General features: G+C 41.7%; 7 protein-coding genes and 13 non-coding genes across 21 annotated transcripts in view; 6 read left to right on the plus strand and 14 right to left on the minus strand.

Moving 5' to 3' along the window:
- epas1b (endothelial PAS domain protein 1b) overlaps positions 1-15,776 on the plus strand; it is a 41,247-nt gene extending 25,471 nt beyond the window's left edge. The window contains exons 5-16 of one of the 2 annotated variants that reach the window (XM_061087209.1): positions 72-190; positions 1,223-1,425; positions 4,330-4,436; positions 6,289-6,436; positions 6,685-6,893; positions 7,056-7,264; positions 7,485-7,598; positions 8,361-8,890; positions 9,294-9,390; positions 9,521-9,614; positions 9,717-9,884; positions 10,369-15,776. In XM_061087209.1, the coding sequence (XP_060943192.1) occupies positions 72-190; positions 1,223-1,425; positions 4,330-4,436; positions 6,289-6,436; positions 6,685-6,893; positions 7,056-7,264; positions 7,485-7,598; positions 8,361-8,890; positions 9,294-9,390; positions 9,521-9,614; positions 9,717-9,884; positions 10,369-10,520 (2,150 nt within the window). In that variant the 3' untranslated portion in view covers positions 10,521-15,776. The remainder of the gene's footprint in view (positions 1-71; positions 191-1,222; positions 1,426-4,329; positions 4,437-6,288; positions 6,437-6,684; positions 6,894-7,055; positions 7,265-7,484; positions 7,599-8,360; positions 8,891-9,293; positions 9,391-9,520; positions 9,615-9,716; positions 9,885-10,368) is intronic. The other variant, XM_061087210.1, reaches the window with a different exon arrangement.
- An 8,399-nt stretch (positions 15,777-24,175) lies between these two features.
- Positions 24,176-29,258, plus strand: LOC133020973 (solute carrier family 22 member 7-like). Its single transcript, XM_061087744.1, has 10 exons — positions 24,176-24,553; positions 25,304-25,407; positions 25,594-25,748; positions 25,901-26,069; positions 26,203-26,326; positions 26,407-26,516; positions 26,866-27,080; positions 27,536-27,644; positions 28,031-28,241; positions 29,250-29,258. The coding sequence occupies exons 1-10, from the start codon at positions 24,176-24,178 to the stop codon at positions 29,256-29,258; spliced, it is 1,584 nt and encodes a 527-aa protein (XP_060943727.1).
- Positions 29,259-30,909: 1,651 nt separating this feature from the next.
- si:ch211-132e22.4 (uncharacterized) lies at positions 30,910-32,617 on the minus strand. The gene is made up of 2 exons (XM_061087746.1): positions 32,446-32,617; positions 30,910-31,622 (listed from the first exon to the last, which is right to left on the minus strand). Exons 1-2 carry the CDS (start codon positions 32,615-32,617, stop codon positions 30,910-30,912), a joined length of 885 nt encoding a protein of 294 aa, XP_060943729.1.
- Positions 32,618-38,247: 5,630 nt separating this feature from the next.
- Positions 38,248-48,323, plus strand: LOC133021118 (high-affinity choline transporter 1-like). The gene is made up of 8 exons (XM_061087894.1): positions 38,248-38,431; positions 38,973-39,086; positions 43,605-43,760; positions 44,592-44,740; positions 44,908-45,051; positions 46,089-46,242; positions 46,327-46,544; positions 47,160-48,323. The coding sequence occupies exons 1-8, from the start codon at positions 38,248-38,250 to the stop codon at positions 47,709-47,711; spliced, it is 1,671 nt and encodes a 556-aa protein (XP_060943877.1). The 3' UTR covers positions 47,712-48,323.
- A 3,980-nt stretch (positions 48,324-52,303) lies between these two features.
- On the minus strand, positions 52,304-56,062 carry LOC133021120 (cytochrome c oxidase assembly protein COX20, mitochondrial). Its single transcript, XM_061087895.1, has 4 exons — positions 55,924-56,062; positions 55,162-55,276; positions 53,351-53,414; positions 52,304-53,241 (listed from the first exon to the last, which is right to left on the minus strand). The coding sequence occupies exons 1-4, from the start codon at positions 55,957-55,959 to the stop codon at positions 53,097-53,099; spliced, it is 360 nt and encodes a 119-aa protein (XP_060943878.1). The 5' UTR covers positions 55,960-56,062; the 3' UTR covers positions 52,304-53,096.
- trnae-uuc (transfer RNA glutamic acid (anticodon UUC)) lies at positions 53,779-53,850 on the minus strand. Its single transcript has one exon. It is a non-coding gene; the product is annotated as a tRNA-Glu (tRNA).
- A 5,613-nt stretch (positions 56,063-61,675) lies between the features above and the next one.
- Positions 61,676-84,236, plus strand: LOC133020743 (melanopsin-A-like). The gene is made up of 12 exons (XM_061087443.1): positions 61,676-61,735; positions 76,302-76,444; positions 78,214-78,347; positions 79,867-80,070; positions 80,183-80,354; positions 80,627-80,803; positions 81,045-81,152; positions 82,446-82,641; positions 82,750-82,914; positions 82,991-82,993; positions 83,822-83,878; positions 84,060-84,236. The coding sequence occupies exons 2-12, from the start codon at positions 76,308-76,310 to the stop codon at positions 84,234-84,236; spliced, it is 1,530 nt and encodes a 509-aa protein (XP_060943426.1). The 5' UTR covers positions 61,676-61,735; positions 76,302-76,307.
- On the minus strand, positions 74,689-74,770 carry trnas-cga (transfer RNA serine (anticodon CGA)). Its single transcript has one exon. It is a non-coding gene; the product is annotated as a tRNA-Ser (tRNA).
- On the minus strand, positions 77,967-78,040 carry trnat-ugu (transfer RNA threonine (anticodon UGU)). The gene has a single exon. It is a non-coding gene; the product is annotated as a tRNA-Thr (tRNA).
- Positions 84,237-94,832: 10,596 nt separating the features above from the next.
- On the plus strand, positions 94,833-121,508 carry LOC133020886 (LIM domain-binding protein 3-like). Its single transcript, XM_061087626.1, has 14 exons — positions 94,833-94,928; positions 106,703-106,854; positions 108,882-108,951; positions 111,843-111,871; positions 113,008-113,181; positions 115,036-115,199; positions 115,650-115,689; positions 117,343-117,444; positions 119,720-119,916; positions 120,011-120,377; positions 120,494-120,674; positions 120,799-120,919; positions 121,050-121,165; positions 121,419-121,508. The coding sequence occupies exons 1-14, from the start codon at positions 94,833-94,835 to the stop codon at positions 121,506-121,508; spliced, it is 1,899 nt and encodes a 632-aa protein (XP_060943609.1).
- On the plus strand, positions 100,965-101,038 carry trnat-agu (transfer RNA threonine (anticodon AGU)). The gene has a single exon. It is a non-coding gene; the product is annotated as a tRNA-Thr (tRNA).
- trnat-cgu (transfer RNA threonine (anticodon CGU)) lies at positions 101,922-101,995 on the minus strand. The gene has a single exon. It is a non-coding gene; the product is annotated as a tRNA-Thr (tRNA).
- Positions 102,115-102,188, minus strand: trnat-ugu (transfer RNA threonine (anticodon UGU)). The gene has a single exon. It is a non-coding gene; the product is annotated as a tRNA-Thr (tRNA).
- Positions 102,974-103,047, minus strand: trnat-cgu (transfer RNA threonine (anticodon CGU)). The gene has a single exon. It is a non-coding gene; the product is annotated as a tRNA-Thr (tRNA).
- On the minus strand, positions 103,392-103,465 carry trnat-agu (transfer RNA threonine (anticodon AGU)). The gene has a single exon. It is a non-coding gene; the product is annotated as a tRNA-Thr (tRNA).
- On the minus strand, positions 103,844-103,916 carry trnat-agu (transfer RNA threonine (anticodon AGU)). Its single transcript has one exon. It is a non-coding gene; the product is annotated as a tRNA-Thr (tRNA).
- trnat-ugu (transfer RNA threonine (anticodon UGU)) lies at positions 105,138-105,211 on the minus strand. Its single transcript has one exon. It is a non-coding gene; the product is annotated as a tRNA-Thr (tRNA).
- Positions 105,426-105,499, minus strand: trnat-ugu (transfer RNA threonine (anticodon UGU)). The gene has a single exon. It is a non-coding gene; the product is annotated as a tRNA-Thr (tRNA).
- Positions 105,734-105,807, minus strand: trnat-ugu (transfer RNA threonine (anticodon UGU)). The gene has a single exon. It is a non-coding gene; the product is annotated as a tRNA-Thr (tRNA).
- trnat-ugu (transfer RNA threonine (anticodon UGU)) lies at positions 106,122-106,195 on the minus strand. The gene has a single exon. It is a non-coding gene; the product is annotated as a tRNA-Thr (tRNA).
- Positions 121,509-121,896: the final 388 nt, after the last annotated feature.

A 121,896-nucleotide genomic window follows, 5' to 3' on the forward strand; every position in this document is an offset into this window, starting at 1 on the left:
GATTTGTGAATATGAGCTGATTGATCTGTTCTGCTCCATTAGTTTAAATGACTGTGACTCTGTGTTTTCAGGCAGTGGCTTCGGTAAAAAAGGCCGAGAGCTGAGCACCGAGCGAGACTTCTTCATGAGGATGAAATGCACGGTGACCAACAGGGGGCGCACTGTCAACCTGAAGTCGGCCAGCTGGAAGGTGAGAGAGTGGTTAGAGAGTGAAGTGACTAATCCTCTTGATCTCCCCCTGGTGGCTCGCTGCAGTACAGCCCAACTCCTCCATGTTAGCAGATGAGACCTGAAACAAAAAAATCAAAGTAGACGTTAAAGAAATGTTTGTCAAAGATGGTTTCTGTCATTTTAGGTAGTTCTTAACCCCTTATTGCCTGAATTAATTTCCAATTATATAAAAAAATATTATTTGTGTTTTTGGCTGTCATACAGATGCTAAATTAAGTGGAGATTGTTAATTTCAATATAGCATAAACAATAGATATAAAATTAAGGTATGAGGCAAATTAGCGACATTAGGCATAATGGGGCATAACCGTAATTTAACAAATTTTCCAGTCTCTGGTATGTAGATTATTATATTGATGCTGCTTTTGTTTAAAATTGAATAACAACATATGTTTCTGTACAACCATTGCTGTTCCATCCTCACAGTATTTCAAATACAGCTTAATACCTCAAAATTTCAAATACAGCTTAATATCTCAAAATAACTTTGCTGCACAGTACCAAGGGGCTAGTGTGTATTTTCCACTCCGACCACTATATGGCGGCAGAGTACTTCCAATACCTTCATGGTATGTGTAGAATTTGCACCATACGGCATTAGTGGGATAAAAAGACCGGAATGGGGTTTGATGCGAATTCGCGACTTTCGTCTACAAGGGGTTAATGTTGACGGTTTCATGTTTCTGATCACTTTGGTTTTAATTAGTTAATTGATAATATGAAAAAGCGCTGAGACGTCATGACTGTCGATGGGACCTCTATACCGTGTCGATACTCCTGATTGGAGTTTTACAACAAAAAGGCAAAGATTAGATAAAAATCTGAAAAACAGAGGATGAACCAGAGGATGTTTGTATCCAGATCCAAAGTAATATTGATATAGTCGTGCAAGTTGTGGAAAAGAGCAGAATATTTCCCTGTGTTTGGCTTCAAAGGCACAAAAATGACCGAACCCGTGTCCCTGAGTTTCTCTGTTATCTTTCCTGCCCAGGTGCTGCACTGCACCGGCCACCTGAGGATGTACAGCAGCTGCCCCCCCCGGACGCTGTGCGGCTTCAAGGAGCCTCCGCTCACCTGCGCCGTCCTGATGTGCGAACCCATCCAGCACCCGTCCAACATCGACACACCGCTGGACAGCAGGACCTTCCTGAGCCGGCACAGCATGGACATGAAGTTCACCTACTGTGACGAGAGGTGGGCAGAGACACACACACACACACACACACACACACACACACACACACACACACACACACACACACACACACACAAAGACACACACACACACACACACACACAGACAGATACAAGCAGACAGACTCAAACTTTGTCTCGCTGGGAATTTATTATTTTTCCTTTTAATGAAAACAACCAGTCAGTCTAACGTGATGAGAAATAAAAATAAACCCAAAATCAGAAAATATTTTTATACATCAATACCAAGAAATTAATAGAGGACATCTTCACTGTGCTGCCAGTTAAAACACACACACACACACACACACACAGAGGAATGCTCTTCACTGATTACCTTGCGCTGACTGGATTCAGTTTTACTTGGCAGAGATGTCAGTGGAAAATTAAGCCAGAGATGAAACATTAATACTTTAATAAGATGTTGTCACGACACTGTCGGAGTGAGCCAAGTGTTTTTGATCAGGGATACACACAAAGACACACACACACAGACACACACAGACACAAAGACACACACACACACACACACAGCAGCAGCAGCACTCTCCCAGTTTCACAGTGGATGTGATGTGATTGACAACTCTGACACACTGGAATGTGTGTGTCGGTGTGGGTGTGTGTCTGTGCTTCTGTGTGTTACCATGGTGAAAAACATTACAATTAAAAATGATTTTCGAATCATCATGGGTGCAGCGTCCATCTTTCACCCAAATACTTTTCTCCACCTGCACGAATAGGTTGTGACGAATACACACACACACAGACAGACACACACACACACACACACGCACAGACACACACAGATCTGAGTTACACAAGCACACGCACACAGACATAATCCTATCAATCTGTAATCTTATCAAGCTGCTCATGCAGGACAAAGGTTCCCTTTGGAGGAAAGTGAATGTGTGTTTGTTTCGTGGTCGCTCGACAAACAAGGACACATTTTCTTTTCCGCCTTTTTGGCGAAAGCTGCCCAAAACTTCTCTCCAATTACCCAAATGAGTTTACTGTAGGTGGGTCGCCGGCCCCCCCCCGCCCGGCTCAGCGGGGCCACTCATTAGGGACAGAAGGTTTCCTCAGCTCAAGTCTGGCAGTGTGAGCGGACGAGTGGAGGAAGGAGGGATGACGACAGAATGAGAACAGGAAGTTGGACCAATCATCCACAAAGTTTTCTCCTGAGACTCTAGTTTAGTATCACATCTGCCAAGAAGGTCCTGTTCTCACTCCTGACACTTGGTGGAAGAAACAAGAAAATTCAAGTTTGCTGGATCCAGGATTTTCACTTTCTTGGTGGAGGATGAAGGATAAATGATGAAGGATGAAGATGAAGGATTAACGTGTCACATGTTGTTTGAAGTGTGTTATTGAGAAAAGCCAATCTTCGATCATCATCATCGTCCTGATTATAGTTGTTATGCTATTTTAGTTTTGATCTTTTCCATATGTGATTTTCTTTAATTCACTTTCTCATTCTTTTCACCTCTTTTCATTCCATCTAATTCTTCCTCACTTTTCTTGACAGGGTCTCTCTCTTGCTCTCTCTCTCTCTCTCTCTCTCTCTCTCTCTCTCTCTCTCTCTCTCTCTCTCTCTCTATCACTCTCTGGTCTGAGGCCTGCAGCTGCCAGTGTTATGTAATCTGAGGACAAGAGCCTCTCTTTTTCTCTCTCGCTCTCTCTCTCTCTCTCTCTCTCTCTCTCTCTCTCTCTCTCTCTCTCTCTCTCTCTCTCTCTGCCTCTCCCTCTCCCTCCCTCATCATCCGCAGATTGTTAATCTTCATCGTACTGTGACATGATTCCTCAGTTTTCTTCGCTCTCCTTGTGTTTAATGAAATAATGAATTCTGGGAATTCTGGTCTGGGAATGTGGAATCAGTCCAATAATGAGAATCTGGCTCCCATTAGTTTTTTTCATCTGAGCCAAAATGCATGAAATAACATAATTTATCATAAATTCTGATTATAATGGGTGTAGCTAATTAGATTTAATATCAGAGCAGCAAATTAAAACATTTATACACAGTAAATAGTGGTCTCTAATCTAATTGATTGAGAAAAAAACTAATAATGATTTGTTATATTTATTTTATTTAATTAGTATATATTAGTTTAAAAGGTGTTTAAAAACTCACCTGTATAGTATTTTTATAACGTGATACATTTTTAAAAAAATAATGACACTTTAGCTTTTAAAGAATTTAGTCGTTTTATCAACAGCTTCTCATCTACCCCGGATGAAATTATACTATTTCAATTAATCAATAAATTTATAAATCAAAAGAATCGAGACTCGTTAAAGTGTCTTCCTGCCCCACTGTGTCAAATAAAGTCACATTCCAGACTTTTATTTAAACGTGTCTGTTCTCCTCACAGACATGAAACCTTGTGTCCGGGGGTCATTTCCTGTTGTAAGTTTTTGTCGCTCGTTCTCACAACAAAGTTTGTGAGAAGAAGTTGTGAGAGTTGTTGTTCTGGTTGCTTAACTTACGACATTCACAAAGTTATAATTAAACCCAAACAAAGAACTTCTCAGTCGGTGTTTAAGTTCCTGTAACTTAATAAAAAACGCACCTGAGTTTCTTGTAATCGTTCGTCAGATCACTGAGATCCTGTAACTCACAGCTGGATCCAAATAAAAGAGCAGAGGCTCAAACGAGGGAACTTGAGCCAGGAACATAATCCTTATCAACAAAGTGAGATGGTGATGAGAGTGCAGAAGGATTAACTGTTCCAGAAAACTCAGCGAGTCAGATCCGCTCTTATTCTTGCTCCTCTGCCTGATTTCCAGCGCATGGGACAGGTTCAGGATCTGTCTTAACAAGCGTTATGTGTCAACAAGTCAACCACCAATGACATCATATTATGTGTGTTGTTAAAAGTGTTTGTTTTATGTGTGTTGCAGGGTAACACAGCTGATGGGTTACACACCTGAGGATCTGCTGGGTCGCTCGGTCTATGACTTTTACCACGCCCTGGACTCAGATAGTGTCACCAAGAGCCACCACAACTGTGAGTGCATGCAACACACACACACACACACACACACACACACACACACACACACACACACAGACACACAGATAAAAATCACTAAAAGGCTGGTGAAGGAGAGAATGTCACATATGTTTGTGTGTGTGACTATATACAGTTTTATGAACATATTAAACATGTGTGTGTGTATGTGTGTGTGTTTGTGTGTGTGTGGGGGGGGGGCTTGGTGTAAAAATGGCTTTTATTAAATTAAGTTTAGTCTCTGATGGTCACATCTGCTGCAACAGACACAAACGCAGAGGACAGGGAACCAGGTGGACACTATTACAGTCTAATGACACTGAGTATGTGTGTGTGTGTGTGTGTGTGCGTGTGTGCGTGCGTGTGTGTGCCTGTGTGTGTGTGTGTGTGCGTGTGTGTGTGTGTTAACGAGGCTCTGAAGTGTCATGGCTTTTCTCTCCAATTACGCTGTTTCATCAGCAGCTTTGAACAAGAAGAAACCTGGAGATTAGAAGATAAAACATGCTAAGAACATAATGACATCATGTGTGTCTGTGTGTTTACTATAAATAACATAGGTGCCAATACGATTCCTGACTTTTACAACCAAAACTTTATTTCAAATTTCACTATGCAGATAATAAAAAGTGTGTAAATAATAAAACACTGTTTTACTACAACTTAAAACAGGGAACTTAAGAACAAATAAAATACAATAACAACGTTTTATTAAATGTGATTTTAAAAAAGACCTTCAAAACACAAGTTTTGTAAAACAGTTTAAATCATTATATTTTGTTTTCAGTTAAACTAAACTTGAAATCAAGAATTTGACCCAAAAACAATATTGTAGGAAACGTCTGTTTTTTATTTTTGTGCCTTGTGTGCATTTTCCGTAATTCTTTCCTTCAGTCTTAGATCATCATGTGTGTGTTGGCTTGAACCTGCTGATAAAGGGCTCTATCTCTCTCTATGTTACACACACACACACACACACACACACACACACACACACACACACACACACACACACACACATACACACAGGCGACCCGCTCTCACGGCCAAGCCTGTCGATCAGCACATGCTAACAGCGTTCTCTGCTACATGTAACACTGCCATAAACTTCCTCCACACACACACACACACATACAAAAACACACACACACACACACAGTCACTGGCCTTATGTTCACTCTCTGACCTCGGTCCTTGGTCCGTTCCCACGCCAGCTCTGAACTTTGGACTCCAGCCAGAACAATCTTCTCGGCTCAAAGTCAAACTTCCACTTTATATTTTCCTGTAAACCGTAGCTCACTTGATTTCGCTGCCAAAATAAATGTACGGATATTTAATCAATAATTCAAACATTAGACATTTTAATAAGACAAACACCCACAGTGGATCTGTGAAGTTTAACAGCGTCTCTGTCATTGAGCCAGTTTTCTGTGTGTGTCTGGATAATAACATGTTGCATCAAGCCAGGTTAGTTACGTACATGTTGAATCAAATCTGCTCCTGTGAGTCACCCCATAGGTAGAAGTTTGGACAATAAACTTCTTAGGAGAGTGAATTAAGTGTCTTTAAATAGGTTTTATGAGACTAACAGCCCCATCCATAAATTCTGGATTTCCTCCTACTGTAAAAAATAATCTAGATCATTACTTTTATTACGTCACGTCTTCATGTTGCTCAGTCTCTGATCATACATGTGAGGGGCGCACTGCTGAGTACGAACATAAAAAAGACGTTTGATCATACAAGGAGCGAGAGGACGGTTGTTTCTACAACGTACTGTAAAACCATAAAACATTGACTTAGTTCCACCGTGATGTGTCACTCACTTCTCTCTCTCTCTCTCTCTCTGCAGTGTGTACCAAGGGGCAGGCGGTGAGCGCCCAGTACCGAATGCTGGCGAAGAGCGGAGGCTACATCTGGGTAGAAACTCAGGGAACTGTCATCTACAACAGTCGTAACTCGCAGCCTCAGTGCATCGTCTGCATCAACTACGTCCTCAGGTCAGTGACTCATCCTGACATGAGGATCGAAGGTAGAATGAATCTTACTCCCTGTGCTTTGAATGCAGCGGGATGTAGTGATGCGTCTGTCCACTGGTCTGTAAAAGTGTCTTTCTGCAGTGAGACTCAAAAACCGACGTTATGACTTGAATTATTTGTAATATGTAGAAGTTTTACCAAGACGTTTTTAATGACGTTTCTGATGCCTCACAATACAATGATGTTTCTTTATGTTCTTCAACCTGCAGTGACATCGAGGATAAGTCCGTGGTTTTCTCCCTGGAGCAGACGGAGTCGCTGTTCAAGCCGCATCACATGAGCAGCTTCTTCACAGCAGGAGGCGCAGGTGTGACCGGAGAGCCTGGAGAAAACCTCTTCTCCAAACTCAAAGAGGAGCCGGAGGACCTGGCTCAGCTGGCTCCGACACCCGGGGACACCATCGTCTCCCTGGACTTCGGTCTGTACTGACTTCTGTTGTTAGCTAAACATGTTCAACGTTATCCTTTATATAGTGAGTCCATTGACTGACGCTGTGTAAAACGTCTTTCTCCTCCTCAGTGTTTTAACTCTTCATCCCTTCTTGTCTCAACTAGTTCTAATCTCTGTTTCTCGTTCCCAGGTCGTCCTCAGTTCGAGGTGTCCACTGCAGCCATGCTCCCTCCAGGACCCCCATCCTGGGGCAGCGAGAGCCACAACCCCCCCGCTCCGGCATCAGGCCAGACCTCAGTTCCGGTTCCTGGAGACCTGGCGAACATGGCTGCAACTTTCACCGTTCAGCAGAACCCGGCGCCGGGCAGCGCCACCCCGAGCCTCAGCAGCTGCTCCACGGTGAGGAGTAATGAGTTAGCCAGCGCGGTAACTGGTGGCGTTTGTTTCCTGGTTCGTTCTGTCTGTGTTCAGTGAGGCCAGGGGGGGTTAAAGGTCACTGGGCAGTGTGTGTGAGAATTACGGGGGTGTAGATTTGGACGGAACAGGCTTTTAGCAGTGAATGGCAGCTTTGTTGAAATTAATTTCTTTCTTTTGCCCCCTCTGTTCTCTCCTCACTCAGCCGAGCAGCCCAGGTGATTACTACAGCTCGGTGGAGAGCGACCTGAAGGTGGAGCTGACGGAGAAGCTGTTCGCTCTGGAGACCGAGAGCAGCAACAAGCCTGCAAACACAGAGGTGACCTGCTCCTCCTCCTGTGCTTTGGTCTTTGGCAGTAATGATGAGGCCTGGTCTTATTGGATCAACTGTCCAGGACATTGTGTTAATAATGTTTACAAAGCAGTAGGTTACATGGAATACGACTTTATTTAAACATTTAGAAGCTGCATTCACTACAGATGCAAAGCTGATTTAGACGATGGATGTGATGGAGTAAATCACAGAGTTCAACTTTGGTAAACTTGAACCTGAAAAATTCCTTTTGTCTTCGCACAAGTGTGACCGGGCTTTTGTTTGAACTTGAACGAAGCATTTGCACGATTTGAAAGTAAATCAGCGTTAATAATGAAACCACCCAGAGACAGATCCTGTCACCGACCCGAGCAGGCAGGTCAGCCTCAGGTAGAACTGGAATTGACAACCAAACGCAGCTCCTGGGGGGGGAGGCGGGAAAATTCCCTTAGCTGTGAGCGCCCCCTGGTGGTCATGGTTTTGGCTTCTCGGGCGTTTCCACAGCAGGTACAATGCAGCAGTTGTTGTCACTTTAGCCACTATTATCTCCTCTCCGGACACAAACATGCAGGTTGTGTTTACTTGTGATTCTTGCTCGTTCTGCGAGTAAACACAATGTTTTAGTAAACAACCAAAAGTATTAATTAATTATTCAAACGATCCAAATTTCTGAAACACATCTACTGCATCTAAACTATAATTGTGCAGTAACACAATCGATTTCAATATACTCAATCTATCTATCTATGTCTTCTTTCTGTTTCCCAGAGGGACTTGACTGACATGGACCTGGAGACTCTGGCTCCTTACATCCCGATGGACGGAGAGGACTTCCTGCTGCACCCCATCCTCCCAGAGGCCGAGTCCCGGGAGGGGAGTCCAGCCCGGTGCATGGGCAGCAGCAATCCACAGACACGGAAGTCGTCCCACCAGAGCTTCAGCAACATAACCAGTCTCTTCCAGCCCCTGTCCTCACCCCCGCACCCCCAGGGCCACTATCAGGCCCGGCCAGCTGCATCCTGGGCTCCGGGGGAGAAGAGGGGCTCCGGCCAGGGGACGTTGAACCCCCACGCGGTGCCATACATGATGGGCCACATGCAGAATCCCCCGTACCAGGCCCCTGCAAGCACCCCTCTGTCCTCCATGGGGGGCAGGCAGAACCTGCAGTGGCCCCCGGACCCTCTGTTAACCTACCAACAACAGCCCCAGGCCGCTAAGGCCTACCTGCTGGACAGTGTGTCCGGAGAGACGCTCCCGTCCTGCCAACAGGACATGAGCCATCACATGCAGAAACAGAGGTGACCTAACATTTACGTTTAAAAGCAAGAGAGTAAAAACAAGTGAAGTTGTACATTCTTAATAACGTCTGTGTGTGTGCTGGATTAAAAAACTACTAAACTTGATGAGACATGGACCAAGAAATAACCCCATAAACGTCCAAGTAATCCAAGTATGTAATCGATCTAGATCTAAAAAAGTTTTACCAGTAATATTAAACCTCCACGAGGCCCAACGTTCCTCTTATGAAACCAAGTTTAAATTCACAAGTTCCAGATTAGATCCCCTATATACGTCAGATTTCCTTCATCAAGATCCATTTATTAATCTCTGAAGAATCCTGATCCTGGTTCTTCCTTTTGACAGAGGTCAAATATTGATGTCATATAAATGTTAATTGTGTGTTTCGATGTGTCTGTGCAGGTCCATTGAAAACTTTGGACAAGCCTACAGAGACATGAGTCCAGCTAGAGTGGCCATGAACAACAGCATCAAGCGCTCCTTCACCCAGATGACCGTGGTGAGTGTCTCTCATAATGACAACATTTCCACATAAACACAAAGACTACAGATTATTTTTAAAAGTCTGTACTTTAATAAAACTGTTTCCTTTGAATGGATTGTTCTAATTATCTGTTTGTGTGCTGCAGGGCGACCACAAGGCGTCAGAACTCATGTGGAAGAAGATGAGGGGTGAGAGCTGTGTCTCCATGGATCGCTCCCTCAGCGCAGGATCCCTGGCAGGTACAGACATCCATCACACACACACACACAGACACACACACACACACACACACACACACACACACAGAGTTGCACCTGTAACCTCTGGCTCTCGTCTCTCAGAGCCGAGGATGTTGCCCGGCAGCATGTCGTCATGTCTCAGCTCCCTGCAGCAGCACAGAAAGTCCCAGTTCCCAGGAAACGGGATGGGAGGCACAAACCAGAACGTCTTCACACGCAAGAGCTGCAACTGCAGCGATTATAACCTGCTGCCTTCAAGCAAGGGCGAGGGTGAGCTGAACCAATCCAATCCACCATAAGCCCCTGATTTAGTGTTTGTGCCTCCTGAAAAGACTCTTTTACTGACACAAACATGCCATAATACTCTGTATCAAGTCATTTCATCTGGAATTCAGTCAAAGTCAAAAGAAGGTTTAAATAATTAACGCTAGTTAGATGTGGCGAGATGGGGCATTAACCTCGTTGGAGGTTTCTAGTTAAATTAGACTTAGTCACTTCATATATTTTATAAGTCTGGACAAGCATGGATGGAAACAAGGTGCACAACAACCACACAAAAAGTAATGTAATAAAATCAAGTGTAGTTTCATTTTATTTATTTATTTATTTATTTTCATTTATTATTTTGATTTAAACACTCATTTGTGAGAAAGACTTGAAACAAATAGATTTTTAAGGGGAAAGGGCCCAAATCTGGCTTATTCGTTCTCTATTTGACTTCAATGACTGACACACCTTCTCTGTGGCTCTGCAGGTATAGCTAGTCGTCTGCTCGGCCCCTCGTTCGAGCCCTCCTTCCTGCCCCAGCTGACCCGTTACGACTGCGAGGTCAACGTGCCGCTGCAGGGGAACCTGCACCTCCTCCAGGGCTGTGACCTGCTGAGAGCCCTGGACCAGGCCACCTAGAGCCCCAGACCCTAACCCCACCGTAGACCCAGACTTAACCCCAGCCCTGGACCTCAGCCTGCAGCCTGAGACTTACATTTTACACCTCCGGGCCCCTGAAACCCCCGAGGCTAAGCTACCTATAGGGAATGTGCTCATAACCACGTCCTGCCTTATTTAGCTCCTTTCACCGACTCTCTGTCCACTCTGTAGATCTGTAAACAGAATCCACACGTGTCAGACCATGTGGGTGAAAAAAGGTCAATGTGGGTCAATTTTCTTAAAACGATGCCTGACCTGCGACGTGTGTTCAAACGTCTCCACGCCGTGATTTCTCAAAGGTCATAGGTCGACTCTGCACACATGCGCAGGATAAACTCGGGTCTTTTGGTGTAAACAGGGTATTAGAGGTGTGAGATTCTCACACACACACACAATCTGCCTTAAAGGCCGACTGTCTGCAGCCACAGACACACATGCACACATGCCACAACCAGCCATGTAGGCACGGGATTCAAACCTACGACCTGTGTTTTATCCGTCTCATCCGCAGAGCGACACCCTGACATGAACTCTATGCACACTCTCAGTTTATCTGACCAGCGTTAAGACCCAGGCCACTTGTTCGGCTCGGACTCGAGGCTCCAGCTGGAACAAGTGGAATTGTAGCCATTTTAAAATCAATAAGAACTGAGGATTCTTTACTAAATATTGATTCTGCTCGTTGATTCCAAAAGACGACCTCTTCATAAATTCTTGACTCACAATTACTTAAAATTGTTGTTGAACTTAAATAGTTGTTGTCACAGATTTATCTTGGTATTCATCCTGATAGAAAAATCTACTCAGAGGAGGCGACATATATCGAATCCAACTTTAAAGAGTTGACACGTAGCTGAAAGCCGATTTGTCTCCGATCTGGAACGTTTGTCATCGTGGGAACTGTTGGGTTTCTCTATATTTTTAGAAGGTCTCCTCAAAGTGCCTTATGTAAGTTATGATTTGGTGTTTCACAAAATTTTTTTGAAAGTTCCAAAATATGACGTCAAGTAGAAAAACGTGTGAAAGAGGCTTTAGCTTAATTTTTATGGTAATTAGACGTCAGAAGAGATAAAACTTTTAAATGATATGAAACTTTTATCATCTTTGGGACAATACGCAAGTAACAAACGTTTTCCAGAATAAAATGTGTTTTTTAAGTTTTTTTAACAGTCAGATTTAATTTCTCTCTTGAAAAGAATCTGGAATCAAGAAGCCGGATTCCAGATGACGCCTCTCTCTGCTCAGGCTTTTCTCACCTTCACAGACAAACATTTACAAACGGATTCGTCTGCCTCTCGTCACCGTGACGTCGAGTTTGTTGATTCACGACAGAAACTGGTGCACACGATGTAATTCATCTGTTAAACACATGATGCATGACTTCATGTGTTTTAGTTATTACAGTTCGACTGTTATTGAACTTTTATTAAATCTGCCCACGTTTTTTCATCCAAAGCGAAACTTTACCATATCAATACTGCTTTTTTTTATTTTCTTACTCTACCTACCAGATTATTTTATTTTTTGTGTCTATCTCAAAGACACACTAATAAACATATATTGCAATACAAGTACTCTACTGTAAGTTTAATATTGATAAGTTGTTGTTTTTTCTTCTTACCTCTCAGTCGGGTAAGTAGCTCGTGTGACTACAGGGTTTTTGTCTTATCGTGCAATTATTATTATTTCAAAATGTGATAAAGTTGATATAGTCAGCAGCAAAGCTATCGCCTTATTCATTTAACTCATAGCATGTACAAAAGCAGCCTGGTAGACACGCACAGGATTATGTATGTTGCAGGATTACACACAAACACACACACACACACACACACACACACACACACACACATACCCACATGTGTCACGCTAAACAGGAAACAATACGAAACAGCAGGTGTGTGCACAGGAAGTGGGAGCTCTCCTGTTTAAATGTGTCGGGCTCTTGAACTATTCTATAGATTTACACGTTATTATTTATCTTCATATTCTACAGTTTCAGGCAGCGACAGTGAGTGTCAGAAAAAATTAGGATGGAACAACACAAATGAAAGATTTCAAGTTGTCCTAACAACAAAACATAACAGTTGTATGTTAGTGAAGCACCTTCACTTTTCACATTTTACACTGAAAAACCATATTTCCTTTCATTTCCTCTGCTCATGTCTCTTTTCTTGAGAATATAACTCAGAGCGTTGTCCTTTTTCTTCACAGAATTGAGCAGAAACATATGTTTACCAAGTGCGTTTGATTAGTGGATTTGTAGTAAATAATCTAAAATGTGCACCTTAAATCCAGCTGCAGGATATTTATTGGGGGGCGTTCAAGCCACTCGAGCCAATCAGAAGAGAATTAGAGGAGTCAGGAGGACGACTGGACCAATCAGAGACTAAAACAATGGTTTACCGTTAACGCCTCTTGGGTTTTTAGATGTAAAAGCACAGGAGAGGTCACCGCTGAGGTCACCGCTGAGTTCACCGCTGAGTTCACCGCTGAGTTCACCGCTGAGTTCACCGCTGAGTTCACCGCTGAGTTCACCGCTGCACTAACCGTGTCAGTAGACTCACAAACTTATTAGACCGTTAATTGGGTGTGAACATGTCAGAATCAACAGCCTGTGAAGTGGAACGTTTGTATTTTTCTTAGACGATGACAAGAATCATGACACATGATATTTACCACGCGATGTTTTCACATGTCGATGAGTAACGCCTGCAGCTGTTCTCTCTCTCTCTCTCTCTCTCTGTGTTTCTCGCCCTTCTTTTGTCGTTGTGTGGTGACCACTTCTATGAACTATAGAGCTTTGTGCACATATATGTTACGTATTTGAAGCTAATGTTGAAGAGTGTTTTTGTGTCCTGGTACTTTGTCCCGGAGCTGATCCCTCGTCGTGCTCTTTCCTCTCGTGCCGTCTCCGTGTCGTGTTTTTATTTTTTATTCTTCCCTTCAGAGTTTTATCCCTAAATTTGTATCCGATCTGTTTGCTGGCCAGTAACGTTTTTTGCTCTTGCTTTGAAATGCTCAGATTTTTTTAAGTTTCACTATCCAGATATGTAGCATTTTGAATATTGTTATGACGATAAAGTTGCCACATGATTAATCACATCGTTTTCCAGTTGCTTGTTAGACCACGTATGTGTCATGTGCTGAACTTTTCTTCCATCCGGTGGATCCGCTGTTCTCTGCTTTACATCGCTGAAATGTTCTATATGGTTTATTTTAATCTTTATAATGTGCCTTAAAATGAGGAGTTCACCCTTCAGCAGCACAGCTTGTTTCCTGCAACCTTTAGACGACATCCTTCATATATGAGGGGAGTATTATTGAAGATTATCCAAACTTAATATTGCATCTTATCTTAAAATATGTTAAAGTGCTATTTTATGGATAAATTGCATTAAATTTCCCTTCTTTTTCCCAAGATTTAATTTGAATTTGCACATTAAACTCCAGTCTACACTTTAACTGAACTTCCTGAAGTTTGTTTCACAGTTTTTTAACACAATTATCATGATAATCGTCCCAATTATGATCCACAATTAGAGATTCAGAGCTGCAGTTGGTTAATCTTCATAATAAACCCTCAGGCTTTCTACTCAACATCCTCCGTAGCCTCTTCACAGTGACAGTAGAACCCTCGTAGATCTGAGTAGAACCCATTAGAACCCATCATAGATCCCCTGGTGATGAAGAGTCATTTTACTAAAAGGTTTCAAAGGAAATGGATTCATTCAGCTCGTCACACGGCCGAACAGTCAGTGTGTTGATGAAGCTGCTCGAGGGTTTTTAGGTTTAATGGAATAAAGGGAGATTATTTGTCAGAGGAGGCTGTAGAGCTAGATCCAAGCACATTTTAAGAATCAGAAAAAACTAATTTACCTGACTTGAACTCCACATGATGCAGATCAATATCCAAGAGATTTTAAAATATATATTTTAGGCATAATGATGTGTTTGCACAATACATTAACAGTATATACATGGGACTTTTGTTTTATGCTATATGTTTTATTGCCCAGTTTTAGTTTCAACCAAAGTCTCAGTGTAAGAAATAAGTGAAAAACAAACTTATGTTGCATTTTTGTTGTGTCTATAATGAAGTCAGTGACACAAACTCAAATTATATCCAGGTTGTAAGGATTAAAGAAATATATATTTAGTAGGATTAGAGATGGTGTTATGGTGAGAGGGATGAGAGCAGAGAAACAGTTTGAAGAGTTTGATTTTGATGGAAAACTGAAAAGAGCTGAAGAGATGAATCCTGCTCAGTCTGCAAACTGACGCACATCCCTTCACTCCTCTGTTTCTCCTCTCACTCCATCTCACTAAACTAAACTAAATTTATTTGTTTTCTCTCATGTGCAATTACTTTAGACAAGGAGCCATTTTTAATATATAAGTTGTTCATATTTAAAAAAATAAAAAGCCTGTAAATGAAGCTTGGTTTTTAAAGACTTTAAAATGATCCCAATTGGTCAAATCATCTTTTATTTTAACTGTATCTTTGCATTGCAATATATCGGAAAAAAATTGTTCAAGTGCTAAATGCAGTTTCTGGAGACGAAAGAGGTTTTAGGAAAATGTTAAAAGTCTTGAAACACGCGTAGAAGAAGTACGTAGAACTGCAACACGGATGTTTTTAGCTAATTGTGTTCATGTATGTGTAAAGAGATGGAGAGAGGAAAGTCGAATTTCAAAATAAAACTGTAGGCAGAGGAGAAGCCCCGCCCATATTTAGAGTTTTAAAATCAAGAGCAGTTCTCAACTGTTCACAAAATAAAAAAATAACGACAGTTGAGAAAATCTATGACAATGTTACAACAAGTGAAACCGATGCCGTGGGCGGGGCTGAAGTTCTCTACTTAAACTCTAGAGGGCGTGTCACCAGTCCTAGTGCTCATCATGCTGTGCTGCTCGAAGGGTGTTCCTCCAAAAACAAGAGTGACAATAAAAGGTTACAGGATTTACTTTGGTTGTTCATTGCTCGTCTACAAATATCAGCGTCTTGTCTTGTTTGGTTTTTCCTGATGGGATCCAAGTTCTGCTACATCTGTTGTGAAACAGTTCTATTAGCTGATTCTACATTTTTTTAATATGCATAAATATCATATTGATCTTATTATTATCATATATTGTTATCATTGTTATTACTATATGGGGAATTTAACCTGATAAGAAGTTTGTGTTTCTGCACTGATCTTATTATTAAAGCATAACTGATCTTACCCTCCCTCATCGGCTTCATGTGTGGTTCATTGCATTTTGTTTTATCTTCAGGTTTGTTTGATCAGATTGAATATAACTAATTTCCTTTAATAAATGAGCGTGATGATGGAAATTGTTTTCTTTAATGTTTGCAGACGTTATTGTTGTGATTTTCAGTGTGGCTTCTATTTCTATGAATGAAATGTTTCTCTTTCATTATGCAGCTTTTATTGTGAATCTCAGTGTAAACTAATGTTATATTCTTTAAAACTGTCTAAAAACATCTCCCAAATCAGAAATGCATCAAATAAATCTTCAGCATGAAATAAGCATTTGAAATAAATAATATATAATATGTTATATAATATAACGATTAAAGAGCCTCGTGGGAGACCTTTGGCAAGTGTTAGCATTGCTTTCATTTAACCTAGAAAACCTGTCTGACGAACTTAAATTTAGTATAAACAGTGAAAAAACGACCACAGCTATTAGATAAATGTTAAGTTCATTGAAGTTAAAGTCCCATGATATGAAAATATAGAGGAAATTAATTACTTTGCACTTCTGAGGCCCAATCACATGAGCTGGAGCAGGTTTCACCCTGTTCCTCATTGGAACAACTTAAAATAATCCTCAGACCGCCAAGTGTGTTTAAATATGATGCAACACTGTGTGTGCGCGTTTGTGTGCGTGTGTGCGTGTGTGTGTTTGAGTTGTATTGCAGCCAGAACAGTGTTGAGTTCAGGATCATTCAGGCGTTTCAAACACGCTAATTGAAGAACATTCTGTTACAGCCTGTTCTGTGGTTTCTGTCCCTCCCTTGTTTTCTTAACTCGTTGTATGTGTGCCTGTGCCTATGCGTGTGCGTGTGCGTGCGCGCGTGCGTGCGTGCGTGCGTGCGTGTGTGTTTGCAATTTTGTAAAGTGGGAACATTTTGTCTGATCCACTTTGCCAGAAAAGGTTTAAAACAGACTTTAAAAGAGAAACAGTAGTGAGAAAAAAATTTAAATAAAGATGGACGACATGACAGCTTCTTAAAAGTGATGCCAAAGAGCTTTTCCGGTGCTAGAGATTTTCTCATGGTTCAGTATAATCTATTATATGATTTAATATAATATAGTAACATTATATAGGTTTTAACAGTGCAGGTGTCTGTCCTGCTAATTGATCTGTTGTGGATCTTTACAAGCATCTGTTAAAGTAATTTTAAATAATTGAGTTTTCCATCATGCTCATGTTTTCCATTGACACGTTTTTTATGTTTATCTGCTCTGTAGAAAACATGTTTCAAAGCCTCATCTCCACCTTTGTTATTGTGCTCGATGTTTGTGTTTGGACGCTGACGCACGTCCTCGTCTTCATGAGGAGAAACTCTTTGTCATGAATAGATGGAAACTGGAAAAGAAAGAGACTCAGGTTCTCTGACCTTTGGCCTCTCGCTCAGGTTCTGTAGATTCTGGTGTTTGTAGCAGAGGCAAAGGAAACACACGTTCTAAGAAGGATTTACAGGTATTTCATAGTCCAGGTAGAAATCACGGCAACAGGAACCCTTCGATAACTGCCCTGAAACAATTAGACTCAAAAGAGCGGAACAAAAAGGCGACGGCTGACGGAAGTTTAATATCCCAGAAACAGGATCCTATAAAAACGAGAATAACTTTGGATCTGTATTGTTGTTTTCAGAAAAGCTGTTTTTCTGTTTTGTCGTATAAACAGAGATAACACAATATTCCTTTTGTCGTTAGTTAACGGAAGCAGTATTTCTTTTCAGATCATTAAGGCGTCATGGTCACGATTATATCGCCTCTGACCAGACAGTTGTTTTTGCATTTTCATGTTGACGGAGCGTATTTATAATTATTTTTCCCTGAATAATGGAGGAGGAAAAGCTCAATTTTAAGAAATACCAACGTACATACGGGAATAATAAAACAAAGGTGGTTTGGGGAAATGGCTGGCAGAGGGTGCAGTGAAGTTTGATGCCAGAAATCAACCTTCCTTCCTCTGCAGGAAGACAGGAACCCAAACCTGGGCACACAACACAGGTAAACACAGCAACACAAACACACACACAGACACACACACGCACACACACCTCACCTCCTTGTGTTCCAGCCTTTTGTTTCCTTCAGGTGGGGAGTCAGGAAAAACACGAGGGAGATGTAAATGGCAGGAACCGGCGTCTGGGAGCGAGCTGCTTCCTCTGTGAAAAATGTCCACCTAGTTTCTGCTGTAGAAAAACTTGTTGCATCAAAACATTCATTTATGACTAATTTTATTATTTTGATGACTGTTACACATATACAGTGCATAAAGCAACATTATACTGATTCAATTCAATCTCAACCTCTCAGTTGTTTCTGTACAACACCAACACATCATGATAATCTAGAACCTGGACATAACCATTGCTGAGGTTTCTTCTCTTTTTCTGTTTTCTGTCTCACTTACATGTAATTGTATTTTATTTGATATGTTTCTTTTTGGTTGTTTTCTGCAAACGTGTGAATATGTCGATGTGATTTTTAGAATCTACGAGGCAGGTTTTTTAAATATATGTATATTGTAAAAACATTTCTGTCAGCATTGGTTAGATGCTGACAGATAAGATAAGTTTATTATAATAAAAAATATATTGTGCACATGATGTCAAACTTGGGCACACACACACAAATAGTTTAATACTGATTTGAATTACAAAAACAAGAAACTGATTTAACAGAACAGTATTTATGATTGATTGGTGACGGTCCTGAAACTTGAAGACCACAAATATCTCAGGATGATGAAGAGGAGGAGCCGTACACGTAGAAGACGAAGACGTCAACTTGGAAAGACGAGGAGATTCCAGAGCTTCTGGTGATGAGGGCCGACGCCGGTGTGGATGAACTGTAAACAACAACACTGATCTTTCCACAGCAGAATTTATACGTCATGTCCTGACTTCCTGCTGCACTAAAGGCTCCGCCCCTCGCCTGAATGTTCCCCACATGTTCCTGTTGTTGTGAACGAGTCGGACCCGGATCAGTCTGCTGCTGCTGCTTCACACGACAAACAAACTACAGGAAACGTCCAGACACTATTTTCTGGAAGTTTCCCATGTGAGTTCATAAAACAGGCTCAAGATATCCGTCTTCTTGATGTGTTTGATTTTCTTAATCAAGATCCATGAACTATTCTCTGGGAAATCGGTGAAAGTGTTAAAGAAAGTTAAGTCCTGCTGAAAAACTAACAAACAAAGGTCCTGGGGTGAACACTCCTCCTGTCTGGAAGTTATCAAGCCACCATCTCCTCTGACAAACCGTCTGTCCACTCATGTGTGCGTCCGTCCTCTGGGACCTGAGCGTGTCTCCAGACGATCGTCCAATAAACTCATCCAGGGACAGTTTGTCCCGTTTCCCGTCTGATCCCAGGACACCGAGCTGCTCCGACCGGGACTGACCCACCGACGCAGCTGTAAACAAACAACTAGTTTCCCATGTTAGAGTCGGACTCGGTTTGGATTCAGCCCATGAGAGAGACACACAAATATTTTTATTGTATCAGTTTCCTGTGTTTTTATTTGAGTGGAGTGAAAATCAATGAGTCAGAAGTGATCATCGTTTTATAAAGAAGATAAAAGTGGATAAACTCAGCTCTTAAACACGGAGATATTCACAGTCCCCAGAGGAGGATGTTTGTTAGTGAAGATAAACAGTTGGTGGCGCCAGAGGCTGAGGACGAGAGACTCAAACCTCAAACAAGGCAAATGTTTGGCTCTTAATAAAGATGTCCGACATCACGGCACATCAAAAGTGAAGCCAAATCCCCTTGATCGCCCCCTGGTGGCTGGCTGCAGCATAGATCATAAACCATGCCACAAAAACATTTATCTTATTCTAAGTCATGATAGAAGAAGCATTAAATGAACATCGACAACACTTTAGACATACCTACATGTAACACCTATTAAGTCATATTTTAATGTATTTAAGGCTTTTTAAGGACTAAAATTCAGATTGTTAATTTCTTTGAGATCCCACAGAAACCCTGACAAACACTGAGCAGATGAAGATGCACATTCCTCCTCTCCAGGCCTTTGATTGGCTGGACTGGTTCTCTGACCGTTTATAGACGCGACACCGCACCTTCACGCATCAGTCGACAGAATCCTGACGTGTGGGCGTCTCTTGGAACAATAACACAATGGATCTGTTTCATCACGTAATTATTGACAAACTGATTGTGGAGTGTCTGTTTTTCGCTCTTTGTGTTTCTGTGGGAATTTGTTCAGAAATACAATCGAGGCTCTCCCGCACAGTATTTTGTTTTCAGCGATTGTTCTGCACAAAGACAAAGAAGTTATGCAATCGTTACTCAACCATCCTACGAGTTTGACCTCGTCAGGAGGGACACTTGAGTCCGGAGACAAAAATAAGTCTTCTGATAGGACAAGGTGGAGAGAGCGTCCCTGAGTATTCACTATCAGCAAATATAGAGAGGAAGGGACATCCTGCACAGGTTTAAAAATATGTATATAAACTATAAATAAAAAAAGTTTCCAAGGGTTTAAAGTTATATAAATTAAACAAAAATTTGATTTATCATTCAGATATTTGGTGATTCAGTTTCTCTGATTCTTCGAGTATTAATTGTTTTATGAGCAGCTCAGTCCCGTCAGATCCTCCTGACACCAGACGGCCGCCATCTTCTGATCCCAGCGACCTTTCCACCCTGCGTCTGTCGATGTATACTCTAACCGCTCTGCGACCCCAAGAGCACTTCCTGTGTGCACAGTACACACACATACACACGTACACACACACAACACCCACACACACACACACACACACACACACACACACACACACACACACACACACACACACAAATGGCAGAGGTGGCGTTTCATCCGTCTTTGTGTTTAAAGCCGCAGACAGTCGAGGCTGTAAAGCTTCCGGAGGGTAAACATGAGCTTTCTCATGAGAACGTTTAACCTCCTCCTCTGTGTTTGTGTTTCTGTGGACGTGCATGTGTGTGTGTGTGTGTGTGTGTGTGTGTGTGTGTGTGTGTGTGTGTGTGTGTGTGTGTGTGTGTGTGTGTGTGTGTGTGTGTGTGCACGTGTTGTGTGTGTCCACACAATGTTGTGAGTTATTTGAAGAAGACAGATGTGATCTCGACAGCACTGGCATGTACAGTTTGTTTTATTTTTTACAGCCTAATAACTGACACTGAGTTGTGCAAATTATTTGAATTTGTAAATAAATTATTACGAACTAAAGATTGATTATATTTGCACCATTTAAACTTGTAGAAAATCTAAAGCAGCGGTGTCCTGCAGCCTGCAGCTAAATTAATAGTTTTCATTTTGGAAAACTGTTAAATGTACCTACCAGACTATAAAGAGAGATTTACCCTCAGTCCTGTGACTGTCTTTGTTTGTACGACATTGTGTAGTTTGTGTTTTTGGCATTAACCTTCACACAGATGCTTGGTTTTCAGAGACAGAACTTATTTCTGCTCAGGTGTCTCAGCGGTGTGAACATCTGTGGCTTCCTGCAGGTCGCTCAATGTGCTGGGTTCCTTTTCTTCAGCTGCTCAGTCCAGTTAGAGACAGTTCTGAGTTTAATTTGATGCAGTTTGAGACAGAATATGTAAAACCTCTGTGAGTTTCCTCTGTTCGCAGCTCGTGCAGGACGCCTCACATCATCTTTACAATGGTGTCCATCAGGTTTATGATTAATTTTAAGGATGTTATCTTCACAGTAACAGCGGCTGCTTCACCCTTATATCACCTGCAGGTTTTCTGAATCCCTGCTTGTGGCTCTGATGCTGCAGCAGCTCCTCCTGCAGACTGTCGAAGACGCCTGTTAACCTTTGTCCCACTTTGTGCTGTCATCATTTACTACCTTCGTGGCGTTGCTCTATAAAACCTCCATCACTTAATGATGCAAGTGGCTGCAGGTGTCACCACAAACTCTGAGCTACTTTCTGATACTGAGCATTCAAATTTTACTTTTTTCAACAGCAAGAGCAACGTTTCCGTGGACCCTCATCTTCATTCTTTATGAGATCAGTGAGAATGAATAAAATGTGAAGCAGCTCAGGGACTGGGTCTTTTAGGTTTGGGCCCCGAATACAATTTGTGTCCCAGCTCAGAGGCCACATTCTCTAGAGGCTTATCAGTCTTTTCATTCCAGAGGAAATTAAATTATTTTATCTTGTGCTGGTACATTTAAACAGATTTTCCTGTTATGGATCTTTACTTTGGAATTTGAGGTGCTTTCTGATGACTCATTTTATTCTTGAAATACAAACATTTCATCCCTATGGAGAAATAATCACAAATCCTTTCATACTGGAAAAAAGGTCCCAACCAATGATTAGGGTGAGGCTATGTCGCCATCTAGAGGTTGAACACGTGTAATGTAGCTAAACTGACTGATCTTACATAATTTGATGGATGCGCATGAGATCAAATTATATGTCAAACAATAAAAGATAAAAAGCAGGCAACCCGTCAGAGCAGATAGAAATTAATTTATGACTTTTCAAGGCTTGTGGTTTTGAGTTGAGACAACAAATAAAATAAAACCTTTAAATGCTACAGTCAACAATATGATGAAGTCATAAATAAAAATCATCATCAAACTCAGACACCGACAGATGCTCTTAAACTAAATACTTTATAAGTTGGATTTAAATAACTAATCCAAAGAATGAAAAATACTTTATTCATCATCACTAAGAAGTGAAGTACTGACCATATCACAGCCGAGGAAAATGTCAGTTCCTCTCAGCTCCTATAAAGACAGAAGCTAGTTATATATTCAGAAGCTGTTTTTTTCATGTGGAGATCAATTAAGAATTGAGAACGTGATCATCACTCTTCATTATCTCACATCAGAGGAGCAGTGTAGTATCCAGGGTGAAAGGTTATTTTCAGCTCGAGTGCTGTTCAGTCGACTCTGACGGTGAAACTGTCCTGAACAAACATCCGGCAGGAGACGTCTGATAATGTTTCTCTTCTTCTCACTTTAACTCAGAGTTTCTACAGAGTTAAAGTGTAAATGTGTAACTTTATAAACTCTGGGTTTTAATGACTTCTAAGTCTTTTAAACTGATCTACAGTTCAGCTTCACCCTTCAACTTGCTTGACACTTGAAGCTGTGACTCTTGATATAGAAATGTTCATACAGGACACAGCAATACAATTATCAATCTGGAGCTTAATTCAAATCGTCTGTGGACGGGGCTAAAAGGTTAAGTCATGGCAACAGACTTAACTCAATGGCTCAGAGCCATCAAACGTACAGTTCATTTATACAAATCAGACCCCTCCTTCCACAGAGGCAGAAAGTTATCCAATCAGCTCTCTGAGTGTTGTGACCAGGTTGATCAGTGTACAAGAGATCTTCTTTGAAGTCTTACGACACAATGACATGAGGTTACTGCTCAGACTCTGAGAAGACTCTAGGTGTGAATAACCTGTTTCCCAAAGACCCCCATCTTTTGGTCAGTAACACCTACTGCCCTTGCAGCCTTCTGCTGCAAACACTTGAGGGCCCCTGCTGTGAATCCTTCGTTTAGCAACACGCACAGGAGTCTCGAAGCAATACACATCTGAATAGAGGAAGTTATGAAACATCTTTCTCCTGAGCAAACCCACACATGTCCCAAGTCTTAACTACAGAAAACACATATCATATATTCCTTTATACTTGTCTGTTATTTCATTTAACATATCTAAATACAGAAATTCCCATTACACTCTCCAGCGGCCTCAGACATGAAATGAAGTCCACACATTTTCCTCAAATTGAGCGGCTGCATGTGAGAACACAAATGTTTGAGTTGGTAGCTCAGGATATTAATATTTAGCTGTTTTGGACATAAGATGTTATATAAAAGTGACCGAAAAGTTGTTTGTGAGGCCACCGTAACCTTTGACCTATGACCTTTTAAATCTGATCAGTTGATCTGTGGATCCAGCTGAACATTTTTATTAAATTTGAATAAATTCCCATCGCTTATGTCATGTATTTCACATGTTTTCCCCTAAACAAGCAGAAAGTTGTGTTTTCATGAAACTGACGACTTCTGGAGTTTTACGTGATCCAGAAAATGAAGATTGCACCAGATGGTTTGTCTGTGGGAGCAGCTTCCTTGGTTTTTTAACCTTTCTGCTGAGGGTGTTAAACACAAACAATGGGTAACGTTTATAACTTTTAATATTTTACAGCCTTACAAAGTCCAAAGGGGATGCACAGGGTGAGGATCAGCTCAGCTGATGGTGAGCTGCGGAGCTGAGCTCACAGAACGAGGGACAGTCTCAGCAGAGTCCGAGTTCTGCAGTTTATAAACCAGGTGAGACATTTTAATTCCTTTCTCATCTGATCCAAATTTGTTTCATTTCAAGTTTTGCTTTAAGTTTAAATCTTTTCTTCAGGATGAAGTTTGAAAATATCCTGGAGGAGATCAATGGCTTCGGGCCTTTTCAGATCCTCCTCATCATCATGCTCTGCACCCCCCGGATCGTCCTCCCCTGTCACTTCCTGTTGAACATCTTCATCGGCGCCACACCTCCTCATCACTGTGACTTCAGCAGCCTGGGTGACGGAGATCTCTTCACAAATCTAACTGGAGAACAAAGACTCGTGGTCAGTGTCCCGCTGCGGGACGATGGCGCCCCCCGATCATGCGAGATGTTCCCTGAGCCTCAATTTCATCTTCTATCCAACGGCTCCGGCGCCGAGCTGCCCACGGTTCCCTGTCAGAGTGGATGGGTTTACGACAACTCCACCTTCACCTCCACCCTGGCAACAGAGGTACAACCACTGACTTCTTAATATCAGTCTTTAACTTTGTGATGTAGGACTTGCAGCGAGCGGGGGGGTCGCAGCAGGGCCGTAAGAGCAGGTAATAAATATCCTGGGGCCTCAGAACGGCTGATTAAATTCGTACACAGCAACGACAATTTAGTGGGAACCACTTTAAATTCTGTGATCAGTTACCGTGACGACACCACAGTCAGACGCCCCCTGACCTTTCTGCTAAAAGCTTCGTAATGTTAGAGGTCGTTCAGAGACTAAAAGATCTACGTGTGTGTGTGATGTGTGTGTGAACTTAAAAGGGACTGATTTACGATTATTATCTGTATGTACAGTCTGCACCGTGGGCGGGGGGGGGGGGGGGGGGGGGGCTGAGTCCTGTTTCCCTGGCCCCCACAAAGCCCCTGGAGAAGTTCCTGGTAATAACAATAAATAATCAACCTTATCCATACAGCTCCTTTCGAAAAACACTTTTCAGAACATAGGACAAGATGTAGAATGTCCCTTGTAAAATACATTTGAGAATTAAGGAACATACAATGGTGTGTATTATAATGGCAAATATATGGAAAAAAAAAAGACGAATCAACACACAATCTGACTCCAGAAGAACCGTTTGGATCTTCCAGACTCAAACCATCACAATCATTTAAAACAAAATATTGTTTTAAAGATGAAACCGAGCATCTGAAGTGAGCCTCTAGTTTTCCACAACTTTAAACGACAACTTCTCTCTGTTTTTTTCAGTGGGATCTCGTGTGTGACAGTAAAAGTTTGACGAAGACCACAAGTACGATCTTCTTTCTGGGCGTGATGATGGGAGCCATAGCGACTGGATACCTCTGTGACAAGTACATTTAAAAAACTGCTAACAGTAAATTTAAATACATCAAATGTCAATGAAAAAGAAAACTCACACGTTCAATAAAGTTTGTCGGTTTTAAGTGAATCTGTTTTGTAACTGTTGAAATTATATCTGTAACGACAGAATTATTTCTCCTCATGAATTGAACTGTGCTTCTTTTTGTTTTTTCCAGGTACGGACGGAGAAACGTTCTCTTGGCCTCGTACATTATGTCCTTAGTGTTCAGCTACGCCAGCGCTTTTGCAAACTCATACGTCTTGTTCGCCGTCCTGAGGTTTCTCACCGGGTTCGGCCTAACAGGAATCGGCATCAATTCATTGGTTCTAAGTAAGTTAATACGTTTAAAATAGGCTCATATTCTGTATCTGTAAAGTTTGCAAAGTGAAATTACCATAAAAGCAAGAAGAATTCTGCAGAACAACCAATTTATTACTTTAAATCCTTATTTTTCATATATTTGATATTTTCTCACCCTGCAGCCATCGAGTGGGTGGACACAGACCACCGGTCGTTCATCGGCGTGATCGGCAGCCTGTCCTGGTCGGTTGGGAATATGCTATTGGCGGCTTTTGCCTACCTGGTGAACGACTGGCGTAAACTGATCATGACAGTTACGGCTCCTCTGGGTTTTGCAGTTTTGACCTGGTGGTAAGCTAAGCACGGGAAGAAAGTTTTCCACATTTCTCTCACGTTACTTCAGATGTTTTGGAAGTTGGAGTCAAATAAAATATTTAGTTTGGTCCTGATCGTTGTGTCAATGATGACTTGAATGTGCGTGCAGGTGGATTCCTGAATCTGCTCGGTGGCTTCTGGTGAACGGTAAAGCGAAGGAAGCTCAGGTGTACCTCGACAGATGTGCAAAGATCAACAACCGACCAAAACTGTCGACCAAATTCAACCTGCAGGTGAGCGTCGGCTCAAACTCTTTAAGTCCTGGTCCTGCGATTAAACAAACTGAGGAAGTTTCTCCTCTGTTTCTGTTCAGACTCTCTGTGACACTGAAAACCCAGATACAGAAAAAAAGAGCTACAGTTACCTTGATCTGATCAAGACGCCGAAGATGAGACAGATAACGCTTATAACTGGGATTGTGTGGTGAGTAGGACACAAATTAAAATGACCATGTTACCAAACTTATTAGTTCCATCAGAAAATATGAATATAAACTTCTGTGTCTTTTTTATTGAAGACAATTAAAATAAAAGAGTCAGTGCAGAGGTAAACACGTACAAGTAACATCTCATATTTACTTTAAACACAGTTTAAACACAAATTAAATATTTCTACCATTATTGAACTGAAGATTTTCCTCCTTGTCTCACGGTCGGCCATGTTTTATAAATACGGAGTTCATCATAGATGTAGAAATCATAGAAAAGCTTAATTGAACGAGTCGGAGGATCTGAACTTGTTGAGATTAACTCAACGTCTTTGTTCTCGGCAGGTTCGGAGTCGCCTCCACGTATTACGGAATCAGTATGAACATCGGCGGGTTCGGACTGAACATGTACCTCACACACTTCATCTATGCAGCCATCGAAGTTCCCGCCAAGCTGACGGTCTACTTCACCCTCAACATCATCGGACGCAGGAAATGTCAATCAGGGACGCTGTTACTGACAGGGCTCTGTCTCGCCATCAATATCTTCCTTCCAAAAGGTCAGAGGTCACAGAGTCAGAACAGACGTCAATGTGATAAGAACTAAAATGACAGAAGCCATCTTTGACAAACATTTATTTAGTTTAGTCCGTGTCCCATCTGCTAACATTGAGAAGGCCGAGTTTAGGGTCTATACTAGAGCCAGCCACCGGGGGGCAATCAAGATATTTCAGTCTCATGTCATTCATCTCTATTTAGTTCTAAATACAGTGTGTGAGTATTACATGTTTTAATAAAGTTTGATTAATGGAGTATGGCATCTTTTCTCATGACGTCACAGCCAATCATATATATTGTTCTCAGTCATGTGACATAATTTGTCAAACTGAGGGGGAGAGTTTCTGCAGACGAGGCTCAAACAGTCTGCTTTAGTAAAACATTAAAAACTTTGTAATAATACTCGACCTTCCCAGGATGTAACCGCCCACTTATCTCATGTCTTTGTTGATTGTAGATCTGTGGCACCTGCGCACCGTCGTTGCCATTCTTGGGAAAGGTCTCTCGGAAGCTGCCTTCACGACCGTCTTCCTCTACACGTCCGAGCTCTACCCGACTGTCCTCAGGTCAGTTACCGTTTTATTAATCTGATCCTATTTCATAGTTAGGATTGTGTTTTACCCTCCAGCTCGTTGTGCTACTTGCCCCACAGGACTTTTACATGAAGTTGGAGGTTAAATCATTATCTGAACATTATAAAAACTGGAGAAAATGGGGAAAAATGCAACTAGAAGTTGTGAAATTGTGTAATTTTCCTTTAAAGTGCTACTAAAAACATTAGATTTTCATTTTGTTATGTACTTTGGGCCAATTAAGACGACACTGAATCGTATAACGTGGATCAAGAAGGGGGATCAGGATAAAAAAAAGTCCTGAACCTGCAGAAGAGTCAAACTGAGGGACACATAATGTTATCCTGTTAATTCCTATGATTTAAATTCTCTCTCTCCAGACAAAATGGTTTGGGCTACACCAACTTCATGAGTCGCCTAGGCGTCGCCATCGCTCCTCTCATCCTGCTGCTGGAGGACGTGTGGAGTCTTCTTCCTCAGATCATCATCTGCTCCGTGGCCGTCGTGGCCGGCCTCGCGGCGCTGCTGCTCCCTGAGACTCTGAGGGTGAAGCTGCCGGAGACCATTGAGGAGGTGGAGGAGCAGAACCAGGTAAACAATGCAATCAAAACACTAAATGAAATTAAATTGAATGTCGCCTCATTATAAGTTCACTCGATTAGGTTTTAAACAATACGTGTGAGAAACACTGTGATCTTTTTTTACGTTAAAGCTGTCGCCTATTTCAAAATAAAATAACCAGGGGTGTGACTGAAGAGTCGAGTGACACAGTAACATTAACACGTGAACTGTCTAACTACTGCTTTTAAGAAATGTTAAATGTTAAACTAGTTTATTGTTCTCATTTGAGTGAGAGATTTGTTGATTTTGGAGCTCGCACTCTGGACTCTGGTTAAATAAAAACAGAATGCAAAATTTCATAATTACAATTTAAATAAAGTTTTTCCGTTTGAGCATTAACTGTCATTGTGACAAACAGGATTTGCTAATTATTACTTTTGATGAATTTTTGACCATTACCTTTCTTTTAGCTGACGCTTGTCCAAAGCGACTCACAACAAGTGAATCAAGCATCAGGGAACAAACCCAGAACAACAAAGACCAAGGAAGTACAATTTCTTTAAGAATGGCAGCAGCAGGTAGACCTGCCAGGAGGGAGTTACAATAGTCTAGGCCTCAGATGACCAGGGCCTAGAGCAGAACCTGCGCCGCCTTCTGAGTGAGAAGGGGGCGTGTTCTCCTGATTATGTGTAGCATGAATCTACAGGAACGTGTTGTTACAGTAATGTTGGCATTAAGGGAGAGTTGACTGTCAAGTGTCACACCCAGGTTCCTGGAAGTCTGAGTGGAAGCTAACACAGAGTTATCCAAGGTGATAGTCAGGTCGTGGGGGGGGGAGAGTCTCTCACTGAGAGATGTCAGTCAGACAGGCAGAGATTCATCCTCACATATTACTGTACATGCCAGTGTGTATTATGTATGTTGTATATTAAACATCATATCTGTACAAGAGAATGGTGCCTGTCTAAATTCCACAGATGCTTCTTTTTGTGGAAATATCCAATATGATAAATTCTCAAATGTTTTCTTTCATTTCAGAAGAAATAACGTCTCCTCTCACTCTGCGGAAATTTCTCTGGAATCAAATACCCAAACAGAGAGTTAACAGTGATGACACAAGAACAACACTTTGCTCGCTGAGCTCGAACACTTCACACTGACCTGTGACCTTGGAGCCAAATATATTTTCTGGCTGCCGCCTCTGACTGTTGTGCAATGGATTTCATCATGTTACATTTTAATATTGGTAGCAGAAGTCTTATCTAATCTATTATAAATACTTTTAAAAGTGCGGACTTTGGTCTGACTGTTGGTGCTATTAGTATTATTCTGTCGTTATCTGTATCTCACCACTTTTATTATTTTATCTCTATTTGTTTCCCTGCCTCATTTCACCTCACAGCGTTGGTTCACTTCCTGTTTAATACTGTTTAGCTCAGAGATGTGGAAGTTTATCATTTTTATTACTTTTATGCTGTAAAACATGTTACATTGTATGAAAAGTAAAATTCAAATAGAGTTTGATTGATTGACTGAGCAATTCATTGGTTGATCAGTAGGTCATTTAGTTGGTTGATTAGTTGATTAGTTGGTTAGTTGTTCAGTTGGTCTGTTGGTCAGTCAGTCTGTTGGTAACACTGTTGGAAAACAGTAGCTTACAGCCAGTAGCTTTCCGGGAAATCTGCTTTTATACCACAACTGTCGAGACGGACCCACGTCACTGCTCCTGTGATTCTTCCCTTTTACGGCACAAGGCCGAGTTAAAAGTGGACATGAACAGAAGACAGGGGGAGCACCGAACTGCGGCTGTGGTTTAAATAGAATAGAATAGGATCAAATAGAATTTAATGGGCCTGAGTGGTGGTGTGAAAATGTAAAGAATGTAAAGAATGGGCATGTGTTGTATTTTGCCATTACAAAGACAAACGGTGGAAAAGCTTCTCATGATATTTGTGTAAAATTGGCTGCAAATTCTGATCTTTTGATTCATTAACAAACTTGGTGAGATTCTGGTGGGACTGACATGGTGTTTGTAACCATAGTGTCAGTTCAGGCAGAGCACTGGTTCAGTCATTTTGATTTGGAATCTAAAACAATCTCCATCCAAATGAGTGTTTCAGCTCAAGGTCAGAGATAATCTCTTTCCATGTAAACATGTCTGAAAGGTACAAGTCACATGAAAGTTACAGCAAACTTCCTGACAGTGAGTGTTAGCAACGCTTTGACTTCACCGCTGGTAGTGGAGTCATGTGACTAATAGGAACCAATCAAGGAGAGAACATCTGGGTCTCTGTTCATCTTTATTTCTCCGTCCAGACTAAAACACATTCCCTGAGTTTTCAAACATAAATGGGAGCAGCAGCGTTTACACAACTTTACGTTTTATGGGCTTGAGAACTCCAGAGTAGTTTGGATGTAAGTGTAACCGAAGTTAAAGTCCTGTCTTTTAAAAGGTTAAATCCTCCCTCAGATGATGTGTGGTACAGCTCATGGATGAATGGACATTCACGGATTTGTCTATTAAAGGGAAACTCGTTTTCCAGCAGAATCCTTGTTGGTTTCTGTTTTTCTAAGATCTTATGGTTTCAATGTCTTTAACTTAAGGTTATGTTATGTTTTAGTCTGTGAAATCCAACAGGAGAACGAGTTATCATCCAAACTAAAGCAGTGCATGTGTTTGGAAATCTGTATCTTCTCCTCAGAGTCTTGTCTCCACGGTCTCAGCCACAGAATCCACAGTGGGTGTCCTGTTCTCCTTCTGGTGGTGCCAGCAGGGCAGCGCCTGCATGACCTCCTTGAGCCCTTTGGTCATAAATATATATAGGAAGGGGTCGACCAGAGGGCTGAGGTACAGCAGCAGGTGAGACACCATGCCCAGGTAGCTCACGGCCTCTTTAAACGCCAGAGCCTCCAGCAGGATGCTGAGGATGAAGGGAATATAGAGGAGGGTGTAATTGGCCCAGATAGCACCAATCCCACACACTGCCCTCCTCATCTCTGGTGTCCGGGGGTTGGAGCACATCAGGGCTCTCCAGGAGTCCAGGGCGAAGAAAAGGAGGAAGGGGAAAGGGGCGAGGAGGGCCACCGAAAACCAGAATTTGTAATCATACACAGCCAGGGCGAGGACGGCCAGCGGAGCAGCCCACGCCACCAGGGCCACAGCAGGGAACCGCCGGATTCTGCTACAGCAGCCAAGACACTGCGGGTAAGACACTGAGACGTGTCGCTCATGAGCTATAAACAGCATCAGGGCGATGTTGGAGATGACACCGAAGTAGAAGATGAAGTCTGTGGGGTTGGAGGAGAGGATGGTCTCGCTGTTCATGTCGTCGTCCACACGGGGGCGACCAAAGAAATTGATGATGTCAGAAACCAGGAGGAACATGACGTGGATGGGAATTTTATTGCCACCTGGACAGAAGAAGACATTATTAATGCTGATATTTCTCATTTGTTACACATTTAAGTCTGACTTCATGCACTGGAATGTTTTTGTGCTACTGACACTGATTATAACTCCTAATGGCACTGCCTCCAGGTGTGTCTAAATACTAGGGCCGCCTTGTTAGTGTGGATTCTCTTGTCTACAGAGAATCTCTGTGATCTGTGTCACCTGCTTGTCCCTCCACTAATGCTGTCGCCTAGGAACAGAGCTGCAGTTGGACAGGACGTCCTGAAGGTTTCCCTCACATGTGAACCATCAGCTGCTCGTTCAGCTGAAGTATGATATGCTTCCTGCTGTCATCACGTTTAAAAAAAAAAGGTTCATCCATCAAGCACTATGAACTCTAAGAAAGGTTGGGCAGGGAAGGTTCCAGCAATTGGGGCCTTCCTGTCTTGGGGATGAGCAGACACATTTTTTGGGGCCTGCATTTGGAGGAGCCTTCAAAATGGTCGCACCACTGTGATGCAATCGCTTTTCAGACGGCCCCTGAATTGAGACACAGCTTCTGGTGTTTTCTCACTCACGTTAAACTTCCTTCTAACTGCTGATCCTAAAGAGGTCAAAGGTTAAATAAAAAAAGTCCAACCCAAGATTCATGTCTTCCTCACATTGTTTAAGAAAATAAAGCAGTGATATTACGACCATAAGGAATGAGTGTTGGGTTGTTCTGGTGTTTTCTCCTCATCTTTAATATAGACATTTAAAAAAGTAATTTGTTCATGCCCTGCTTTGCCAGATCTTCACATCACAGGTGATTGAATAACTCGTCTCAGCTATGCAACAACAAACCTTTGGACAGATTCTTGAGGGCGTAAATAGCCAGTCCAATGGCGGGCAGCCCGATGCTGAAGGTCAGCCAGTTGATGACCGTGGCCACCTGTGCAGAGGTCGACGTGGTGGCGTTGCTGGTGATGTTGATGAGGAGGGGCACAGTTGTTGTCACTGTGTTAGTGTCGGCCATAAGAGGCACCCCCGCGGCTATTTATGTGCTCAGCTGTTTAGATTATCACAGGGGTCCTCAGAGCGAGGTGCTCCAGCTGAAGGTGTGGACGCAGTGTAGTGAGGTCGGCCTCCGCCTGGTTACAGTCACAACAAAGAGCAGAGTCGCACAATAACAAGTATGTCTCTTGTACACGAGTTAATTAAGTGGCTTTCAACAAATCGACAACAGGGTGCTAAGTTATCTGTGTCACAGATGTGCGACGTCCAAGCTGTGCACTGAGCTTCTGTCCATTCAACCTCAGACATGTGAATTGTCCTGAACACGTCTCACTTTTAAGTCATGATTGTTTTTCCAACAAGCACAAAATTCTGGGGCTGAATCGCAAACTCACTCAGGTTTAACATGTTTTAATTGAGTATTTCTCACTTTCTGTCTGTGCTGATTCAATATCGTCTCTGTGCTGTTTACACTTTGTGTATGTCCTTGGTGTTTACATTGAATTTGTTGTGTTTACTGTTTATTGTGAGAACACATTACATTTATATTCCAGGTCCCTGAGATTTCATCTGCAGATACTGGAAATTAAAAAAAAAAAAAAAAAAGATAATAGTTGTTTTGGGGGAGAGAATGAGATTCACGACCAAAATATGGTTAAACAGAAAATATGGTTTCAATATTCAGAAGAGGAAAACTGTAATTAGACATAGACGGTGTGGAGCTGGAGTTTGAGCTGAAACATAACACTTAGTGGAACCAAATTCAAGGAAAGAAAGGTTGTGATAAAGTTGTAATTTAAGTCATAACATTGCACAAAGCTTAAATTGTTTAGAAAACAGAAACTGCTTTGAATAGCACACAGTTAACCAACGATAACTATATTATTTATTTTATTCTCATAATATAAATAATAATTTTATTCCTGTAATGTTACAACATAATTCTTGTTTCGAAAATTATTATTTTTTTCTCTTCAAGTGGCCCAATAATCATAAAAAACAGGCTAAAAGACTGAGATGAAAAATTAAGCTTAAACTTCAATTGATGTCATTTAAACTGTGTCTAATTGGTCAAGTGGCGCCATTTTTATCTCCTCCTGATTAAGCAAAGCTCATTGATCGTCCTGAATCATCCTCTTACCTGGATTGAACTTTCATCCATGACAAACCCTCAGTTTTCCCTCCAACTTGTTTTTCAAAGACCTAACGGTTGAATGAGTTTTTAGATTAGTGTCAAATCCTGTTCAAATATTTCAATTCCCACTAAAGAGACGGAGGTCAGAGTCCAGGTCTGATTGCGTCAGGATCTTTGTGTAATGGTCTGTGAGACGTGGTTGTTCCTACAAAGTCGTTTATTGCTGCCGGGCTGAGGCTCCTTATCTCAGCCGCTTTGACTGAAGTTTAATATTCTTCATTTATTCAAAGTCTGAGTCCATGACGATGCAGGAAGTGAGGATTTGCATGAAAGTCTGTTGTCAAACCCTAGAAGAGATGATATCTTAACTCTGTTTCTGTTTGTCTGTGCAGCTCCACAGTCAACCAGCGCCTGTTTAAAGGGGAAGTTCACCAGGTTGATGGGACACACCGTCACAGGATGAGTTATAGAAGAGAGGAGCTGATAACACATCCCGGACATTTTCTTTTATAATATGGATAGCATTTTTTAAATCATAAATATAAATGTCATAGCATGGGAACAGTCTTTACATGTCTATATAAACTTCTTATTTATGACTTAAACAGTGGTGTTGATGATGACCAATCTTTAAACGTATGAACTTTTCTGTGTGTTTCACGAACTTAAATGCAGCTACTTCGATGCATTGAACCTTTAGAAGTACCCGAGAAATAGAACTAGTACTGCTTAGGGGCCAGGTTTTGATATGGTGGTCATTTGTGTTATGCAAAGAAAATCCATAATTCTCCTTTGTTCATGTACAGAGAACCTGAGATCTACAGATCCACGCTCACAGCCAAGCTTAAAAGAATTTAAATGTCAACAGGTAAAAAAAATAAAAGCACAGAGGGAACACTTCAGGCCGTCTGTGCCGCTGAGGTGCTGCTCTGAAATGTGGAGTACGCTGTAATCTGAAGAATGTGACATCTCACTGGTGAAGTATCAAAGGTGTCGGCTTCAGTCTTTGACAACGGAATCACCTGACACCGTTTCCCGTGGCAGAGCAGACACTAAATATTTCAGGTGATACCACGGTGCCCTTGAGCCGTGAACCCTCACCTGCTCAAGGTCACACTTACGTTCGACTGGACATGTTTTCCAGTTGTGAGTTTGTGTGTTCAGGGCGTTTCTGAAAAACTTAGCTTGGCACACAGTGAATTAAAAAACTTTATCAACTCAGTACAATTCATTCACAGCTCAACAGATTTACTCAAACACATGAACATTTAATGTCCTCAAAGTTTCCCTGTATTGAATGATTATCTTATCTCATCTGATCTTACATAACAGAGCACATGCATACAGTATGTAAATAACAGATATCGAGTCACGACAGGTGAGCAGTGTCAAATTTCACCATGTTTTCAGACTGTGAAACAATAAAAACCTTCAGGAAGTAGACAGTAATAAAACTGGAACGTTTAGTTTATTTGTGTACAAATGAAGTTCAGATTTCTGACTAAGAGAATGAGAAAATTAAAACACTGTGAATTCATATCAGAAACTACTATTTATAACTTTGTGATTGATTCAGAGGAAATAACCGTTTGACAGGATGTTTACACTTATACATGAAATGACGTAGACAATGACGATGTTGAGTTAGTGTTTATATATAAATATAGAAGACATCTACAGCACAAGTACAGAAATTATGGTAAAATGCAAAACAAACGAGTATTTTGGACTTTTCCTTCCACTAGTTTGAAGTTTTCGCCTGGAACCCCTGCAGGACTTTGTGGAAAATTAAAAATATTTGGATTTTCTTAATAAAGACTTAACTCTAATGTTTTGTTTTTTTTTATGGAGAAAAAAAAAACGACACAGCGTGAGATATCTCCTAAGAAAAAATGAAAGTAAAACTATTTGTGTGTCTTGATAGGATGTGAGGTGAACAGGGGATGTTAAGTTATACAACGAGGATTTTAAAGCACTTTTTAATAGAGGGTTTGGGGCTTGACTCATTCTCCCATCACCCACATGAAGATATACATTCTTTAATTTAGAGACCCTCACCCACATAAACCTTATAAACCGTCCACCTCTACTGGTGATTATATAACATATTACACTTAAGAGCGCTGGTTTCAATTAAATTCACATTGTCAATGAGACTGGTGTCATGTGGAGTGACAATACTCCAGGTTGTTACTGACCCCAGGTGGTTTGGATTAAAGTTGCTCAGCAGATTTTTTTTAATTCTCTGGTATCTGAGGTTTACATAAAGTTCAACATTAGTTCAATGAGTCAGTGTAATCCCGGTGTAATGAGTCAAAGTAATGAATATCAAAGAGAAAGTGTGAAATTGCAGTGACAGGACTCACACCGGGAGGTGAGGTCATCAGTGGTCGCTCGGCCTTTCAGCCGTTCACATCCTCCGACAAGTGAGAACACATCAAAGGAAACATTTTTCTGCTCCAGCGCTCACTGGTTGATCTGAGAGGGAAAATCTAAATCCACCCAACACACACACACACACACACTTACACTCCAAGTTGGCCCCTCTCAGTCTTTACGGTCGACGTGTACAGGTCTTCTTGTAACTGACCTGTGATCAGCAGGAGCGCCGTGAACAAAGCTAGTGTTTCCAGCGCCTGTTGCTCGGCATTATGGGAAACACAGCATGGCATTGGTGCTGGTGTTTGTAGAAACGTCTCCTGTAAAGACTTTCTGCTTTTCCTTCGCTCATATTTCTTATGTTGGCCAACGTCTTGTTTTATAAGAGTAGGAAGATTTGTAAGATTATAACCACGGGCGCAGCCGGCATCGTAGATTCACCGAGGTCGTACAGTATGATGTTACCTTCATAAACACGGGGCATGGTTGGTATATTGTTAAATGTCTCTTTGACTTATTTATGGATTCTACGATGACAATGCGTTTATTTCTTTTTCTAAATTGTGACCCCGACTTCACTTTACTCAATCTAAAAAAACTCTTCTTTCCTACGAGGGATGCTGGAAGTCGGTCTTGGTTAGGGGTGCTGACAGAAAGTCTATGAAATGATGTTGTGTTAAATGCAGCACTAAAGAATATCAAAATCTAATAATTAATTCACACCAAACCATGTCCGTGTTCCATCTGCCAACATGGAGGAGAGTGTTTATGACCGAGTAATACAGCCAGCCACCAGGTGGCAATCCAGACGCTTCGACTTTTGAGAGCTGTCATATTATCCATATTTAAAATACAATCGATAGTGGTGCGTGGTGTTCAGGGCCCAGTTACATCACTCCACACTGGTGCACCAGCAAAATGCTTTAGATTGTATAACTGGAGTAATTGATTTTTCCGTGCGGTTGCAGCCCCTCGGCAGCAGGGGGTGCTGCATCGCCCTCGGCCCTCCTCTTCCCAGCGTCCTTGTTCTGTGCCCCATCTGTTCAACAGGAGATTATGTCTGCGGATTAAAGGTATTAAACTACAAGTATAAAGAGCCAGCGTGTTCAACAGAGACACACAACACACGTCAGCACAGCTGTCCTCATCACGACCGTGCACTGACTTCCATTCACAACCTTAACTAGAGCTGATCAAGTCTAACCCTAATCTTAACTAGAGCTCATTCATGTCTGACCTTAACTAGAGCTGATTCAAGTCTAACCCTAATCTTAACTAGAGCTGATTCATGTCTGAGCCTAACCCACATGTGACATCAGCAATTACGTTTAGCTTGATTGTTTTCATGACGTCTACTGATCCTGACAAGGTCAGGACTAGTCCCTACTGATCACGGCTAAATGCCCAACCCAGATTTACATGTAATCTTAACCCTGACCTAAATTTAACTGCGATTTCCCTTTAACCCAGACTTACATTTAACCCAGTAGGCAGGCTTCGTTGAACCCAGACCTAAATTTAACCTCAATTCTAAAAGCAAGTCTTAATTAACCCTCAAACTGTCCTTTAAGAGAAATGCGGACCAGCAAAAAACGTACTAGCTTTCCCTGAATGTCCCCACACCACATGGTCTACTCTAGACTCACAATGGTCCCCACAAGTACGCACACACATTCACACACACACACCCACACCCACACACCCACACACATGTTTGCACTTCTATCTTAGTGAGGACACTCATTGGCACAATACATTTGGTAGCACATAAACCCTTTGTCCTCACAAGGTAGAGGAAGGACATGAACACACACACGTACACGCACACATTCACACACACGCACGCACGCACGCAGGTATCAGGTTCATGTCTTTGATTCACTAAAGTCCCATAATCTCCAGGTGATTATTTCAAATAAAACTTTATTTAAAAAACGTCACGGGGATAAAATGGTCGAGGTCAGGACGCAGGGGGCGCGCACAGGCGGCCGCGCATGCGCACTGTGCGCGCGCAGCGACACGGCAGCAGCAGCATCAGCGGGGGCGCGTGCACGCGGCTCGGAGGAGGGAGGGTGTGCTGGCTTGTGTCATGCGGGCAGCCCGGAGGAGCGGCAGACGCTCGGTGCTTCAGCTCCATCATGGCTCTCAACATCCCCGGGGTGACCGTGATGATGTTCTTCTACCTGCTGGTGCTCGGCATCGGCATCTGGGCCTCGGTGAAGTCCAAGCGGGAGGCCAAGATGATCCAGGGCGATAAGACGGAGATGGCGCTGCTGGGCAACCGGGGCATCAACCTGGTGGTCGGCATCTTCACCATGACAGGCGAGTCACCCTCCATGATATCATCCGCGCCTCACCTTCATTGTTACTAACATCGTGATCTCACGCGTTATTACATGCTTATAACACGCAGCATCTATTGTTATGTAACAGATACGTATAGATGGATATATTTAATTTAGATGAAATACGCCGGGGGAGCGACACGAGGTCTTTAAAACAGGAAGTCATCCTTTGCAATATCAGGAACCTCAAGTGGGTTAAAAAACCAGCTGACGCCGCGTTAAAATCATAAAGCCACAGATTCGCATGTGATAATAATTCCGGTCACGTGACGGATCACCATTCAAGCTAAAAAAAAAAAAAACACCCTGCGATCACATTATATTTCTGATTAAAGTTGCAGGAGAGGCCGGTTTCTGTTCTCAGGTTTCAGGTGCAGCAGCAGCTTTCCTGCTACTATATCCTCTCTCTCTCTCTGTCTGTGTGTGTGTGTGTGTGTGTGTGTGTGTGCGTATGTCGGTCCGTCTGTCTGTGTGTGTGTGTCTGTCTGTGCGTGTGCGTGTGTGCGTCTCATATACAGCTACATGGGTTGGAGGAGGATTCATCGTGGGCACGTCGGAGGCGGTGTACAATCCGTCCATGGGCCTGATCTGGGCCGTGATGCCGGTGGCAGCGACCATGTGCTTCATCATCGGTGAGGATTCATTTTAAAGGGTCTGATCCTTCACTGGTTTCATTTCTCACACTGAATGAGAAACGCCGCACCAGTGGCACCAGTGGCCCCATGAGGCTGCAGAGCTCATTACATTACAGGGATATAAATCAGAAATCCATCGTGTAGAGTAGTACTGGGCCACACTGACAAAAAAAAAAATATTACCTAAAGATTTTGATGCATAATGAAAAAAAAGTCATGATATTACTGTATAATAAATCCGCATTACAAGAATAAAGTCGTATGTCATAATCTAATGAGAATAAATTCACAAGGTCATTATTAACCGAGATAGTATGATTTAATGAGAAATAAGTAGCAATGTTATGAGAATAGAGTCATTATAATTACAACAATAAAGTGGTTATTGAGAATTAAGTCTTAATTTAGCGAGAACAAGGTCATAATATAACAATATCAATTCGTAACATATACATGGTTAAGCCTTAATTTAATGAGAAAAATTTTATATTGTCAAAAGCATAAAGTCGTTATATATCAAATGAATAGATTTAACCAGATTTTATGCATGATTTCGCAATCACTGGGGCAGATCCAGGAATATTGGGGATCTCTTTCTTTAACATTGTGAGATTGGATGGTTTGCTTTTATATTTTAGCCAATTTCTCAGAGAACGTTTCATGAATCTTAATGAGAAGAATCCGACATATTGAGAGGTCTGATATTTACGAGTGTGCGTAATATGGTGCAGCTTGATTGAATGTAATGGACTGTTGGGCCTCGGTGAAGTTGTGGGATCTACTGAGTGATGTTCTCGTTTTCTTTAACCAGCCTCACATCCTGTTGTTAGTGTTTATCCTCTGTGCCGACGCCGACTGGCCACACCTCAGACTCAGCAGTTCAGGATCTGCACCGTTAGACTCGGCTGGACTCTGACGTGTGAAGGAGCCTATGAACGACCAGTGTTATTTCACAGGTGGTCGGACCTGTGACGCCTGTCGCAAGAATTCTGTAGAATAGGATGTTTAGTTAAGAGTTTAGATAATTGTGGCAAGAGCAGCGTAACATCGCCCGGGGGAAGTTCACCGCAGGAAATGATCTGGGCTTTTACACACTGGTCAATAAGGGTTTTAAAACACTTAAATTGATATTATTGACATATTTATGTACTGATCCTTTATCAAATCCCAATATTTACTTTACATTTGCAACAAGAACATTAGCGCATACCTCCAACAACAGCCAATCAGACTGCACCAAATCACACACACCCACAGATGCCAGTCCTCTACAGATGCCTGAGATTTTGTATTAAGATTCATGAATTAATTGGTTAAACTTGGATTTAACGATATCCTACCAGACCCGTAAAACATCCTTCCATCAAGTTTCATGTTAATCTGTCCTGTAGTTTTAAATAATCTTATAAATCATACAAACAAACGAACAGGGTTGAAAACATCAGCTCTTAAGTGGAAGTGAAAATGTGTTATCAGTGTGGATCTTTCTTCTGAAGAACAGTTTAATGCATGCATTGTTGAGAGAGGTAAGGAATTGATAAGAGACGCCCAATTAATACACAGACCACTTCAACTGGTGCCACTCCAAAAGTCAACAGTGCCGAAAAGAAGTTACACATTAAAACACACACACACACACACACAAACACACCAATCAAGATGCACCACCCACACCCAGTCATACAAATATGTCCTAAACATGTCCGATTACGATCCATAAATCCCCTGAAGTAAAAATGTTGAACAACCAGAAAAACTCTGTTCCATGTTCAATGGGTGCAAACTGTCCAGGAGAGGACAGAAGCTTTCTGATTGGACAGAGGATGAGTAAACATCCCTGAGTGCAGGATGAGGCATCAAACAATTGAAACAGGAAGATAAAAGACAGACATTTAGATTTGAAGGCAAGTGGATCTTGTTTTATTTCAGGAAAAAAAAAAGCGTTCACACAGAGACACAGGATTCAACCAATTTCCCCTTGGCCTGTAAATAACACGCTGACGGGGTTTGAGTAATTAGTTTCACATGTTCTCTCTGAGAAAGTGCACATGTGTAGGTTTCGATTGGACTACAGCAAAACACGATGGTTCTCTTAACTGAAAAACTGGAACCACTGTTAATCTTTTCTTTAAGTTACCACATCCTCTTCCAAATTCCTCTAGTGTAAAAAGACAAGGTTTTTCCCCCTAAAGATTAAAATGACAAAACATTATTTTATCTCCTGATCATCACAAAACAAAGACAATAAGATAACCAGAATGAGATAATAATAAGTTAACAGGATCTGACGGTCGTGGATATAAGGATGTTGAGGTTTTTTCGCGTGCGTCTTTGGATGAACGGAAACACAACAGATTGCACAACTTCCCTGATGCGGTCAGATTAGTGGGAGAAAAAAGAACAACATTCCTGTTTCATGTGGAAGTCACATGAGGAGAGAAAGATTGGTCCTTAAACCCTTTAACACAGACATGAGCCAGGTTCAATGTTTTTACTGATTATAGATTCATAACTTTGATCTCTTCCCAAAGTTAAATCAACATTATTCAATGTTTTCCCCTTAAAGCAGCAGCTTGATTAAAATGAGTTTGATGGTTGAGTGACTGTGAACGTTGAGAATGTTTCCTCCTTCAGTTCCACTGCTCAGCCTGAACTTCTGCTCTTCTCTATGTAACTTTGGTTACGATCTCCCGTGAGAAGTGAGGAGCTGACTGAAGCAGATTGTTCCGGGTCCGACTCGTTCACAACAACAAGTACATGTGGGGACGTTCTGACGAGGGGGCGGAGCCTGTAGAGCAGCAGGAGACAGGACATGACGTGTATATTCTCCTGTGGAATGAGCAGTGCTGTTGTTTACAGCTCATCCACACCGGCGTCGGCCCTCATCAGCAAAAGCTCAGGAATCTCCTCGTCTTTCCAAGTTGACGTCTTCGTCTTCCACATGTTCGTGAGAGTCAACTGTCAGAATCAGCTCCAGCAAGTTGGAGAGTGAAGCTGAACTGTAGATCCGTTAAAAAGACTCAGAAGTCAATAAAAAACAGAGTTTTTCTCCAATATTTAGCAGGAAACTTTTAAAATATGAAGAATTCTAGTTCGAGCTTGGTGGATTTGTTACAGCAGCAGCTCTTCTTGTTCAGGAAGCAGAGGATCATGGGTAATATCCCGTTGTGCTTCAGTGCTTCTTGTAGGGAAGTCACGGAGCCCAACAGAAGTAAAGGCTCTTATATACTTCTACGTGTCCGTTTCTCGGAGAGGTCTCAGCGGGAGACAAAGAGTCTTTTTAATTTTTACTTCTCCGACGACTATCCGTCTAAAAACAATTCCCCGCCAAACCCATACATGGCGCAACGGAAGACGAGCTCAGAGAAGCCTACCCCATTTGGGAAGAAGAAGTCCACGTGTCTCTGTTGACATGTTAGCTTGCGTCCCACACACTGAACCATGGCAACTAACAGAACTAAATAAAGTGACACCCAGCGTGTCAAGATGCTGATGTAATCGTTTCTTAGCGCAGCGGTTCCCCGGTCTTGTTTCCGAACTGTGTTGCTGATTCCACAGCTTGAATCTGCTTGAGGCTACATGTAGCTAGAAGCTACACGGACCTAGCTCCCCCCCAGCTTCCACACACAGTCAGCAGGGACTCCCGGCACTAACTACTACTATCCAGTGTTTGCTTCTAACCTGACAGTATTATAGAAACAGTGTCATGATAGAAGTGGAATTAAAGTCGTGACGGCGGGTTCTTGCACTGTTACCACCGCAGTTAGCATGGTGGCTAGCCTAGCCTGCTAGCGCCGTTTTGAAAGCTCGTTCTAACCGTATGTGACCGTGCACACATGCCCTCAGTGCTCGAACGAGCCACCGTCAGCCGGACAACTCCGCTGGCTTAACACACACGTCACGTTAATCGTAGAATCATAGTTGTGTTCGTGTTTGTTGCTACAAGTAAACAGAAAGTTTGAGGTCCGGAAATACGGAAATGACGTCATACGGAAATGATGTCGTTCGCGGACCAATCACAGCCAAGAGCGGTCCGTCGGGTCTCTAACATGAAGACGGATAGTTCGAAAAATCAGACGTGTACGAAAAGCTGTCGGAGGCGCTCGGAGAGGACGTTTCACGACGGATAGGGCGGTCTTATCTGTCCGTAATAGAAATAACGGAGAGGCATAAATTGGCCTTAATCCCCAAGTGTGGCTGCAGGGTGCGCTGTTGCTCAGTAACAGTAACACAGTGTTGCTTTAAGGGGAAATATAAGAATGTCAATTTCAACTTTATCTTTATAGCGCATTTAAAACAACTTTGTTGACCAATGTGCTTTACAAAGTTAAAGGTATAACAAGAAAACGGCAATATAAATAAAATGAGATAATAGAAGAAGGCCAAAGAGAAGAAGAATAGATTATTTATACAGTAAACAAAGACAAAACTCAAACTAATGAATTGTGTTGTATATGTTTCATCCTCTGGAGCGCACATCATCCTAAATCCTTCTGTTTCCCTCTTGTCACTGAGGTGGTCTGTTCTTTGCCGAGCCAATGAGAAACAACAAATATGTGACCATGATGGACCCTTTCCAGATCAAATATGGGAAAGTGCCGACGGCTGCTCTGTCGCTGGCCTCACTCATATCGGAGATCATGTGGGTGACAGGAACCCTCATAGGATTAGGTAAGAATGTTTCTATATGCGAACCCCTTCGCTGTGGGTGTGAGTGAGAGTGTGTGATGTATTTGATCCCGGAGGAAGGACTCTGGCGCTGCAGCAGCTGACGACCGCAGCTCTGTGCCGAGTGAAACACAAGCCTTTGTTTTATAACTGTACAGTTTGTCTGAAGTGACCCTGTCACGGCCGCCGCGTGTAATTCATTTGATACAGTGGCAGCATGAGGTGGTAAACAAACAAGATGCACTGTAATAATCAACCGCTGCGGTTCTGTGGTCGGCAATAAATCAAATTACATCAAACTGTGAAACGGCTTTAAGCCATGATGCTGCCCCCTGCTGGAGTGAAAGATGTACGAAATAAGTTGGACTGCAGCCATTTTTAAATTGTTCCACTGATTTTAATTTACCACTCTCCAATTCTTCCAGAAATTAAGTTAAAATCTCTTTGAAACAACAATGTCAGCTTGTGCAGCAGTGAACATGGTGTCCCGCCCTTCATTGTGCTCGATCATATCAAATATCACCTGATCAAATAACTTGAACAAACATCAGTGGGATGAAAATACTTGTTCAACGTCTACTTAGATTTCTTTTGGTTTGGTCAATGTCCCATCTGCTAACATGGAGGAGGTGGCTTCTATGATGTGTGCTGCAGTCATCCACCAGGGGTAAATGGAGAGGAATTGGCTTCACTTTTGGGAGCCATCATGTCGTCCATACTTATTTACAATGTCTGATTTTATGGGTGTGCATCCGTGCATGTGTGTGTGTGTGTGTGTGTGTGTGTGTGTGTGTGTTTGTGTGTATGTGTGTCTGTTTGTGTCTGTGTTCTCAGGTGTAACCATGAGTGTGATCTTGGATCTCTCCTACACCGTCAGCATCTGGATCTCTGCTGCTGTGGCCATCACCTACACTCTGATGGGAGGTCTCTACTCTGTGGCCTACACTGACATCATCCAGCTCATCCTCATCTTCATCAGTCTGGTGAGTCACTGCTCCTCCTCCTCCTCCTCCTCCTCCTCCTCCTCCTCCTCCTCCTCCTCCTCCTCCTCCTCCTCCTCCTCCTCCTCCTCCTCCTCCTCCTCCTCCTCCTCCTGTAGACTGTAGAGTTTGTCTACCGGGGTTCACTGACGCTCATCTCGTCTTTTCAGTGGCTGTGTGTCCCTTTCGCGATGATTAACCCGGCTGTGACTGACATCACGGAGACGGCCTACAATTTCACCTTCCAGACTCCATGGGTCGGGACCCTAGAGGCCGACAGAGCCTGGAGGTGGATCGATAACTTTCTTCTGCTGGTAAGGAGGGAGGGGATCGAACTAGAGGTTTAGCTGAGGTGAAACAACATGACAGCTCCCATGACCGGAGCTAAATCATCGTGATCGCACCCTGGTGGCTGACTGCAGTGTAGGTCAGAAACCCTGAAATCAATGCAAAGTTTCCGTATCTAACATCGAGGATAAACAAGCCTTTAGCTTAATCAAAGTACTTTAACTGCGACTGACTCGTGATTGGTCAGGACCTTGATCCTGTAGCTATAAACAATTATCACTATTTAAAGATTCTGCCTTCAAATGACAGCACAAGCGCAAGATCATGGCGTCCAAATCTGAGATATTTCAGTTAAATTTCTGTACAGCAAGAGGAAGTACAAATATCATATCATATCACACCATGACTTAAGTGTCATCTCTGTTGTTTCCAGCTCTTTTTTCTTTGCACTGTGATCTTTGTTTGTGTAACACTGAACTTCAGGTGTTACACAAAACAAAGCAGCAGCAGCAGAAACGTGATCTCCTGCAGAGCATGTTGTTTCAACTACAATCACTTGCAGCTGCAGTGAACCCTTTAAGTCGGTTAACAATGAGATTAGTTATGTAAGACTGAGGGACTACATTTCCCAGCATGCCCTGAGTGACCTTCAGGATTTGCCAGAGGGTGGTGGAGGTTCTCATGTTCAAGGTGAAAGACTCATTTGTCTATCTGGATCCAAAATATTCTGTGTTGCAGGATAAACATTTTTTTTTTACCTGTTTCTAAAATGATGGCTTTGTTTCCTGTGAGTGATGTAACAGATTAAAATAGAAACACCAAGAACCACGTGATTTTTTTATTTTTGAAACACATCCCAGAGATTTATCTTTAGAAACTCAGAGGATAAATTCTCTGACTCAGATTCCAACATGAGAGGTTTATGCTTTATCCAGGTCTTGTAACAACTTAGACAATATTTTATTTTATGGAAATTAGTGCAAATAGTGAGAAAGTGATTTATCACTGCATCTCTTTCATCTTCCCTCAGTGTCTTACTCGTCTTACCTTTTTCTCCTTCAAGGGTTTGGGAAACTTGGGTCTCCAGAACTTCCACCAGAGGACGCTGTCCGCCGCCTCCTCATCTACGGCCAAGATCACCTGCTTCGCTGCGGCGATCATCGTGCCCACGTTAGGGATCCCGCCCATTATCCTCGGAGCTGTGGCTGCATCAACAAGTAGGAAACAAACCAAAACGTATAAACATATTGATTCAATAATTGATTGAAAAAAATCAATCATGTTCCGTTCATTGTCCTCAGACTGGAACATGACGTCTTATGGATCCCCGTCTCCGTTTGAGCGCGGGGAGACGGGACTCATCCTGCCCCTCGTCCTGCAGCACCTCACCCCCACCTACATCTCCATCATCGGCATCGGGGCGGTGGCCGCCGCCGTGATGTCCTCCACCGACTCGGCTCTGCTGTCTGCAGCTTCCATCTTCACCTCCAACATTTATAGAAACATCCTGAGGACACAGGTGAGGAGTCAAGCATCGCTGCTATAAAATATCAGTTTCGGGGGGGGGGGGTTGTCGCTCCGTTACAAAGCGTCACTTTAGAGCGGGAGTCAGGCAACATCCCTTCACACCTGGACCTGTGACGGATAAATCATTGAGAATAGAGTCAGAGAAAAGCAAGAAAAGTTAATTAACAGGATGTGCTCTAAAAAGAGAAGCTGTGAGGTTTAATCAGGACTGCACAGAGTCATGTTCATTCTTCAGATGTCTCAGTATGTCTCACATTAGTCAAAAGTGTGTCAATTAAAAAAAAAGCATGGATGTGACATGACAGAAAAGTGATGGAGAGATTCAAGAGGAAAAGTCAGGGAAGAGAAAAGCAGCTGTTCAAGCTGTTCAGTGGTCAAGGTCTTAATCTTTTAGTTTTTTATTCAGATAACTTATTTATGTTCCTTCCAGTTCAATGAGAAAACTGGCAATAAATATTGCTAAAATATTATTTTAAGGAGGAAAGTTTTCTCTCTCTGGACATCTCGTAGTTTAGATAAACTGTGTCAATTAGATTTTCTATAAAAACATAAACCATGAGAAATATGAGCGACCAATTCCGATGGTTGTTCCCTTTCCGCCCTCCAGGCGTCAGACCGGGAGATCGGGTGGGTGATCCGGATCTCGGTGGTGGTGGTGGGCCTGGCCGGCACCTCGCTCACCTTCCTGGACAACAGCGTCCTGATGATCTGGCTGCTCCGCTCCGACCTCACCTACACGCTCATGCTGCCGCAGCTCGTCTGCGTCCTCTTCTTTCCCATCTCCAATGGTTACGGGGCCGTGCTGGGCTGCGTGACGGGCATGTTGTTGCGGGTGTTGTGCGGAGAGCCGCTGCTTGGGATTCCGACCATTATCAAATTCCCAGGATGCACTCTGGTAGACGGCGTCTATGTCCAGCAGTCCCCGATCCGAACCATCTGCATGCTGACGGCTTTGGTGTCCATCTTGCTGTTTTCCTACCTGACGTCCCTGCTCTTTAACCGCGGACTGATTCCTGAGAAGTGGGACTTTTTTGATGTAAAGAATCAGTACGCAATACAAACACCAGGTGTCGTCAGCTCAGAAACCAAGGACTCAAACCTGCAGGAGCAAAACGAGAACAACGAGGCGTGTGAACCGATGTTAGAATCAACGTGTTAAGTGAGAAATCGCATTTTCTTCTGTTTGAACTGGTTAAAGAACAAATGTTTGTATTTTATATTTTACTTTTATATGAAAAAGAAAAACACGGCGTCTATGCTCTTCGTTGTAAGAGCTCAGAATGTTCTCTGCAATTTTATGCAGCAGTGATACTTTCAAGCATCGAAGGATTATACGACATTAGACCCCTGAGCACAGACAAGTAGAAGACACCGCCCCAAAATAATCCTTGTACTCGTCTCACGTCTTTTGATCAAGTTACTAAAACGACTGGTTAAAGAATTATAGCTGCTGGAAACTGCAGCTGAACTTCAGCTTCACATATTATACACAATTGTACAGAATAACACAAAATATTAAGAGAAAAATCGAGAAAACGCCAAAGCACTCTCCTTTAAACACGCCACAATCAAATTAAACCCAAAATCAGATGCGTTTCGCCATAAAATTCCCCCCCACCCGAACAAAAAGAAGAATGTTTATTCAACAGTTTATTTAATACGTAAATGTTGGTGCAACTACGGCAGACGTGAATGTCATTTGGAAGAAGATGACATGAGTTCAAATTTGTGTATACTAAAAAACACTAGCTGCTGAATCTGTAGATTTACATCCATGTAACTGTCTCTACAGTTTAGGGCGGAGTTTATATACACGTCAATGCTCATTGGACAACACCTGTGACGCCAGGAAACATGTCATTTATCATGGAAACCGTAGCAAAACGCTGCGAAACATTTTTACGTCAACTCAGTGAAGATTGAGCGCCGAGATTCGCTTCACATTCGTGTGACCGCGCAATTATAGCGGTGATCCCCCAATAGGAATGTCTCACTTGGACATGTGGTCCAAGTGAGAGAGGATGTAAACAATGATGTTAAACATTTTTAATTTTTCACCCCTGTCAGTTGGCTTGTAACCAAGATTACGTAGAAACTACCGGATGCATTTCCAGGAAACGTAGTGGAAGGATGTGGTATAGGTCAGGAAAGACCCCATTAAATTTTGGTGCAGATCCATTTGTTTAATCTCCTTCTTCAACATTGTGAGACAGGACAGTTTTGTTGCCTAGAGAATAATTTATGGATCTTGATGAAAAACATCTGGCTTCTATGAGTGTGTGTGTAGCTTGGTGCAGCTGGATTGAATTTAAGGGACTGTAGGCGGATGTATGGGCTCCACTGAGTCACGTTCCAGTTTAAAAGGAGAGTGCTTCGGAAGTTTCTCTGATTATTCATGTCTCCCATCCTGAGAGCAAAGAGTTCAGGAAGCTCTGAATCAAACGATTTCTATTTGTACAAAATATCAACAGAATGTAAATCAGTATTAGACGCTATGTGGTGAATATTATTCTCGTTAAAAAGTTGTTTCTCTGCTGTCAGTCGTATTCAAATTGCTTGGAACACTGTAGTCTACAGTCATTGTGGCAAAATACATTACAATATCAGATCCAACTTTATTTTCAGATATAAATAATGAGACCATGAGACGTTCCTCCAGTTCTGCGACTCTGGCTTAGGGGCACCTGTCCTGGGGATGCTCATGTGATAATCCATCTGTGCTCTGGAAGTAATTTTATCCTTGAATGCTCACCATTCATCTTTTACTCTACGTCCTGGTTTTACTGCTGTTTAAGAACAGCGACCGCGGACAACGAGGTCTCGTTGATGTGGAAAACGAGGCGCCACCAGAGGTTTGGTTTAAACTGCCGCCGACGCGCTATGACAAACTGCCAAATGAATGAATTCAGAGAAAAGCCAGCTGGAAGTCTTTAACAACCCATTGACCGACTCTTTTTAAGACCGACTGATTAAATGTTGCTGTAACTCAGGGCAGAGAAAAACCGATTATATGGAACCAAAGAGGCTTTAGTGGCCAGAACTCCTGAATATAATCTGTTAATTTGAAGAAACCTCCTGTCGATCACACACACAGTCGTGGTTTATGGTCTTGAAGGGTTATTTCAGCTTTCTTGATGAGCTGTGTGTGTTCTCTGTTGAGTTATCTACGATTTAAATTTAGATTGAAACGCTTTCTCCACTTAACGCTTATAAATATTCTCTATACAACTTAGAATCACACACTAATGATTGTCAATAATTTAACAAAGTACGTTCTGGTGTTTGTCAAACTTAATTGAATGTTTCAAGAGCCGAGAACAAAATCAGGATGAATATCAAGAGAAAATGATTTTTTACATAATTGGGTTGTTTACTAGAATGTACTTAAATGCTGTAAATGTTCAATTACTAATATTTATCTCGTAGCGTTCACTGCTGCAACGTCTCATTGTGTCCTGTCTCCCAAAAATAACAATCTCCTGTAATCATAAAGGTAAATAAAGATGGATGATGTGAAAGTCCATCCACTAAAAAAACCTGAAATTCCCCTTCAAGCACCTGGGCGATGTTTGAGGTGTGATGATGATGCTGCTTTTTCCTCCTCTGTCATAACTAATATAAATGTTTTAGATTATTGAAAAGGTTTGAAAAAAGATAATTGAGAAAGGACTGTTTAGAATATTCAAACCTGCATGGCTTCGTGGCTAAACCAGTCCTAATAATACGTCTTTAATTTGCTGTGAGTCCACAGGCTTGAACTTGACTTCATGTGTCCTGTGAGTAGATAACAGCCCTGTGCTTGGTAATTAACCCGGGGAGCGTTTGGCATGTGGAGCGGTGGCAGATGCCTGTCCCTCCCTGAGTCAGTCTCAGTCACATAACAGTCTGTCAGCGCGGTATCGGACGAGGTGTCATCTCGCTCCCGACCGCCTGTGAGCCAACAGCTCGGCTGGAAAAAACGTTCCACAGGACGCAGCAACAAACACTGAAATAGAGTCCTGCTAAAATAAGACTGACGCTGAAGGACGCTGCTCCGGCTGCTCTCTAACCCGCCCCCCCAACTGCTACAGTTAAAGATACACTGAGACTTTTACTGAGCTGCAGCGCCCCCTGCAGCCACACGAGGCGTTGGGCTCTGTGTCCGAGCCGTAAAAGGTTTCCTGCCTTCAGATACAAAAATAGATGCGTTCTTTTCAAACATGCTTCGGTGGTTATTAAGTAAATAGCCATGAGAGGGCAGCGCAGAGTCAAACCACGGCGGAGGAGGTTTAAATGATGTTCGTCTTAAGAAAGAGACAAAAGAGGCCAGAATGTAACGGAACTAGTCCAATTTACCAACTCGCCAATTTAGTTAGCTTTCAGAAGATGGAACGAACAAATACGCTGAGCATAAATGAGCCTTAAGTGCAAGGCCGCAGTCATGAAGTGAACATTTGGAGGGACCAAAATCTCACAACTCATCAATGAATTTTTATGTATTTTGTTATTTAAAACAATGTTTAATACGGAAACGGAAAACGATCTTATGCAACTAGCGAATAGCATCCATGGAAACAAATAACGTTAATGACTGCCAACATTTCTGCGGGTTGCTTTCCGTCCGTAGCGATCGCGACGAGCAGCAAACATATGCTGGACCACTTGTGTTTGAATGTCTGTGTATGTTGAAAAGAGAAAAGCAATGTCACAAGCAACACTCATTAAAATATGATATATCCACCATTGTTTGTATTGTTGTGCTTTAAGTTAGCGCTAGCATTAGCTGGGAGAGCGGAGCCGTATACAGACGTATACAGTGACATCTTGTGGTGGCTCTTTGAATTTCTTAATCATTCAAAGTTTCATAGTGGCTACTTCGGACCTCACTACAGACGACTTTGATATCACAGAAACTACGGAACATATTTCCAGTAAACTCGAGAAATATTCATGCAGATCTGGACAAAAGATCCAGGAACTTTTTCATCTCTTTCTTTAACAATAGTTTGACGTTTTTTGACTTTTTTAACTGATTTCCGAGAGAATACATACTTAGATGATGTCTACAAGTGTGTTTGATTTGATCCAAATTACAAGAATTTTTTATATGGGAGATATTTTCAGATATCTCGCACCAAAGTGAAGCTGAGATCCTGTAGATTAATTTAAATGAATCTTAAATAGTTCTAGAAACTGTGTCCATATGACCATGACAGATTTGGTGCAGGATAACATCTTGACCTTCACTCAGTCCCATCTCAACATGTGTTTGACACAGGAAGTGTCAAACTGATGGGGAGGAATCACAGGATGTGGAGGTACTGACACCTGCTGGACCAAAGGCTGTACTACAGTACTGTGAATCATTTTTAACACCAGCATCATTAATAAATCACGTTCATTAAAAACATCAGAGCAGAGTTATGAACAGCTAGAGGGAACCAGCGTCTTGCTCAAGGGCACTTCACTGTGAGTCAGTCATCCTGTGTTCACTGCTCAGTGCTGCTACATTTGTTCTACTAAAAATATCAACATGAAACATGAAATTACACCTATTTCATTTCTTAGTTTTCTCTGTTAAATCTGATACAATGAAACACGTTTTTTACCATTGATTTTTATAACTGATCATTATAAAAATGATCAATTTCATTTACCGATTCCCTGAGGAAATGCAAGGTACAGATTATTCTGTATGGAGGAAAAATAAAGACGGAATACCTACAATATCAGAGACATCGATGAGACATCCTCGACTCGATCAGTGCACAGTTTATTTTCTTTTAACTTCAAGTTTAACATATTAATGATAAAGAAAAGCAAGGTTTAAATCAGCAACATTTTAAGGGTTAGAGAGGTTTGAGAAATGAAACAGATGAAGTTTGATGTGTCACTGATTTTCATTCTTAAACCGTAGAGATTCATTTTTTCCAGAAGAGAAAAAAAAATACGAGCAATTTGTTTGTCAATGAAGACAATGAATTTCAAAGGGTTTGCAGTAAAGACAATAATATCTCAGATGAAGCATGTTGATACATTGCTGCTGTGTCCCAGTCCTTTTTAGTACTTATTATATGAGACGTAGCTTAGATGGTTGAGAGGAGTCAGAACATAATAACAGTGGTAAACTGAGTCAGACCACAAGTCACAGCAGATACTGAAATACAGCAACATCACAGACTGATGACACAATGGTTCTTTTTTTCACACCATTTAGTGAAAGTAGCTTCACACAGAAAAAATAAATCACTGACACACCAGAGTTTGTTTTCAGACATGCCCTCAACTGATATGTTCCGCGAATTCAAACTGTCTGTGTGAGAATACAGCAGGACAAAAGGTGAGTGGACGTGTTGATGAGGTTTCTAACACGTGATGGAAGTGAACGTGGAATAATACAAATGTCTCAGGATGAAGAAGAGGAGCTGTACATGCAGAAGATGAAGACGTCACCTTGGAGAAACAAGGAGATTTCAGATCTTTAGGTGATAAGGTTCGGCCGCTGCTGTTTCCTCTCTTTTTCAAAGCTCTTGCAGATGACGGGGAAGAATTTCAGTGCCAGCCATCACGAAGGACTTGATGGCGTTTCTGCTCTGGCCTGTTTTACGGGGTCTGGAACCGATCCTTCGTACAAAATCTTGTTCTTCATGCCGTCCTGGATCATCCTCTGCTGCACACGAGTCTTTGCGTTGTTGATCCTGCAGTAAAACCTGGAGAGGGAGACGCAGGGAGGGTTGAGACAGAAGTGGAGGAATAAGAGTTTGTAGAGGATTTTATTTAATAGAGGGCGAGACAGAGCAGGAGATGATGAAGACCTACCAGGAGCCGAGTGTGGTGAGCATGAATCCTCCAAGTCCGACGTCAAAAGACCTCCTCACCCGACCTGCGGAGAAACAAACAGGACGGAGGTGAACAGGAGTTCAGGAGTAACACGAACATTCTTCCCCTGCTCAACCACTTTTGATGTTGTTATTCTTCTTTGATGATTTGTCAATTGTTTCGTCAGTTATTTATTTTAAGCTGATGTGTTAATGAGCTTATTTTATTTCCTATTTAGTGAAGCAAAGATGGAGAAAGAAAGAATAAAGTCAATAAGAATATAAAAAATGGAGGGATTTCTAGGTTCATTTATTATGTCATAGTAATATTTTTGACCTGATCATTATCTTTCAGCACAAGAAGCCACACGGTTATTGAACTTATAATTATTTAATCATGTCCTATTGGGTTCAATGTAAAACACATAGTTCCCATACCGGGAGTCGAACCCGGGCCGCCTGGGTGAAAACCAGGAATCCTAACCGCTAGACCATATGGGACATGACAGTGCAAAGATCAGTCAGAGAATATCTAGAGACCAGAGGGAAAACTGTTTAAACAAATACTTTGGACCATGAAACTCTGAAAGTTCATTATCTTCATTGAGACACATGTTTTATTTATCACATGTTTTCTGAGTGTTAGTGTTTAAGGAGGTTTTACCTGATAAACTACAAACAGATCTAAACACCAGCTTCTTTCATTGTGTTCTGATACGACTCAGACAGAATGTAGTTTCTGAAGTGAGGATTCTCTCTGACATTATGTTAGAATTGAATATTAAAGCTGACGTGTGGGTCTGACTGAAACTATTTGCAATAAAGGAGGGGGGGGGCATGAGCAGTTTGAGCCAGATATTATGTCTTCACACAAATGATTAATAATAACCTTTTCCTTCCTAGTGTTTAATCATTGTTGTTTAGTCTCACACCTGTCTTGATAAAAGGTCTGCTAAGGGCTGCTGCCTGTTTTGAAGACGGTGACATCTGTGACATACTATACACTGTACTTTAACTTGTTCTCATACTTAACTTTTGTGTTAAAGCATAATTCCCTTAGATTCATTCAACATCACATAGATTTCGAGCAGCTTTCTGATAAGATCTGGAGGTCAGACAGAGTGACTTTGTTGACTTTGTTTTGTTTCGTTTGTTTTGGTTTCGAGGATCCTAATGTTTACACAGTCAGGACATGTTTTGATGAAGCAGAAACATAATATTCTTTGCTGCAATGGACAACAGTTTGGCCCTCATGGCATCAGCTGTGTCAAGGCCTTGGGAGTGTCTCTTGTTCACTTCCGTATTCCAATGTCAGGAGGATGGCCTACGCCTGCGCACTTTCGAGGAGGAAGAACCAAGATCTACTGTTATAAAATAGACAGGCGCCGGCTGTTTGAGGCGCTCTGATACGACTCGAGACTGTCCGGTACTGCTAGAGTGCCGGACAGTGTGTTGGATGCCCATTGCTTTGCTGATTCATACCTGTTCATTGCTTTCTAAATAAATACTTTGATTGAACAAAACCGAGTTCGGCTCATCTTCTCATATTTAGGATAAACGAACACGCCTGACAATTAGAAACGGAGACATTGGATATTATGAGGTGGTTTGTAATTCAAATAAAAAACGAATAATTCCCGATTTCTATTTTACTTTCAAAGTGGTAAACTCTTGTTCCAGCCACAGTCGAGCTGCACATTTATTCACTCAGCTCCTTTGGACCCGCTCACACACCAGGATGCAAACACCAGGTCTGAAGCAATGGAAACACACATCACCACACACAGTGTCCAGAGTCCAGTTAAAACTCACTGGTGGCTAGAAAGTGGAGCAGGCCAGCAGCCAGTGAGCCTCCGGCCCCGTGAAGGATGGAGTCTCTGGCACACGGCGTGTTCTGGATGCTCTGGATCCCCGGCAGACGGAAACCCTGAGGGACGGACACACAGACCAGGAAGACAAAGAGACATTTTCATTCCATGCTTCAATGTAAAGACATGACTTTGTTTTCTTTCTGTCTAAACAACATTGAATTGAACAACATTGAACTGTGAGAGCTAAATAACTAAATGTAATAAGGTATTTTCGTATCTGGGCAACAGTTATCTTTAATTAACAAATATTAAACAAGGGTTTGGTTTGACCAGATAACTAATTAGCTTTTGCCTGTTAGCTAGCCAGCTGTTTAGTCTTGCTAATGTCATCATTACCTAACCAACCTCACTTAATTGAATTCAGGTTACTAACATGAGCTAACTAAGCTACGCTAGCTGAGCTAAGTTAACTGAAAGGTTCTCTAGGTCGCAGTTCGCTCCTGTTAACGCAGGTCCATTTGAATTCTGTGGAAGTTAAAGTTTACATTGGGTGAAAGTGTGCTCGTCTTCTGTGAATTTCAACACAACTCACACAGAAAAGTGTTGATAAAGCGATGATGTGTTCGGCAGCTTTACTATGTTCATATAAACTGAAAATCTGAATATAGAAGTGAAATACTGCTTCTACAGCTTGTATCGTTGACCTTCTGAAAACATCATCAGACCACTTCCGGTTGGAGATGGATTGTTTACTCTCTCACACCTTGTTGTTGTTGTTCTGTTGTTGTTCTTCCGTCATCGCTGCTGATTCCGTCCGCGTTTCACCTTTAAATTTAACAATTTGGCGAAAAAACTAAAACATCACTGACACACGACTATCTGCGCATGCGCTTTACCGGCCAGGCGGTCCGCCCTTCAAAGGGTCCGACACGAAAAGAGGAGTTGGTGCTGCATAGTTCCGATGTAAATTATTATAATAATAATAATAATGTTGTTGAATTTGTAAATTGTTTGGTTGAGTTATTTAATTTGAGCTAATATAAATAAGATGACTTTATTTCATACCTAATGATGAAATTAAAAATAAAGACACATATAAAAGAATTTGATAATAACACACCCTAAAGTATAAAGTAATTCCAGAATATTTTCAAGTTTATATACAATGTGTATTGTATATTTTATCTACATCCATAAAGCATTAAAGAGACTGAAGAGTTTTTCATTTTATCTTCGGAGTACAAAAGGTCACAAGTTTCCACAGTTAATTATCGATGACATTTCCATATCCTATTGAGTTTATAATTCAATAAAGAATGTTCCTATACCGGGAGTTGAACCCGGGCCGCCTGGGTAAAAACAAGGAATCCTAACCGCTAGACCATATGGGACATGACTAAGTCACAAACACATCAGATTATATTTCCTAAACCCATAAAAATCTTGAACCATGAAACTCAACATGTTAAATATCTCCACTGACACAAATGTTTTGTTTATCTCAAGTTCTATGAATTCTAATGTTTAAATAAGTTGAGAAGGTTTTATCAGATAAAATAAAAACATCTGAAAAAAAGATTCATTTATTTAGTTGTGTTATGACAATTTTTTTGTATCTTTATATTAAATGTAAACTCTGTATTTTCTCCTTCAGTACAAACATGGATGATATTGTTTTATCTTTTTAAGAGAAAACATAAAATGAACCTTTATTTAAACACAGATGATGTAACAGCCTTGACATACTGGTGAGACTGTGAAAGAGGAAAATGCGCTACTTGGTGGCCATAACTGAGGCTGCAGCCTGTGTAGAGATATGGTAATGTGAAACTATTATGTATTTTCAAATACTTACATGTCAATTAAAGTATGACGGAATGAATACAAAAAATTTGACAAAATGTTTGACATATTTTTTAAATGAATGTCTGATGGAAATTTCATATTTGAGTATGAATCATTTTTTTTACACAGGATATATTTAGACGAAAAGAACGATCACTGTGGATGAGCGCCCTCTGCTGGATCATGATACAAACTTCAGACGGTTGTGCTTCTCAACTCTCTGAATTCAAACAGGTCATTGCAGTTTGAATATTAACTTTTTGAGCGAATGTTTTCTACTCTGTGTAGTCACATCATTTCAATGTTTCGCTCTATGCATTGTTCACTATGTGATATGAAGCCTGTGTGTATAAAAAGCACAGGCATGTTCAGTTTTGTGTTCACGCTGTAGCTGATGTGTGAGACTTGTTTTCAGCAAATGAATCAAGCTCTTGGAGAGAAACATGTGCTCTCAGCGAAATACTGCTCAACATGTGTCGTCCTTCAAAAAACCTCCAGCAGCACAAACAAGTCCCGTCCCTACATCATGGAGGAATCATTACCGGCTCATTTAAATTGAACTACAGTCTCAGTTGGAGAAGCTCTCTTCAGGCCATGAAGGTTTTCTGCATCAGTTTACAGGCTGTTGCTGTTGTTGTGTGTCCTTGTTGTGTCCCGCCGACATCTGCAACAACACAATGTCAAGTTTCTTCATATTTTGTGGAATAAACACTTGATGAGAAGCCCGTGTTGTGGCGGAGGAGACGTCCTTCTAACAAACATAGACTGTGAATAAAGACGGAGGATGCTTCGCTAACTCCAATTTTTTTGTTTGGTCCATGTGCCATCTGCTAACATGGAGGAGGAGGGGTTTACGACCTATTCTGTGCTCGCCACCAGGGGGCGATTGAGAGGCTTTGGCTTGACATGATGTTCGGGTTCGAGTCAGGTTCGGTTCCATTGGCTTTGCTATCAGCTTGTTTTTTAGGGTTGTTTAACGTAGCATCTAACTGTAACTAAATACATTGACTTATATTTTTATTTTAAATTCAAAACTGAGTTAAAAACATTCTGTCTGCCGGCACTGTTTATAATAACTTCAGATCTTTTATAGTGTGAAAGTGAACTCATCACATTCTCGCTGATCCAACACCTCTTTAGATTGAATTTACCCAAAGACTTTTCTGGGAATTTGAGCTTTTCTCTCCATCACAGTGATCAGAAGGAAAACCCAGCTCACACCCATGGGAGAGTGATGATGATGATTTTGCTCATCAGCTCTTTTGCTCTTATTATTTCATCAATGAAGTGGAAGCAGCGACAGCAGCTCAACAGATAATCAACATAATGACTTTTCATCCCAGCGCTGACGCAAAGACTCACATAACTGTGTGCATGTGTGTGTGTGTGTGTCCACGTCTGTGCTTATAAACACGTGTTACCTTTTTCCTCGATCGTCCGTCTGCAGAGATCTGACTTAACTTCATGCTTTTTACTCAGAGCTCAGGTTGGAGCAGCAGCAGCTGAGGACTGGACGTCAACCACATGTTTCTTTGCTGTTTCTCCACTGTGAACTTGGAGTTTTTTTAGGTTTTCCTGCAGATTGAAACACGTTTTTAGATGTTTCCTTGAACAAGACATGAGTGAGAAGAGAGAAGAAAGATCCTGGAGGCTGAACACAAACAGTTTATCTCTTGAGAACATCCGAGGATGAACGTCAGCACTTGATTCATCCTTCAGTTTGGCAGCAGGTTGTTCCCAAACATCTCTGGACCTGATTGTGTCTCTGGTCCAGCTCCTGGATTTTCACTTTCGTCTTTTCACGTCTCATTCAGGTACAGAGAACGTCCCTGTGACTGTTCCCTGCAGAGTCCTATGGTTTTATATAAGATGGTGTTATATTTAGGTCCCATGAAGTTTTCATATAAACTTCAATCTTAATGGAAAATTTTTGTTCCAATAGCAATACAGTTTCTTCCTTAGGTAAGAAAATCAATATCACCGGGAGAACGAGTTACAAGTAAGTTAAGGATCCTTCTTCAGTAAAAATATAAAGTATTAGCATGAAAATAAAGGTACAAAAGGTAAATGAATGAATTTTCAGAATGTCCCTTAACAATGAGGCTACTGATGGATAAACTATGAATAATGGATCAGTTCATTCACATCCATCAATATTAAAAGTAGCTTAAGCTGTCAGATAAATAAAGTACAATAAATACTAAACGTTTAACGATGCATGAAATGGAAATACTCAAAATTGTGCCTGGATTCTTGAGTAAATGTTATTACATTTCACAACCGTATAACAAACCTCGTCATTTTCACAAACGTATAAAAGTAACTTATATTGAAAAGTTTCAGTCTTTCAGCCTCACGTGTTGTTTAATATCAGACAATTAAAGGTAACGGGAAGTTTTTCTGGTGTATAAATACTACAGATCAAACATTTTCAGTTTAAATTGGACTCAACCCGACTGATTTTGTCATTTTGGAAACATCTGAAAACACTCAACAACAACAACAACCTGCATTTATGATATTAAATAATTAAGGTTCACAGATTTTGGGCACAAACAAACTGTCAACATTAAAAAAACACAGAAGCTAAATTGAATTAAAGAAATTAAATAGAATCAAAGCTTCAAGAATCAGATTAATTTGCAGCTTTTGCGTGACTCAGCGCTCAGTGATTAATTTCTTCTCACCTCCAGCAGCTTTATGCTTTTATGTTTGTCGCCTCCATTATCCTCCAGGTCGGGGGTGGAGGGTGGGGGGAGGTGAGTCGCTCTCTGCAGCACTTCAGGGTTTATTTTATCCTCCCACACAGTTTGTCTCATTACACCAACTTTTCTTATTATTCATTCTTCACACAAACTCTAAATTTGAACCTTTTTTTCCTGCAGCTGAGAAACAGACTTTATTCTTTTCATTCTTTGGGTGTGAAGCAGGGCCGGGTCTAGACAGGCATGTATGAGGGGGCAGCCACAAATCTTGAGGGGGCATTGTGCTTTATTATATTATTATTATTATAAATTGGGATTTAGTTTGAGGGGGCACAACATTTATTTGAGGGGGCCAGGCCCCCTCTTGCCCCTGCCTAGACCCGGCCCTGGTGTGAAGCAGAATCAGAGAAGGTGTCTGTTTTAATTCACACATTCTTCTTCTGCGTAGAAACCTGCTGTTACCCACAATGCAGCTCGACCTTTCTCGACTTTGGGGAAGTTTTCTAAATATAAAACCTCATAGAACCTTTCCCTTCATAATAAGTAGATTTGTAAGTGATCTGGTTTCCATTTGGAGGCTTCCTGTCATCAGTCTCTTTATGACCACACTCGTCTTTGAGGAAAAATTCTTCGAGAGTCAAAGCCGATTTTGTGAGATCGTCCTGTATCCAGTGTCAGGCGCCCTCTAGTGGTCGTGTCAATTATGAAGGCTGAGGTCAAGTGAAGACGTTAGGAAGAATTAACCAGTGGAGCATAACGTTGTCTCGTTGACTGTTCATATATTGAAATCACGAAGCTCGTACACAGCGTCTCTTCCGCGACCATGTGACCAGTGTGTGAAGTTGATGGCAGCACAGGCCTGATTCCCTTCAGACCTTTTTTAATGGCGGCAGTAAAGACACAGCTGGAAGTTAACAACATGAATTTAAGCCGTTTTTCTCACCGGGAAACTTCCTCGGAAAGTCAACAGAACAAATTCATCGTTAAATTTCCTTAGTTACTTCCACCTGTTGTTTTCTGCTTCCATCAGTCAAAACGTTTGTTCTGATGAAGGTTGAGTTTTGCGCTTTGTCAATCAGGATTAATACAAACGTGGTACTTTCTTTAAGTGCATTTAAAATCAAGTACTTACTAGATATAAAGTTTTTAGTGCTAATGTTTAGCTAACCTAGTCCATGGCTACATGCACACACACACACACACACACACACACACACACACACACACACACACACACACACACACACACACACACACACACGCACACAGACACACACAATCCTCAATATTTAATGTTCCATTTCACTCTTTCTGTTTGTGTTGCAGAGGAAACAGTGACATTTCACAACAGGCAAATGTTTAAAGCCTAAAGTCTGTTAATCATTTTCAAAGCACCCGATAAAAGAGCTCAGAGATACAAACCGTCCAGGTTCTGAAGCAAGAAATCAAAAGTTTTAATGTGAAGGTTCATTCAGGGTTTTGCAGAAAATATGTTTGTGTCCTTCACGAACATCATCATCATTTAGAAAAACATGTGAACCCATTCAGTATTTCAGGTGTTGAGTTAATGTAACTGTGAGTTCACCTGTCTGCTCACCTGTCACTCATCACTCCATCACTCCTCTCTCTCTCCTCCTGCAGGCAGAGCGTGTGAGGAAGAGCAGGAAGAAGAGGAGGAGGAGGAGGAGAAGGAAGAGGAAGAGGAAGAGGAAGAAGAGGAGGAGGAGGAGGAAGAAGAAAAATAGGAGGTGGAGGAGGACAAATAAAAAGAGGAGGCGGAGGAGGAGGAACAAGAAGAGGAGGATAAAGAAGAAAAAGCCGAGGAAGAGGAGGAAGAGGAGGAAGAGGAGGATGGACGGGATGTACACGCGCCCGAGCCTCGTCTCGTGCAGCGAGCAGAACTGCAGCGCGCGCAGCCCGGAGAGCGTGGCGCTGCCTGCGGGACGCGCGTGGATCGTGAACGGCTCGGACTTGGATGCTCAGCGGCTCGTGGAGCTCCAGCTTCCTGCCGCCACCGCACCGACGGTCAGTCACTTTCCCGCTGACTCTCCAGAGGTGAGGAAACAGCTGCTTCACACTTTGCCACGAACTCTAATCTAACAATGTGTTTTCAGCGACTAGTTGTCAGTTTGGAACAGAAGGTGATGATGGAATTAATCCACAGAAACCGTTTAATTCATCATGTAGATAATAATGTGACAGATGACAGAGTTTATTTCAAATGATTTCTGTAATTTAAACACAGTGGAGATGACAGGAAACGTAATGAAATCAGAATCAGCTTTATTTTTCATGTATGAATGTGAACACCCTCCTGGGGAGTTTGACTCTGGTGAAATGTTTTTAAACAAATTAACAGATAATTAACAACAGAATACTAGAAACTATTAAAATGAACATAATGTGCAATTAGAATTAAACTGTTAAAGACTCTAGTGCAACTGGAACAAGATGTGCAAGAGTGGACAAAAAAAAATAAACTACTCTTAACTAATGCTACTACTAATATTACTAATACTACTAACATTACTAATACTTCCAATACTACCAATACTTCTAATATGCTTTTACTGACCAGAGAACAATAAAGCTTTTGTGCAAAGATGCTTCAACAAAAATGGATCAATAACGAAACGGTTACTTATATAAATTAATCCTTTGGTGCATATAGATTATTAATGAGTAGCAGTGAATAATCATAAATAACTGGGCACCTCCGGTCTGGAGACTTTGAAAAGCTTGAAATTAAATAACAAAGAATGGAAGAACCACTTGGGTTTCAGGTTTCATGTCTTATTATCTATTGTACAAATTCATGTGCATTTATTTATAATAGATTTATTTCAACAAGGTTTGTTTTCACTCGGCTGTTAATTCACCTCCACGAGCTGAATGTCCAGGTGACATGTTACTGACCCACATTATCAATAACAGGAGCATATAGGCCATAGGCTGCTTATTGACGGGCTGACATGGATCTTAATGCTCTGCTTCACTATAGAGAACAAGAACCATGTTAATAAAACACCAGGAATAAATAATACATCGAGTTTTAATCTCGGATTGATGGTTTGAATGTGAAAATGTGCTTTATTTCGAGCCTATGATGGTTTCTGATAAAAATACAATACATAAAAGTTTTCAGCTCTGCAGCATCAAATATTATACAGATTTCTGCAGAATCTCCGTATTTCTATCATAAAATGCACTCGCATTCGCAATTTTGTGTTGTTGTCTTGCTGTGACAGAGGGCGAGAGACATAGAGAAACAGAAGGAGAGAGAGAGCGAGAGTTACAGAGGCATGTGCTGACAGAACAGTTTGTCTCTAGGATGCATCAGAATTAAATGCATGAATGCAACTTCTCCCCTGCACGGCTGTTTGTGCGTTTGCATCAACACACACACACACAAACACACAGACACACACACACACATGGATATAGAAATGTCCCCCTCTCTTCTCTCCAACACCTCGGAGCTGCACAGGCGTCACGGGTCAGAAAGGTCGTGTTTGTTTCCTCCTGCAGCGGCGAGGTTGTCGTGCTCCCCTGCTGATGTTCAGGTGATCAGCGGACGACTGACAACACATTTCTTCATCCTCCGGGATCATGTTGCGTGTCTGCTATTGATTGTTGTATTTGCCAGCTGCTGCACGTTGTTGGACAAACACATATTGACGTCTGTATTCAGAGCGTCCATCCATGCATCCTCCAACACTGTATTGATTCACAGCCTGTGTTGGTTCCCAGCTGCCAATCGCCGTCCGCCCGCCTGCCAACTTTCCACTCAGTCATTTAAATGACAGCGAGTGGAACCACTGGCAGGTCCATGTGAAGCAGCTATTTTAAGACTGAAAGTGTCTGAAGGCAACAAACTATTAGAGGGAAAATGTTTTTACATAAGCCACAAAATACCCGAGTGAAACCAATTCTATGTGTGAGTCGGTATTTTATAAGAGAAGAATCAAACCTCCTCACACTTTCTTTTGGATTTCTGAATCCCCTGAGCTCAATTTAAAGTGAGAGCAGTGCCTCACATTTTCGGTTTGACCCTGGCCACCCTCCCCTCTGCTTTCAGATTTGAGACATGATGTTTTCAACCACCAGATGGTGACAAAAAGCAGAATTTGGTTTCATATTACATAAAAACTCCAAATGCTTTGATACTAAATGGCTCGAGTGAGTCGCATGAACTGTAAATACAATATTGATGACATATCAGCTACAAAAAATGAGGCCAAATCTTCCTGACTGCCCCCTGGTGGCTTTCTGCAATATAGATCATAAACCTTGCCTCCTCCACGTTAGCACATTGGACATGAGACACACAAAAAAACTATCTAAAAACGAGAACTCTGTCATTTGAGGGATTTCTTTAGTTTTAGGCTGTGAGAGTGATATGTGTTGCCAAATCATATTGATCGCCCCCTGGTGGCAGGCTGGATTGACACCTGAAGTTTGAACCCAGTTCCACTTGGGATCCAGCTGATTGATGCAGGTCGATGCAGGTTGATGGATGTGAACACGTGGCATGGTTATAAACAGGTCAGATGTGGAGGTTAATGTGACACATTGTGGTCGGGCGGGTGTGACGTTGACCTGCAGGTGTCGGCCGCCGCCTCGTCTCATGAAACTGACCTTGAACCGTCCTCATGCTGATCAACAGGCTGACGTAACTCTCAGGTCTGATGGATTCAGAGTCCTGACACTGCTCGTCCTGGTTTTCTCTAATTTTACATCTTTCGTGTGTCCGAGGTTTCATGTTAAATTTGTGTTTTGAGAGGGAATAGTTTTCGTTATTTAAATCTGTAAGAAAAGAGGGTGGGAATACTCTGCCTCCCTCAGTGACTGGAATTCCATTTGTGCGGCTCAAAGGAGAAAAAAAACATTAAAATTGGCAACAGTGTCCCGATAACTTTTCTCTCACGGCCTCAGATAATAAACTTTCTGTCTGAGTAAATTGACTTTCATTGAGCTGCTGTTATATTCATCTGCTCTGTATCGGGTTGTGGAACCCAGTCGTCCCCGTCACGTCTCTGGTGCTGATCCGCTGATCCAGCAGCTGTTTTTTCATTTTAAACCTCGGCAGATGTCCAGCGCCTCAACTCGCTGTCGTGATGTTTGACACACGCCTGATTCCGCGGGCGGCCTCGTGTGGCCTCGCGTCACATTCATCCACTGTTTAGTCTCCTGGTTTTATTTTACATGGCAACCAATGAGGAAAGTCTCTGGCAACTGACAACGTTTGATGTAATCTACTAAATGTGAAGTGACAGAGTTTTTAAACAGTAAGTAGAATTCACGTGTGACAACTGAGTCATAATAAAACAGAGAATCTGTGGAAGAAATTAATTCAGATCTCAGATACAGTTTGTTGGTCTCACTGCAAATACTATTACTACTACTACTACTACGACTAATACTACAATGACTAATATCACTACTTTTTTGTAAATGTTAGTGACTCACATGTGATTAAATTCATGAATCTATTTTGAATCACAGGTTTAGTTACTGGTATTGATTTCCCTGCTGTCTTTCCATAGACTCTAAATAAAGATGGATGACATGACAGTTCCTATTTGTGAAGCCAAAGCATCTTCATCGCCCCCTGGTGGTGGGGTCGATGTTCAGTTTTATCCATCAAAACTCATTAAGGCTTCTTTCACATTGAAAAAGACATGCAACCATGTGTCCTTTATGTCGGCATGGTGTTGAACAATACATCCACTTGAGGGCAGTGTTGCCCCCTGGTGGTTTGCTGCAGTATGGGTCATATAACTCACCTCCTCCATGTTAGCATTGGACCAAACTAAAAACTTAAAGTAGAATTTTTATGTAGTTCTTTGCACACTGATGTTTGTTCAAGTGTTTCTGATCAGTTTGGTTTAAATTAGTTAATTGATGATATAAAAAAACGGGCTGAGACGTGATGATTGACAGCTGAGACTGACTCCTGATTGGTCGAGCACACATGTCGGTGGGACCTCGATACTGTGGCTCCACGACCTGAAGCTCTGTCTCAACTTTATCGTGATTATTTCTCAGCTTTCTCTGGCTCCTGCTGATGGTGACGGACTCGTTCACCGTCATTTATGGTAAACAACAGTAGTGTTGTTGTTTAGTTTGGAGGATTTGTTTTCAGGTGGAGGCTGAAGCAGATCACGAAGCTCAGGAAATCATCTGTGGGAGAAAAAAACAAAACCATGTAAGGTGAAAGGGAATGAGAAGGAATGAAAACAGAGCGCAGGTATAAAGAGATGAAATGATAGCAGGAAATATGTGCAGCTAATATACAGTATATCACACACACACACATATGAACACACAGCGTGCAGGGATTTGAGGCCATAATGAGTTCACGTAACAAAGTTATAGAGTTTGATGTACGTGTGAGATAAATCCCAGGAGGTGAAGCTGAAGTCTGGATTTAAAGACTCGTTTCAAACAGGATTACTGACTAACTGCAGCTGAAGCAAGAAAGAAGCTCGGATCTGTTTTACAGCCACTGGACAACAAACTGGATTTACTGTTTATTCAAGAGGAAAGAAGAGTATCTGAGTAGAGATGATATAATAACATTCTTGTGTTTTACATCACAAAATATACGAGAGAAAATATACGAAAAATAAATGAGAATATAAGAGAGAAATTAAATCATTTAGAAGGAATAAATGTCATAATTCATGTAAGAATAAGAACAAAATGGGAAAAATTAAAGGTATAAAAGTCAAATATGTTTAATATTTTAAGAACTGCAGTGAAACAAAGTCTGTATGAGTAGATTCACAGAAACTTCAACACTAACTTTTCTGTTAAAAGAAAGATTTTAAATCTGGGACTTGTTTTGTTTTCACAACGTTGTGTTGGTCCCAAGGATTTGAAATAACTCTCCCACAAGAGATCATTCCAACAAATCATCTGTAATAATAAATACATAAACTTTGAGATTTTAAAATGAATTTTCTTCCTTTCAGTCAGACTTTCTTCATTTCTATGAAAATCCAAGTTTCTATTTCTCTTCTTAACGTCTCGCGCTGATGTCGGATCTGTTTTTAAAAGCGTCCACGCTGCTGCGTTCAAGAACACTTTTACAACCAGGAAATCTTAAGCTTCGCTGCCAGAAGTCTTCGCTGAGCTCCGTCGTCAGAAAGTCAAACAAATAAGCAAACAAAGGCTGAGGTGACGCTGATCCTGAAACATAAGCTGCTGAAGTTTCAACCAAACAGAGACACTGTCGGATGGAAGAGATAGAAATCAGATTCTAAAATCACGTTAATGCTGTTAAATGTTAAATAACACGGTGAAAAATGGCCACAGCTTTGGTTTTGTTTTGACCTGAGAGCCGCTGGTGCAGAGAGGTCGTGGGAACAAGTGGAAACCATCTTTTAAAACCTCTCTTCACGCTGATAATCTGTAAATAATCCCCTCTGGACTAAACCTGCGTCGTTCAAACACCAAAGGATCCGCGTGTCATTAAAAATCAAGAGCAATTACGAGAAAACCCCGAACGTGTTGACTCTTCTCTGCAGAGCGGAGCGGCGAGTTCACTGGTGGGTCGAGTTCAAAAGGCCCGATCGTGATCCCGCTCCCTGTGTTGTTGCAGGTTTTATCTCTTAAAGAACAAAAACTCTGCTGATAGTGATGTTCAGCTGGAGCTTCATTTCTTCTTCAGTGTTAAACTCGACCAGCTGTGGTTTCCAGATGTTTCCAACAGAAAATGAAAACTTTTCCTTATTTGTACGAAGATTCAGTTTGAATCCCCGAGACTGAGCAAAGTTTTATTTTGAAATTAATCACCAAAGTTTATTCAAAACATCTATGAAAACTTGAGTATTAAATTCTTAAGTCTCCATGACTTATAAGACATTTTTAATTAGTAAATCTCTCATCAAGCTGTTAAACTGATTCATTTTGTCCTTTACATTAATTATTTTTTCTTCATGGCTTCATACAGATTAACGTTATCTTCACATACACATATTTATTCATATGATTTTGTGCTCGTGGGTAGATTGGAAATTATTTTCATGTTGCCAATACACACAACACAGTACAGAAATCTTCAGCAGCCAGATGTTGTGTGTATCTGCAGTGTCTAGGTCTGTTTGATTTTGTTATGTGTATCTACTGTGTGTTTGCTTGTTTGATTACGTTGTGTGTATCTGCAGTGTCTTTGTCTCTTTAATGCGTTGTGTGCATCTGCAGTGTGTTTTATCTGTTTGATTGCGTCGTGTGTATCTGCAGTGTGTTTTTCTGTTTGATTGCGTTGTGTGTATCTGCAGCGTGTTTGTCTGTTTGATTGCGTCGTGTGTATCTGCAGTGTGTTTGTCTTTTGTGTGTGTTTTTTGAAATTGCTTGCTTCTTTTGATTCTTTGTGAATTGTTTTCTAATATTTCAATTCATTGAGGTCTCAAGGCCACTGTAGATTGACACACACATACACACAAACAAACACACACAAACACACAAACAAACACACACAACAGCATTACATAATAAAAGCAAATGACTATGGAAAGACAACAAAGGTGCCGGTGAGGTTGTTTGCTTGAGGCAACAAAGAGAACAGATGAGGAAGATGAAGTGAATTGTGTGTGTGTGTGTGTGTGTGTGTGTGTGTGTGTGTGTGTGTGTGTGTGTGTGTGTGTGTGTGTGTGTGTGTGTGTCTGTGTGTGTGTCTGTGTGTGTGTCTGTGTAATGCATCAAAGTTAAGATACTTCACTGACCAGTGGACAAACAAGGACTCGAACCTGATGCACCTGCTTTTTGTGTTAGGGTATTGATCAGTGTGAGGATCAGAGCCTGACCTGAATCACTTCTGTAATGACTGTTGCATAAGAGACACACACACACACACACACACACACACACACACACACACACACACACACACACACACACACAGGGTAAATGTCGATTGTTGTCATGTGATGCAGCGGTTCAGTCGGCTCTGGCGTGGGAAGGTTTCAAGGCTGACTGATGAAAAGAGGACACACACACACACACACAAACACACACACACACACACACACACACACACACACACACACACACACACACTCCACCACCTCTCTCTGCTCAGCCACTGAATCTGATGTGAATATGTGAACACGCTCCGTCTCGCTGTTAAATCCGAAGCAGCCATGTTAATGATTTTATTCTCCTGGTCACAGCTGTAACTCGTTAAAGCTCATTATGATCATTTAATCCAGTAAAATAAGAACTGGTCCCGTTTCCAGTGAAGCAGCTTTTTCTCAGATTTGTTGAATCAGATATTATTTCTTATTATTCTTTAGAGTCTGGGCGTGTTTGATGAAATTACTCGTGTCAGTAGTTTCAGGTCATACAAGCTATAAAATAATTAAAATACTAACTTTTCTTTTGGCGATATAATATTCGTCTCACATGTAAACAGCTGATTGAGCATTTCATGATCTCAGATATCTTAGAATATATTGAACATTTTGAATTCCAAGATTTCTTTCTTTAGATTGCATGATTTCTGGATTTGTGTATAATGCAATGTATAATGCTGATGTTTCTCTTCAGCTGAAATGAGGAGCAGCTTTTCCAACAGTCGCTTGTCTCCTGTACGACAGCGTTTAGTTGTTAGTCACCTCCTAACACGTTTTTTTTCAATTTAAAATTAAAAACTAAATGTCCTGACTCTCGAGGTCGCACACACACACAAACACACTTGTCTCTCTAGTTTTGGGGACACTTATTGACATGATACTTTCCTCAGACCCTTAACCATCACAAATAAAACCCTAAACATAAATCTAAACCTAATACTAACCCTTAAACACCAGGACGTACCCTCAAACAGCTCTTTTAAAAAGTGAGGACTGACCTCACATTGATGGTATTCAACCAAAATTGTCCCTCATAACTTTGGATAGACATGCGCACACACTCACACATACACACACACTCATGATTTATGCCACATCAAGCCTATGATTTGAATTTTCTCCCCAGATTTTCTTCACAGTTTGACGTCGTCTGATCCTCTTATAATACGTTGACTGCGCCTGTGTGTGTCTGTGTGTGAGTGTGTGTAGACTGCTCCACTTTGTGTATTTGTTTATGCTTATTTGTATCAGGATCATTCAGGAGTGTAAAGATTACGTGGATGTGTGTGTTGTCTATTTATCAGCGTTGCTTCCATAAACCTCATGACAGTTTAACTACAGTAACTGAGTGTAGCCGAGGTCGTCCGCCTGGAAACGTTCTGCTTTTCCACACGTTCTCTCAAAATAACGGAACCTAAATGTTCCTATCGATCACGTTTCTCTGCCATTAAAGCAGCAGGGGGGTTGACCCTCATCTCCACAGGACATGGGAGTGGTGCCAGGTCTGTTTCTGTCGATACTGCTCAATGATGCATTTGTCAGTTGTTTCTGACGTTGTCTTTATTTGGAATATGTCCCCACGCGTTTACTATTCATTTATCTTTTTTACATCTCAGTCTCTGGTGCGTCCACTGAAAATTAAGTACATCATGGTTTTCATGGTTACTGTCGAGTCTGCCACAAGGGGGCATCACAGCCACTATCGGCTGACTTGAACAAACAATATCTACAAAAAGGAAAGATTCAGTGTGGACGTAGATTAATGGACATATGTCTCCCTGGATTTACTGCTTCTGCAAAACATCAGTTCTCCGCCGAGGAGGAAGCAGATTTACAGCAGGTTTACCAAGTTCAGCCGTGGGAGGAAGGAGGGAAGACGGGAGGGGGGAGGTTAGATCAGAAGAGAGGACGTTTGTAGGATTGTCTGGGTTCAGGAGAGGAAGAAGCCGAAAGTGGTTTCTGATGAGCAGTGTGTGGCAAACGTCGTTTATTTATTATACTGATACCAACATAAAATCAAACCAAACCCAAATTGTCTCGTCTCAGCTCAGCTCTGTCTCTCCCTCACTTCTGTCTCTGTCTCTGTCTCTGTTTCTTTCTCTTTCTCTCTCCTCTTCCATGAGTTTCTCTCCTGCTGTCAACTAACCTCAGCTATGCCAATTACCTCCCTGGTTCACCTGGAGCTGCCTACACACAGGCAAACGTTCGTTTGGCAAATGATCCACATTCATGAGGACAGGGCGTCAACCACAGATTGTCCCTGAGCTTCTTTCCTGAGACTAACTGCATCTCCGCTGGCTGCATAGCTAGATATACAATCACTATGGTAACCATTTGTGCTTTGAACAGTTGTTCTGTTCGATATTTCATTGAGTGAAGGCCTGATTCTTTACAAATGGTTTCCTTAGTATCTATGAGCTGCACCAGATAACAAAGACACCCCCTCGTCATCTTCTGTCCAAACTTTAGACCACGAGCCTCGAGTTTGACCAACACAGCTTCACAATGAGATGATTACACATTAGAGTGACTGTGAAGAAGAAACACGCTTATACAGCAGAGAAGCAACTGATAATGTACAGCTGGAGAAAATGTAATTATACGCGGAGAGATTCAGACACAACTGTAATTACAGTGTGAGAGTAATGTGGGTCAGCTGCTCATCACAAAGGTACACGGTGTAATCGTGTTACATAATTTAAATAGTAATGTATTCCAGTCGGCTGGAAACACTGATCCACTTTATATCCAGTTCACTTTTCTTCAGTTTCTGACGCCCACACAATGCAAATAATGATGCATTCACTGCATGTTGGCACGAGAGGGAAAAATTAGGAAAATGCTACGACGAGCTAAAATTAGAAAACGTTATCACTACAGTTTCACACATGTTACATATTCATGGCTGGTTGTTTACAAGCTCACCAGTTGCTTCCAGCTATGAAGCCAGGATTCAAATTGCCAGGCTCCAAAATATTGGCTTCCATTCAAAGTATGGAACGTTAATAAGGTTGGACGATATGACAGCGGCCAAAAGTGAAGCCTAATTGCCCCCTTGTGGCTGGATGCAGCATAGGTCATCTTCATATTAACCCAGTCATTATATAGGCTACAAACCTATGTATATAAAGATGGACTAACATGGAAGTATCTAAAAAATTTAAGAAAAGCTGTCATGACTAAAGAATCTGCTTTGTTTGTCTGAATTAACCAGATAATTATCTCTAATCTTAGAAAACCCAGATTTTTTATTCTGAGTCAATGAGATAATAAAGTCGTTAATTTAGAAAAACAGGGATTTTGTTTGTCAGAATTTATCAGGTTGTTATGTCTTCGTGTTACTTCTTGTTTTTTCCGGGAATTGTGTGATAATTAAGTTAAAAACAGTGTGAGTGGAGGATTCTTCCCTCCTGACCTGAACGTCTCTGAGAATCTGTGAGTGCATCCTCTTCACGCTGAGTGTGTACGACCGAAACATCTCTGACCCTGAAGTGATGAGCAGGAGCAGAAAGTGGTTTCTAGCTGAGAGATCTGACAGAGGTGGAGGAGGGTTCACTTTGCTGCTGAAACTTTAGCAAAAAACACAATTAGTTTAATTTTTTCAAGTTCACGAAATGAGAAAGAAGTCGTTACCATCGGACTTTAATAGCAGTTGTACAAAACCTTTTTAACATGTTGCTCAGTAAAGATGTCATAGTATTGCTTGAACAAAGTTTTATTTCTTACTTTTAACCAAAGCCAAACTTTTACCACAAACCTTCAACAAATCGCTATTGTTACCCGAAACCAACAGACGGGATTGAGAAACGAACTAAGGTAATTTAGAATAACAGTTTATCAGCATATGTCAGTATCCAAAAGTGGTACCAACCTGTCCCAGAAGTCATTGGGACAATTTTAGTTTGCTATGAGGAAGGCCAAACTGCATTTTCTCCAAGTAGCTGACACAGAATAGCTTCATTTTGGTTCAGCCTTTATTGGTCCTCAAAAGGAAACGGCCCATGAATTGGAACACAGCTTATATAATGTTATGTGCGTTATCGCTACGTATCGACCTCTTGACATGTAAACACAACATTTACTGATGGTGAGCAAACATCACCACCACCTTTAAGAAACCATGTTCAGCGATGGAGAAAGATTTACGTATAGCCCCTTGAACTGAATCCCGATAATGTGACTGTGTGACCATGTGTGAAAAATACAGTTTTACACACACACACACGCGGCATCTATGTTCAGGATCTTGCCCAAGGACACTTTGCCATGTGGCTTGGGACTGAGATCTAATCGCCGACCTTCTGGTTAGAGAACTGCTGCTCTAGCCCTGAGCCACGGCCACCCTTAAGAGAATACATAACACACACACACACACACACACACACACACACACACACACACACACACACACACACACACACAAACACACGTGTCGCCCACAGACATGTTTGTAGCTCCTTAATTCAACACGATAAAACGAGCGTAATGAGAAAAAACAACCTTTCAGTAAAGACACATACCTAATTTACATGTGAAGCTGAACATGTCTCAGTTCTCATTAGTCAGTAATTAGCTCGTGTCCAGAGACGCTGCCGATTACATCCCAAAAAGGAATTCATACATGGGCCTCATGAAGCTCACACACGTTTAAATTAACTTCGTATACTCTCAGGAATACTCTTTTATAGATTTTTATTTGTAAAAGATCCAAACTGCTTTAACGTGATGTTACATTTAAAGAGCATCAGTGTAGAAATGGCAGGGTTGGAGCAACACATATTAACCTCCTCCTTCCTGTCATCTGGGTGACAGTTTAGAGAGATCCATGTGAGTAAAGAGGATTTTGGATTGGAAACTATTCCTCCTGCAAAGATATATCATCGGCCTCATCAGACTTCTGTCACTCTGAGGTCACATGGTCATCAGTCTGTCACATGGCATCAGGCCGCAGTGACAGCCAACATGCATCCGTCAGCATCATCCCGTCGTCAGAGCCAAAAGCTCATTGAATGTGACAGTAGCTGCGTCGCCGTCTCTCTCCACTTCACCGGTCTCTTAAAGGACACAACCTGTCTGTCCTCAGCTTTCTACAAGACATCGTCTGTCTCTGACGGTTCCGGAGCACCAATCACAATCCCAACAAAGTTTAAGCAGATTCACAACAATCATCAGACGGGACTTTTGTGACCGGAACAATCACAGCGCAGACACCAATTTGATAAATTGTCCAAAAGCCTTGTTTTATATCTGTAAGAACCAGAAGAAAAGCAGAGGAAAGAGGAGAAACGAGGTGAAAAGCCGCTGACTGGATCCGTCAGGGATGTGAGAGGAGGAGACAGACTGCTTCTAATGATCACACAGATCCTCCCCAAGTCAAACGCAGCAGTGGTGGTTGCAGCTGAAACGCTGAATTCTTTGTGACAGGCCGTGCTGCCCGAGTTAATGTGCTGAGAGATTTGTGACCTCGCGGCAAAAAGAAAATACACAAAAACAGTCACGGCTAACGTGATGGAAAACATTTGGGTAATGACGTTTTCTCACTGAAAAACAAAAGGCTTAATGACCTACTTTTGATAATAGATTTAATTATTAATAACTAGTATAAAGTCCAACCAGTTAATCAATGGGTGGATAAGATTCTATCGATCTGAGCTTCTCACAGCCAAATCAGTATCTACATTTCTGTTTGCCGATTTGAAAACTATTTTCAGTTTCATGGAATAAACACTGAAGATGTATGCACAAAATGAAATAACATGTTTTAGTTTAATCTATGTCCCATATGCTAACATATCATACAGACTCGTGGCTTCTACAGGAAATTATATAACATAATTTTAGAGTCTCATAGCTTGTGCTGAGTCTACCTTGGATGGTTCAAATATTAAGGGTGAAAATCAAAATCTCTATTCTGAAAATGAATGGGATTTTTAGTTCACAGTGTAGAGCTCTATACTGCAGCCAGTCCCCAGGGGGCTGTTGTTTATTCTGTTTTTACCATAACATCAATGTCCTGTTAACTTAAAGAATAGCTTATTTGCCTTAAAGACACAGCAACACAAGTCCAGTAGACACATGAATGGAACTGGTCTCAGACTGGGATTTAACTGTAAGACAAATCGTCATGAACAGGATTCGAACCTGTGCGGGGAAACCCCATTGGATTTCGAGTCCAACGCCTTAACCTCTCGGCCACCATGACACCTGTAGGCCTCTCACTGCTGTCATGGTGATTAAGGTGCACTGGTCTAGTCTATTGATTGTTTATTGATGAAACAACTCTCACACCAAACCACAGTGACGTGTGAGTTTTGTGCTGATTCACGCTGTGAAGGCTGCGTCCAGGTGAACGTGTCCTTGAGCGTATTCGTCGCCTGCTGCCTCAGCGCCGCTGTCAGCTGTCACAACATGTCCGACTCCATCACTGTCAACGTGTCCTTCACCCGTCTCTCTCTTCTCTCTTCTTCCTCTCAGTGCTGACTGTCGAGATCTGAGCACAAGACTCTCAACACACATTTAAACCAAATCACTCTGGATGGGACTCGTGTGTTCAACATTTGATCTTGTTTCACGGGTCGGTGCAGGAGACGTGAAGCATTAGCATCACAGGAGCGCTCGCATCCATCCGGATCCACGGGACGCTGAGCTCTGATTGGCTGGATGGGGCGCGTTAAACTGTTTAACGCAGGAGTTTGTCTTGATTTTAATCACCGCTGTCATGAACATTCATTGGGCCATTTACAGCACCCAAACTGTGTAACCATGGCAACAAGCCGAGAAACATTTATACGACTTGAGCTTGGGCTTCTCATTCCTGATTTATGCCACCCGAGTGATAAAATCATTCAATTTAAACTCACCAAGAAATAAAATACAAACTAATATATAACAGATAAGACGTTTTGGAAATAACAAAGCGTGCTGATAAAAAAAACTGATTTGAGTCGTGTTCCTTATTCTGCAGCTTCAGAGTTTGAAGTGTTTAAAAGAACTGACTCGTTTGTTCTCACATACAGATTCAGTGTGGTGTCTAGAGCTCATGCAGGTGTGCAGGATGGACTGGTGGAGTGAGAAACCAGGGTGCATTCGATTTTTTAAATAATTCTTATGAAAACTCCAGTCAAATTGAAGCTGCTGATCCTCTGAGTGACCCCCGTCTCTGATTAAATGTGCCTGATGTTTTTTCTGAGGGCGGCGGAGGAATTAATGCTGTTAACGTGGCAACGGGGAGACGGGATGAAGAGATGTGAGACCTGAGGAGAGGAGGCTCATTAGAGACATTCGACTTAAAAAGGAATTAAAGCTGGTGGTTGGTGATTAGGGAAGTGAATGTGAATGTGACAGTTTCTTCAGTGTGGAACAATAATGTTATTGATTTAAAGTTTCAGCAAATTCCTAAAACAGCAATCAGTCTTCCATGGCAGCAGGTTCAAGCTTTAAACCCAAACTTTTTCTACCTCTGAATAATTACACATCAATGCTATGTTCGACATATATACTGTATCTAAAATTCAAATCCTGGTTTGACATGATATCCACAGTTGTATTTAACATTTCCATAGCAACAGTGATATCAACCAATCAGAGTTGGTCCTCACATTGAACTTAATATAAAAGTTGCTAAGTCTGAGTTCAGTCTGTGAAAATGTTTGTTTAACTGAAGGTTTGTGATTCAAGCAGAAAACACAACTCACAATTTTACATGTATTTTTCATCTCTGCTTTGTCCCCCAGCTGGCAATGGTGCCCAAGTACACGTACCCCTATCCCACCGTGGACATTCCCGACCACGCCCACTACACCATTGGCTCTGTCATCCTCGCCATTGGCATCACGGGCATGGTGGGAAACTTCCTGGTCATTTACGCCTTCAGCAGGTATGACGGCCTCCTCAAAATGGATCAGTTTAATTTCAAGGTCGATTTTTTTTATTTTTCCTATTGTTCAATATTGAGATGAGTATGAAAAACAAGCCAGTATTTGTTCTTTTGTAACACATTAATAAAAAAATAACGAAAAAAATTGGATTTTCAATTGAATATGGACAGAACGAATGATAAGCGGACTCACTATTCGTTTGAACATAATCAAATATGGTGTTGCAGCTGTCCACTCTGCACGGCTTAGCTTGTTAGCTTCTTCCATGTTCGTAGCAAAACAACGTAACATTGCTAGCTTACTTTAGGTTAAGATGAAAGTGAGTGCCCTCTGCTGGATCATGAAAACAAGTAATCGACATTAGTAATTAACATTGTGTATTCACTTACGATGTTTTCCACATGCGTTCCACTCATCTATTAATAGTTGGTTAGTTGATTTGCTGGAGCTGAAATAAAAGGAAAGTCGCTGACAGGAGGATCTTTGCCTCAACTCGATGTTTGAAGTGGAAATAATTGACCAGAGCTGCAATTTTTCCACCTGGAGACTCAGAGGACGGTCCGGTGTGATGTGATGGACTGTCAGGTTTCTCGTTAAACCGCAGACGGAGCATAAATCAGAGTCGAGGGTGACGAGCCTCCTCCTGCTGTGATAAGCAGAGGATCAGGAACCCGTAACGATTCATCGACCACACAGTCTTATCCTTCATCACAGCACAGACAAACGTCTTTATCTGAAACACAGAGTGGCCACTTCTCGCGACTCTTTTGAAGAAGCTTCAGCACTTAAAGACTTGGTGTTCGATCCACTTATCGATCAGAGCCTTTGTGGGGAAGGTATTGATCCTTCGGTAGAATCAGACCATCATGGATGATCCATCGATCATGGGGGTAATTGTAGGACTGAAGCAGCTCTGAGTGATTTTTCCATGGAAGCTCTTTGCCTCAGATCATGTCACGTCTCAGTTGTCAGGTCGGTTCCATGGTGTCGTCAAAAACCATATGTTACTTCAACCTGAGGTTAATGTGGCAGTTCTTTGGGTTTAATTTGGTCTAAATGAGCCAAGAAGAAAAAATGAGACTTTTGATGTGATGTCAAAAATGTATGTGCAGCTGAAGTTACATGCTAACCAGCTAGCTGCAGCTCGGCCTGTTTCCAAATGCTACATTGAACCTCAGAAGGTGACAGCTCGTCACTAGTGTTCAGTTTGTCCTCGGTCCAATATGAGAGGAAGAAGAGTTTCTCCACTCCTCTGCTCCCGCTGAGTCAACAGCAAGTGTGACACAACAGAACAGGAGGCGGCAGCAAAGAGTGTAGTTTCCTAATGTTTACAACAGACGCCAGTTCTACAACTATTAAATTCATCAGTTGGACAAGTTATACACATTGGCCCTTTAAAGAAAAACATCTTCAGATAGATACATAGATGCTTTATTGATCACAAGATAAATTCTGAAAAACATTCAGATATGATGAGTTTTTGCTTGGCTAATGTTCCATCCTTCCACCGATAGTTTATTGAGGCGCTGCTGGGATTTGAACCCAGGATCTCCTGTTTACAAGACAGGTGCTTTGACCAGCTAAGCCACAGCGCCTGTGTCAACATCTTAGTTTTGCAAAAAATTCTATTGGAACAAGATTTTCTGCCAATTTACATACTTGCTGTCTACTGCTCATATTCTACACATGTAACGCAGAACTCAGACCTTTTCAAACATCTGGATTTGTATAAAAACCTGGTTAACATGTGTGTGTGTGTCTGCTGCAGGAGTCGCAGCCTGAGGACACCGGCCAATATGTTCATTATTAACCTGGCGATCACAGACCTGCTGATGTGCATCACTCAGACGCCCACCTTCTTCACCACCAGCATGCACAAGAGGTGGATCTTTGGAGAGAAAGGTACCTGACTGCACTCACTCTCAGGACATCACAGACAAAAAGATTAGTTTGCTCTGTGACCCATCTGCTTTAATGGAGGAGACAGGGTTTAGATGTTCATGCATCCTCTTCTTGAATGAGATTTGAGGCTGATTCCTCATCCAGATGAAATGTTCCACCTGTAGATTACACAGCCACTTTGAACCAGAGGCCAGTCAGCACTTTATAAACCAGAAATAATACATTTAAGTGTATTTTACAGGAGCTGGAGTGTTTTGAGAGCTGCAGCAATTTAAAATAAATATAAGATTTATTATGTGGCTTAAATATCTGTCTCTCCTCTGCTTTTCAAAACATGTCTTAAGTGAGTAAAGTACAAATCCACCGTGTTCCTCACCTTCCTCTTCTCTCACTTTGTGCTTTCCCTCTACCTGATCAGTTTTTCATTTCTAGGCCTTAGAGTGAGAATTTATTGAATTTCAGCTCAGACAGAAGAAGCGAGGTGTTTGCATTACAGTAAATCCTCTTCGCTCCGAGGTCATTTTAATATGACGGCTCGCTGGGTTTTTAATTCCCCAAAGTGGAAAGAGAAGAGAGAGCATGACGAGCAGAGCCAGAGAAAGTTTTTTATCAGCTTAATTTAAAGTGAGACGCTGATTTGAAATAAATCACATATAAGAACACGATGACTAGTCCCACTGATTTATCAACCGATATCAGAATTACACATATATCACATATCTGTGCTTATGTTGGCAGATAAGAACACTTCTATTTTACAGAACAAACTGTGCAGAAAATATGTTATAATGTTTGTTTTCTTTGTTCATGTTCTATATATATTCCTTTGTATTTGTGTTTGATTTTTATTTATTTATTGTCATCATGACATCACGATGCCCCCCATTTGTGAAACACACGTAGCAGCTTCTTGGACCGACATTTCTTACACTCGCTAGAAGTTGCTGGCCAATCAGAGCAGACTGGGCTAACAGAAGGGGGTCTTAAAGAAACATGAGCTAAAACCAAGTGTTTGAGACAGAGGCTGAAATGAGGAGCTGCAGCGAAGGACAGTCTGAGGACAGGGATGTGTTTTCTGAACATTAGAGCAAGTAAACATTTTACAGTGATAACACTAATTGAAATTATCAACCTGGTTATGAGCAGAATATGTCTCCTTTAAATTTTTAATTCCTAATATCAGTATAAGCCACAAAAACCCACATCTGTCGGGCTCTCATCTCCTCTCTTCTCCCTTGTTTAATCCGTCCAGGCAGGTTTAATTCTCTCAGAAGTGTTTCATTGAGTGAACGTCAGCCTTTCACACCTTGATGAACTGTGCTAGTCTCTAACAAAGCCATTTAAAGTGCAGAGTATTGATCTGTTCATTAATCCACAGTTTGACTGCTGGGACCTCGTTATATCTTTTCTACTGGTTGTGATTAACGTCTCTTCAAGAACTGGAGTTTAATTGCTCCACACAAGCTCAGATTGAGTTTTACAAAACGTGATGTCTTCATCTCCACGCCTCCGTCTGCAGGCTGCGAGCTGTACGCCTTTTGTGGCGCCCTCTTTGGAATCTGCTCCATGATCACGCTGACGGTGATCGCCATCGACCGCTATTTCGTCATCACAAGGCCTCTGACCTCCATTGGCGTTCTGTCAAAGAAACGGGCTCTCATCGTACTTGGTGCTGCATGGCTCTATTCTTTGGGGTGGAGCCTGCCGCCATTCTTCGGCTGGAGTGAGGACACACACACAAACACACACACACACACACACAAACACACACGTGTTACAAGTTCTGTTATTCAGTTACAGTTACTAGTTACTTCTGTCTCTGTCTCGTCTGTAAGGCGCCTATGTCCCGGAGGGTCTGCTGACTTCCTGTTCCTGGGACTACATGACCTTTACGCCGTCGGTGCGAGCGTACACCATGCTGCTTTTCATCTTCGTCTTCTTTCTGCCGCTCTTCATCATCATCTACTGCTACTTCTTCATCTTCCGTGCAATACGCAACACAAACCAGTCAGTGTGTGTGTGTGTTTGTGTGTTATGTCTGCTGTGTGTTCTAATTAAAAAAATTAAGCTTATGGTGATCCTAAATGTAAGTGTGTGTGTGTGTGTGTGTGTGTGTGTGTGTGTGTGTGTGTGTGTGTGTGTGTGTGTGTGTGTGTGTGTGTGTGTGTGTGTGTGTGTGTGTGTGTGTGTGTGTGTGTGTGTGTGTGTGTGTGTGTGTGCGTGTGTGCGTGTATGTGTGTGTGTGCGTGTGTGTGCGTGTGTGTTCGTGTATGGTGCAGGGCCGTGGGGAAGTTTCATGGCAGCACTCACAGTCACAGCAGCGGTCGTGACTCGCTGAAGAGTCACCATCGGCTGCAGAATGAGTGGAAGATGGCGAAGATCGCCCTGATCGTCATCATGCTCTACGTCATCTCATGGTCGCCGTACTCCGCCGCTGCCCTCACCGCCTTCTTCGGGTAAATGCATGATGCAATACAAGTTAAATAAAATCCCTCTTACATTTTAAAACAGTTATCCGATTTGTTGCCAATGAGTTTCGGAACTTGGTGAAAAAAGCCCCAGATAGAAGCCAAATTGCTGATACTGTATATGAGGGCTAAGGACGATGGGAATAAGATGCTGAACTACAGAGGCGCATTTTCGACCATCAACCATCACAAGTACATCTCACTGAGTTTGTTCTGTTTCCTGCTGCAGATACGCCGACATGTTGACTCCCTACATGCACTCTGTGCCCGCCGTCATCGCCAAGGCCTCCGCCATCCACAACCCCATCATCTACGCCATTACACACCCCAAGTACAGGTAACACACTGTGTAAAGGATGCATCTCACTGTGTGAGCTGTGATTTGCGGCTTTGAATGGCAACAAATTATCTAACTACCCAATTTCCTTCCAACATAATTTCCTTCAGTGTATTTATACGAGAAAATTACTTAGTTAAGAGAGAAAATCTATTTAATGGGCCTGTACATTTTAATTTGTTTCTAAACAATCTAATGTTTATGTCTAATAAACTAGAAAATACAGAAATGTAAAACGCTTATAACCATTTTTTTGAGTTGACCCTCCTCACTATTTACAAAAAATGTCAATACTCAACTTATTTCTCTTTTCCTCTAAATACTCACACGTCACATCCTTTAAGAATTCTGAATGTTAAAGCATCAGTTGGACTCACTTCATATTTGACTGGTGCCTTAAACATGACCGCAGCTCAGTGAGCCGCCGCCGCTGCTCATCCAGGATAGATCCAATCAGAGAGAGCACCACTGCTGTAAGTGCTCGAAAACTAATCGCTGCTCAGTTAACCTGAATGTTAACTGGGCTGCAAAGGAGACACCCACACACACAGGAGATTTAATGGTTTAATACAGGACACCTGACCTTGATTGTTAAGAGATTTGAAAGCTGCAGAATCAAAAGAAGACAGCTTATATAACTGTTTCATACAAAACACCATGCTTTTAGCCGCTGGAGACGGCTCGACAAGTAGAGGAATGCAGTTGATGATGAACTCATTATTGATTAATAAGTACAATGGTTACTTAGCAACGTACACATAGCTCCTTTAAGGGGGAATTTATGCTTCTGTGAAGATCAACACAAATGCATCTCAACAACCCGTTCAGTCTTTAGAAATACCAAAAGTTATAAGGAAGACATAAATAAAATAGTTCACATGTCAGAGAAAATGTTTAGCACGCTCCACGCTCCAGGCTCTAAATGGATAGAACTGTCCTCTCCTGTAATGCCTTGTTCACCAGGCAGAAGATGCTCTCTGCCGATGTGGTTGAGCCCCTGGGGAGGGGTGTATTGGGAGGTGGATACCACAGTGTGATTGACAGCTGGTGCCCTCCAATGGGTGCAGGTGGGCGTGCACTGTCCTTGAGCTCCCAGTCAGGCTCCATGACCCGCTTCTCCAAATATGGTTAGCTCTTGTTTCAAAAAACCAAGATGGCGCTGAACAAAATGTCCAAAAGGTGCTTCAGAACACAAACCAACAGGTGACGTCACATCAAACTCTCTCTGTCTCTCTCTCTCTCTCTCTCTCTCTCTCTTGCTCTCTCTCTCTCTCTCTCTCTCTCTCTCTCCAGGGTTGCGCTGGCTAAGTACATCCCGTTTCTCGGTGTGTTGCTCTGCGTTCATCCTCGCGATATCCGCTCATCCAGCAGCAGCTTTGTGTCAACTCGTCGCTCCACTGTGACCAGCCAGTCGTCCGACATCAGCAGCCACTTCAGACAGCAAAGCATCGGCAAGACCCGCCTCAACTCCGTGTCCGACAGCGAATCGGTAAGCTCCTACCTGTTCGAGCTGTGAAAGCATGTTCAGTGATGTACAACAGAGATAGAGGAGATACTCAGGTGTGTGTCTGTACGTCAAAGTGTGTTTTCCTTGCAGGGTATGACAGACACCGAGGCTGATCTGTCCAGTATGGGCTCCAGACCAGCCAGCCGCCAGGTCTCCTGTGACATCAGCAGAGACACCACCGAACTGCCCGACTTCAAACCCTCGTCCAGCTTCAAGTCCAAGATGAAGAGCAACGATTCGGGCATCTTCGAGAAGGTAAACCCCCTCCTACCTGTCAATCAATGGCCTAGATTTAGAACATTTTGAATGCATCTTTATGGTACAAACATAGACTGTAAATAAAGATGGGCGACATGATAGCTACCAAAAGTGAAGCCAAACCATCTTAGTTAAGGTCATAAACCCCATCTCCTCCATGTAAGCAGATTGGACGTGGAGCAAACTAAATAAATCAAAGTAGGGGCTGAGACGTCATGATTGACAGCTCATCCCGTATCCAGGATAATTTAGCTTCTCAGAAGCAGGAAACTTAAACGGGAGGACGTGTCTTCCATCTTTATAGTCGATGCTACAAATTCTAGTCAGAGAGACAGTTTGTAAAGAGGATTCACGGGTGCTGGGTTAATGAACTTGACGGGGAAGGGTGTAACAACTTATATTGAAGGGGTTTAAATCTTGTTACCAACTTTTTGCTGAGTTTGCCCTGGTCGACCTTCAGACAGCGTGAAAACAGAAGGAGAAGGATTAGACAGCATATCGCCCCAGCGGGACCCTCACAGACTGTGTCAGGAGGCATTTTACCCGTCATGCAGATTATTAATGTTAGACTCAGTAGGGATGAGGATGTGAGGGGTCACCTGAGGAGGATTCTGGGTCATTTTGTGGGTTAGTTGAGGCAGTGAAAGCGGATCTGTGTCGTACACCGGTGTTTCACTTTAATCTGCTGCTCTGTTTTTAACTCTTTAATCTGCTCAATTAGTTTTTTTAGCTCGGACCAGAAAATCCTCTTTTAGATATCCATCATTGACTGAATTCTGACATTTAAGTTTAAAGGCATAAAATATGATTTAGGAATACTGCAGCTTCTCTGTGTGACAGTAGGTGTTCTTGAGGAGGACGTTTATCATTATGAGCTTATATATTTTTTTTTTTTATTGTCTAGTCCTACGACACAGATTTCTCCAAGACAGGAGTCGGTGAGCGCAGCAGCGTTCCAAATGTGAGTATTCACCAGCAATCTGAATAATTAGAAACAATATCAAATTAAGACCCAGATTTTGACATGACAACTCCCAGAACTGAAGCCAGAACATCTGGATTGGCCCCTGGTGGCTGGCTGCAGTAAAATCCAACCCATGTAATAGTTGGTGATATAACAATTGCATTTTCCTGCGTCACAGAGCGGAGATTACGCAGACGGACACGTGATAAGAGGCACGCTCAGTCGAATCCCGAGCATCGTGGTCACCTCAGAGACCAGCCCCTTCCTCGCCATTGGACAGAATGGTTCACGCAACGCCCGCACCAAAACAAACAACTACAACAACAACAGCAACAGGGGGGCAGGTCACGGGTAGACTGACTCCAGCAGCCAATCACCTGCAGCCTCCTCATCCGCTCACGTCCAGTCAGATATCTAGAAACGTAGAGTTCAAACACACCTGAAACTAAGACACAGGAAAAAAACACCAGAGGAAATTATTTGAATTTACGCTGTGACGTAATTGGTCTTCAAATGAGGCTTCAGAAGGATGTGGCCCCTGAAGTGAGACACAGTTTATTTAATTTGAAACTGCCTATTATACAACTGAAGACAAATGAATATCTGATACTGTTTCATTCATTTCTTTAACTTAATCTTTAACCTAAAAAAAATAGTTTTCCTGCTCCTCATTTCTTGTCCCTGATTCGTAACGTTTAAATTACGACTCGTCATGTTTCATGTTTTGTTCTCTGTAGACGAGTTCCTCGTTTCCCTTCAGCGAAAGTGTTCTCAAGTTTTAAGGAAAAGCAAAGTGTTAATATGCATTATTGTGTGTTGAGATTTTTTAGCAGCACATTTTTGCGATTTTTCTGTTTGTATTTTTATTGTCTGTTGCTTTTGATTGAATTCTTCTGTTGTGTTTTTTCCAGCTCAGTTCTCTGCAGAGTGATTTGACAGGGGCTCGCTGTGAGTTAAACATAATTGTGTACACAGCTTTAAATTTCACTGTTTACTTTACCTTCTCTTAATATGGTAAGAAAAATACTGTGTCTTTAAAGAGTGTGGATGGTAGTTTTGTTCTTTGACTCTCTGAAACTACAGACACAAGAGCACAGATAGAGTAGGAATTTATTCTAGCAGGACATTAATTTTGTCCTGAAGCGCAGCAGCTCTGAACCGCTTTGTAAATTGTTTTTATAGTTTATATCTCGTGGTTGCGATAAACACTTCAGTTAGTGCTCATTATTTTTCTCTTCTTACATGAAAGTGAAATCATTTGGTTTGAAAATATTAAGAATAAAACATTTATCTAAACTATTTCTTTAAAACATGGACCTTTCTATAGTGAAGATTCGCCTGGAATCTATTAGCTGTAGCATTAACTTTTAAGCATGATATAATATACTGTTTGTTACAATACAGTATGTTTTTAAGATGCTTTTACAAAGTTCTTATTTTAAACAAGTTTAAAACAATTAAAAGGACAAGCAGCAATTTTGTTTTCTAGCAATTAATGGTGCAGTGACCTAATTAGCTCGTTAACAATAGCTAATAAAAATCTGGTTTTGACATTTCCGTGAAAATAATTCATTTTTAGTCTAATTGATAGCTGCTTTTGTCTTGTACCATCTGAAGTAATTGTATATCAAAATGTTACTTCAATGCTAAATCTGCCTTTGTCATTATGAACAAATGGTTTTGGCTTGAATTAAATGCAGTTAGGTGGACAGCACAGGACGGAGTTTACCGACAAATGCACCAAACTATACTCGAACATTCTCAAACCACAAAATGATAAGGACAAACACCTTGTTTTGATCCTTCTTTCTGCCGATAAGTTCTTGCTTTAGAAAAAATGATCCTGGTAAAAGGAGAGGATTCAATTACAGATAGTTTTAAAGGATAATTGCTGCCAGAGTCAAGTACTGAGAAACACTTTTTGAAGGAAACCTTATATTTTTGGGAATCCTCCTGCCATGATTTGGGTGTTTTTCCACTTTATTGGAGCTAAGCTAACCTCTTGCCTCCGGTCTTTGTGCTGATCCAGGCTAAAAACGTCCTTGACCCCTGAAAGTTTTCCCCTCTGATATCAGATTTGGATAATATCTCGGTACAGGGACAATCAGTAGGATTTTCCAAAATGACTGTTTTCTTTCTTTCTCGAATACCCTCATGCTGGAAGCCCTGAGGCCTGCAAATGCACTTTAGTTACGAAACAAAAAAAGTTCCGTGTTCTGGTGCTGTTCAGCTCATTTTTATCTCTCTCTCTTTCTTTCATTTTCCTATTTGCATCTTTGAATTGTATATTTTGCTGAAAGTTGATTTAGTGGAATGTGATTGTGATGTTGTTGGTGTTCGTACCGGCGGTTAAAAGGGATTTTGGTGTTGATTGTAAAGTGGCTCTTGAAAAGCCAATCTTCCCTGTTGGTCTGTGTGGAGTTAACGAACATTCCCCAACAGTCTTATTGAATGTTTTCACAAAACACGTACCGATTTCCTCTCATGCCAGATTTTCATCAATGCAACCAAGTCAACAAAACCTCAACAAAACTTAAACTAAAGATTGTAGCAGTCTTAACCGATAAAAAGCTACAGCGTCAGACTGTTCACTAATCTGAGCCATGCTAGTGTGTCTAGTGAGTAAACTAGTATTAAGCTAACATAACTAATATGTTGAAGATGCTAACTGGGCTGTTAAAGTGTTGTAATATTAGCAATAGATCATCCAAATTAAGGCTTTACAAACCATCTGTGGGGCCTAAGACTAAACTGGCTAACGAAGATATAAAATAAACTGAGGCAACGTAACCAAAAAAGTCTTAAACTGGTCTGTTCCTTTAGCTTAAAACCTCTTAACGTTTAATCTAAAATACAACAAACTTTAATTAGCTAACCTATAACCTTGATCAAGATTAGCTGCTTTAGCTTGAATACAGGCTAAAACCATATATTTCAGCGGATTAACTGTTTACTTCACTTTGTGGGTAAAGACTAAACTGGCGTACGGAGAACTAAGATAAGGCAACGTTAGTCAAAATATATTTTTGGTCTGTTAGTTTAGCTTTAGCCTACCTTTAGCTAAAAGCATTTTACATTATAGCTTAACTACAACAAACTGTTAGCTAACCTATAACCTTGATTAAGATTAGCTGCTTTAGCTCGAATACAAGCTTAAACCTAATATATTAGCAGCTTAACTGTTAGCTACACCAACACAGCAATTTTTTGCCAAACCAAACAAGCTTTGTTGGTAAAGAATAAACTGGTTAATATAGAACTAACCTACACTGAAAGGCAACATTACCCAAAATGTCTTTAACCGGCCTGTGAGTTAACCTTTAGTTTACATACAGCTCAAATATTTTCACTTTGGCTAAACTACAATAAAATGTTCAATTAGCTGAATTATACCACCAGCTAAACCTTATCAAGATTAACTGCTTTAGCGTAAAGTCATTATTGTAGTTTGAAGCCGGAAGGATATAATCAGATAACATATTCTTTAAGGTTCAGCCCTTCAACTTTCAAACTGCGCTGATGGCTTTGATTCAAATATATGTATATTCACTTCCATCCTGTTAGCAACACAAACCTCAACCTCTGCATATTTTCCTTATATTCTCTGCTAGAGTGTGATGGCAGAAAGTGCAGTAAATAGTAAATCCGCAGTATAATGCAGTAAATCTCCACACCGCACAACAGTGTAGTAATGATACTGAATATAAATGCAGGTGTTTGATATAGTAGTTCTTGTGTATTGAAGTTTCTGTTCTAGAAAGGTTGACGTTTGAAAATGGGAAGAGGATTTATTGATGATTTGTCACTCCTGTTGGTCTTATTTATTTTTCTAAATAAATATCTAGTACTCAATGTGTACCTCTTCATTTGTGTCAAAGAATTTTTGTGGGCGAGTCAAAACTTTTGTTCAGCGTAAACTCTTTATATGAAATGTCTGTTTCAGGTGAAAAATACAATATCATCCTATTGAAATAGATCACAGCAGATCTCAGGTAAAATGAAACTATGATTTAGTTCAACTTTGTTCTCAACATTACAACTTTTTTGAAGATCTCTCACTCAAACATATCTATCAGTACAAACAAATAAAATAAAACTACTAAGTGACATTTTGCTCAACATTTCTACTTAATTTCTACTTTGTGTTTCATAAAACCTGAATGATCTTTATATACAGGTATGAACCTGGTTGTATCTTTATATACAGTCTATTGTATGAACCTGGTTTTATCTTTATATACAGTCTATTGTATGAACCTGGTTTTATCTTTATATACAGTCTATTGTATGAACCTGGTTTTATCTTTATATACAGTCTATGGTATGAACCAGGTTTTATCTTTATACACAGTCTATAAACCTGGTTATAACTTTATATACAGTCTGTGATGTGAACCTGGTTTTATCTTTATACACCGTCTATGAACCTGGTTTTAACTTTATACACCGTCTATAGTTTTATCCTCTAGTCTCTGACTGACTCCTGCCTCTTTAAATAAAAACCCAGCTCTTGTAAATCCACCGGCCTTCCCCTCCTTCTCCCCCCGGCCTCCCTCCTCCTCCTCCCGGCCGCCCTGCTGCTCTGCCCGGCCCGGGCACCGGAGCAGGATCCCGGACTACGGGCCGTAGAAAGTCCCGTCGGTGTGAAACTGTCCACGGAGCTTCCGTGAGAGACTCAGCGGGAGGTCTTCACTTCTCTGCCCGGTTCCATACCGTCTCTGTCGGCGTGTTTTCCCGGTGCTCTTCCCGGGTCTAATCCCTCCACCCGCCCCGCCATCATCACCGCCGGCCGGCAACAAGTGGCACCGCTCGCCCGGCTCCCAGCGCCGGAGGCCGGGTCACACCGGGAGCTGCCCCCCGCTGAATCTGCTGCTGGTCAGTTAGACTCAAGGCCTGGAAATCAAGTGTACCTGTTTCTATAACTTTAACTTATTCGGTTAATTGTATTTGCAGGGTGTTCGCTGGGTTCTGTGCACGGTGCGGCCCTGCTGCTGGGCGGAGTGCGGGAGGCAGCAGGAGCAGGCGGGCGGAGACACACCTGAGAGCAGGTGAACAGTAGAGTCAGTTCAGCTTCAACAACAGCAGCTAGAAACACTGGAATTCAACCTAAAACACTGTTTGATTATCAGTAACATTAGGTTTTATTCATTTATATTTATGTGTACTCATCTAAAAGGAACAATGAACATAAATAAACATGTGTCCAACGTGTGAACAAGTCAGATTCAGTCATACAGGACAGTTTTCATCAGCAAGTCAATGGTACAAACATATAAACACACAAAAACACAGACACACAAACAGAGCATAAATAATAAATCAATGGAATTCAACCTAAAACACTGTTTGATTACCAGTAACATTAGGTTTTATTCATTTATGTTTATGTTTATTAATCTAAAAGGAACAATGGACATTAATAAACATGTGTCCAACGTGTGAACAAGTCAGATTCAGTCATACAGGACAGTTTTCATCAGCAAGTCGATGGTACAAACATAAACACACAAAAACACAGACGCACAAACAGAGCATAAATAATAAATCATTGGAATTCAACCTAAAAGACTGTTTGATTACCAGTAAAATTAGGTTTTATGTATTTATATTTATGTTTATTAATCTAAAAGGAACAATGAACATTAATAAACATGTGTCCAACGTGTGAACAAGTCAGATTCAGTCATACAGGACCGTTTTCATCAGCATGTTGATGGTACAAATATATAAACACACAAAAACACAGACGCACAAACAGAGCATAAATAATAAATCAATGGAATTCAATCTAAAATACTGTTTGATTACCTGTAAAATTATGTTTTATTCATATATCTTTATGTTTATTATTCTAAAAGCACTAGACCAGAGGTCTTCAACAGGGGGTCCGCGACCCCTAGGGTACTGCAGGGGGGGTCGCAAAATCTTTGGGTGATTAGACAATTTTTTAAAAATGTTATAATTTTTTTTTTTTTTTTCCCACGAATTTAAATGTCTTTCAATACACATTAACATGCATCCAACATATTGTGAGGCTGATTTTACCCTCTGCCTGACAACCTCCATCCATCCAAGATTAGATAAGTTGTGTGCTACCCATCAGGGTCCGACATCGCACATCTAATGTGGGAGTATGTGTGCCATCCACAGATAGCTTGAGGATTCACTGTCTCTTCTACATGTATGTTTAAAATAAAAACATGAATCTGTGAATTACTTTAATAGCTCAGTGTTGTATGCAAGATGTACAGTGGGTACGGAAAGTATTCAGACCCCTTTAAATATTTCACTCTTTGTTTCATTGCAGCAATTTTCAAAAATCAAAAAAGTTCATTTTATTTGTCATTAATGTACACTCAGCACTTCATCTTGACAGAAAAAAACAGATTTAACTAATTTATTAAAAAAGAAAAACTGAAATATCACATGGTCATAAGTATTCAGACCCTTTGCTGTGACACTCATATTAACTCACATGCTGTCCATTTCTTCTGATCCTCCTTGAGATGGTTCTACTCCTTCATTGGAGTCCAGCTGTGTTTAATTAAACTGATTGGACTTGATTAGGAAAGGCACACACCTGTCTATATAAGACCTTACAGCTCACAGTGCATGTCAGAGCAAATGAGAATCATGAGGTCGAAGGAACTGCCCAAGGAGCTCAGAGACAGAATTGTGGCAAGGCACAGATCTGGCCAAGATTGCAAAATAATTTCTGCAGCACTCAAGGTTCCTAAGAGCACAGTGGCCTCCATAATCCTTAAATGGAAGAAGTTTGGGACGACCAGAACTCTTCCTTGACCTGGCCGTCCAGCCAAACTGAGGAATCGTGGGAGAAGAGCCTTGGTGAGAGAGGTAAAGAAGAACCCAAAGATCACTGTGGCTGAGCTCCAGAGATGCAGAAGGGAGATGGGAGAAAGTTCCACAAAGTCAACTATCACTGCAGCCCTCCACCAGTCGGGGCTTTATGGCAGAGTGGCCCCGACGGAAGCCTCTCCTCAGTGCAAGACATATGAAAGCCCACATAGAGTTTGCCAAAAAACACATGAAGGACTCCCAGACTATGAGAAATAAGATATTCTGGTCTGATGAGACCAAGAATGAACTTGTTGGCGTTAATTCTAAGCGGTATGTGTGGAGAAAACCAGGCACTGCTCATCACCTGCCCAATACAATCCCAACAGTGAAACATGGTGGTGGCAGCATCATGCTATGGGGGTGTTTTTCAGCTGCAGGGACAGGACGACTGGTTGCAATTGAAGGAAAGATGAATGCGACCAAGTACAGAGATATCCTGGAAGAAAACCTCTTCCAGAGTGCTCTGGACCTCAGACTGGGCCGAAGGTTCACCTTCCAACAAGGCAATGACCCTAAGCAGACAGCTAAAATTACAAAGGAGTGGCTTCGGAACAACTCTGTGACCATTCTTGACTGGCCCAGCCAGAGCCCTGACCTAAACCCAATTGAGCATCTCTGGAGAGACCTGAAAATGGCTGTCCACCAACGTTCACCATCCAACCTGACGGAACTGGAGAGGATCTGCAAGGAAGAATGGCAGAGGATCCCCAAATCCAGGTGTGAAAAACTTGTTGCATTATTCCCAAGAAGACTCATGGCTGTACTAGCTCAAAAGGGGGCTTCTACTCAATACTGAGCAAAGGGTCTGAATACTTATGACCATGTGATATTTCAGTTTCTTTTTTAATAAATTTGCAAACATTTCTACATTACTGTTTTTTCTGTCAAGATAGGGTGCTGAGTGTACATTGATGAGATATAAAATTAACTTATTTGATTTTAGCAAATGGCTGCAATGAAACAGAGTGAAACATTTAAAGGGGTCTGAATACTTTCCGTACCCACTGTATGTTCATAAATGGCAGTGGCATGGCCACCCTGTACCTTGCACATGTTTAAATTAAAAACATGAATATATAAACCAGTGTAATATTTGAATAGCTTAGTATTGAATGCACAATATCAGGGTAGTTATGTTTATGCATCGCACTAGGCCCAGTTTAATATAAAAGATAATTTTATACAATATATATAGTAGGGGGTCCCTGCTCTACCTCTCCACCTGTTTGGGGGTCCTTGGCCTGAAAAACGTTGACGACCCCTGCACTAGACATTAATGAAAATGTGTCCAACATGTGAATATGTGAGATTCAGTCATACAGGACAGTTTTCATCAGCAGGTCGAGGGTACAAACATATAAACACACAAAAACACAGACGCACAAACGGAGCATAAATAATAAATCAATGGCATTCAACCGAAAATACTGTTTGATTACCAGTAAAATTATGTTTTATTCATATATCTTTATGTTTATTATTCTAAAAGCACTAGACATTAATGAAAGTGTGTCCAACATGTGAATGTGTGAGATTCAGTCATACAGGACAGTTTTCATCAGCAGGTTGAGGGTACAAATATATAAACACACAAAAACACAGACGCACAAACGGAGCATAAATAATAAATCAATTTACTGTCTATGACAGGAAGAACAGAGGCAATAAAGAGGTCAACAGATGAGAAAACAACTCCAAGCACATAAACATTAATGGAAAAGAGACACACATACAATTACCAGTAATGCTGTATTCTTACACTTTTAGATTTATCGTTTTAAAACGTAATTGTTCTTTCTTTACATTTACTTCCTGCTCACTGCAGCGTTCAAAGACCATTCAATTTAATGAGCCAGTTGAACATATAGTTATTATGGGATCAACATGTTATATAGCTCTCAGGCAAAATCATTAATGTCAGGAAAGTGTGTGTGTGTGTGTGATCCTTTAGCATTATAAAACCTGTACTGACCTCTGAGCTCTTGTGAATAGTTTGTCATTTGAAACAGCTTCTTAACTGAGCAGCTTGTGACAAAGGTCAGATCAGTAATTAAAACGATGAGGAGGAGGGAGGAAGGTTACGGACCAAAGACATGATGGCTCCTATAAGTGAAGCCAAAATATCTAGATCGCCCCCCGGTGGCTGGTAGCAGTCATTTACCCGCCTCCTCATTATTTGCTCCAGGTTGTCTCTGTCAGATTCCTCTGTGACAAAAGGAGTCTAAACTTAGCCGGTGATTTAAGAGGCTGAGCAGCTCGGGCTGTCCCTCTGTTACCTAAACATGTTTAAAATGTCAGTTTATTTCCACACAGTAGCAGTGTCTGTCCTGCCTTCAACCCACAGGCTCATAAAGATGGAGGACATGACCACTCCCAAAAGTGAAGCCAAAACATCTGGATCGCCCCCTGGTGGCTGCAGTATGGGTCATAAACCCAGTGCTGGAGGAAGTACAAATAAATAGACACAATTTATTAAAGTAAAAGTCCCTCACCAACTCTTCTGCTTCTGTAAAATTAAGTAATTTTTTTGCTTTTGAACATACTTTTAAGTATCGAAAATATAAGTACATGCGTAAAAGATTTATCTAAAGACAGTAACAAAGTAAATGTACATTGTTACATACAATCACTGCTTAAATCCTGGCCCTCTCCATGTTAACAGATGGGACTTGGACATAATTTAATAGTCAAAGTACATGCAATAAAAATGAATAATCAAATTAATGAGGTGAATATAAAAGATAAAAGTGAGAAATATTTCTGTTGCCATCCCTTGAAACCTTACACATACTGACCACTCAGCAGTGTGTGTTTGTGTGTTTGTCTTCGTGTGTTTGTGTGCGTCAGGAAATCCTCACCTGTTGTTATCACCTGCCAAAATAAAAGCCCAACAAGCATCTGTTACCGTGCCTCAGATCTGACTGTTCTGTGCACATTATAAAACTTGACTCATCCTCAGAATGTTTCCACTCACACCAACGATGATTTAAGAGCATTTATAGTTTACAACACATAAGACTCGTTCCCTCATTGGTTTGTTTTGATTCCGTCCTTCTGCCCAGATGCTTACCAAAGCACCAGATCTGGATGAAAGTGGCCCCCAACAAACATTTCCTGCTGTTCAAAAGATTAAGATTGATCTTTTGAAACATGCAACACGACGTCTGTGTTTAGTTTGTGTTAAATCATTCAATTAGAAATCTCATGGGGGGATTTGCTGAAGTAAAATAAATACCAAGCTTTGGATTGTTGAATAGGGGAAAACAAACCATTTGAATCTGTCATCTTGGCAACTGCACATGAATTTACATAAATTACGTTTCGATTATTCAGGAAAATAAAGATGATGAATGAAATAGTGAAGGAAAATAAACCTGAAACAAAAGAATCTTGTCGGTTTGGGATCCGATTTGGTGGAAGGCAGCTCCGGGAGTGATATGTGGCGGCAGGATTTGAACCCGCGACCTTGCTGTAATAACCGTCTGCCGCTGACCTTTCAGGAATCGAACACACTTATGTCGTGCCCTTTCTGTTTCAGCTTTATCGCCACAAAGGTAATGAGACGTTTCCTGGCGTCGCCCCTGATTGGATCCGAGGGAGACCCTTGGCGTTAGGGGGGTGAGGGTGGGTGAGGGCGGGGGTGTCTAGAAGAATCTGCTGGGTCTATATTAGCCCCGGTGAATCACGGCGAGCCAGACATACCAGGGGTCCCCTTTCACGCCATATAAGTCCAAGCCCCCCTCCTTTCCCCTCGGGCCCCCCACCCCATGCCTCACCCTGTCTCACCCCCCCACACACACAATGCCACACAGTGCTATCTCTGGCTATTCTTAGGCTGTCACTTCAGCTCGTCTGAGCAGGCAGGTCCTCTTCGTTCTCCTCTCTCTGCTTCTTCCTCTCGAGGTCTTTGGGCTTGTGTGTTGGTCACAGTTTTTTAGTGTCACATTAGTTGTTGTCTCTCACACCTTTCACCTGTCTCCTTTCAGAGGCTACTCGGCGCCGGCCCTTCGCTCCCGTCCCTCCACCTGCTGTGGTTTAAATAAACTATTGTCGTCGTCCGCTTCAGAGGATCTTTAAAGTTTCACCTGGAAGAATGAGCTCCTACAATGTGACGCTGCCCGGCCCCGGCCCCTGGGGCTTCAGGCTGCAGGGAGGCAAGGACTTCAACATGCCGCTGACCATCTCCAGGGTAAGAACCAGCTGAAAATGATGGAATCTGTTGGTGCAGTAAGAAAATCATAAATAGAGATTCAGCTCATTTTGAGGTGTCTCTGGATCTCGAAATAAGACAGAACGAGGCGGGTCGGCTGGGGCAACAAACCAGGATTGCAAAGTCTCTGATTGGAACTTTTTCTGCATGTTCGGCTCCTCATTTCCTGTCGTCTCTTCCAGCCACTGCAAATACAATTTAACTTCTTGTGTACACGGTTATATTTGTTTGCGTGTTTTCAGAAAATAAGGTTTCACAGACTTTTAGGAACCTGATGATTTGATAATGAGATGTCTGCAGTTGTTTTTCATTCATTCTGATTCATCTGAAAATAGAAATCTGCCTCAAAGACCAACGTCTGTTCATTGAAATGAATGGAAACCAGTGTAAGATCTCTGTCGTCCCTTAAATCTGACGCTGCTGTGTTTTTGATTTCATTTTGATAATAAGCTTTGATTTGTGGTGGATTTTAAACCCTGTGGCCCCTTGTCGGCCCCTAGTCGGCCCCCGTCAGCCCCGGAGGGCGTGGCGGCTGCCAGGATTTGTCAGGGAGGCCGAAAGCAGAGCCGGGGCCTAAAACTGGAGCTGGTGTTGGTTTCACAGCTTCGTCTCTGAATAGACGGAGCAGGAATAAAAAGAGGAAACACTTCTCTTCCCTCTGCTTCACCGTGCACTTCTTTAGTCACAGATAATTTACTGCAACTGTTGTCTGGATGCTGGGATCCTTGACCTTTGACCCTTTCTCTGTCGGCTGCTTGTTGGGCTTGAGGTTCATTCTGCTTCGGCTAAATGTCTGAAAGGTGCCAGGGAGTTCATTTTCCACAACCCAAGCCCTCTATGTCCATTATTTGGTGGTGTTTAGCAGGGTTACAATCAATATGGATGTATATTGTTTGTGAGATGAAATCCACAGTTTTTCAAGGTTGTTTATACGTGGACGTTTAAAAAAAGCTCTTGCAAAACGAAAAGGCGTAAATGTTCTTTGATTGAAAAATGTTTACAGGAACGTTTCAAGGGACTTTGAGGGCACAAGGCAAAATGGACCTGGGGGGCCTTACACAAGTCATTGTCATTTCTGTGAAGTAACGTGATCAGCTGTGTGTCCCCTCTCAGCTCGGGGCCCCAGTCTGTTGCCTGCTCTGCCCACACTGGGGTTGACCATGCACAACAAGTGGACAAAGACAAATATGAGCAGCCTAATGTGGCTTTGACCCCTCGTGATGTCATCAGGGTTCATCGGGGATGATCATGTGCGTAGTATAGGAAACACGGGAGGACCCTGGAGGCGGATGATGTGAACGAGATGCTGAGTGGACTGGATGGATGGTGTTTTAAGCGTCTTCTCTTCACTGTGACCGCGGATCCCTTGTGTGCTGCTTGTGCATCCAGCCGAAACAACATGGAGACCGTTTTAAAGCCTCCACTTCAGGGGAGGAGCAGGCTGATGGAAACATGTTCCTGGGTTTGAGAAGCAAGGAGCCTAAAAACATTGACATCGATTTTTGGAAGAGCTTTGATTCTGAGAAAAGTAATCCTCAGAGACGAGGGTGTGAAGTCGTCTGAGTGTGTCTGAGAGGCTCACACAATGATGCACATCTCAGACATTTTCAAACAACAAGAAAATATATCATATATTCTCTACCTTCATTCTCAGCTGTTGAGTGAAGTGTTAATGTTGGAAAACTGGCATTTTAAATAAGAAAATGCTTGATATTTGTGTTATAACTGACATTATCGCTGTGCACAAAGAAAATGATTAATGGTGGTGAGACCTTGTTCAAAAGATGTGAGGTTAATATCAAAATAACAGTTTATTTCAAAACAACAGGCAATCAGTGCTGGTAGAATGGCTGATGACGCTGACGCAGCAGTGGCTCATTCACACAGACAGACAGACACACACACACACACACACACACACACACACACACACACACACACACACACACACACACACACACACACATACAGCGGCTGTATATATTTTTAGATTCAGTATGACTTTCCACTTATCTCTGAAGTGAATTGTAGTTTATAAATCATATATGTAGCTGCTGAACTTCACTGATAATTATAAAAAAATCCACATTTGTGACTAAATGTAATTCAGTAGTAAAGATTACACAGTTCAAGACTTCCCTGGGAAATGAAATTGATGAAAAGATAACTCACTGAACCTGACTAACTGACAGCAGGTTTAGGTTTAAGGATTTTCCAGATGTGGCTGTTCAGGTTAAACAAACCACAGTAATCAATCAATGATGTAATCAATGCACTCAACGAATCAGAAAATGTTGTCTGTCCGTCCTCATTGACACAATGATGTCCAGCAGCTGTTCACACACACACAAACAGACGCCGACACACACACACACACACTGTCAGCAGGCTCAGTCATTCAGGAACAGCTGACGAGCAGCTTCCCTCTGTTTGTTCCTGTCTGTTCCTGTTACATCACCATGCAGCCATCTTGGAAGCTGTTTTAACAGTGAGAACGATTTTACTGGTCATGAAACATCACATGTTGAATCCAAACAATCCGAGTAGATCATTGGCACGATGGAAATTCTTCATATTTTAAAAGATTCCTGCTGAACATTGGAGATAAACTCTGTTTTTTAATAATGTCTGAGTCTTTTTAACTGATCTACAGTTCAGATTCACTCTTCAACTTGCTGGACTTGATTCTGCCAGTTGAAGCTGTGACTCTGTCAGTTTCTCACAGGAGATCAAACCCACTCACCAAAGTTACATAGAGCAGAAGTTCAGGGAATGAAGGAGGAAGCATTCTCCATATTCACACTCACCGAACAGTGAGTGAGGCTCTGCTCAGGGTTCAACAGCCCATATTTTCCATATATTCCATCACCACATATTTATGCTGTCACCCTGCACAAAGTCGGTACTGTAAATCTTTGTGTGTATGTGTGTGTGTTTGTGTGTGTAGACCAGCCTGTTAGACACACATTCAAACACACAAATCTGCAGCTGTTCACTGCAAATATGCTACTAACCAATGACAGAAATAAACACACACACACACACACACACACACACACTTTGTTTGAAGGATGTCTGCGTCCCTGTGTTCGGTGCCATGTGGTGATAATCTGCCGTCGTTATGACAGCCGTGGATTTACGCTGCGTTTCCTGCAGCACCGTAAATGAGCGTCTGGATAAGCGAGGGACTGCTGAGACTTCCCATCATCCCTCAGGGTTTGGTTGGTTGTTTCCACCGGTTCAGAGCAGAAGGTCCAGGGAGCTGAGAGGAGAAGGTGGGATTAACGGACAGATGAGGAATCAGAGTCGTTCTGCTGTTCTTTACCCGGGGGGGGGGGGGGGGGGGGCTATAACAGTATGTGGTGAACATGTGAATGTTCCCATATTTTATAAACATGTTCCACATTTTCATTCTTTACTAACTCTGAGGGCCTTATTATATTTTATACATCTCTCGTCTTCACATACTGAAATGTGAAGACGTGGATGTCCTCAGATGTCTCGGCAGGTTTCCTCTCAGCTTGGCTGCACTGATCTGCTGCAGGTTAAGACAACTCTGCTCTTTTCTTTGCCGTATTGCTCAACTGTGAAATAAAGCAGAATGACATTTCCCCTGTGGAGCTGTGTGAACCTTAAATGTCACAGACGCTCTGAGTTTGTTGTGATTAGAGAATAAGACGCTCGGAGGAGAGAGAGGAGAGAACTTCATCTGTTCCACAATGATGAGCACAAGTAATTCTCTTATTTTTTTCATTAAAGAATGTTTGGACTGCAACAAAGATGGTTGAAGAGAGAGAAATAGAAAAGACCAGCCTGAGTATCACCTACTGAATACATTTTCTATATTCTAAGATCAACTAGAAAAGAGTTTTGTTTCAGGAAAGATAAACAGAGAAAAATAAGATTCAAATAAGGAAAATAAGTCGTTTTCTTTCTTGCAGAAACTTACTTGTCTCGGTCTTATATCATTTAAGTTGATAACTGGATTCACAGAGGCCTTTATAAGAGGTGCTGTGGCTTAGTTGTGTCTTAGTTTAAAGTGCCTGTCTAGTAAACAGGAGATCCTGGGTTCAAATCCCAGCAGCGCCTTCAACATGTTACATTTATCTATGATGAAGTTCTGTATTTAACATGTCGTTTGGTGCATTTGCATAAACCAAACAGAAGGGCCAAACTATCATATCAGTCGTTGACACTGTGTGGAATTTGGTCTCAAAACAGACACAGAATATTAAAGTTATTATTGCTTGATGAAAGTTGCTGACTCAGTCATACAGGAAACATGAACAGCATCAGTTAAAATGTTCTGCATGAAAGTCTCAGGCAGTCCTCACTGCTGCTTCATAGCCGACACTCGGCCGAGCGTCCTCTGAGCTGCTCTAATAAAGTTTCACAGTCTGTGTGAAAGCTGAGCTCCGGCTGTAACACATGGACCTGACTCAGCTCTCAGCGCTGCGTCCTGTTACAGGATGCTTCCCTGAGCGACCTGAAAAGGATCCATGTTCTAGTCAATGTACTTTACTGAAGGACCGACCAGGATTTCTGTCGGTGTCACTGCAGTTTATGTCGTCATGTTACAGAGAGGAAGGCAGGACCAGAAACTTAAAGTTGGTTGTGGGAAAGTCAATCAAATGATCACAAAGACATGCAAAGCGACGACAAAGAGACAATGAATGGCTACAGAGATGCAAAAAGAGGCAAATCCACCACAAACTTTGAAAAAGCGACTCCAAAGAGTCAAAACAAGTACACAGAGATCAAAAGTGAATACAAAGAGATGCATTTTGACTTCATAGATGCAAAAGGACATTAGAAACAAAAAATAACATAAAAAGATCAAAAGCAACTACAAAGAGACAATAAATGACTACAGAGACGCAAAGAGACACTGAATGACATCAGAGAAACCAAAGAAACAACCAGAAATTAACATGTAACATTGTGTTACAGTAATCTAAGGTCAGTATCTTGTGTGTTTTAGAGCAGCAGCCTCCTCGGCTCACTCAGACCTGCAGTGTATCAGCGAGCGGCTCGTGCTGCTGACAGCAAGGAGGCTGTTTTTAGCTTCTGAAGGTCACTGAGACACACACACACACACACACACACACGGGTATTATCCGTTACCTAACTGTTTTGTCTCACATCTTCTGTTACAGTATGTTACACAGTTGCTGCTATCGAGTCTTTGTGTGCGTGAGAAATTCCAGACTCAAACTTTTATCTCCACTGGATCCTTATAGAGCGCCGCAGACATCATGACATCACTTCCTGTGGAGCTGCAGTTCAACCGAAACTCAAACAGTTGCACAGTGAACTTTCGTATCTTTTAATATAAGTGAGTTAAGTATCTATTGTTTATTCTAAGATAACATATCTACGGAAACTGATTTATAAATATTGATATTTGTGCCTGGGTTTTAATATGTTAAATGTCTTTATATTTAATTAACGCTCTTACACTCTTCGTTTTACCGCAGCCGGGTGCTACGCTGCAACATTTCACTGCGTATCTATAAATACAGCGTGTTAATGTGAAAAATCACTTTGTCTCTGAGTTGCGACGTCCAGGCTGAAGAGATTCTTTAAGTTTCAATGCTAACAAATGTCGTCTTTTTCGAGAACAACACGTTCATGTTACAGCTTCTTGTGTTCTGAGGAGAGGTCGTTTCAGCTGCCATGAAATGAAACTTCGCTTTGTGTGTCTGTATTCAACCACAGATATTGCTCTTTTGCTTTTCTTTCTTCCTGCTTCCAGTTTGCCTTCCATTCTCTTTCAAAAACCTTACAAATATTGGATTTCACAGATGCTGTGGCTTAGTTGGTTAAAGTGCCTGTCTAGTTAACAGGAGGTCCTTGGTTCTAAACCCAGCAGCGCCTTATACACATAGCTTTTAACCCGATGCACATGTTTTCACTGACATGTTTACAGATACATTCATAATATTGCCTTGTTCTAGAATGAATGAGATAAGAGATAAATTAGCTTTTAGTATGAGACTTTTAACAATGGTATAAGGTGCTGTGGCTTAGTTGGTGAAAGTGCCTGTCTAGTAAACAGGAGATCCTGGGTTCAAATCCCAGCAGTACCTGATTTAATCATCTTTAAAGACACTACTATCTTTTTCTTTAAGCAAAAAAAGCACTTATTTTATTACCTCTCTTACGGAGATTCTATTTTAGTTTTCATATTTTGGTAGTCTGAGCTTCACTGAGTCACATTCTAGTTTTAAATACTCTGTTACAATTTTCAAAGTTAACCCAAATCAAACATTTTATTAACGCCTCTCCTCTGCTACTCGCATATTTAATTCTAATTCAAATCTGAGCTGATGTAGATTAGAATTGATATACATAGGATTCCAGTTTTAATAAGAGATGGTGATAACCACTTAGAGGCGCTGTAAATTACCTTTAACCTCCTGTCAAGACACAGATGAACCCAAACAGTCAGTAACTAAACCAGAATCATGATGGTGGATGAGGTCCAGACTCAGTGAAACCAACCACAGACAGAAACTGGTTCCTCACACAGCAGCTCTGCTTCCATCAGCAGGAAACTAACGATGGCTGCTGCTTTAAATATCTTTTATCATATCTGTGTTGATGGAAACTTAAGCGTCCTCTGGATCAGACAGATATTTTCTGCTGAAATGTTTTGATGGTTTCACACGTGAGATCTTCACAGTGGTTCGAGTGGACGAGTCGTGTTTCTGAATTTAGAAATATCTGATGACGGTGGTGGATGTTTATGTCTCCAAGTCACTGTCAATTAAATCTGATGAAATGTGACCCACACAGATGATTTCAGAGGGAAAAATGCTTATTTGTATAATAGCACTGTCTGAAATTACAGTATTAAAGCTGTGGTGGTGATGGATCTAAAGAGAGTTATCAGCTCAATCTGCAACTTCCCTCGACTTTTTAAAGTTCTACTATCTTCAAGGTGAAGTCATGCTGGTGTTACTGGTGATGAGGCACTGCTGGGATTTGAACCCAGGATCTCCTGTTTACGAAACAGGCGCTTTCACCAGCTAAGCCACAGCGCCTCAGGATCGCTCTTCATATCTCATACAAAAACTAAATGTAATTCCTGTTGATAACATTGTGAACTAAAAGCTGCACAGTTATCCCCCTTGTCTCAGGGCTTTTGCAACAATGCACAACAAGGCACTGCTGGGAGTTGAACCCAGGATCTCCTGTTTACAAGACAGGCGCTTTCACCAGCTAAGCCACAGCACCGCTTCACTTTTAATGTCATATTTGTTTTTAAGTCAGATAGGAGCAGACAGATTAATCACAAAAAAACCAGACAATTGAATTGATTTAATTTGACAAGGAAGAATGTGTTTCTTTATTAGAAAAAGTAGAATTTTAAAAGTTGTATTTAATCCATGAGTCCTCTGAACTTGGTTTGACGTTATATAAACATTTCTGGGCTCCATACCAAGTTCAGCGTATCAACTTTCTGCTGGAAACAAAAGGACAAATCAATCTAGTTGTTGCAGTTTGCTCTTACACGTGAATTTTGGTTGTTGCTCATAAATGTTTGATGAGAGACTTTAGATTCCAGTTTATGTTTCTAAAATTTTTTATGAATGAAAGCTGTGACTGGACACTGGTGCTGAGCCCATCTGGTACATCACAGTACGCCTGAACGCCCCCGGCTGCTCGTCCTTGATCGCTGACTGCAGCTGATTTCAGGGTCACTCCGCTTCCAGATTATTTCACCTCAGCCGGTCGGATTAAAATGAACCGCGCTGAAAAAAAGGTTTTTCTTTCAGGAAGCTGCTCAATGGGCTCGAACAATGTGAGGCCTGTGCGGGCTGCGGAGTGGCCTAGTTCCACTCGCACTGACCCACATACACTTCACACTCTGCAGCCGAAGAGCAGGTCGGGAGGCTTTGAGGAGGTTCACCACAGACGGCTCAGGAACAGTGTTTGTGGATGTTCACAACTTTCACACATAAAGATAACTCTAACTTGTAGGTCAAAACCAGCTGTTGGATGAGTTGTTGCTGATGTTGAGGCACTGCTGGGATTTGAACCCAGGATATCCTGTTTACGAAACAGGCGCTTTCACCAGCTAAGCCACAGCGCCTCTGCGTATTAATTTTTATATCATATTAAGGCTATAATCCAGCAATTGACGTTCGTGAATCATGGGCTATGCAGCTCTGATTGGTTCTTGTGCCGTCAGAGTGAAACTTCAGCCCTGTCAATGATATCTGTGCACTATAATGAGCAGAGCTGTGTTTTCTACTTAGTTGCTTTCTCGTCAGTTATGGGCTGACATAGATTCGTCATAAAGCAAGAAAAGTCTATTAAATTGTTGGAATTGTGTCGACGTCCAAGAAGAAAGTGTTGCTTTATGTTGTGTAAAGTCTACTCTCATATTTAGATCTGAGTCGTATAAGATAAACCCTAAACAACAACATATTTTTGAGGCACTGCTGGGATTTGAACCCAGGATCCCCTGTTTACTAGACAGGTGCTTTGACCAACTGAGCCACAGCACCTCTTTTGAGCAATATTTTACATGTCATATTACAGCTACTGAACAACCACAATCCGGTTAAAGCTAGTAAGTACGAATTCTGTCAATATGTGGGAGGTTCCAACGTGGTCCTGACCTACAACTATTCATAATGAGGCACTGCTGGGATTTGAAGCATCTCTGATAAACTCTTACACCATCATAGTAAAAATTAAGTCCTGTCAATGACATCTGTAAACTATAATTAGCAGAGGTGTTCTCTAGTGAGTACCTTTCTGGTTAGTTATGGGGCTGACCCTATCCATTCGTGAATTGTCCTGAAACAGTTTGTTCCAATGGCATCCATGTGTCTAATACAAAAACTTGGGAGTTTAGTTCTGACTTGTCAGCATTCACAATGAGGCACTGCTGGGATTTAAACCCAGGATCTCCTGTTTACTAGACAGGCGCTTATCCAACTAAGCCACAGCACCTCCTTGTATCAGCTTATGACGGCTACCGAATCATATGTGTTGAGTTCGAATAAGAAAGTGCTGCTTTATGTTGTGTAGTTAAAAGTTGTTGTTACAGCAATGCTTGGACTTGGGTGACATCACGGAGGATTTTCATTTCATTGAATTTATACAGTAATAAGTGCCTTGTTCAGTTGGGTCTGCTCCAGTAATCTGAGCCTGGACTGGACCAGTATCCCGCCACTGTCACTGTCAGTGGCAGCTGACAGCTCATCTCCAGGGGGCGACGTTTCATTCACGTCTGTTAACCCTAATTCAATGGAAATGTCAGTGAGATGAGTGAGAGCATGATAAGAACGAAAGCTAAGCATCAGAGCACTATTTAACCTTTCTCTCAGTTTGTGCATGTGTATCTATAGAACGCTCACCATGGTCCTACATCACCTTTCCCCTCCTGCCCCTGCTACAGGTGGAGAGGGCAGAGGTCACAGCGTTCAGACCGGAGCTAAAATAAGTCCCGGGGATGGAAATAGAGCAGTTGTGGGTGAGTGGCGAGAAAGACAGAGCATAGAGGGTCGGGGGGGATTTCAGGGGGTAAACAGAGCAGGTGGATGGGACTCAGCAGGGGTTAGTGCTGTATGGACAGCTGTCAGGCTTTTAACTCTCAGACATGAACACTTGTGTGCTGTCATTGTGTTTGAGGCGCCACAGAGGCCTCTGGGCTACAGACAAGCCGCATGAGTGAAAGGTCACAAGGTCAAATCTTTAAAAAACGCACTAATGTTTCCATCACAGGCCGTTTGTCGAGCTCTGGTAAAATCTGACGTCTCCGCAAGAAAAACCTGCTGTGGATCTAATGTTGTAGTGGATGAAAAGTGTCACTTTGTTTAAGGAGGTTTCGTGTTCGGATGTGTGTTAACGTAGATGTTGATTTAAATTTTTCGGATATTACGCTGATTCGTAACAAACACAAAAAGAGCGGAGAAAGTCGGTTAGCTGGACAGGTGCTTCGACCAGCTAAGCTACAGCACCTCTTCGCGGATGTGTTCTGTATATTTAATTTTAAAACTACGAGACCAAAAGAAGGTATTACAGTATAATTTTAATCTGGAAAACAGTACTATCACTTTGTTTCTGGCGAGAAACACTGAACAACTGTGTTTATTAATGAGAGAAATCCACAAGACACCACAGGGATCCAGACAGGAGATTTTTAAATTAACTGGATTTTAAATAAATGACAGGCACTGCTGGGAGTTGAACCCAGGATCTCCTGTTTACAAGACAGGTGCTTTGACCAGCTAAGCCACAGCGCCTCAGTCTCCTTCTCTTACATTAAAACTACAATCCTGTGAGGCTCCTGATAATTAAACCTAATGTCTGTGTTGAATGTGGACACTTCGTGGCTCCTGGATTTTAAGTTTATTGAACTGAAACAGGAATGAACCGCTTCAACTAAGCTGTATTGATTTTAATTTGGTTATGAAAATTACCTTTCTGGCTTCATACAGAGGGTGCGCTCTATGTAAAAGGCACTGCTGGGATTTGAACCCAGGATCTCCTGTTTACAAGACAGGTGCTTTGACCAGCTAAGCCACAGTGCCTCTTTCTTGTGGTCTACAACCCTGAAAAAAATCCATGCAGGTGTGAAAGACTTATTTCGTTCTGGACACCGGATCAATCAGGGAAGTTTCATCGATTTGTTTTATTATTTATAATATCAAAGATACATGTAGTGTGTTTCTAGCATCAACCACACAATTAAAAGACCGAGAGTATCTATAAGAAGCTGGAAGGAGAAGAGATAGAAAAAGAAACTGCATGTTTTATAGAGTGGAAGGCACCGCTGGGAGTTGAACCCAGGATCTCCTGTTTACAAGACAGGCGCTTTGACCAGCTAAGCTACAGCGCCTCTTTGTGAGTGTTTCCCGATTATATATTCTCTCATCTGACTCTAATGTTGAGGCTATGAAACAAGTTCAGGATGACCTCCTGTTTGCAAGTTATGTACATGTCCTAATAACTTCTGATTAGAGTTTATTGTTAACGTATAATGTGAGTGTAGATCAGTGGGAGAGCGAGAAGGAAAGAGATGGATCAGGATGATACGGGACAGAATGTAGCGGAAATTCATCAGTTCATGAATGCACACATTGGGGAAAGTATTCACCGAATTAACGGACATGAGCAAAAGTGCTAAGTTTAAGGGTTTCCTCAGTATCACGAAGGCACTGCTGGGATTTGAACCCAGGATCTCCTGTTTACAAGACAGGTGCTTTGACCAGCTAAGCCACAGCGCCTTCACAGCACTGCGTGTCCAGTTAATTCTGAATATAGCGTCTGACGAAAAGTCATCTGGTGGATGTCCATGAAATGTTTTTGTGGCATAAACCTGCTGCAGCTTCTCTTTCTGTGCTGTGCTGTGGGTCGTGTCCTCGCTGTGCTCTCTCAGGTAAATGTCAAAAACGAAACCCTTCACCTGCAATGGATTTTCAGATTAAAGGCATTTTGTACACCTCCATATTAATGAGGAATTTATAGAATAATTCTTTTCCCATTTGATGAATTGGTTTTTGGATTATGTGCCTGAAGGATTGAGGTTGACGTGTGCACTGACCTGTGCTGAGTGTCACTGGACGTGTCAATCACTTACAAACCTACTTCCAGGATATTGATTAAAGATGCACAAATCCAAAATAAGTCACAGTTGTGTCTCTGTTAAGCATCGAGTTACATCACCTGTGTGGTTGTTGATTCCTCGGGAACAAACGCACAATCTGAACGTCTTTGTGTTTGTGTTTGCACAGATCACTCCGGGCAGCAAGGCGGCGCAGGGAAACCTGATCCAGGGTGACGTTATTGTCGCCATTGATGGCGTCGGCACCGACGGGATGACCCACCTGGAGGCCCAGAACAAGATCAAGATGGCCAACTACAACCTGGCACTCACCATGTCCAAGTAAGAACCAGTGGTGGAAAGTAACTCAAGTATTTATTGCACATTTTTTCTGCACTGTGCTTCTCAACAAAGGTAAAACAGTATCTACACATCTCCTGAAAACTGGGTTATGACCTAGATTGATGTGATGGTGTTTTTCAGTTTGTATGTTCGTCCTCTTCTTGTGAACACAATATAGGAAAAGGTCAAAGGTCACGATGATCTCCTGTTAGCTCCTTTGGTATGCAGTCTTAGCTGCTGTTGGAATCCCAAAGGGGAAAGATGTCCGCTGCAGACGTCCATGTTCGGCTGTTTTTGGCGACTCAAATCTTACTCATTTTATCCCGAAGGTTTCTGACTGAGGAGATCTGATAAATTCAGTGAGGAAATGAATGTTGGTCCACACAGAGCCGAGAGCAGAGGCTCATAACCACAAACCCTCTGGGTGATGAAGATAAGACGTCCGGCCGAGGATGAGGGGCTTCTGTCCCGATTCTTTTCATCATGTCTTCATGTCATTTAAGTTGTTTCATTAGTGTAAAGTGGACGTTGAGGCCTGTGGTGGACTGCAGGAGACACGGGTCAGGAAATAGACGTAAAGCTCGGACACACAGCAGCACATATAATAGAGGCTGTTTGACCTCTGCTTGCCCTTCGTGCTGATGTAATCGGCGACACAGAAAACGCACACACACACACACACACAGTCAAAGCAGAGGGAACAGTCATTTCTTCATTTTTCTTTAGGGTCATAGTGGGTTGTTTTCTTCCTTGCAGCACAAAAAGACAAATAGTAATTTCCAGAACATTTTGTTTTGTCTTATTCTTGTGTTTGAAATGAAATATATAAATGTGGTTAATTGTATATTTGGTTAAATTGTGAGCAAGACTCATTTAAAGCAAGGTGTCGCGGATTTTTAAGTTGAATCTTCTTTATTCTGTGTTTGATGTTTTTTTATTTATTTATTGTTTGTTTCAGACCTCTGAGGATAATTCAGCTCACAGTAAAAACCCTTGTGAATATCTCAAAGAAAAAAGTCTAGCAAATCTCGTTGCCTGGACGCAGAGACCCGGCCGAACAGCTGCCGACCAGCGGCAGAGTGATAACCGTTAACATGCCTGAAGTAATCAAAGAAAAAATTAAGACATAAAGATGAGGTTTAAGTTTGGATTTAAAGGCCCCAACAGAGTCAGACAGTCTGAAGGTAGCAGGGAGGTTGTTCCAGAGGACGGGGGCCCGATAAGAAAAGTCCCCTGCAGCCGGCAGACTTCTTTTTAACTCTGGCGACAGACAGGAGCCCGGCACTCTGAGACCGAACAGCAAAGGATGGAGAGTAAGGTTTAAAGAGATCAGACAGGTATGAAGGGGCCTGCAGGTCATCAAAAGCACCTTAAAGTCTGATCTGACATGAGGACGGAGCCAGTGGAGCGATGATAACATTTGTCCGATTATCTTGGACGCAGCAGGTCTGAAAACATCATGTTACAATAATCCAGTGAATTAAAGGCACGTCACAGCAACAGCCAGGCAGAAAAGACAGGATTTTAACTGATGACAAAAGGCTGATTAATTTATTATAGTGTGTGTGAAGGTTGGTGCACAACTTTCTGACCCTTTGCTCCAGTTGCTGGGGTTTGATTGATTATTTCTCGTCTTTTTCAACAGGCTCAGAGACATTTTCTGTCGTCTGTGACCTTTGACATTTAATTTCGTCCTTTCTTTCTTATTTGCAGCTGAGGAATAGAAGCTTTTTTTCCTGTGTTCAAAGGTGGAGCTTGTGAAATGAGCGTTGACACCGATTCAGAGTTTGTTCTCGCTCTTTGTCCCTCTGTTGATCAGTAAACAGAGTTTTTCCATCACAGTGACCCACATACTGAAGGATTTCATAGATAAAAAACATTTTACATTTACACAACAAATTCCTTGAGTTTCAATCAATATAAGGCTTTTATTAAGGAGACGTTACAGTTTTCTATCTTAAAGATGCCATAACACTAGTATTAAAGTTCACAGGGGATCATCACCTGTTTTACTTCCCTTCCTGCAGGTCGAAACGTCCCATTATGATGCCGCCACAGAGGATGGACGGTGTGATTCCCATGATCCCTCACCAACAGGTAACTCTACCCAGAATGCATTCCCACTGCTCCAAACTGCAGCAGAGGCTCTACTGTTGTGATGTGGAAATCAGCTGGATTTTCAAACTGAATAAAGATATTAATTAACGTTAACTGAAAAGTTGAATAATTTAAACATGGAATTATTTCCATTGTTTGAATCTTTAAATGGATTTTCTTATTGTCTCGTCTTGTTTTTCACAGATTTTTTAAGGTTAATTTGTATTGATTGTTTTTGGATAATGTTATCTTTTGTTTTTTGTTCTCATTTGGGCTGTATGATTATTACAGTATGCTGTCACACACACACAGACACACACACACAGACACAAACACGCACACACATACTCTGTGGAAGAATCTCTCTCTGGTCCGATGAGCTGCCACCACCTGGTGGCCAAAGGAATTCATGAATACTTTCACACAAAAAAAACTAATTATATAATGTCGCGTCCGTCGAGTGAATAATTGCAAAGGATCAATAACCTCAATCCCTAATTTAATTAATTAGACAAATCTTTTCAGCCCTAAGAGATACTGATAAGAAACAATAATTGAAAATAATAATTTCATATTTCACTTCAAAAGGCCTCAACTAATTCAATCCATGTTATTATAAAGACATTTATGAGAAATTAATGATGAAAATTTAAATGATTTTGACGCACGTTTATTAATTCAACTTTTAGGGTTTTATTTTGATAGGATTTTTTAGTGTTAAAGAAAAGGCCATAGCAACTAACATGACCTTGCCTATGAAACACGTTGATCAGGTATTGATAGTTGTCTCCTCCCGTCTCCTCCCCCCTGACTCCCCTTCCTCCTCCTCACCTGAAGCCTCAGTCAGTGCACGTCAACGGCCGCCTGTCGGCCTGCAGTCCCTCCTCCGGGCCTGCAGAGGCAGACTCTCCTGGGAGGAGGAAGCAGTATAACTCCCCCATCGGCCTGTACTCAGAGGAGACTCTGAGGGAGATGTCAGCGATTCAGGAGGGTCGGCTGGCGGGGTAGGTAGAGAAGACAGTCAGGTTAACGAACAGGGGAGGAGGTGGAGCCGCCCTGCTGGCAACAAGTGGAACTAACTTTTGATGTCGAGACCACGTCAGCCTGCTAGCTAGCAAACCAGAATCAAACATCAAAACAATAGTTTTCTCACCTGAAAGATTATTTATGAATGAACTGAACCACAGATAAATAAAGATCGACGACATGACAGATTCTTATTAAAGACACCAAAACATGTTCATAGCCCCCTGGTGGCTGGCTGCAGTATAGGTCAAAAGTCAGGCCTCCTACATGTTAGCTGATGGGACATGGACCAAACAAAAAAATCTAAGTAGACATTATTAAAAAGACTGAGACAACATGATTGACAGCTGAGACTGACTCAGGATTGGTCGAATCAATATATGGGCATAGCCTCGTAACAATGGCTCCACTACTGTTAAAACTCTGGATTAGAACAACGATTGCGGCCCCCTTATCCGAGATGTTTTAGAAAGAGACATGTTGTCTATCTTTATTTACTGTCTATGAACTGAAAAAACCCCATTAAGGATGATTTATATTTTACATCCTTTAATCTTGCCACAAAAAAATGGTCCTGAGCTGCAAAACACAATAATTAAACATAAATCACATTTAGTGTTGTATTGAAGCTCATGGCCACCATAGATTCGGCTCAGCTAGATTATATGCTGCAGCTCAACCTCTGAACTCCCGAATATTAACCCGACACATCGACCGACACACAGCCTCTATAGGACTGATGTCTCGTTCTGAACATTTGAACCCTGAAGAGAAGGAGAAGAGTGGGCTCATTGGATCTTTTAGTGTTTTCAAATCTCCCAAAATCCAAACATGAGCTGAAAAAAAATAACCACAATACAAAATGAAGATTCGTTGATGGAGAAGACGAGTGTTTAAAACGGGGAAACGATACCGGGGTGTTTCAGGGATGATGATGGAGACGGTCAGTGAGCAGTGAGGAGGGTGACACGTCTCTGTGGGTTTAAAGTGAAGAGGCTCGTCCAATAAAAGCACATGACAGGAGACGCTCAACACACACACACACACACACACACACACACACACACACACAAGGATTCACCTTAAAGGTTCATGATGATGTCCTCAGAAGGATCTAGAGTCCCCACAGTGTCCACAGATTTCCCCACAGCATCAGCAATACACAATCACACACACACAGACTCCTGCAGCAGTTCCACACTTCCATTTTAAGCACTCACATCCTTCAATCAGAGGTGAATATGTGACTGTTACCATAACTGTTCATAATCACTCTTCATCAAACACACACACACACACACACACACACACACACACACACACACACACACACACACACACACACACACACACACACACTTTTTCCCAGCATGCCTGTGGTGTTTCTTCAGTTAACAGTGCGATTCAGTTACTACTTCACCAAAGATGCCAAACACCTGTTGGTTCCTCTGGCTGCTGTTAAAGGTCAGGTAACCTTCTGGACACACAAACACACAAACATCACACACACACACAATCCTAACAATTCATACTTCACACATCACTTCATATTAAACCTGAAAACAATCAGGTTTTGTCAGGTTCGATTCCCTCATGATGATAAAATGTTGCATGTTCCTTTTTAAATTTCTTTATTTACACATATATACTGAATGTGTCCTCGCTCAGGTTGGACAGCGTCTCAGCCTCGAACGCTCTGACTCCTCTGTCTTTACCTCGGCTCCTCTCAACCTCTGACCTTTATTTCCTCCCTCTCTTTAGCCTGGACGATATCATAGTTCTGAAGTGAAGTTTTTTCTAATGACTTCATCTCATCTCTCTTTCTATCTTTTCTCTCTCGCCTCCTTTCGGTCGGACCAAACAAGGTTTTCTCCCCCGCTCCTCCTCCTCCCAAGTTAGTATCCTCCTCCCCCGTCCTCCCGTCCTGTGTGTTTGCTCTGTTTGGGTTTTTGAAGGCATGGTTTGATTCTGTGGCTGAGTTTAGATGCACCCTTTCTTTGGGATCAAGTCTGTGGCCAATAATATGAACTCCTTCTGTTCCCTGGGAATTCTCTGGTCTGCAAACGGAAGCCTTTCGGTTGCCAGGGTGTCGCTAACCAGTGAGACCAGACACTGCTTTATAAATAAAAGCCCAGGTCATAGGGATCCAGAGTGGGAACCTTAACCCCTCTGCGTCCAAAATAAATCCAGCGGGGGCAGATTTATCCTCCAGAGATAAAATGAGGAAATGACTCTACTTCTCACTTCTCATTTTCCTGAGTAGTTTATGTCTCACTGTCAGTAAATGTTTCTGAAAAGCTGTTGTTGTTTTTAACCCAGAAAGCTAAAGAGATAAATTATTCTGCAGCTAATTAAGTCAAAGTTCAGCTTCATTATCTTTCCGAATCCCCTCTGGGTGTTTGTGAGTGTTTCTCTCTGCATAACACCAGAGGCAAATTGAAGTATTATTTAAAAATACAGTGTTGTTGGCAATCGTGTGCGTTGGCATTTCTGCTCCAACAGTAAAGGTCACGCTTTGACGTATGTTTCTGTAGAAGTGAGCTGCTGTGACATTTCATGGTGGAAGCATGAGGTCTGATGGATGTTTTAATCAAACACGGGAGATAAGATCGAACCTATCATCTCCAGCTTCATGTCCTGATGTGCTGTGTTGGTTTGTTGTGTTTTCTTCTCCTGCTTGTTGTGAAGTGAACCTGGACGTAGATGATGAGAGATGCTGGAACATTCAGGAAAGTAATTAACTGGACCAATTAAACTGAAATAAGCAGAATTAAATCCACAAGATGCAGAAGAAAATGTGAAGTTGTGTTTGATGAAGTAGGAAATTTTGATTTTAAAGGAGACAGATAAGCTGTGTTCTAAATCGTCTGTTTGCTGTGAGCATGAGCGTCCTGGACTTTTCTTCTTTTTAACACAAACCTCCGTCAGCAACATCATCTCTTCACTCTCACCTTTTCCTCCCACTCTCCTTCACTCTACCTGCCACCTCTCCCTCTCTCCATCACTGCCCGTCCACTCCACCCGTCGCAGTGCCGGCTTCAACCCGGCCACGCTCTCTTCCCATAATCCCATCGAGGTGAAGGGCCCCGGCGGTAAGGCCACCATCATCCACGCCCAGTACAACACGCCCATCAGCTTGTACTCGCAGGACGCCATCATGGACACCATCGCAGGGCAGACGCAGAACAAGGGGCACGACGCTGGGTAAGAACAGCACCACCTCTTCCTCTTCCTCCTCCTCCTCCTCCTCACCATCTCCCTCTGTTCTCCTCTTCCTCCTGTTCACACTCCTCCTCCTCCACCGCACACTATTTCCCCCCCTCTTCTTCCTCTTCTTCGTCACTCCTTGTTTATTTCATGGATCTGCTGGATATCACAAAAATGAATCCCACGTCCAGTCAAACAGACTCTTCACTTCCCTCCTCTTCTTCTCCCTCTACTTTGTGGATTCACTTCCTTTCTCCTGTCAGTGACTGGGATTCAGTCCATCAGCTCGGTTGTTAGTTGTTTTTGTTGTCGAGGTTAGAGATGCTGGTTCAGTGTAGTTTTCAGTGAATGGAGACGGTGTTTTCCAGGGTTTGTTGTTGCGTTGTTATCGTTTGTGTTGCAGCTGTTGTGACTCTATGTCAGAGTGAGTGTGTGTTGAAACATTCACCTTCACTCTAAATGTCATATACAACATGTATCACACAGACGTGTTGGAACGTGGTTTCTCTGCATGTTGATCACAGCTCATTGTGATCTCTGTGGCTTGTGTGTCACACTCTCAGAGCTGGAAAGGTTGTACATCTGTCCATCATTCTTGTGAACGCGATTTGTCACGTCCGCTCAGACTCACAGATTAACTGATTAGATTTCGGTTGTCAAAGGTCAAAGTTCAAGGTCACAGTGGCCTCACAAAACATGTTTTTAGCCTCCTGAACATTATATCTCACGTCTGTCTTCAGGGAATCACTTTACATTTTGACAAGTTGTCCCTTGGACTCTAAGATGAACTGATACTGAAACTGCACTGGTTGGTGAAACAACAACAGGGCGAGAATTCAAGTTTACAGATGGATGTGACTGTAAATGTCCATTCAGACAATGTGAGATTGTAATTGGGTTTTCAGACGTAAAATTACTTTAAAGAAATGTTTTTGCAGCTAAAATTGCAAGATCATTGCACACACACACACACACACACAGAAAGATAGATATCTACTTTTGTTTCATGGTCGTTAATAATAAAAACAATCTTCTAATAATCTTCAAGTCAAAGACAAACTCATACGTGACTTTAGTTTAATTTGAATGTGCATGCTCGCTGACTGGAGACGGTTGTTTGCATCTTGGCTTTTGGATTTTTCATGTTTCCTTAATAAGAGATGTTGTTGTTGTTGTTTGTGTGAGATGAAAAAACAACCTGTTGTGCCTGCTCAAATCAAATAAACAATACATTTTCTGATGTATTGCATCTGCAGAACTCTTGAGGATTAATGATATTGCTCCAAACATCTTCGAACCCATTCTGCATTTCAGCGTCTGTATTTTCATCCTCTAGTGGAACAGCTTGAATTAAAATGTTACTCTGATCAGAACCATCGAGGCGTGATGAGAAACCATTTACACTGATTCCTCCTCCTCCTCCTCCTTCTCCTGCTGCTGCTGCTCTCAAGGTCTCACCACACTCTCGTTCGGAATACAAAACTAAACCAAGGAAATAAAAGTAGTGTTTTCTTCCCTCGGAGAGTGAACACATAAAAGAAAGAAATTCTGAAAAGTTCAATTGAAATGAAAAAAGGTTCTGAGCCTCGTTCTTCTCCTTCTCTCTGGGACCGACATCTGTTCGTAAAAATAAAATCTAATCTAAAAATGTTACCATCTGACTATTGCATAAATTTAATAATTTAGTTGATTTAAATATATTTTAGCTCTTTACAGTGTCCACAAATAACAGAATAAAACAAAAACTGATGTTTTCATTTATTCCTGGGTTGAAATCTGTAGCTTCAGAGTCTCTGTGTTGACACTCTGTGGTGTCGGGGGTGTGTGTGTGGGGGGGTGATCTGGTTACAGTAGTCTCCCAGTTAAAGATCATCTCGTAGACAGCGCCTCTCCGGTCTATCAGGCCGTGCAGAGCGCCGAGAGGGACCCGGACGTGGGGGAGTGGGGACAACGTGATGCCACCAGGCAGTCCAAGACCTTCCGGGTCCTCGCCCACCTGACAGGAACTGAGTCCCGTAAGTTTCATGTCACTGCTGCAGATGATTTAATTCATGTTGTTGTGATCAAACTCTGACACTAAATGTTATAACAGCAGTCAGGTAGAAACACACTGAAGGAGATGGAATTACCTGAAGTCACTATAGACAGATATTATATTATTCTATTACTTTACTTTTTATCTGTATATATGTATGTATGTATATTTCCTCTTTTTTATACTGTATGTTTACTTACTTATTACTTTTACTGATATTTATTGTTTTACGTCCTCTATTCTGCAGATTTCTTGGTTATCTTATCTTATCTAATCTAAAATTGAATTGATTAAAAGCTAAATAAACAACATTAAAATCCATTTTTTTACATTATTGCACGAGTGATAATAACCTAATGATATAATTTACAAAAGTGTATTCAACTTTACTGATCTGCTTCACTCACATCTCCTCCTCTTCTTGTTGCAGTACCAGAGGATGAGGAGCAGGAGGCGCTGAGGAGCAGCAGGTAGGAAGCGGTGCTCCATCAGTGAGCTGCTGAACCCCCCCTCCCCGACCCCCCAGCTGCTCACCCGTTCACCATCAACCCCCCGACACACTGACCTTTATCTATACAGTGATCAAGGAATGGTTGTGCAGGACACGAGTTACAAGTGAAACTGTTACAGACCTGAAACATGAATCTTACTCAGTTTTCATCACAGAAAAATGTAAAGAAGATCAACACGTTAATTCCAACGAACATAAAAAACATCTTTATTTATACGTTTCATTCATCGACATTTTGTATTTAAACAAAACAATTTAAATACAAAATCTTGAACTAAATCTAGACATTAATAAGCAAAGTAAATAATTCAAGATGAGGCTTTATGCTGTTTGAACAAACCGTGATAACTGAGCGACAGATGCTGTAAATCAAAGTGCACCGAGTCTGTTCAGTGTCTGAGAGGACGAAGCTTTTAGCCCTCCTCCTCTTCCTCCTCCTGTCCGACTGATGGATGGAGCTCTCTCTCATCCGTGCACTTATTTAATCATCCCTCCATTATGCACAATCGAAACCTTCCTGCTGATATACGACCGAATGACGTCCAGTGACTCACCGTGAATCAATAAGATCAGAGGTTGAGCTTTTATCCTCCAATAAAGAGACTGTGGTGTTTTTTCTTTTTGTCCTGAACGAAGCTGCTCATTTAAAACTGAAACCCTGCGTCGGCTGGATTCTATAAATTCTGCTCACACAGATGATTTGAAGAAAACCTGTTGATTTTATTCAGCTGCTCTGTTATAATCAGAATTATCAGTTTCATGTTCAGATGTTTATAAAGTGTTTCCTCTGGGGAAATGATGACAGACAGTGGAAATGTAAACAGTTTGAGACTTAAGCACACAGGAAATAGAAGATAATGAAAATATGATAAACAGAAACCATGATAACACTGTTATATATAAAAGATAATCACAAATAACTTAAATTTGATGGAAAAGGAATTTAAAAACATCAATACAATCAAATATATAATCTCCATAGATTCTGAATAAAAAAGATTATTATTAAATCAAAAGTAAAATTTTAAAAACATAATTGTGTAATGCTTAAATAGTTAAAGGCATACATATAATAATAAAAAGAAAATTTAAAAGGATTAAAATCTTCTCTCTAGAGACCACACAGAGGTTTGGTTGAAACCTGAGCTCAAGTCGAATTTAAACATGTTGAGTTTCTTCAGATGAGACAGAAGAAACAATCTGCAGAAGGAAAGAAAATGACGCTTCGATTGTTGACATGAAGAAAAAGACAAAGGTTGAATCATTTTTTGACAAATTTAAGGGAATTTTGACGTCAAATGAAGAAAAATAAACGTTTTACTAACGTTCTCTTCAGCCTGAGCAATGTGGAGCATTTTGTTTGTTGCATGAGATTAATAACCAGCTTGATCTTTTCTACCTTTTTCCAGACTATAACTAATCTGATCTGTGTATAAACAGTTTATATACGGTATATATACAATTGTATATACAGTATATATGTATATATGGACTGCATGTGTACATATACAAATTATATACTGTATATATATTTATATATATATATATATTTGTGTGGTTCTCTGTCTCTCTCTGTCTCTATCGCTGTTGCTGCTAATACCCCCCCTTGTAGCCCTACTGAGCATGCTCCGACTTCTGCTGGCTCCGCCTCCAATGTGCCAGCTGTGCAGCCTATTGACCCCGCCCCCTGTTCACCTGACCCCGCCCATCACAGGTAACCAGTGCATAGATCTCTGCAGAAGACGTTTTTCTGTTTATTAATCACATTATTTGTTTGTCTTTGTCTCATAAAAACATTTTCTTCAACTTGAAGATTCATTATTTAATTTAGGGTTATTTAAACTTCGTGCATGAGCAAATCTTTGATGTTGTTTACAATCAACAGAATGAATTTAGTCAAATAAAAAATATTCTAATTAAAGATAAAAACAAGGTATATAGAAGTTAAACAAAAATCATGCAAATTAAAATAAATCTCATTCTAGTAAAAGTACACACAATCAAATGCACTGATTTGTCATATTAGTGACATACTGGGGAATTTTGACCCTCCTGGCTCGCCGTGGAATTGACCTTTGCTGTTGGCTTTGATAAAATGTTTCCTCATCTCGCTGGTTTGTGTTGAGTTGTTTTGTTGAGTTTGTGTCGTCACTCGCTGGTTTGTGTTGAGTTGTTGTGATCTGGATTGGAAGGTTCCTGTTCCTGTGGTGGTTTGAGTGTGTAACCAGGTTTGTTACATTCGTGTGCGACAGGGAAAGTCCAGCTTCTTCTAAAGCTCAGGTTTGATGTGAAGACTCATCTCGTGTTCATGCTGTAAACGTGACGTGTGAAGTCGTCATGTTTGTGTCGACGTGAAGAATCCAAGTTCTGGTTTTAGCTCTGATTTGGGTCTCCTCCACCGTATCTTTCGAGAACACAGTAGATGGATGTTCATGCTGTAAACATGGTGGTGATGCTGTTATCAAGTCCAGTTTGTTCTGGTTTTAGCTCTGATTTGGGTCTCCTCCACCGTCTCTTTCGAGAACACAGTAGATGGATGGATAGACGTACAGACAGACGATGTGTAGACAGATCGGTCGACAGGCAGCAGCAGTAGGTGTTTCTGGTCATAGAGCCAGGTTGCAGGTCGTCATGGTGACCTCTGCTGTTGTCGTCTCTGCAGCCGGAAGCGACAGTCGGCCGCTGGTTTCAGCCTTCAGCACAGAGCTGCAGTCTCCAGGTACAAACACCTGCAGGGATCCGACTCCTCAGTTCACACGCCGCCTCCTTTTCAGCGCTACACCATCATCATCACCGTCATCTGCCATCGGCTACTTCTCCTTAACTCCTCACATGAGAGGAAACAAGGCCTCAGTCTGCTTCAGGATCAGTTGTTTGTACAGCGACTTGTTCGGACTCTGAAGAGTAAAAGTGTTTGTCTGTTTTCAACGAATCAGTGATGACTTTGTCTGACGCAGACTGAGGTCTCTATTTTTTAGACTGGGTGACCCTGATGGGATTCAAACCTGTAACCTCTGCAGCTTCATCATTTCACCATCTGAATAATGAAACTCAAGCTTCTGTTCTTGTATTTGAGTTGTTGTGAGTGAGGCTGTGCGCTAACAGACGTCCGGCTGCTTTCAGCTCCTCTTTTTTTCTTTTGTTTCTGCTTTCGTGATCTTCTTGTTTTGTCAGTTGTTTTTTGTTTTGGTGAGAGACGGATAAATTAAAGACTTATTTCTATGTGATGATGTTTCATGGTGTGTGACACGTGAAGAGGAACAGGTAAGTTTTTATTTTAAAACGTTTCGACATTAAATCTTGAAACTACAGATGCAGCTTGGTCCCTTAAGATTCAAAGTTAAAAGGGGTTAATTCTTTATTGTGACTGATGTATTTACTGAGTAAATCCACACCAACAGATACATTTAAATACATATTTCATAGACTTGACACAGGTCAAAGCATCACTGATGAGGAACTGACTCTGTTTCTGTTAATCATCATTTTAGTGTCTTTGTGGTCAGTTTAAGTCACAATAGTCTGTGTGAGTCTCTTACTGGTTGTATTTTGTGTGTTCTCGTTAATTGAACCACTCTTACGGTTGTTTTTGTCTCTTTTTATTTGTTATACATTTGTTTGTGGTTGTTTTCTGTCTCTTTATGGTAATTTCTTGTTACAGTGTAGTCGTCAGGAATCACCCTCCAGTAATTTTAGTGTTAGTGTTATTTTGTCATCATATTTATGGTTGTTTTGTGTCTCTTCTTTGTTCTTTAACATTTCTGTCTGGTTTCTTGTTGTTTTATTTTTTTTCCGGTTGTTTGAGTCATTGTCTGCAAATAGATATGAACACTTATAGTAGATGAAGGCTCAGGTGTAACGTGCAGTCGAGGGTTAAACTCCAGAAACCAAGTTGCATGAAAAAGTTTCACCTGATCTGACGTCAGATCACCGGTGGCTGAGGACGTGTTTATTGAATGAATCTGAGAGGTTTGTTTTCCGTCCTCCAGTCCGTACGTTCAGCCTCCTGCCATGCATCAGGCTCCACAGGCCCTGCCCCCGCAGCAGTACCAGCAGATCCCGCAGCACTACCATCAGCCCCCGACGCAGCAGGCCCCTCCCACTCAGCAGAGCTCCATTCAGATCCCGCTGTGCGCCGCCCCTCCCAAGGTGGTGAGCACCGCCTGCATCTACCCCTCCCAGCCCGGTGAGAACGCCTGCACGCTGGTTGACAACATATTGATCGATTCATTGATTCTGATTGATTGGAAGTTTTCTCTTTATGTTTTCTTCGCCTCTAGCTCCAGCTCCCGCCCCAGTTCAACTCCCTCCACAGCCTCGCCCTCCGGCCGCCGCCCCGGCCCCACCCCCGGCCGCTGATCCCAACAGACCCCCCTGGGTGACCGACAACAGCTTCGCCAACAAGTTCGACCCCAGTAAGATGACCACCACCAGCATGAAGGTGCCCGCGCTGCCCCAGGGCGCCCCTCCTCCACCAGCGTTCATCCCCCATCCCTCCCATGCTGGACCTGTAGCTCCCAGCCCCGCCCTCATCCCCCCCAGCCCCGCCCCTTTCCCTCAAGTGGCGAGGGGCGTGGCTCAGAGGGCGGAGAGGTTCGCCGCCAGCAGCCGTACAGCTCTGTGCGGGTCCTGTAACAACATCATCAGGTCAATTACTATAATTTTATATTCATCTACCTTCATTAAAAAGGATAAATCTGCACGAATAATGAAGATCTGGAAGATGCTGATGAAAAATAATAAAAACATGCTGTTGTTTGCAGGGGCCCCTTCCTCTCGGCCCTCGGCCGCTCCTGGCACCCGGAGGAGTTTAACTGCCACTACTGTCACATGTCTCTGGCTGACGTCAGCTTCGTGGAGGAACAGAACAGCGTTTACTGCGAGAACTGCTACGAGGAATTCTTCGCCCCGACCTGCGCTCGCTGCAACACCAAGGTCATGGGGGTGAGACACTCGCCCTGTCCATCTGTTCTTCACTCCACCTGTCCATCACTCTACCATTCTACCTGTCTGTCCATGTCCACTTTGAACCAGACCAAGTGTTAACCTGTTGAGTTGTGTGTAACAGGAAGTGATGCACGCCCTGCGGCAGACGTGGCACACCACCTGCTTCGTGTGCGCGGCCTGCGGTAAACCCTTCGGCAACAGCCTCTTCCACATGGAGGACGGGGAGCCGTACTGCGAGAAAGGTTCGATGATGCAAACTTTCAATTTTAGTGGTTTGATAAATAAAAACACTTCAAAGGCTCAGAGTTTTGTCTTTAAGCAGCAAGAATCAACATGTTTCAATGTGTGTCTGTGCGTTTGTGTCTCCCTCAGATTATATTTCACTCTTCAGCACTAAGTGTCATGGCTGTGACTTTCCAGTTGAAGCCGGGGATAAGTTCATCGAGGCTCTGGGTCACACCTGGCACGACACCTGCTTTGTGTGTGCGGTAAGAACCACAAACACACAACATGGTGGACAGTGGAGGACGCTGTCTGACCATGTGACCTCTGACACGTCGGTCCAAGAGGATGTTGTCTATTTTTTTAAGTGTTTAACATATTTAAGCAACAATATTTAAATATTTAAACTTAAATCAGCAGCTTGATTAAAGTGAGTTTGATGTTTCAGAGGACGTTATCAGTCGTGTGTGAGATGTGCACAGATGTTCATTGTGGCCATGTCCGTGTGTGTGACTGCAGGTTTGCCACGTGAACCTGGAGGGTCAACCTTTCTACTCCAAGAAAGACAAACCTCTGTGCAAGAAGCACGCACACGCAATCAACGTGTAGAGGAGGAGGCGACGCCGACGACTGCAACACAAGACGACAACTTTTTTCAAATGTGTGTAAATCACTCTTTATGCAAAACTACACTATGGTTTGAGACTTTTATTTTCTGTGCATTAATATTCATGTTTAAAACGACGCTGCCTGATGAATCTGCTTCAAAAAACAGGAACTCATGAAAGAACAAGGTGTGGATGTTTTCTCTTGTTCATCCAGCTGATTTTATAATTGACTCTATTTTTATGATGTTTTCTACCAGAGAATAACTGGTGTTCAAGTGGAGTTTGGATAGGGAGTGTTGGGTGTGCCAATTGAAAAGACTTTTTCTGTACTTAATCATAACAAAATAATGTATTGATAAATATTAAACATATATGTATAATATTTATAT

Source organism: Limanda limanda, chromosome 15, assembly GCF_963576545.1.
Source record: "Limanda limanda chromosome 15, fLimLim1.1, whole genome shotgun sequence".
Taxonomy (NCBI): domain Eukaryota; kingdom Metazoa; phylum Chordata; class Actinopteri; order Pleuronectiformes; family Pleuronectidae; genus Limanda; species Limanda limanda.

What these genes read in the sequence shown, in the direction of transcription:
- LOC133020973 (XM_061087744.1), top strand. Translation starts at nt 24,176, where the DNA reads ATGAAGTTTGAAAATATCCTGGAGGAGATCAATGGCTTCGGGCCTTTT. An exon ending in CCTCCACCCTGGCAACAGAG is followed by an intron (nt 24,554 to 25,303) that starts GTACAACCACTG and finishes TGTTTTTTTCAG; the next exon opens with TGGGATCTCGTGTGTGACAG. An exon ending in TTTGCAGTTTTGACCTGGTG is followed by an intron (nt 26,070 to 26,202) that starts GTAAGCTAAGCA and finishes ATGTGCGTGCAG; the next exon opens with GTGGATTCCTGAATCTGCTC.
- si:ch211-132e22.4 (XM_061087746.1), bottom strand. Translation starts at nt 32,617, where the DNA reads ATGGCCGACACTAACACAGTGACAACAACTGTGCCCCTCCTCATCAAC. An exon ending in CCTCAAGAATCTGTCCAAAG is followed by an intron (nt 31,623 to 32,445) that starts GTTTGTTGTTGC and finishes TCTTCTGTCCAG; the next exon opens with GTGGCAATAAAATTCCCATC.
- LOC133021118 (XM_061087894.1), top strand. Translation starts at nt 38,248, where the DNA reads ATGGCTCTCAACATCCCCGGGGTGACCGTGATGATGTTCTTCTACCTG. An exon ending in TCGATAACTTTCTTCTGCTG is followed by an intron (nt 45,052 to 46,088) that starts GTAAGGAGGGAG and finishes TTCTCCTTCAAG; the next exon opens with GGTTTGGGAAACTTGGGTCT. An exon ending in GAAACATCCTGAGGACACAG is followed by an intron (nt 46,545 to 47,159) that starts GTGAGGAGTCAA and finishes TCCGCCCTCCAG; the next exon opens with GCGTCAGACCGGGAGATCGG.
- LOC133021120 (XM_061087895.1), bottom strand. Translation starts at nt 55,959, where the DNA reads ATGACGGAAGAACAACAACAGAACAACAACAACAAG. An exon ending in AACAGAACAACAACAACAAG is followed by an intron (nt 55,277 to 55,923) that starts GTGTGAGAGAGT and finishes TCCGTCCCTCAG; the next exon opens with GGTTTCCGTCTGCCGGGGAT. An exon ending in GCTCCACTTTCTAGCCACCA is followed by an intron (nt 53,415 to 55,161) that starts GTGAGTTTTAAC and finishes GTTTCTCCGCAG; the next exon opens with GTCGGGTGAGGAGGTCTTTT.
- LOC133020743 (XM_061087443.1), top strand. Translation starts at nt 76,308, where the DNA reads ATGGTGCCCAAGTACACGTACCCCTATCCCACCGTGGACATTCCCGAC. An exon ending in GCCGCCATTCTTCGGCTGGA is followed by an intron (nt 80,071 to 80,182) that starts GTGAGGACACAC and finishes CTCGTCTGTAAG; the next exon opens with GCGCCTATGTCCCGGAGGGT. An exon ending in GCCCTCACCGCCTTCTTCGG is followed by an intron (nt 80,804 to 81,044) that starts GTAAATGCATGA and finishes TTCCTGCTGCAG; the next exon opens with ATACGCCGACATGTTGACTC.
- LOC133020886 (XM_061087626.1), top strand. Translation starts at nt 94,833, where the DNA reads ATGAGCTCCTACAATGTGACGCTGCCCGGCCCCGGCCCCTGGGGCTTC. An exon ending in TGCCGCTGACCATCTCCAGG is followed by an intron (nt 94,929 to 106,702) that starts GTAAGAACCAGC and finishes GTGTTTGCACAG; the next exon opens with ATCACTCCGGGCAGCAAGGC. An exon ending in GCAACACCAAGGTCATGGGG is followed by an intron (nt 120,675 to 120,798) that starts GTGAGACACTCG and finishes TGTGTGTAACAG; the next exon opens with GAAGTGATGCACGCCCTGCG.